Source organism: Amia ocellicauda, chromosome 14, assembly GCF_036373705.1.
Source record: "Amia ocellicauda isolate fAmiCal2 chromosome 14, fAmiCal2.hap1, whole genome shotgun sequence".
Lineage (NCBI taxonomy): Eukaryota > Metazoa > Chordata > Actinopteri > Amiiformes > Amiidae > Amia > Amia ocellicauda.
In genome coordinates this window covers 35,693,774-35,827,055 of record NC_089863.1, presented here as the reverse complement: position 1 = coordinate 35,827,055, position 133,282 = coordinate 35,693,774, and the positions used below count along the sequence as shown (strand labels likewise).

Sequence of the window (133,282 nt, the reverse complement as noted above, 5' to 3'; positions counted from 1 at the left end):
AACAGAATGAGAACATGGATCCATCATGCCTTGTTACCACTGTGCAGGCTGGTGGTGGTGGATGTAATGGTGTGGGGGATGTTTTCTTGGCACACTTTAGGCCCCTTAGTGCCAATTGGGCATCGTTTAAATGCCACGGCCCGTTGTTTCTGACCATGTCCATCCCTTTATGACCACCATGTACCCATCCTCTGATGGCTACTTCCAGCAGGATAATGTACCATGTCACAAAGGTCGAATCATTTCAAATTGGTTTCTTGAACATGACAATGAGTTCACTGTACTAAACTGGCCCCCACAGTCACCAGATCTCAACCCAATAGAGCATCTTTGGGATGTGGTGTGTAGCGTTATGTTGGGTGTATTTGGATAAGAGTATTTGGGCTCTGAGCTGAAGCACGGATCTAAAGAAGACCTCTCCCCCCCAAAGTTATCAGATTTCCTTAGCTCATCAGCTTGGAACTGGTTTGCATCAAAGTGACAGTTTTGGGGAGGATGGCACCGAGAAGAGGCCAAATAGTTTGTTATTCTGCTATGAGATGTCTGGAGAAAGGGGCCTGTGGGTGATAAAAACTCTTTGAAGTGGATGAGAGCCGAAATCCCGACATAGAGCTACGAACCCAGGCCAACCGGCATTTCCAAAAGATGGCATGGATTGACATCAGTCATAAATCCAAAGTCACAAAAGATTAAGTCTGTTTTAGTTACTTGTGATAAATTGTTGATATCCTAAGCGTTGGCATTAGAGTCATTAGGTGATTAATCGAGTACTGTTCTGTTGGGTTGTTACTGAATAGCCAAAACAATGATTACCCAAATGTCCCCATGTGAAGCATTGATTGTTAAGGTACCAGGAACAGAGATTCCTGAATTCCTTGGACGCCTAGGCAGTTTGGACTTTGAAGTAGAGTCGCGTCGAACTCAGTTGGTAAACGACACTACGACGCAACTCGAAAAAGAGTCGATAGAGGTGATGAAAGTTATGGCTAGCTTAGCACTTGCGAGCTCAAGGGTAGTGAACTGGATCATAAGCAAGTTTGAAAAACTGAAAAAGCTAGGAGAAAAGTATGCTAAAGCGAAAGAAGAAAGAGCCAAACGGCATGGAATGGTTTTAGAATTTGAAGGAAAGCTAGATACTTGTGGAAAACAAGTCATTGTGTTGAATGCTGAAAAAGAGGACTTAATTGAACAGAGAGAGCAATTAGGAAATGATTTAAGACAATGTCAAGTTGAATTGGAAACAACTCTGATCCAAGTAAAAGGTCTGCAAAATGACAGATGTAAAGCGGTTGAAAATGAAAGGATAGTTTTGAAGGACCGGGATGTTTTGGAAATGCGTCTTTGCAAAACAGTCAGGGAGAAAGATTTGGGCACTGTAAAAATGGAGATACTCGAAGGCGAGGTCATACATTTAAAAAGGGACAGTGAAGAAATGAGGAGAGTAAATCAGGTGCTTAGGGGAGAACTCAAATCAACTGAAGTTGAAAATGAGCGTCTCAAGCAACAAATAGGGGCCCTGAAAGCTGCCTCTTGGTGGGCTGCAAAGCTGACACCTGACAGCATAAAGGAACAGCCGGAACCGGCCAATGCACGGAGTCGCACACCGTCTCCACATTTAGGCCCCGGGTTGCCTCGTCCTGATCGTACCCCTCCCTGTAGTCTTTCTCCATCCAGGGTAAGAAGCTCGTCGCACAGACGAACTTCCTCTCCCGAGAGTCCAGACCGAAAGGTTAACATGCGCCAGTTGAGAGAACTGGCTAAAGATTGTGAAACCTTTAACCCAGCATACAAGGAAGGAAATGTGGAAGCGTATATTAAGGACATTAAGTATGCTTTGAGTTTCTATCCTGAGGCTACGGAGAAGGAAAAGGTTCTCCTAATCCGCAAAACTACCTCTCGCCAAGTCCATTCTTGGATGGAGAGGCAAGGGTCCATGGTCTGCGATAGGTTTCAACGCTTGTGCAGAGCATTAGTTAGGGACTATTCCAGGTTCATTGATCCAGTGGCAGCAGTGACTGCCGCACACCAGATCAAACAGGGTAAGCATGAGTCCCCCCGTGATTACTATGAAAAGCTTAGGAAAACCTATTTTGCGGGTCAAGATCGACCCGGGGCCGAGGAAGAGGTGAGCTTTAAAGGGTTGTTTGTTGCTAATTTGTTCCCAACGATTAAGGAAATGGTCATATTACATGCAGACGCAACGTATATGAACATAGCTGAAATTCGAAAAAATGGCACAGAAAGCTTGGGAAAGCAAGTACAATAGCACTTCTGATCGTAAAGATTCAAGCACCCAAGTACTGGCAAGGCGCTCTGAGAGCCCTATTTCTCCACTGGAGTTAGAGGGGACAGAGATTCAAAGAAGGAAAGAACCTCCCAAGGATGGAATCCAAGACACCCAGGCTTACAATAAAAAAAAGAAATCTGCTCCTAGCCTAGGTGGGTTAACTCAGTCTCTGAGCAATGTTGCAGTTTCTGAGCTACTGCTACGCTTAGCTCTGCTCCCTTTGCCCCCTCTTCCCAAACTGGAAGTTAGTAGCCAGGGTAAAGGGCCGGACTCGCCACCTAAGGAATGACTAGCTCTGGAACCACCCCCTGTCCCCGCCTCTGTGTTTTTGATTGGATGTGAGGAACAGCAGGGGGGTTTCTCTGACACATCAGCCCACTGGGACCTCCCAGTGGGGGAAGTTGCCTGCAGGCAAGCTGAACCTTTGGTGATGTTACTGGGTGATCTGACACAGAGAGGCAGAGCCAAGCAAGTTTACATAGAAGTGACCATTGAGAATGTGTGGGAGTGAGGAGCCTTGTTGGACACTGGGGCTGAAATTTGTTTAATGTCTGCCACCACAATGGGCAACCTGAAACAAATTATGGAAACCTCAGACCAACGACTGAAAGTGGAAGCTTGTAGTGTGAACATTACAAGTTACACAGAGACTAAGGCACAGCTCACTCAAAAGGCATTGTTAGAGTTCACCTTTGGGAAGATTAAGTTGGTTCATCCAGTTTATATTTCCAAATTTGAAACAGAGAAGTTGATCATTGGTCAGGATCTATTGAACAGGTTGTGGGCTCAAGTTGAATCACCAAAGCCTGTGGAATTGAATGACAGATATGATACAGCCACCAAGGTACAACTTCCCAATGAGACCATTTTTTGTGCATGTCCCTAAAGGGGGCACCGGCTTACCATGTAAGCCAACCATTCGAACCCAGGTCCCTACCAACTATTATAGACATAGTGAAGGTCAGGTGCCTGAATAACACCTGAATTCCCAGTCACCTCCCTCTGTTAATCAACTTCCACCTATTGGTTACCGTCAGTAACCATACTCAATACTGAGTAATACCAATTGTTTTTTTGTTTTAATGTACTTGTGTTATAATATGTAACCTGTATATGTGCTAGTATAGGATTGTCAATTTGATTGGAATACATTCTGCTTAAATAATGAACTATTAGTTTGTTTTCTTTGATTTCTCGGGGTCATGAATGGTGAAGTCCACTGTTGAATTCTGATACATAACTTTGAGATAAATGCTTAACGTCTTATTTTGTCTTGAAGGGGATAACGCCCTAGTCGACCTCAGTCCCATTCAAGAAAGGGGGTATGTAGCGTTATGTTGGGTGTATTTGGATAAGAGTATTTGGGCTCTGAGCTGAAGCACGGATCTAAAGAAGACCTCTCCCCCCCAAAGTTATCAGATTTCCTTAGCTCATCAGCTTGGAACTGGTTTGCATCAAAGTGACAGTTTTGGGGAGGATGGCACCGAGAAGAGTCCAAATAGTTTGTTATTCTGCTATGAGATGTCTGGAGAAAGGGGCCTGTAGGTGATAAAAACTCTTTGAAGTGGATGAGAGCCGAAATCCCGACATAGAGCTACGAACCCAGGCCAACCGGCATTTCCAAAAGATGGCATGGATTGACATCAGTCATAAATCAAGCCCCCCTCCAATAGGACACTGGGGGCTGAAACCGAAATCCAATCTCAAGAACTCAGGAACCAATCACCTATTGATCTGATAGACTATAAAGGACAAACACGGCCTTTCTTTCTCTCTCTCTCTCACCTGAACCAGTAACTCGCTGCCACAGCTCAACCTGTAGCTCTGTTGCCCGAACCGGAACCAGAAACCAACCAAGTCTTTGCCGGCAACAGAAGAGTTAAACTGGGAGAAGGAGATTGAGCCGTACAAAGAATTCTTTTAAAGGACTTTATTAAATAAAGAACTTTACAGACTGCGCTGCCCGCCTGTGCCCACCTGATCAGTGGAGTTTTACAGCTGGACAAATGACTAAGTCGACTGAATACGAAAGTGTCAGTCATTTAAATAGCTATTTGAGTTTTAAGAAACTTGACCCTTGGAACAAACAGGGCCCTGCTTTCCTCAAAGACTTTGTCTTCAAGTAACTACAGTGGAAACCTGCTTACAAAGAAGATTTTGTGCACAACCTTGGAGCCTTCAAACCAGTGGAAAATCTGTTTGGAAACGACTCTACTTTCGCGAAACCCCAACTTCCAGGTGCATCGACTGAGTGGAAGTTCTTGGACAAAGCCGAACCGGACTGCCTTTGTTCCAAACCACACGGACCTCGTGCCGTGTGCTGTTATCTGAGCCCGAAGCCAGAGAGGCCTCTCTGCGACGAAGTTCAGATAAGTTTAACAGTTTGGAGTTCATGATTCATGACATTTGAGAAATCAATTAGAAATGTTAATCTGTGATTCATAACTCTAGAATGTGTAATATCATTTAGTTTTCTTAAATATAAATGTGTGTTGCATTAAACTGTTTTGTTGATAATTTTAGAAATAAAATCTGTCAACGCCGAGAAATATCTTCTCATTCCTGTTTAACTGTTTAGTCTGAAATTGACACAAGTTAATAGACACCAGATTATAGGTGGCCCTGCCTATCCTTAATCATTGAATAATAATCAGTTAAGGGAAATTGTGGTAACAAGTAATGATAGGATCTTTCTCTCCACCTAAACGTTAATGAGACTGATATATATATATATATAACGAGAAGTTACCTGACATAAATACTAACCTGCGTAGTTATTTAATGTCTGACTAATAATACTAACAAGAGACTCACCTTCATCTTACTAACTGGTATTGTAGTCAATGTGTTTATAACCTCTTTTGTTTAACGATTTGTGTTATCATATGCGATCCCATGGTCTTTGATTTGGTCACGGAAGTGATTTGTCTTTGATTTGTTGATATAGAGTTGAATTTTAATTAGTTTTTCCCTTTTGTATAATTAGTGTAGTGCTACATTTAGTCTTTGTTTTGAATAAATTTGACAATTTATATCTTTGGAATTGGTGTCTGTGTCCAATTATTACAGAAATTGAGTTCTACAAGATTCCAGGATTCGTGATAAGGTGATACTATAAATTCACTTCTTTAATTGAAATTTATAAGTGTACCTTACGCTACAGGTGGAACGGGAGCTTCGTGCCCTGGATGTGCATCCCACAAATCTCCATCAACTGCAAGATGCTATCCTATCAATATGGGCCAACATTTCTAAAGAATGCTTTCAGCACCTTGTTGAATCAATGCCACGTAGAATTAAGGCAGTTCTGAAGGCGAAAGGGGGTCAAACACAGTATTAGTATGGTGTTCCTAATAATCCTTTAGGTGAGTGTATATGGAAAAGGAACAATATGTGTACATCTCTGCATATGGTGCCCTAACAGATGTGCAAGTTACATGACAGACAGACACTCACACACACTTTCAAAGACAGACAGACAGACAGACACTCACACACACTTTCACACACTCACTTTCACAGACAGACAGACACAGACACAGACACACTCACTTTCACACAGAGACAGGCACATTTTCACACAGAGACAGACACACAAACACACACAAACAGACACAGACACACATACTTTGACAGACAGACAGACAGACACATGCATATTATGGGTCTTTGTTGGGTAGTGAAATGGGTAGCATCAGTCGCAGTGTGGGTAATGTCAGGGAGCCAATCATAGTCCCCGTTATTTGCATATATTTGCATTCTGGGAAAAGCAACTAAACACGTTTAGTCATGTATTTGTCCATAGTTTACACATGAGATGAACGAGACAGTATGACGTATTGAGCACCTAGGATTCCTCATGTGTATGTGAGGGGCAGAGGAACCGGATCCCAAGTGTGCGTCCCAGGTGCTATAGGTTTCAAAGCATGCAGGGGAATAGGCACCCCACCCTGACACGTATATAAGTTTGGATAGGGAGATATAAATAGCAATGGGGAGACTCTTGTACTTGGTGTGGCTCTATCCATATAGTGGGGCCAGCAGGTGCAGCAATAGAAGCTCAGCCTGGGGAGACTGGATTTAGCATTTCCTCTCCATTTTGATAACTATCCATAATCATTTCTGCAAAATACTTCTATGATACCTATGTATGTTTTTTACTTGTACTATATTATACTATCAAGTATCAGTGTACACATACAATGTGACCTGTTACATTAATACAGAGGCCACGGAAGGCCAGATCACTAATAGCCACTGTCCCCTGATATTACACTTTTTTACAATCACTTTGGCACTCATTTCAGAACCTTGATGTCATTTTTCAAAACTCTAGACACTAAACTCACACCCGATGATCAAAATGCACATTTTTCAAAACTCTAACACTTTTTTACAATTGCTTGGATACAATACACATCAACCTCAGATCATTTGTTCATTGAACTAAAATGACACAACTTAACATCAAAGTATTACCATTTCAAAATGCAATTCACACATTACATCTGAGATCACTGTCTATTCATTTCATTACAAAGATCTAACTATCAATTGATACAGCTGCTCAAAATGATAAGTGACTGTTGCATTACTCTTAATGCATAGTTTTATGGAAACTGACAAACAGTATTCCATGTTTCGATCATGAAAGTTTCAGGATAATGAGATCCATTGACACCAATAACCGAGGAGCATGGTTTCTTAGGGTTACCATAGACTTGACTGTGTCTTCTTGTTTGTGAAGGAACAGGACTGCGTTTTCCTGTCTGGGTTCCCGCAGGCTTAAGTGGGTTTGACCTACTATTAGAAAAAAAAAAAAAAAAGGAGCGCTAATTAATTGTTCAATATCTGATACGCCGGTGATAATATAAAATAACGTGTTTATAGTTTATAGAAGTTTATAGTGTTTATGGTAAATGAAGAAAAGTCATTAAGTTATATACAAGTTCTATAAATGCAAACATTGAAAAGCATGTTTGTTGTTATTCCTATATAGGATTTAGTATTATTTGTGTTTTCTTGTTTTTTGCTATGTTTTCTCCCCTGTCGTTTATTGTTATTTTGCGGGCTTGCACGCCTTGGTTGTTGTGTACAAAACGATACATAGAAAATGGGAAAACGTGTTACTGTGTGGGAACAGCTCTAGTAAGACGGGCGACCCGCCACTTAAAGGTACACATGTAAGGTACATGTATGATAACTATGGAGTGAAGCGGTGCGTTTGACTGGACAATAGGTGACAGAAAATTAAGGTTTCCAGAAGATGGGACTTTTGATTCAGATAGACTTGAGCACCTAAAAACGGTTTTGCAAAATAGGAATACAAAGCATTAAGAAATGAGAAACCAAAGCTAGCTATCTTAAAACATTTGTTAGAGAAAAGAAAGAAAAGACAACAGGCATAATTCAATCTGAATGCCCCGAAGACAAATTAAAAATATATATATATGTTTTTCAGTATAAATGACAGTCCTCAAGATACTGAAGGAAAATTACTAGATAAGTAATAAATAAGGGTAGTTTGAGACACTGCAGGTCAATATAACATGCCAACCAAAACCATGGTATCTGAATTTACTATGGATATAAATTAATATGTGTCTCTTTGTATGTTTGTACGTTTTCAGTTTGCGCAAGGTAAATGTCCATATTTTGACTTTTTCATGTACTGTATAGTCCAGAATATGACTAAGAGAGTCATAAGTCACAAATAGTTACAGAATGATAGCTAAAAAACGCCAGTTAAATATGTTGTAATAACAGACCTACAAGAAAGTCAGCATTTAACTGTACACAGAATGCTATTGCAAACAGAAATAATAATACAAAATTAAGTTATTTAAATAGGTCTTACGAATACAGAAGTTAAAAGTAACATGTTAGAAATGGAATTAGAGCCAAATTTAGAAATAGGAATCCGAGGCAACCACAAACATTCGGTGAAGGTTTCTTACATATTGATAAATAGATAACCAGATACTCCAGGAAATTAACGATGTGCTCATTTGGAAGCTATGAGTTCCACAATGAAGAGTTTTTAAATCCCTAGTAATAGATCCCTAAATACAATGTGTAGGTAAGAAATTAACTATTGATCAGTTCAATCTGGATTCGGGAACAGTTCTTCTGAACCTGTACTGGTGTAGATTGGACTTCAATAGGAGGAAGTGACACAATAAAGACATGAGCCGCGCAGGAGGACAGTCTTAGTGCCCACGCAGGTTCTTAGTTGGGGAAATCATTGACTGGACACATTTTTTGAAAATGTGCTTTCCTGAAGTACCTGGACATCATTATTGAGATCAATGAAAAGGCTTATTTTCCAAAGATTAAATACATTCATTAACTACAATAATGTAGTGAAATGTATATAAATAGTAATAATACAAATCGATCAAATATAACTTGCATTTTCTTGTAAGAAATTAGGAATAGGAGAAAGAACAGCTGTTGGGATGCAGTGCGATGTTATCCAAAATTGAAAGCGGTTGAGAAAGGAGAGTTTGTTCTGTGTGAGACAAATGTACTGCCACGAGAGACTCTGATGGTGATTGACTGGAATATGAGGGAAAATAATGAAGTTACTACAGGTATAACTAAAGGTGTAACATAACTAATTTAATGAAACATAGTCATGGCAAGTTATAAAACTGTTTGGAAATAGTCCTTTCACAAACAGAAATACCCTATCAATTAGGAAGAGGGGGGCAGGGGGCAAGGGCCGTATGTGCTCCTCTGCTCCCCCTGTTCGCCTGAGCAGACAAGCAGCCTGAGATGAGAGAGAGAGAGAGAGAGAGAGAGAGAGAGAGAGAGAGAGAGAGAGAGAGAGAGAGAGAGAGAGAGAGAGAGAGAAGTCAGAGACAAGGCAGAGACTGTAAGTACGTGTAAGGGTTCATAACTTATTACAAACAGAGCAAGAGTGTAATGAATGGTAATTTACACTGCTTGTATTAATAATGATAATAATATTGATGTTGATACAGACGAATACATCACATACTAGATGACAACCGCATAAAACTAATAATAATGAAAATAGGAATAATAGGAGTATGGAAATAATTTCAAATTATGGTTTATTGGTAAAAAATGAATTGAGAAACAAAGATTAATAACTGCCATCATTTACCCAACTACTATTAACTATGGTGTTGAAGGAGCTGCTGTAATAGTTATTGTAATGGTCTCAGGTATTTAAGTTAGATAAAAGGACAAAGATAAGCACATTGTTTTGAAACTTTGACAACTCCACACAAAAAGAGTATCTACACTAGGAAGTAAAGCTGATTCAATAAACACAGGAGATATGATGCTGCTGACGACAGCTGAGTGCTGTACTGAAATAATTTGATAAATGAGATAAATTGGAATCAAGATTATTATTATTTTGAATTGTCCCTTTACTAGAAACCTTATAGATTGTGCGAATGTCAACTAATGTGATAGAGATGCCTTTTATAAGGACGATCTCTGATGTTGTGTGAACCACACATTGTGTCTTCAGACTGATTTATTCCACATGGCAGATATGCATATTATGAATCGTGTCCTGAAGGAACCGATGTCTGACCCATATGGAGAAGATGCTGGTGTTCTTGTTGAGACACAGTAGGCCAAGGGCGCGGCTTTAAAGACTCACAGCAGTTGCCTCACAGCAACTTGAACAGACCAATGCTGAGGTCCACTACGCTGAAGTGATGCTTGACTCAGTGGAGAAATAAGTTAAAATACTATAATTAAAGGTTTTCCAGATTATAGGAATCTACAATATATTGTGAAACTGCTCAGATGACGTCCGCAGTAGCACATATTCTTCTATTGATAGTTTAATTTATAATGTACTATTAGTGGAGATGTCACATTATTCAAATGAATAGAATGACAGCCATGAAGTCAGAATCAGTCCATTGCCCTTCACTTAAGATTTGTACAATGTATAATGTTTATAAATCAAAACGCAACAAATATATGTACAATACAGTTTACAAACTGAATTTGTAAAAAAGAATGTTTTGCTGACTTTTGTATTCTCTTTGAAGCAACAAAATGTATGTGTTATGTATGTCGTAACTAGGGTTTGACTTTTATGACCTGGGGCTGGATGAAATTTAATTTGAGATGCACTGTAAAAGCTCCAGGAAATTGCAACTGGCCACTGCACCTTCCATAAGAGAGCTCAAACATTTGCTAATGCATTGGTTGCCTCACAGGCACTCTTTCCCTGGTTTGCCCATGTGGCGCATGGTGTTGGCCACACGGGCAAAGGGGGGATGTGTGCATCAGTCTTTTAAATTGGTTTGCCCCAGGTTTTATAGTAACAGCTTAGCAATATTGTAGAACTTGCCACATTTGTCAAGCTCATAATCCTGCAATATGCAAATAGATTGTGTTCAAAAGCTTAAATGTTGTGGATATGAATATATACTTGTAATAATATATAGGTGTTCTAAATGGGTTGAAGCCTATCCCGTAGGAAGGCTGAAGTAGTAAAAGTAGCAAAAATACAGTTAAGGGATGTTATATGTAGATTTCGCATTCCAGGGAAATTTCCAGTGATAGGAACACTCACTTCACTGGGACAATAGTGCAGGAACTATGCAAAGCCCTGCGAGGTAAACAACATTTTCACTGCCCCATCAGGCTCAGTCAGCTGGAGCAGTGGAGAAACAAAATGGGATATTAAAGAATAAGCTGTCTAATATATGCAAACAAACAGGACTCAAACGTCCAGATCCCCTTCCTATAGTCCTAATGACAATGAAATCGTCAGCAAATTGAGAAATACAGGTCTTTCTCCGTGTGAGATTATTATGGGATGACTTATGAGACTCTCCATCACTCCTCCATTGTCTGTAAGGGAAATGGACATCCACTTGATGGATGATGCTATGTTGTCTTTTTGTATGGGACTAACACGTGCTTTCGAAGCTGTCCATTCACAGATGAAAGCCGCCCAGACTGAACCATCCCAGCAGGTTTACCACCCCTTCCAGCAAGATGACTGTGTATATCAAAGCACACAAGAGAAAGTCCTCCCAACAGCCCAGGTGGACAGGGCCCTACCAGGTGCTCCTGACCACCCACACAGCTGTGAAGTGCCTAGGAACGACGACATGGATCCACTCCTCACACTGCAAACTTGCCAATCGAGGCGATCAGCACAACCCTGGTGGAGAACAGAGGGATAAAGGAATTGTTCTTCCACATCAGATTTGACATTACTGTATGTATGCAGGCCCTTGTAATTGCTTTTCCAATACTGCCAACTGGTTATTGATGATTGATTTCACATTGTGGTACGAGTATCGAGTGAAATGCGTGCTATCCACCTCAACAACACAGCGATAACATGGAGCCGGCAGGTGATCCAGGTCACAATAGAGGTCAAGCAGTGGGAGGAGGAAGACGTGGTGGTCAAAGGTGTAGCGTAAGGTACACTTATAAAATTCAATTAAAGAAGTGAATTTATAGTATCACCTTATCACGAATCCTGGAATCTTGTAGAACTCATTTTCTGTAATAATTGGATGCAGACACCAATTCCAAAGATATAAATTGTCAAATTTATTCAAAAACAAAGACTAAATGTAGCACTACACTAATTATACAAAAGGGAAAAACTAATTAAAATTCAACTCTAGATCAACAAATCAAAGACAAATCACTTCCGTGACCAAATCAAAGACCATGGGATCGCATATGATAACACACAAATCATTAAACAAAAAAGGTTATAAACACATTGACTACAATACCGGTTAGTAAGACGAAGGTGAGTCTCTCATTAGTATTGTTAGTCAGACATTCAATAACTATGCAGGTTAGTATTTATGTCAGGTAACTTCTCGTTATATATATATCAGTCTCATTAACGTTTAGGTGGAGAGAAAGATCCTATCATTACTTGTTACCACAATTTCCCTTAACTGATTATTATTCAATGATTAAGGATAGGCAGGGCCACCTATAATCTGGTGTCTATTAACTTGTGTCAATTTCAGACTAAACAGTTAAACAGGAATGAGAAGATATTTCTCGGCGTTGACAGATTTTATTTCTAAAATTATCAACAAAACAGTTGAATGCAACACACATTTATATTTAAGAAAACTAAATGATATTACACATTCTAGAGTTATGAATCACAGATTAACATTTCTAATTGATTTCTCAAATGTCATGAATCACAAACTCCAAACTGTTAAACTTATGTGAACTTCGTCGCAGAGAGGCCTCTCTGGCTTCGGGCTCAGATAACAGCACACGGCACGAGGTCCGTGTGGTTTGGAACAAAGGCAGTCCGGTTCGGCTTTGTCCAAGAACTTCCACTCAGTCGATGCACCTGGAAGTTGGGGTTTCGCGAATGTAGAGTCTTTTCCAAACAGATTTTCCACTGGTTTGAAGGCTCCAAGGTTGTGCACAAAATCTTCTTTGTAAGCAGGGTTCCACCGTAGTTACTTGAAGACAAAGTCTTTGAGGAAAGCAGGGCCCTGTTCGTTCCAAGGGTCAAGTTTCTTAAGACTCAAATAGCTATTTAAATGACTTTCGTATTCAGTCGACTTAGTCAATTGTCCAGCTGGATGGCTGGGCACAGGCGGGCAGCGCAGTCTGTAAAGTTCTTTATTTAATAAAGTCCTTTAAAAGAATTCTTCGTACGGCTCAATCTCCTTCTCCCAGTTTATCCCTTCTGTTGCTGGTAAAGACTTAGTTGGTTTCTGGTTCCGGTTCTGGCAACAGAGATACAAGTTGAGCTGTGGCAGCGAGTTACTGGTTTAGGTGAGAGAGAGAGAGAGATGCCGTGCGTTACCCTTTATACGCCTGTCAGATCAATAGGTGATTGGTTCTTTAGTTTGTGAGATTGGATTTCGGCTTCAGCCCCCAGTGTCCTATTGGAGGGGGGCTTGATTTATGACTGATGTCAATCCATGCCATCTTTTGGAAATGCCGGTTGGCACGGGTTCGTAGCTCTGTGTCGGGATTTCGGCTCTCGTCCATTTCAAAGAGTTTTTATTTCCTACAGGCCCCCTTCCCCAGACATCTCACAGCAGGGATTCCAAGCTATTTGGCCCATTCTTGGTGCCATCCTCCCAAGACTGTCACTTTGATGTAAACCAGTTCACATGCTGATGAGTTAAGGAAATCTGATAAATTTGGGGGGGAGAGGTCTTCTTTAGATCAGTGCTTCAGCTCAGAGCTAAAATGCTCTTATCAGAATACACCCAACATAACGCTACACTGGTTAATTCTGTTCTGGGAAAACCACAATCCTGCAGGTTTAATAAGTCTCTCTACACATCAGTCCCTGAGTACCTTCAACCAATGGTCATTTTGACCAATTAAGCCCAAGAATTGAGTCAATTAAGTTGTCATGGACTACCCAGTGAAGACGTGAACTCACGACTAGGTCACACTGTGAGCTCACCAGAGCAGACATTACACTGAGCTCACTGTGAGCTCACTTAGCGCTTTTCCAGCGACATGGTGCCGGTGCTGGAGCCGGAGCTGCTGCTCGGCCTGGGATCCAGCTGATCTTTTTTGAACCGGCCCGCTTTTCCACCGGTTTTGACGTCACTGGATGTGGGCGTTCCCAAGCATGGAGTAGAAGTGAGAAGTGAGAAACACAGCAATAGTAATCAGCACCGAGGCGACTGCGTCTTTAAACCCCATTTAACATCACAATCAAACTCATTCCGCGTCTATGGCAAATCGTAACCCTAATGTTACAAATGTTCCCTAAACACCTATTTTGCAGGATCAATAAAAAATTATTAGGATTTTTTAAACTTTTACTGACACACATAGTTAATAGCAATGTGTTATAACTTTACCGAAAATAATAATCTGTATATCTTTAATTGTTTAGACGTTATTAAGATATAATGCATCTTTCACATAGGGAACATTTGTAACATGTTAGGAAAAACAAACAAATGATTTGAAAATATTCATAATTACAGCATACAATTTGTCAGGCTTCATAACAATGGTATTTATAACATACTCTGTAAAAATCAAGCAAATAGCATTTGTGGTTCACGAGAAAATATATATATATAATCAAAGCTATCAGACTATAGCAGCCGGTGTATGAAGACACATACGATTATACAGCATTATTTGGCAGCTTCGCAAGACCTAATTTGAAACGTTGTTGGTAAGTTAGATAATTAGTGGGGACCCTCTATTTGCAGTTCTTCCCCTCCATAATTGCTAAAATAAAGTTTTACTGACATTTTATTGACCCTACCACTGCATAGGGCACATCTGTAACATGAACGCTACTGAATGGCACATACATTGAAAACTACGGAGAACTGAGACAAATCCACTTTACACTTCATAAATAATCTTAAAACGTTTCCAACCAAGGCAACACCCACTTGAAATACGTTCATTCTCATTTTTGGTAAACAAAAAGAGAGATTGTTACATATGTTCCCTATGATGCATCTACAGAGAGAGAGAGACAGACAGACACTCTCTCTCTCTCTCTCTCTCTCTCTCAGCTGGGAGTGTGTGGGAGGGGTCTGCAGTGAGCGGGAGTGCTGCTGAGAGCTCTGTCCTTTGGCTGCGTTTTTTTGTTGCTTTACTTTTTTCAGTTTGTTTATTTTGTCTTCTGTTTTCAGTGCTTTTCTTATTGTGGGGGAACAGGGGAGGGGAGGGGGGAGTACCGGTAGTTCTTCCCGGGTCGGGGGGTCGGACCCCCTGAATGCGTCTTTTGAAAAACTGACCCGACGCCATGGAGTCAAGATCGCTCCGGTGCAGTTCTGCCCCCTAGAGCAGTGTGTGTTAGCGGTTGGGGAGGTAGCAGGGTGTGAAAATATCAAGTCTGCTGCCATTGTTATCTTCTTAAAAACCACTGATCTGCTCAATCAGCTAGTGGCTAATGGCACAGTGTTAGACGACACTTTCACCCCGGTGTTGCCGCTCGCTGCTCCTGCCCGGAAGGTAACGCTGTCTAACGTCCCTCCGTTCATCCGCACCGGCTCGGGCAGCTGATGTCCGGCATTAAGAGGGTCCCGCTGGGCTGCAAAGCCCCGCAACTGAAACACGTCGTGTCCTTCCGAAGGCAGCTGTATATGATCCTCAATAACATCAATGAGGATCTTAATGTCTCCGAAGTTGGATCTCTCTTGCTGCCACCACCACGAAGATTGCTCTTTAGTAATGTTGGAAAGTCAAAGACAGCAACCGTCAGGGTTCTTGCATATGACGTATTCGTGCTGCACCTCTCTGCAAGGATCCAGGACAGTTTGTCAATGTAAACTCCAGTGCCTGGGAATATTTCCACCTAAAAGACAATGGTAAATAAAAAACAAGTTTATCCCCAAACTATTCTTATATTATGTTAAGTGGAATACATTATCAGTAAGGCTGTGATTATGTTACAGAAATGTGTTATTAAAGACCACAGTATGTCTCAATTCTAAGTTTATTAATTTACAGACATAATAAAGTCAGTGAATCTGTGACACCCATAATTCAATTACATTCTTATTATCAACTTTAACTATGAATATAACTGATAATGTAGCATCATTAGATTGTTTACAACCAATATTTGTTTTCAATATATATATTTTTACCTTGTCTTTGTAATATTGTAGACCAAGAGTGTTATACCTGTTTTGGTGATTCTTTGTCAGATTCAGAACAATTTGCTGTGGGGCTGTCAGAACCACTTGATGGTGACACACTTTTGTCTTCATCGCTGATAAATGTGGCTTTTGTTACAATTTTTTTCAGATTGTCCAAAAGGTCTGGAATCTCTGGAGAAAAAAACCTTAGTATTAAATGATAATCATTTCTAGTAATATATTTAATACAAAGTGAAAACAAAACCATCAATGCCTGCAATTATACTTGAGAGACTTGCTCTATGTTATTGGCAAACTGACCTTTTTGTGGGTCATTAACATTAGCTACGAAAAAAATAAAAGAGATAAAATACAAGAATTACCAGGTCTAATGTAATGCATATAGTCATTAATGTAGGATTATGAAGTTATGTTGAAAAACTTTATTTAATAATCAGTATTATTAAACTATTAGACAGTGCACATTAAGAGTCTGTATTGTGGTTCTAGATTACTTCAGTATGATCAACTATAATACATTACTCTGGAATCTAAATTACTGAAGAATAACATTTATCAAGGTAAGGAATTATTTGCTATAAATAAAAAAACTTACCATCAACCATACGGTTTCGAAGACATTGGTTTTCAATTTTAAGTCTTGTGTTTTCCTTTTCGAGCTGCTTAACGTTTTGCTGTAGCTCAACTTCACTGGACTCTTTAAATGTCTGTAGAATATGACGGGATCTAATTCTTGAAGCTCCATCGGTTTTCTTTCTTATTTTGTGCTGTATTCAGAGAGAAAAAGAGTTTAAAATGAATATATATATATATATATATATATATATATATATATGAAAATGATTTAAAAAACACAATCCTGCAATACATTTATTTAATATTTGCAGTAATTATCTCACCGGTAACTGTGGTTCATCAAGGTCACTATCATCTGAAATTTGAAGTTTTTTGTTTGGTTTAGGTACTGTCTTCATTTTAGGACAGGGCATTTTTGTTAGGTCATTAAGTTTTCTTCTTAGTTCGCCTTCTTTTCCTAAAATAAAAATAAAATAAATAAAACCCTGCATTATGTCCACAGATATTTGGGGATTATTTTTATTTGTCATAAAAATACTGTGCTTTGACCATACAAATTAAGATGAACAGCCAACACTGAATCAAAACTGAAGTTAAATTATATCTGGTTTAATTTATTTTGTGATTTGGGGGATTTTATTGTAAAGCACAACACACAATAAATCGTTCTTACAAATGCCAGTCATGTATGACGAGTTTTTAGTGCCCTCACCACCACCTACCATGTTATAAGAGTATGTTAGAAGTACAACACATTAATAACTTAAACATTCATTTCAAATATACTGTGATTGTATACACTCACCTAAAGGATTATTAGGAACACCATACTAATACTGTGTTTGAGCCCCTTTCGCCTTCAGAACTGCCTTAATTCTACGTGGCATTGATTCAACAAGGTGCTGAAAGCATTCTTTAGAAATGTTGGCCCATATTGATAGGATAGCATCTTGCAGTTGATGGAGATTTGTGGGATGCACATCCAGGGCACGAAGCTCCCGTTCCACCACATCCCAAAGATGCTCTATTGGGTTGAGATCTGGTGACTGTGGGGGCCAGTTTAGTACAGTGAACTCATTGTCATGTTCAAGAAACCAATTTGAAATGATTCGACCTTTGTGACATGGTGCATTATCCTGCTGGAAGTAGCCATCAGAGGATGGGTACATGGTGGTCATAAAGAGATGGACATGGTCAGAAACAATGCTCAGGTAGGCCGTGGCATTTAAACGATGCCCAATTGGCACTAAGGGGCCTAAAGTGTGCCAAGAAAACATCCCCCACACCATTACACCACCACCACCAGCCTGCACAGTGGTAACAAGGCATGATGGATGCATGTTCTCATTCTGTTTACGCCAAATTCTGACTCTACCATCTGAATGTCTCAACAGAAATCGAGACTCATCAGACCAGGCAACATTTTTCCAGTCTTCAACTGTCCAATTTTGGTGAGCTTGTGCAAATTGTAGCCTCTTTTTCCTATTTGTAGTGGAGATGAGTGGTACCCGCTGGGGTCTTCTGCTGTTGTAGCCCATCCGCCTCAAGGTTGTACGTGTTGTGGCTTCACAAATGCTTTGCTGCATTCCTCGGTTGTAACGAGTGGTTATTTCAGTCAAAGTTGCTCTTCTATCAGCTTGAATCAGTCGGCCCATTCTCCTCTGACCTCTAGCATCAACAAGGCATTTTCGCCCACAGGACTGCCGCATACTGGATGTTTTTCCCTTTTCACACCATTCTTTGTAAACCCTAGAAATGGTTGTGCGTGAAAATCCCAGTAACTGAGCAGATTGTGAAATACTCAGACCGGCCCGTCTGGCACCAACAACCATGCCACGCTCAAAATTGCTTAAATCACCTTTCATTCCCATTCAGACATTCAGTTTGGAGTTCAGGAGATTGTCTTGACCAGGACCACACCCCTAAATGCATTGAAGCAACTGCCATGTGATTGGTTGATTAGATAATTGCATTAATGAGAAATTGAACAGGTGTTCCTAATAATCCTTTAGGTGAGTGTATATCAAATAGCATGTAAAGACTTTAATGTTTTTTTTTTTTAAATAAACATTGTTACCAGTCATAATGATCTGCGCTTCATGGACAGGCCATCCACCTTTTGGAGGTTTGTTCGTGTCTCTCCACTCTGCTCTGAAGTTTCGAGTCGTCTCTTCGTCATCATCAGCAATGCTGAATAAATCAAAATTGCGAAAGCAAGCAGTGGGAATCACGCTGTAAGAGTCTTTGTCGACCCCGCTTTCCCACTTCACCAACGCGTGCATCACCGCCATACTACCTTCACCTTCTCGTCCGTTTTTTCTGCGCGTTTTTCCCCCGACAAGTCACGGCACAAAAAACAGTCCCGCTCTGCATTCTGGTACTTGGCGTTCTTAATAACACCAACAGGGTGTAATCGCATAGACCACTCGAGTATAAAGTACTACATATCCCATCTGTTACAGTTTTTTTTCTTCTTCTGAAACTGCAAGCGCACTACATAAAGTTTGGCAAATGAAGAAATTTGGATGATGAGTTTACAATCTTATAAACAGTATTTAAGTAAACCTAGATATGCAATTCCAAAAAGAACAGCATCGAGATGGAGAAACAGGATACAAAAATAATAATACAATGTTTATACTTTTTGTATTTTAATTACAGTATGTAATTATTGCCTTTTGATTTACATTTACAGAAAAAGAACGGCGGCAAACGTGGACTACCCAACAAGAAGCAACAAAGTTACTAAAATATCAGATTCTCAGGTAAGCTTCATGCAGCCATACATGTATAATTATAAAATCAATCCAAAAAATAGACCTTGTTTACCCTACAACTGATTTGAGTGTTAATTCTATTTAAGATATAAAAAAATATTTTGTTTTCTGAACTAATAATCTGTGAACATTCTATTATCTCTATAATTTTAATTAATACATTTATTTTATTATTGGTGGAACATTATATTTTTCAGCTCAGATGATTTCACGTACCATCAATTTTTCTGTTAATAAATGTGCAAAAACAAATCAGATGGATAGGCCCCTACATATGAACATTAAGTTAAAGGCCTAGAGTGAGTGTTCTTCACTTCCAGTCATGGCGGGCCACAATCCAGCTCTTTGTAACTCATCAACAACCAAAGACCTGGGAAAAGGGTTAAATGGCTTCAGTTAAGCCAATTAGGTAATTAAGAGCTCAACTGGAAAAAAAACAGCAGGCATAGGGGTACTTTAGGACCACAGTCACTGATATAACCTACAATGTTGTTGTAATGAAAATCAGCAGACAGTGGGCCTCCTCCAGGACTAAGGTTGAGAAGCACTGGTCTTGAAGACCACAATAACAATCGACCTCAAGGGCTAGGGATATTCGAGGTGATGCTAAACCAGTCCTGAATGTTTAAATATAATGTTATTTTCTTGTAGTGTGCCGTTGCTGTTAATGCAACCAGTTATATTGAGCCATCAAATACAGAAGCTGACGAAAGACATCAACATGTAAATTTAGTTGTAAATTTAAAGTGTGTGTGAAAAGTATTTTGTATATGGAGATTAACCCATAGTTTCACAGATAAATTGTGGACCAGTGATATTCAGGATCTTCAAAACAAGTCCTGAATGCTCAAACTTAACACTTCTTTTTTTAGAGTGTCGTTGCTGTCAATCCAGCCAGTGATGTGGAGCCATCAGATACAGAAGCTGATGAAAAACAACATGTAAATTTCCTAAATTAATATGGTGCATCAAAATACTTATTTAGCACTTTCAACTGTTTCTTTGTGATTCCTAAAATTACTTTACAGGCTGGGGCTGGGGGAAGACACTGCGCCCGCCTGGAGAAGCCTGTACAAGCCCCCCTCAATAAGAGAGCTGGCAATCTGCAGTGGAGGGTGTTACACACCATTATTGCTGTCAATTCTTTTATTACTGTTCTTAACCCTGCTGTGTCCGACGCCTGCCCATTCTGTGCTCAGAGAGAGACCGTGTTTCACTGTTTCAGCACTTGCTCTCGGTTGTCACCCATTTTTAGTCTTTTAACTCGTCTTTTTACTGATCTTAACCTGATTTTTAACACAAAGGTTTTTATTTTAGGGGCGCGATACACCAGAAGGACCAAACATGTGGACCAGCTGGTAAACTTCTTGCTGGGCCAGGCTAAAATGGCCGTCTATAAGACTAGGAAGAACAGAGTGTGTGGGGAGGGCAGTGAGGATGCAGTGAGAGTGTTTGCCATGCTGGTCAAGTGCAGAGTCAGACTAGAGTTTAACTATTACAGGCTGATGAATGATTTGGAGAGTTTTGAACAGGTCTGGTGTATTAATGATGCCCTTTGTGAATTGTATGACGGGGAGTTGGTTTTTATTATGTAATTCATTTATAGGGTTTAGTATTTGATGGTTGTTTTGTTGTGTGTATTGGGTTGCTTTCTTTAAAAGTGTACAGATCAGTGGCGGAGTTAATGCTTGTTGGGGGGAGACAAACAAAGGGGAACACTATTTTTTATTTATTTATTTATTTTCTTTTGTATGAATTATTGCGTGTTGCAAACAGGCAATGAAGTCTGATAAAAGTCAAAAAGTCTCTCTCTCTCTCACACACACACACACAGCCAGCAAGACACACAGAGCCAGCCAGCTCAGCGATGACATCACAAACATCTCTCTCAGGTGACTCCTATGACATCACAGAGCACGTACATTCCGTTGCTTGCCGTCTGTCAACCACTCAGTCACTGCCAGCCAGACTGGCTGGCTGACTGGATGGTGGGGCTGCTTGCTGCTGCTGCGTACCTTAGCAAGCTTATTTGCTTGACCGGCCTTCCTCCTCCGCCCACATGCCCACCTATGTCCGATCTGCTGTTCACCTGGATCACAGCTCCGCCCCAACAAGGCAGAGCCTCCCAAGAATGGTACAAACTCACCCACGATCCCCTCCACGGAAAGCTATAGCAAAAGGCAAAAGCATTATACGTAATGAAGAGGAACCCGAGTCCAAGACGCATCCGACCAGCCATACATATTTGTGTGTATTAAAGATCACATTTTATTACATTTAGATTTTCTGTACTTTATTACATCTTTTTGTGATTTTTAAATGTATTGTTTCTTTTCCTTATATATGTATGTATGTATGTATGTATGTGTGTGTGTGTCTGTGTGAAAGTGTATGTGTTTGTGTGTCTCTGTGTGAAAGTGAGTGTGTGTGTGTCTGTCTCTGTGTTTGTGTGTCTGTCTCTGTGTGAAAGTGAGTGTGTGTGCGTGTGTCTGTCTGTGAAAGTGTGTGTGTGTGTGTGGGTGTGACAGTGTGTATGAGTGTCTGTCTGTCATGTAACTCGCACATCTGTGAGGGCACCATTTTTGCAGAAAGAGATGTACACATTTTGGAGCAACATATGCTGCCATCCAGACATCGTCTTTTCCAGGGACATCCCTGCATTTTTCAGCAGGATAACGCCAAACCACATTCTGCCCAGATTACAAGCGCATGGTTGCGTAGGCAGAGAGTGCGGGTGCTAGCATGGCCTGCCTGCAGTCCTGACCTGTCTCCGAATTGAGAATGTGTGGCGCACTATGAAGTGCAAATTAAGACAACGAAGGCCCTGTGCAGTTGCGCAGCTGAGGAAATGCATAATGGATGAATGGGGGGAAATCCCACTTGCTAAACTTAACCAAGTGGTGTCTTCAGTGCCCAAGTGCTTAATAAGTGTTATTAAAAGAAAAGGTGATGTTACATAGTGGTAAACAGTCGACTGTCCCAACTTTCTTGGTTTCTTTTCACTGCTAATGAGATGCTGTAGAGTGAGTTAGTTATATTGCTTTCAGGAGCTCTAATCGTATTGATGAGTTCATGCAGCATTTGTAATTGAATTTCAAAAAGAAATCCTTGCTGTCTGGCCTGTGTGTATGAGATGTACTCTGTCAATCTTTGGCTAACAACTGAAACATTGGTAGAACAAAAATGGCAACATAAAAAAGAAAAGTACATTTTAAAAGAGCACATTAAATAGGATGAATATACAGTTTTTTACAATCACTTTGTCACTAATTTCAGAACCTTGATGTCATTTTTCAAAACTCTAGACACAAAACTCAAAACGGTCATCACTTGTAACACAGGCTGTCCAATGTTCAAAACATTGCATTGTGCATTCATATCTTTAAAGAAACCTTGCACTTGCAGACTTGTTGGTTCAAATAATTCATTTATCATGAAATACCATAGTAACATTTATTTAGATCACCCACACAGAAGATACCGATAGTTTCACTGTGTAGTTGTTCGTACAATCATTAAATATTGTAGTACAAAATATGTGATACATGTTTCATTATGGTACTACACATAAATACATCACTGTAAAAGGACTAGTAGAGAGAATACTACAGACACAGTGGAATCATTGAACAAAATCTGAAATGTATTGATGCAATACAATCAAATCACACCATAGGTTTCTTTGAAGCCATGCAACAATAATTAGCTACAAAAAAGAACAAAACTACAGTAAAATGTCAACTGCAGTGTTCCTCACCTGGCTTAGTGTAAAACAAAGGATTGATTACTGTACTTCTGAATTTCCATCAGCCCTGTGTTCAGGTTCAGGTTCTCACAACCATTTTTCACAAGAGGCATCTTGAAACTGAACATACCTGAACATACTCAGTCATCAGCTGCTTCACTCTGTCTGCATTTCTTTCAAAAGGCACACTATACTCTGTGCTACACATTGGTATGCAGTATACAGTCATTTGACAATTGAGAGTAGCCTAATGTTTAGTGCATGCTGAAGACTTGCCGCTTCTCAGTACGGAAATTTCTGATGATTGAGGCCACAGTTGATCCTGAGTTGATTCTGAGGTTTGATTGAATCATTGTAGCTGCCTCAGTCATGGTCATGCCATGATTTACAACATGCTCTACAACTATTTCTCGGATTTCACTGGACACTATTTGCTGTTGCTGCCGCTGTCTGGTCCGTGGCCTTGTCCTCTACCACGTTCCCCCAACACCTCTCAAATGAGGCCCATGGCTGCCTCTCTGGTGAGGCCTAAGCCCTCCTCTATGACGAGGCCCACGACCACCTCTCAGAAGGGGTGCATGTCCCCTTCCATTCCTTTGACCACCACGTCTTCCTCCTCCCACTGCTTGACCTCTATTGTGACCTGGATGACTTGCCGGCTCCATGTTATCACTGTGTTGCTGGGGTGGATAGCACTCATTTCACTCGATACTCGTACCACAATGTGAAATCAATCATCAATAACCAGTTGGCAGTATTGGAAAAGCAATTACAAGGGCCTGCATACATACAGTAATGTCAAATCTGATGTGGAAGAACAATCATCTTCAACCAGGTTGGAGCGTTAGTTGCAATGCCTTTAATACACGCAGCGTGGAGAGGAACAGTGACTCAAGTAGATCCCAAAGTCGCTCTGCCTTCATTTTAACAGTCAGAGCTTTTATACACAAAAATCAAAGAGCTGGTTATAATCAGAAAGTCATTACTATGTTATCTTAAAAGTTAGCTAAGCAGAATTTATATCATTATAGGACAGAGTTCATAGATCAACACATGGATTAGGGAGCAGGCACTTCAATCATACTGTTTGACATTGTCTCCAAGATTCTCATCGTAAATAACAAACAGAAATCAAACTACCTTCTGGCCTGACCTTCTAGCTTGACCTTATCTTTCTTAAGTATACAAGAGAGAAAAACAGGTATTAGAGAAAAAAATTCTAACTTTCCTTCCACACTGCAAACATGGTGTGGAAAAGTGCTACATGATGATGAATGATGATGAAATATTACATCCATAGATAATGTAGTCCAACTGGTTCATGCTCCTCGTTTATTGATGTCAATGGATCTCATTATCCTGAAACTTTCATGATCGAAACATGGAATATTGTTTGTCAGTTTCCATAAAATTATGCATTAAGAGTAATGCAACAGTCACTTATCATTTTGAGCAGCTGTATCAATTGATAGTTAGATCTTTGTAATGAAATGAATAGACAGTGATCTCAGATGTAATGTGTGAATTGCATTTTGAAATGGTAATACTTTGATGTTAAGTTGTGTCATTTTAGTTCAATGAACAAATGATCTGAGGTTGATGTGTATTGTATCCAAGCAATTGTAAAAAAGTGTTAGAGTTTTGAAAAATGTGCATTTTGATCATCGGGTGTCTAGAGTTTTGAAAAATGACATCAAGGTTCTGAAATGAGTGCCAAAGTGATTGTAAAAAAGTGTAATATCAGGGGACAGTGGCTATTAGTGATCTGGCCTTCCGTGGCCTCTGTATTAATGTAACAGGTCACATTGTATGTGTACACTGATACTTGATAGTATAATATAGTACAAGTAAAAAACATACATAGGTATCATAGAAGTATTTTGCAGAAATGATTATGGATAGTTATCAAAATGGAGAGGAAATGCTAAATCCAGTCTCCCCAGGCTGAGCTTCTATTGCTGCACCTGCTAAGTGGCTGCTGGCCCCACTATATGGATAGAGCCACACCAAGTACAAGAGTCTCCCCATTGCTATTTATATCTCCCTATCCAGTCTTCTATACGTGTCAGGTATACAAGTGTGTGTGTGTGTGTGTGTGTGTGTCTGTCTGTCTGTCTGTCTGTGAAAGTGTGTGTGTGTGTGTGTGTGTGAAAGTGTGTGTGAGTGTCTGTCTGTCTGTCTGTCATGTAACTTGCACATCTGTGAGGGCACCACTAATGCAGAAAGAGATGTACACATATTGTTTATTTTCCATATATATGTATGTATGTATGTATGCATGTCCAATTGCTTTGACAATACAAATGAATTGAATTGAGAGGGAGAGAGAGAGAGTAAGAGAGAGAGAGAGAGAGACAGACAGACAGACAGACAGAGAGACACACACACACACACACACACACACACACACAGAGAGCCAGCCAGCCAGCTCAGCGATGACATGACGAGCCTCTCTCAGCTTACTGCTATGACATCACAGAGCACGTACATTCCGTTTAACAAATCGTTAAACAAAAAAGGTTATAAACACATTGACTACAATACCGGTTAGTAAGACGAAGGTGAGTCTCTCGTTAGTATTATTAGTCAGACATTAAATAACTACGCAGGTTAGTATTTATGTCAGGTAACTTCTCGTTATATATATATCAGTCTCATTTACGTTTAGGTGCCGAGAAAGATCCTATTTGTTACCACAATTTCCCTTAACTGATTATTATTCAATGATTAAGGATAGGCAGGGCCACCAATAATCTAATGTCTATTAACTTGTGTCAATTTCAGACTAAACAGTTAAACAGGAATGAGAAGATATTTCTCGGCGTTGACAGATTTTATTTCTAAAATTATCAACAAAACAGTTTAATGCAACTCACATTTATATTTAAGAAAACTAAATGATATTACACATTCTAGAGTTATGAATCACAGATTAACATTTCTAATTGATTTCTCAAATGTCATGAATCACAAACTCCAAACTGTTAAACTTATGTGAACTTCGTCGCAGAGAGGCCTCTCTGGCTTCGGGCTCAGATAACAGCACACGGCACGAGGTCCGTGTGGTTTGGAACAAAGGCAGTCCGGTTCGGCTTTGTCCAAGAACTTCCACTCAGTCGATGCACCTGGAAGTTGGGGTTTCGCGAATGTAGAGTCTTTTCCAAACAGATTTTCCATTGGTTTGAAGGCTCCAAGGTTGTGCACAAAATCTTCTTTGTAAGCAGGGTTCCACCGTAGTTACTTGAAGACAAAGTCTTTGAGGAAAGCAGGGCCCTGTTTGTTCCAAGGGTCAAGTTTCTTAAGACTCAAATAGCTATTTAAGTGACTGACACTTTCGTATTCAGTCGACTTAGTCAATTGTCCAGCTGTAAAACTCCACTGATCAGGTGGGTCTGTGAAGTTATTTATTTAATAAAGTCCTTTAAAATAATTCTTCGCTCAATCTCCTTCTCCCAGTTTAACTCTTCTGTTGCCGGCAAAGACTTGGTTGGTTTCTGATTCCGGTTCTGGCAACAGAGCTACAGGTTGAGCTGTGGCAGCGAGTTTCTGGTTCAGGTGAGAGAGAGAGAGAGAGAAAGACTGTCCGCTGTTCCTTATAGTCTGTCAGATCAGTAGGTGATTGGTCCCTGAGTTCTTGAGATTGGATTTCGGTTTCAGCCCCCAGTGTCCTATTGGAGGGAGGCTTTATTTATGACTGATGTCAATCCATGCCATCTTTTGGAAATGCCGGTTGGCCTGGGTTCGTAGCTCTATGTCGGGATTTCGGCTCTCATCCACTTCAAAGAGTTTTTATCACCTACAGGCCCCTTTCTCCAGACATCTCATAGCAGAATTCCAAACTATTTGGCCTCTTCTCGGTGCCATCCTCCCCAAAACTGTCACTTTGATGCAAACCAGTTCCAAGCTGATGAGCTAAGGAAATCTGATAACTTTGGGGGGGGAGAGGTCTTCTTTAGATCAGTGCTTCAGCTCAGAGCCCAAATGCTCTTATCCAAATACACCCAACATAACGCTACATATGTATGTATGTATGTATATATGTGTAGAAGGAAAATTAGAAATTATTTTCTTACACCTGTTTTTCTCTCTTGTATACTTAAGAAAGATACGGTCAAGCTAGAAGGTCAGCCCAGAAGATAGTTTGATTTCTGTTTGTTATTTACGATGAGAACCTTGGAGACATTGTCAAACGGTATGACCTACGTGCCTGTTCCCTAAAACCATGTGTTGACCTATGAACTCTGTTCTATAATGATATATGTTCTGCTTAGTTAGCCTTTAAGATAACATAGTAATGACTTTCTAGCATGTATGGATGTATGTATGTATGTATATATATATATATATATGTATGTATGTATGTCCAATTGCTTTGACAATACAAATGAATTGAATTGAGAGGAAGAGAGAGAGAGAGAGAGAGAGAGAAAGAGAGAGAGAGAGACAGACAGACAGACAGCTCAGCGATGACATCACGAGCCTCTCTCAGCTGACTGTTATGACATCACAGAGCACGTACATTCCGTTGCTTGTCGTCTGTCAACCACTCAGTCACTGCTAGCCAGACTGTCCCTAAGACAAAGTGTACAATACTTCAATTATATCTCCTCCAGACAGATAAAGAGTATTAAGAGCTACGATGAAGTTACCCAGGAGACGTAAAAAGCTTGCATCACCTGGTATTTCCTGGAGGTCACCCATCCAAGTACCAACCAGGCCCTGGCTCGTTTAGTTTCCAAGGTCTGACGAGATCGGGCGCGTTCAGGACGGTGTGGCCGCAAGCCAAGAGGCCTGGCTGCATAATGTCTCTAAAAGGCTGGAGGGTATTGACGGAACTTCCAGCAAAAAAAAAAGAAATAACAAAAATGGAGGGAAAAATTTCAGTGCAGCAAAGGGTGTTGAAAGTAGCCGGGTACGTGTACAATACTTCAATTATATCTCCTCCAGACAGAAAGAGTATTAAGAGCTACGATGAAGTTACACAGGATACGTAAAATGCTTGCATTACATGGTATTTCCAGGAGGTCACCCATCCAAGTACTGATCAGGACCTGCCCCGTTTAGCTTCCGAGACCTGACGAGATCGGGCGCATTCAGGATGGTGTGGCACACAAGCCAAGACGCCTGGCTGCATGATGTCTCTAAAAGGCTGGCGGGTATTGACGGAACATCCAAGAAAAAAAAAAAAAAAAAAAATAGAAAAATGGAGGGAAAAATATCAGTGCAGGAAAGGGTGTTGAATGTAGCCGGGTACGTGTACAATACTTCAATTATATCTCCTCCAGACAGAAAGCGAGTATTAAGAGCTACGATGAAGTTACCCAGGAGACGTAAAAAGCTTGCAGCACCTGGCATTTCCAGGAGGTCACCCAACCAAGTACTGACCAGGCCCTGCCCCGTTTTGCTTCCGAGATATGATGAGATCAGGCGCGTTCAGGACGGTGTGGCCGCAAGCCAAGAGACCTGGCTGCATGATGTCTCTTAAAGGCTGGCAAGTATTGACGGAACTTCCAGCAAAAAAAAAAAAAAAAAAAATAGAAAAAGGGAGGGAAAAATATCAGTGCAGCAAAGGGTGTTGAAAGTAGCCGGGTACATGTACAATTCTTCAATTATATCTCCTCCAGACAGAGAGAGAGTATTAAGAGCTACGATAAAGTTACCCAGGAGACGTAAACGCTTGCAGCACTAAGTATTTCCAGGAGGTCTCACATTCATGTACTAACCAGGTCCTGCCCCGTTTAGCTTCCGAGATCTGACGAGATCGGGCGCGTTCAGTATGGTGTGGCCGCAAGCCGAGATGCCTGGCTGCATGATGTCTCTTAAAGGCTGGCGGGTATTGACGGAACTGCCAGCAAAAAAAAAAAAGAAAAATAGAGGGAAATATACCAGTGCAGCAAAGGGTGTTGAAAGTAGCCGGGTACGTGTACAATTCTTCAATTATATCTCCTGGAGATAGAAAGAGAGTATTAAGAGCTACGATGAAGTTACCCAGGAGACGTAAAAAGCTTGCAGCACCTGGTATTTCCAGGAGGTCACACATCCAAGTACTGACCAGGCCCTGCCCCGTTTAGCTTCCGAAATCTGATATGATCGGGAGCGTTCAGGACGGTGTGACTACAAGCCAAGAGGCCTGGCTGCATGATGTCTCTTAAAGGCTGGCGGATATTGACGGAACTTCCAGCAAAAAAATAAAATAAAAAGAAAAATGGAGGGAAAAATATCAGTGCAGCAAAGGGTGTTGAAAGTAGCCTAGTAAGTGGACAATTCTTCAATTATATCTCCTGGAGACAGAAAGAGAGTATTAAGAGCTACGATGAAGTTACCCAGGAGACGTAAAAGGCTTGCAGCACCTGGTATTTCTAGGAGGTCTCCCATCCATGTACTGACCAGGCCCTGCCCCGTTTAGCTTCCGAGATCTGACGAGATCGGGCGCATTCAGGATGGTGTGGCCGCAAGCCGAGAGGCCTGGCTGCATGATGTCTCTTAAAGGTTGGCGGGTATTGACGGAACTTCCAGCAAAAAAAAAAAAAAAAAAGAAAAATGGATGGAAAAATATCAGTGCAGCAAAGGGTGTTGACAGTAGCTGGGTACGTGTACAATACTTCAATTATATCTCCTCCAGACAGATAGAGAGTATTAAGAGCTACGATAAAGTTACCCAGGAGACGTAAAAGCTTGCAGCACGAGGTATTTCCAGGAGGTCTCACATTCATGTACTGACCAGGTCCTGCCCCGTTTAGCTTGCGAGATCTGACGAGATCGGGCGCGTTCAGGATGGTGTGGCCGCAAGCCGAGATGCCTGGCTGCATGATGTCTCTTAAAGGCTGGCGGGTATTGACGGAACTGCCAGCAAAAAAAAAAAGAAAAATAGAGGGAAATATACCAGTGCAGCAAAGGGTGTTGAAAGTAGCCGGGTACGTGTACAATTCTTCAATTATATCTCCTGGAGACAGAAAGAGAGTATTAAGAGCTACGATGAAGTTACCCAGGAGACGTAAAAAGCTTGCAGCACCTGGTATTTCCAGGAGGTCACACATCCAAGTACTGACCAGGCCCTGCCCCGTTTAGCTTCCGAAATCTGATATGATCGGGCGCGTTCAGGACAGTGTGACTACAAGCCAAGAGGCCTGGCTGCATGATGTCTCTTAAAGGCTGGCGGATATTGACGGAACTTCCAGCAAAAAAATAAAAAAAAAAGAAAAATGGATGGAAAAATATCAGTGCAGGAAAGGCTGTTGAAAGTAGCTGGGTACGTGTACAATTCTTCAATTATATCTCCTCCAGACAGAAAGAGAGAATTAAGAGCTACGATAAAGTTACCCAGGAGACGTAAGAGCTTGCAGCACCAGGTATTTCCAGGAGGTCTCACATTCATGTACTGACCAGGTCCTGCCCCGTTTAGCTTCCAAGATCTGACGAGATCGGGCGAGTTCAGGATGGTGTGGCCGCAAGCCAAGAGGCCTGGCTGCATGATGTCTCTTAAACGCTGGAGGGAATTGATGGAACTTCCAGCAAGAAAAAAAAAAAAAAAAAATAGAAAAATGGAGGGAAAAATATCAGTGCAGCAAAGGGTGTTGAAAGTAACTGGGTACGTGTACAATACTTCAATTATATCTCCTCCAGACAGAAAGAGAGTATTAAGAGCTACGATAAAATTACCCAGGAGACGTAAAAGCTTGCAGCACCAGGTATTTCCAGGAGGTCTCACATTCAAGTACTGACCAGGTCCTGCCCCGTTTAGCTTCTGAGATCTGACGAGATCGGGCGCGTTCAGGACGGTGAGGCCGCAAGCCGCAAGGCCTGGCTGCATGATGTCTCTTAAAGGTTGGCGGGTATTGACGGAACTTCCAGCAAAAAAAAAAAAAAAAAAGAAAAGTGGATTGAAAAATATCAGTGCAGCAAAGGGTGTTGACAGTAGCTGAGTACGTGTACAATACTTCAATTATATCTCCTCCAGACAGAAAGAGAGTATTAAGTGCTACGATGAAGTTACCCAGGAGACGTAAAAAGCTTGCAGCACCTGGTATTTCTAGGAGGTCTCCCATCCAAGTACTGACCAGGCCCTGCCCCATTTAGCTTCCGAAATCTGACGAGATCGGGCGCATTCTGGACGGTGTGGCCACAAGCCGAGAGGCCTGGCTGCATGATATCTCTTAAAGGCTGGCGGGTATTGACGGAACTTCCAGAAAAAATAAAAAAGTAAAAGAAAAATGGAGGGAAAAATATCAGTGCAGCAAAGGGAGTTGAAAGTAGTCGGGTACTTGTACAATTATTCAAATTTATCTCCACCACACAGAAAGAGAGTATTAAGAGCTACGATGAAGTTACCCAAGTGACGTAAAAAGCTTGCAGCACCTGGTATTTCCAGGAGGTCTCCCATCCAAGTACTGACCACACCCTTCCCCGTTTAGCTTCCGAGATCTGACGAGATCGGGCGCGTTCAGGACGGTGTGGCTGCAAGCCAAAAAGCCTGGCTGCATGATGTCTCTTAAAGGCTGGTGGGTATTGACGGAACTTCCAGCAAAGAACAAAAGAAAAAAGAAATATGGAGGGAAAAATATCAGTGCAGCAAAGGGTGTTGAAAGTAGCCGGGTACGTGTACAATACTTCAAATATATCTCCTCCAGACAGAAAGAGAGTACTAAGAGCTACGATGAAGTTACCCAGGAGACGAAAAAGCTTGCAGCACCTGGTATTTCCAGAAGGTCACCCATCCAAGTACTGACCAGGCCCTGCACCGTTTAGCTTCCGAGGTCTGATGAGATCGGGCACGTTCAGAACGGTGTGGCCGCAAGCCAAGAGGCCTGGCTGCATGATGTCTCTTAAAGGCTGGCGGGTATTGACGGAACTTCCAGCCAAAAAAAAAAAAAAAAGAAAAAAGAAAAACGGAGGGAAAAATATCAGTGCAGCAAAGGGTGTTGAAAGTAGCCGGGTACGTGTACAATTCTTCAAATATATCTCCTCCAGACAGAAAGAGAGAATTAAGAGCTACGATGAAGTTACCCAGGAGACGTAAAAAGTTTGCAGCACCTCGTATTTCCAGGAGGTCACCCATCCAAACACTGACCAGGCCCTGCCACGTTTAGCTTCCCAGATCTGACGAGAACGGGCGCGTTCAGGACGGTGTGGCCAGAAGCCAAGATGCCTGGCTGCATGATGTCTCTTAAAGGCTGGCGGGTATTGACGGAACTTCCAGGAAAAAAAAAAAAAAAAAAAAAAAGAAAAACGGAGGGAAAAATATCAGTGCAGCAAAGGGTGTTGAAAGTAGCCGGGTACGTGTACAATACTTCAATTATATCTCCTCCAGACAGATCGAGAGTATAAAGAGCTACGATAAAGTTACCCAGGAGACGTAAAAGCTTGCAGCACTAGGTATTTCCAGGAGGTCTCACAATCAAGTACTGACCAGGTCCTGCCCCGTTTAGCTTCCGAGATCTGACGAGATCGGGCGCGTTCAGGATGGTGTGGCCGCAAGCCGAGATGCCTGGCTGCATGATGTCTATTAATGGTTGGCGGGTATCGACGGAACATCCAGCAAATAAAAAAAAGAGAAATGGTGGTAAAAATATCAGTGCAGCAAAGGGTGTTGAAAGTAGCCAGGTACGTGTACAATACTTCAATTATATATTCTCCAGACAGATAGAGAGTATTAAGAGCTACGATGAAGTTCCCCAGGAGAAGTAAAAAGCTGGCAGCACCTGGTATTTCCAGAAGATCTCCAATCCAAGTACTGACCAGGTCCTGCCCCGTTTAGTTTCCGAGATCTTCCGAGATCGGGCGCGTTCAGGATGGTGTGGCCGCAAGCCAAGAGGCCTGGCTGCATGATGTCTCTTAATGGCTGGCGGGTATTGACGGAACTTCCAGCAAAAAAAAAAAAAAAAAAAAAGAAAAAGAAAAATGGAGGGAAAAATATCAGTGCAGCAAAGGGTGTTGAAAGTAGACGGGTACGTGTACAATAATTCAATTATATCTCCTCCAGACAGATAGAGAGTATAAAGAGCAACGATAAAGTTACCCAGGAGACGTAAAAGCTTGCAGCACTAGGTATTTCCAGGAGGTCTCACAATCAAGTACTGACCAGGTCCTGCCCCATTCAGTTTCCGAGATCTGACGAGATCGGGCGCGTTCAGGATGGTGTGGCCGCAAGCCGAGATGCCTGGCTGCATGATGTCTCTTAAAGGCTGGCGGGTATTGACGGAACTGCCAGCAAAGAAAACAAAGAAAAATAGAGGGAAAAATACCAGTGCAGCAAAGGGTGTTGAAAGTAGCCGGGTACGTGTACAATACTTGAATTATATCTCCTCCAGACAGAAAGAGAGTATTAAGAGCTACGATGAAGTTACTCTGGTGACGTAAAAAGCTTGCAGCACCTGGTATTTCTAGGAGGTCTCCCATCCAAACACTGACCAGGCCCTGCCACGTTTAGCTTCCCAGATCTGACGAGAACGGGCGCGTTCAGGACGGTGTGGCCAGAAGCCAAGATGCCTGGCTGCATGATGTCTATTAATGGTTGGCGGGTATCGACGGAACATCCAGCAAATAAAAAAAAGAGAAATGGTGGTAAAAATATCAGTGCAGCAAAGGGTGTTGAAAGTAGCCAGGTACGTGTACAATACTTCAATTATATATTCTCCAGACAGATAGAGAGTATTAAGAGCTACGATGAAGTTCCCCAGGAGAAGTAAAAAGCTGACAGCACCTGGTATTTCCAGAAGATCTCCAATCCAAGTACTGACCAGGTCCTGCCCCGTTTAGTTTCCGAGATCTTCCGAGATCGGGCGCGTTCAGGATGGTGTGGCCGCAAGCCAAGAGGCCTGGCTGCATGATGTCTCTTAATGGCTGGCGGGTATTGACGGAACTTCCAGCAAAAAAAAATAAAAAAAAAAAAGAAAAAGAAAAATGGAGGGAAAAATATCAGTGCAGCAAAGCGTGTTGAAAGTAGACGGGTACGTGTACAATAATTCAATTATATCTCCTCCAGACAGATAGAGAGTATAAAGAGCAACGATAAAGTTACCCAGGAGACGTAAAAGCTTGCAGCACTAGGTATTTCCAGGAGGTCTCACAATCAAGTACTGACCAGGTCCTGCCCCATTCAGTTTCCGAGATCTGACGAGATCGGGCGCGTTCAGGATGGTGTGGCCGCAAGCCGAGATGCCTGGCTGCATGATGTCTCTTAAAGGCTGGCGGGTACTGACGGAACTGCCAGCAAAGAAAAAAAAGAAAAATAGAGGGAAAAATACCAGTGCAGCAAAGGGTGTTGAAAGTAGCCGGGTACGTGTACAATACTTGAATTATATCTCCTCCAGACAGAAAGAGAGTATTAAGAGCTACGATGAAGTTACTCTGGTGACGTAAAAAGCTTGCAGCACCTGGTATTTCTAGGAGGTCTCCCATCCAAGTACTGACCAGGCCCTGCCCCGTTTAGCTTCCGAGATCTGACGAGATCGGGCGCATTCAGGACGGTGTGGCCACAAGCCGAAAGGCCTGGCTGCATGATGTCTCTTAAAGGTTGGCGGGTATTGACGGAACTTCCAGCAAAAAAAAATAAAAAAAGAAAAAGAAAAAGAAAAATGGAGGGAAAAATATCAGTGCAGCAAAGGGTGTTGAAAGTAGCTGGGTACGTGTACAATACTTCAAATATATCTCCTCCAGATAGATAGAGAGTATAAAGAGCAACGATAAAGTTACCCAGGAGACGTAAAATCTTGCAGCACTAGGTATTTCCAGGAGGTCTCACAATCAAGTACTGACCAGGTCCTGCCCCGTTTAGCTTCCGAGATCTGACGAGATCGGGCGCGTTCAGGATGGTGTGGCCGCAAGCCGAGATGCCTGGCTGCATGATGTCTCTTAAAGAATGGCGGGTATTGACGGAACTGCCAGCAAAAAAAAAAAAGAAAAATAGAGGGAAAAATACCAGTGCAGCAAAGGGTGTTGAAAGTAGCCGGGTACGTGTACAATACTTGAATTATATCTCCTCCAGACAGATAGAGAGTATTAAGAGCTACGATAAAGTTACCCAGGAGACGTAAAAGCTTGCAGCACCAGGTATTTCCAGGAGGTCTCACATTCAAGTACTGACCAGGTCCTGCCCCGTTTAGCTTCCGAGATCTGACGAGATCGGGCGCGTTCAGGATGGTGTGGCCGCAAGCCGAGACGCCTGGCTGCATGATGTCTCTTAAAGGCTGGCGGGTATTGACGGAACTGCCAGCAAAAAAAAAAAGAGAAATGGTGGTAAAAATATCAGTGCAGCAAAGGGTGTTGAAAGTAGCCAGGTACGTGTACAATTCTTCAATTATATCTCCTCCAGACTGAAAGAGAGTATTAAGAGCTACGATGAAGTTACCCAGGAGACGTAAAAAGCTTGCAGCACCTGGTATTTCCAGGAGGACACCCATCCAAGTACTGACCAGGCCTTGCCCCGTTTAGCTTCCAAGATCTGACAAGATCGGGCGCGTTCAGGACGGTGTGGCCGCAAGCCGAGATGTCTGGCTGCATGATGTCTCTTAAAGGCTGGCGGGTATTGACGGAATTTCCAGCAAAAAAAAAAAAAAAAAAAAAAGAAAAATGGAGGGAAAAATATCAGTTCAGGAAAGGGTGTTGAAAGTAGCCGGGAACGTGTACAATACTTCAATTATATCTCTTCCAGACAGATAGAGAATATTAAGAGCTACGATAAAGTTACCCAGGAGACGTAAAAGCTTGCAGCAACAGGTATTTCCAGGAGGTCACCCATCCAAGTACTGACCAGGCCCTGCCCCGTTTAAATTCCAAGATCTGATGAGATCGGGGGCGTTCAGGACGGTGTGGCTGCAAGCCAAGAGGCCTGGCTGCATGATGTCTATTAATGGTTGGCGGGTTTTGACGGAACATCCAGCAAATAAAAAAAAGAGAAATGGTGGTAAAAATATCAGTGCAGCAAAGGGTGTTGAAAGTAGCCGGGTACGTGTACAATACTTCAATTATATATTCTCCAGACAGATAGAGAGTATTAAGAGCTACGATGAAGTTCCCCAGGAGAAGTAAAAAGCTGGCAGCACCTGGTATTTCCAGAAGATCTCCAATCCAAGTACTGACCAGGTCCTGCCCCGTTTAGTTTCCGAGATCTTCCGAGATCGGGCGCGTTCAGGATGGTGTGGCCGCAAGCCAAGAGGCCTGGCTGCATGATGTCTCTTAATGGCTGGCGGGTATTGACGGAACTTCCAGCAAAAAAAAATAAAAAAAGAAAAAGAAAAAGAAAAATGGAGGGAAAAATATCAGTGCAGCAAAGGGTGTTGAAAGTAGACGGGTACGTGTACAATAATTCAATTATATCTCCTCCAGACAGATAGAGAGTATAAAGAGCAACGATAAAGTTACCCAGGAGACGTAAAAGCTTGCAGCACTAGGTATTTCCAGGAGGTCTCACAATCAAGTACTGACCAGGTCCTGCCCCATTCAGTTTCCGAGATCTGACGAGATCGGGCGCGTTCAGGATGGTGTGGCCGCAAGCCGAGATGCCTGGCTGCATGATGTCTCTTAAAGGCTGGCGGGTATTGACGGAACTGCCAGCAAAGAAAAAAAAGAAAAATAGAGGGAAAAATACCAGTGCAGCAAAGGGTGTTGAAAGTAGCCGGGTACGTGTACAATACTTGAATTATATCTCCTCCAGACAGAAAGAGAGTATTAAGAGCTACGATGAAGTTACTCAGGTGACGTAAAAAGCTTGCAGCACCAGGAATTTCTAGGAGGTCTCCCATCCAAGTACTGACCAGGCCCTGCCCCGTTTAAATTCCAAGATCTGATGAGATCGGGGGCGTTCAGGAGGGTGTGGCTGCAAGCCAAGAGGCCTGGCTGCATGATGTCTCTTAATGGTTGGCGGGTTTTGACGGAACATCCAGCAAATAAAAAAAAAAGAGAAATGGTGGTAAAAATATCAGTGCAGCAAAGGGTGTTGAAAGTAGCCAGGTACGTGTACAATTCTTCAATTATATCTCCTCCAGACTGAAAGAGAGTATTAAGAGCTACGATGAAGTTACCCAGGAGACGTAAAAAGCTTGCAGCACCTGGTATTTCCAGGACGACACCCATCCAAGTACTGACCAGGCCTTGCCCCGTTTAGCTTCCAAGATCTGACAAGATCGGGCGTGTTCAGGACGGTGTGGCCGCAAGCCGAGATGTCTGGCTGCATGATGTCTCTTAAAGGCTGGCGGGTATTGACGGAATTTCCAGCAAAAAAAAAAAAAAAAAAAAGAAAAATGGAGGGAAAAATATCAGTTCAGGAAAGGGTGTTGAAAGTAGCCGGGAACGTGTACAATACTTCAATTATATCTCTTCCAGACAGATAGAGAATATTAAGAGCTACGATAAAGTTACCCAGGAGACGTAAAAGCTTGCAGCAACAGGTATTTCCAGGAGGTCACCCATCCAAGTACTGACCAGGCCCTGCCCCGTTTAAATTCCAAGATCTGATGAGATCGGGGGCGTTCAGGACGGTGTGGCTGCAAGCCAAGAGGCCTGGCTGCATGATGTCTATTAATGGTTGGCGGGTTTTGACGGAACATCCAGCAAATAAAAAAAAGAGAAATGGTGGTAAAAATATCAGTGCAGCAAAGGGTGTTGAAAGTAGCCGGGTACGTGTACAATACTTCAATTATATATTCTCCATACAGATAGAGAGTATTAAGAGCTACGATGAAGTTCCCCAGGAGAAGTAAAAAGCTGGCAGCACCTGGTATTTCCAGAAGATCTCCAATCCAAGTACTGACCAGGTCCTGCCCCGTTTAGTTTCCGAGATCTTCCGAGATCGGGCGCGTTCAGGATGGTGTGGCCGCAAGCCAAGAGGCCTGGCTGCATGATGTCTCTTAATGGCTGGCGGGTATTGACGGAACTTCCAGCAAAAAAAAATAAAAAAAGAAAAAGAAAAAGAAAAATGGAGGGAAAAATATCAGTGCAGCAAAGGGTGTTGAAAGTAGACGGGTACGTGTACAATAATTCAATTATATCTCCTCCAGACAGATAGAGAGTATAAAGAGCAACGATAAAGTTACCCAGGAGACGTAAAAGCTTGCAGCACTAGGTATTTCCAGGAGGTCTCACAATCAAGTACTGACCAGGTCCTGCCCCATTCAGTTTCCGAGATCTGACGAGATCGGGCGCGTTCAGGATGGTGTGGCCGCAAGCCGAGATGCCTGGCTGCATGATGTCTCTTAAAGGCTGGCGGGTATTGACGGAACTGCCAGCAAAGAAAAAAAAGAAAAATAGAGGGAAAAATACCAGTGCAGCAAAGGGTGTTGAAAGTAGCCGGGTACGTGTACAATACTTGAATTATATCTCCTCCAGACAGAAAGAGAGTATTAAGAGCTACGATGAAGTTACTCAGGTGACGTAAAAAGCTTGCAGCACCTGGTATTTCTAGGAGGTCTCCCATCCAAGTACTGACCAGGCCCTGCCCCGTTTATCTTCCGAGATCTGACGAGATCGGGCGCATTCAGGACGGTGTGGCCACAAGCCGAAAGGCCTGGCTGCATGATGTCTCTTAAAGGTTGGCGGGTATTGACGGAACTTCCAGCAAAAAAAAATAAAAAAATAAAAAGAAAAAGAAAAATGGAGGGAAAAATATCATTGCAGCAAAAGGTGTTGAAAGTAGCTGGGTACGTGTACAATACTTCAAATATATCTCCTCCAGACAGATAGAGAGTATAAAGAGCAACGATAAAGTTACCCAGGAGACGTAAAATCTTGCAGCACTAGGTATTTCCAGGAGGTCTCACAATCAAGTACTGACCAGGTCCTGCCCCGTTTAGCTTCCGAGATCTGACGAGATCGGGCGCGTTCAGGATGGTGTGGCCGCAAGCCGAGATGCCTGGCTGCATGATGTCTCTTAAAGAATGGCGGGTATTGACGGAACTGCCAGCAAAAAAAAAAAAGAAAAATAGAGGGAAAAATACCAGTGCAGCAAAGGGTGTTGAAAGTAGCCGGGTACGTGTACAATACTTGAATTATATCTCCTCCAGACAGATAGAGAGTATTAAGAGCTACGATAAAGTTACCCAGGAGACGTAAAAGCTTGCAGCACCAGGTATTTCCAGGAGGTCTCACATTCAAGTACTGACCAGGTCCTGCCCCGTTTAGCTTCCGAGATCTGACGAGATCGGGCGCGTTCAGGATGGTGTGGCCGCAAGCCGAGACGCCTGGCTGCATGATGTCTCTTAAAGGCTGGCGGGTATTGACGGAACTGCCAGCAAAAAAAAAAAGAAAAATGGAGGGAAAAATATCAGTGCAGCAAAGGGTGTTGAAAGTAGCCAGGTACGTGTACAATTCTTCAATTATATCTCCTCCAGACTGAAAGAGAGTATTAAGAGCTACGATGAAGTTACCCAGGAGACGTAAAAAGCTTGCATCACCTGGTATTTCTAGGAGGTCTCCCATCCAAATACTGACCAGGCCCTGCCCCGTTTAGCTTCCGAGATCTGACGAGATCGGGCGCGTTTAGGATGGTGTGGCCGCAAGCCGAGATGTCTGGCTGCATGATGTCTCTTAAAGGCTGGCGGGTATTGACGGAATTTCCAGCAAAAAAAAAAAAAAAAAAAGAGAAAAATGGAGGGAAAAATATCAGTGCAGCAAAGGGTGTTGACAGTAGCTGGGTACGTGTACAATTCTTCAATTATATCTCCTCCAGACAGAAAGAGAGAATTAAGAGCTATGATAAAGTTACCCAGGAGACGTAAAAGCTTGCAGCACCAGGTATTTCCAGGAGGTCTCCCATCCAAGTACTGACCAAGTACTGCCCCGTTTAGCTTCCGAGATCTTACGAATTCGGGCGCGTTCAGGACGGTGTGGCCGCAAGCCGAGAGGCCTGGCTGCATGATGTCTCTTAAAGGTTGGCGGGTATTGACGGAACTTCCAGCAAAAAAAAAAAAGAAAAATGGATGGAAAAATATCAGTGCAGCAAAGGGTGTTGACAGTAGCTGGATACGTGTACAATACTTCAATTATATCTCCTCCAGACAGATAGAGAGTATTAAGAGCTACGATAAAGTTACCCAGGAGACGTAAAAGCTAGCAGCACCAGGTATTTCCAGGAGGTCTCACATTCATGTACTGACCAGGTCCTGCCCCGTTTAGCTTCCGAGATCTGACGAGATCGGGCGCGTTCAGGATGGTGTGGCCGCAAGCCAAGATGCCTGGCTGCATGATGTCTCTTAAAGGCTGGCGGGTATTGACGGAACTGCCAGCAAAAAAAAAAAAGAAAAATAGAGGGAAATATACCAGTGCAGCAAAGGGTGTTGAAAGTAGCCGGGTACGTGTACAATTCTTCAATTATATCTCCTGGAGACAGAAAGAGAGTATTAAGAGCTACGATGAAGTTACCCAGGAGACGTAAAAAGCTTGCAGCACCTGGTATTTCTAGGAGGTCTCCCATCCAAGTACTGACCAGGCCCTGCCCCGTTTAAATTCCAAGATCTGATGAGATCGGGGGCGTTCAGGACGGTGTGGCTGCAAGCCAAGAGGCCTGGCTGCATGATGTCTCTTAATGGTTGGCGGGTTTTGACGGAACATCCAGCAAATAAAAAAAAAGAGAAATGGTGGTAAAAATATCAGTGCAGCAAAGGGTGTTGAAAGTAGCCAGGTACGTGTACAATTCTTCAATTATATCTCCTCCAGACTGAAAGAGAGTATTAAGAGCTACGATGAAGTTACCCAGGAGACGTAAAAAGCTTGCAGCACCTGGTATTTCCAGGACGACACCCATCCAAGTACTGACCAGGCCTTGCCCCGTTTAGCTTCCAAGATCTGACAAGATCGGGCGCGTTCAGGACGGTGTGGCCGCAAGCCGAGATGTCTGGCTGCATGATGTCTCTTAAAGGCTGGCGGGTATTGACGGAATTTCCAGCAAAAAAAAAAAAAAAAAAAGAAAAATGGAGGGAAAAATATCAGTTCAGGAAAGGGTGTTGAAAGTAGCCGGGTACGTGTACAATTCTTCAATTATATCTCCTGGAGACAGAAAGAGAGTATTAAGAGCTACGATGAAGTTACCCAGGAGACGTAAAAAGCTTGCAGCACCTGGTATTTCTAGGAGGTCTCCCATCCAAGTACTGACCAGGCCCTGCCCCGTTTAGCTTCCGAGATCTGACGAGATCGGGCGCGTTCAGGATGGTGTGGACGCAAGCCGAGATGTCTGGCTGCATGATGTCTCTTAAAGGTTGGCGGGTATTGACGGAACTTCCAGCAAAAAAAAAAAAAAAAAAAGAAAAATGAATGGAAAAATATCAGTGCAGCAAATGGTGTTGACAGTAGCTGGGTGCGTGTACAATACTTCAATTATATCTCCTCCAGACAGATAGAGAGTATTAAGAGCTACGATAAAGTTACCCAGGAGACGTAAAAGCTTGCAGCACCAGGTATTTCCAGGAGGTATCACATTCATGTACTGACCAGGTCCTGCCCCGTTTAGCTTCCGAGATCTGACGAGATCGGGCGCGTTCAGGATGGTGTGGCCGCAAGCCGAGATGCCTGGCTGCATGATGTCTCTTAAAGGCTGGCGGGTATTGACGGAATTTCCAGCAAAAAAAAAAAAAAAAAAAATAGAAAAATGGAGGGAAAAATATCAGTACAGGAAAGGGTGTTGAAAGTAGCCGGGTACGTGTACAATTCTTCAATTATATCTCCTGGAGACAGAAAGAGAGTATTAAGAGCTACGATGAAGTTACCCAGGAGACGTAAAAAGCTTGCAGCACCTGGTATTTCTAGGAGGTCTCCCATCCAAGTACTGACCAGGCCCTGCCCCGTTTAGTTCCCGAGATCTGACGAGATCGGGCGCGTTCAGGACGGTGTGTCCGCAAGCCGAGAGGCCTGGCTGCATGATGTCTCTTAAAGGCTGGCGGGTATTGATGGAACTTCCAGCAAAAAACAAAAGAAAAAAGAAAAATGGAGGGAAAAATATCAGTGCAGCAAAGCGTGTTGAAGGTAGCCGGGTACGTGTACAATTCTTCAATTATATCTCCTCCAGACAGATAGAGAGTATTATGAGCTACGATAAAGTTACCCAGGAGACGTAAAAGCTTGCAGCACCTTGTATTACCAGGAGGTCTCACATTCAAGTACTGACCAGGTCCTGCCCCGTTTAGCTTCCGAGATCTGACGAGATCGGGCGCGTTCAGGACGGTGTGGCCGCAAGCCGAGATGTCTGGCTGCATGATGTCTCTTAAAGGCTGGCGGGTATTGACGGAACTTCCAGCAAAAAATAAAAAATAAATAAATAGAAAAATGGATGGAAAAATATCAGTGCAGCAAAGGGTGTTGACAGTAGCTGGGTACGTGTACAATACTTCAATTATATCTCCTCCAGACAGAGAGAGAGTATTAAGAGCTACGATGAAGTTACCCAGGAGACGTAAAAAGCTTGCAGCACCTGGTATTTCTAGGAGGTCTCCCATCCAAGTACTGACCAGGCCCTGCCCCGTTTAGCTTCCGAGATCTGACGAGATCGGGCGCATTCAGGACGGTGTGGCCACAAGCCGAAAGGCCTGGCTGCATGATGTCTCTTAAAGGTTGGCGGGTATTGACGGAACTTCCAGCAAAAAAAAAAAGAAAAAAGAAAAATGGAGGGAAAAATATCAGTGTAGCAAAGGGTTTTGAAAGTAGCCGGGTACGTGTACAATTCTTCAATAATATCTCCTACATACTGAAAGAGAGTATTAAGAGCTATGATGAAGTTACCCAGGAGACGTAAAAAGCTTGCAGCACCTGGTATTTCCAGGAGGTCACCCATCCAAGTACTGACCAGGCCCTGCCCCGTTAGCTTCCGAGATCTGATGAGATCGGGCGCGTTCAGGACGGTGTGGCAGCAAGCCAAGCGGCCTGGCTGCATGATGTCTCTTAAAGGCTGGCGGGTATTGACGGAACTTCCAGCAAAAAAAAAAAAAAAAAAAAAATGGAAAATGGAGGGAAAAATATCAGTGCAGCAAAGGCTGTTGAAAGTAGCCGGGTACGTGTACAATTCCTCAATTATAACACCTCCAGACAGATAGAGAGTATTAAGAGCTACGATGAAGTTACCCAGGAGACGTAAAAAGCTTGCAGCACCAGGTATTTCCTGGAGGTCTCCCATCCAAGTACTGATCAGGCCCTGCCCCGTTTAGCTTCCGAGATCTGACGAGATCAGGCGCGTTCAGGACAATGTGGCCACAAGCCAAGAGGCCTGGCTGCATGATGTCTCTTAAAGGCTGGCGGGTATTGACGGAACTTCCAGCAAAAAAAAAAAAAAAAAAAAAAAAAAAAATGGAAAATGGAGGGAAAAATATCAGTGCAGTAATGGGTTTTGAAAGTAGCCGGGTACGTGTACAATTCTTCAATTATATCTCCTCCAGACAGAAAGAGAGTATTAAGAGCTACGATGAAGTTACCCAGGAGACGTAAAAAGCTTGCAGCACCTGGCATTTCCAGGGGGTCACCCATCCAAGTACTGACCAGGCCCTGCCCCGTTTAAATTCCAAGATCTGATGAGATCGGGGGCGTTCAGGACGGTGTGGCTGCAAGCCGAGAGGCCTGGCTGCATGATGTCTCTTAATGGTTGGCGGGTTGTGACGGAACATCCAGCAAATAAAAAAAAAGAGAAATGGTGGTAAAAATATCAGTGCAGCAATGGGTGTTGAAAGTAGCCGGGTACGTGTACAATTCTTCAATTATATCTCCTCCAGACAGAAAGAGACAATTAAGAGCTACGATGAAGTTACCCAGGAGACGTAAAAAGTTTGCAGCACCTCGTATTTCCAGAAGGTCACCCATAAAAGTACTGACCAGGCCCTGCCCCGTTTAAATTCCGAGATCTGACGAGATCGGGCGCGTTCAGGACGGTGTGGCCGCAAGCCAAGAGGCCTGGCTGCATGATGTCTCTTAATGGCTGGCGGGTATTGACAGAACTTCCAGCAAAAAAAAAAAGAAAAATAGAGGGAAATATACCAGTGCAGCAAAGGGTGTTGAAAGTAGCCGAGAACGTGTACAATACTTCAATTATATCTCCTGGAGACAGAAAGAGAGTATTAAGAGCTACGATGAAGTTACCCAGGAGACGTAAAAAGCTTGCAGCACCTGGTATTTCTAGGATGTCTCCCATCCAAGTACTGACCAGGCCCTGCCCCGTTTAGCTTCCGAGATCTGACGAGATCGGGCGCATTCAGGACGGTGTGGCCGCAAGCCGAGAGGCCTGGCTGCATGATGTCTCTTAAAGGTTGGCGGGTATTGACGGAACTTCAAGCAAAAAAAAAAAAAAAAAAGAAAAATGAATGGAAAAATATCAGTGCAGCAAATGGTGTTGACAGTAGCTGGGTGCGTGTACAATACTTCAATTATATCTCCTCCAGACAGATAGAGAGTATTAAGAGCTACGATAAAGTTACCCAGGAGACGTAAAAGCTTGCAGCACCAGGTATTTCCAGGAGGTATCACATTCATGTACTGACCAGGTCCTGCCCCGTTTAGCTTCCGAGATCTGACGAGATCGGGCGCGTTCAGGATGGTGTGGCCGCAAGCCGAGATGCCTGGCTGCATGATGTCTCTTAAAGGCTGGCGGGTATTGACGGAATTTCCAGCAAAAAAAAAAAAAAAAAAAAATAGAAAAATGGAGGGAAAAATATCAGTACAGGAAAGGGTGTTGAAAGTAGCCGGGTACGTGTACAATTCTTCAATTATATCTCCTGGAGACAGAAAGAGAGTATTAAGAGCTACGATGAAGTTACCAAGGAGACGTAAAAAGCTTGCAGCACCTGGTATTTCTAGGAGGTCTCCCATCCAAGTACTGACCAGGCCCTGCCCCGTTTAGTTTCCGAGATCTGACGAGATCGGGCGCATTCAGGACGGTGTGGCCACAAGCCGAAAGGCCTGGCTGCATGATGTCTCTTAAAGGTTGGCGGGTATTGACGGAACTTCCAGCAAAAAAAAAAAAAAAAAAAAAGAAAAATGGAGGGAAAAATATCAGTGCAGCAAAGGCTGTTGAAAGTAGCCGGGTACGTGTACAATTCATCAATTATATCTCCTGGAGACAGAAAGAGAGTATTAAGAGCTACGATGAAGTTACCCAGGAGACGTAAAATGTTTGCAGCACCTCGTATTTCCAGAAGGTAACCCATAAGAGTACTGACCAGGCCCTGCCCCGTTTAAATTCCGAGATCTGACGAGATCGGGCGCGTTCAGGACGGTGTGTCCGCAAGCCGAGAGGCCTGGCTGCATGATGTCTCTTAAAGGCTGGCGGGTATTGATGGAACTTCCAGCAAAAAACAAAAGAAAAAAGAAAAATGGAGGGAAAAATATCAGTGCAGCAAAGCGTGTTGAAGGTAGCCGGGTACGTGTACAATTCTTCAATTATATCTCCTCCAGACAGATAGAGAGTATTAAGAGCTACGATAAAGTTACCCAGGAGACGTAAAAGCTTGCAGCACCAGGTATTACCAGGAGGTCTCACATTCAAGTACTGACCAGGTCCTGCCCCGTTTAGCTTCCGAGATCTGACGAGATCGGGCGCGTTCAGGACGGTGTGGCCGCAAGCCGAGATGTCTGGCTGCATGATGTCTCTTAAAGGCTGGCGGGTATTGACGGAACTTCCAGCAAAAAATAAAAAATAAATAAATAGAAAAATGGAGGGAAAAATATCAGTGCAGGACAGGGTTTTGAAAGTAGCCGGGTACGTGTACAATTCTTCAATTATATATTCTCCAGACAGAAAGAGAGTATTAAGAGCTACGATGAAGTTTCCCAGGAGACGTAAAAAGTTGGCAGCACCTGGTATTTCCAGAAGATCTCCCATCCAAGTACTGACCAGGTCCTGCCCCGTTTAGTTTCCGAGATCTTCCGAGATCGGGCTCGTTCAGGACTGTGTGTCCGCAAGCCGAGAGGCCTGGTTGCATGATGTCTCTTAAAGGCTGGCGGATATTGACGGAACTTCCAGAAAAAATAATAAAGAAAAAGAAAAATGGAGGGAAAAATATCAGTGCAGCAATGGGTGTTGAAAGTAGCCGGGTACGTGTACAATACTTCAATTATATCTCCTCCAGACTGAATGAGAGTATTAAGAGCTACGCTGAAGTTACCCAGGAGATGTAAAAAGCTTGCAGCACCTGGTATTTCCAGGAGGTCACCCATCCAATTACTGACCAGGCCCTGCCCAGTTTTTCTTCCGAGATCTGACGAGATCTTGCGTGTTCAGGACGGTGTGGCCTCAAGCCAAGAGGCCTGGCTGCATGATGTCTCTTAAAGGCTGGCGGGTATCAACGGAACTGCCAGCAAAAAAAAAAAGAGAAATGGAGGGAGAAATACCAGTGCAGCAAAGGGTGTTGAAAGTAGCCGGGTACGTGTACAATTCTTCAATTATATATTCTCCAGACAGAAAGAGAGTATTAAGAGCTACGATGAAGTTTCCCAGGAGACGTAAAAAGTTGGCAGCACCTGGTATTTCCAGAAGATCTCCCATCCAAGTACTGACCAGGTCCTGCCCCGTTTAATTTCCGAGATCTTCCGAGATCGGGTTTGTTCAGGACTGTGTGTCCGCAAGCCGAGAGGCCAGGTTGCATGATGTCTCTTAAAGGCTGGCGGATATTGACGGAACTTCCAGAAAAAATAATAAAGAAAAAGAAAAATGGAGGGAAAAATATCAGTGCAGCAATGGGTGTTGAAAGTAGCCGGGTACGTGTACAATACTTCAATTATATCTCCTCCAGACAGAAAGAGAGTATTAAGAGCTACGATAAACTTACCCAGCAGACGTAAAAAGCTTGCAGCACCTGGTATTTCCAGGAGGTCTCCCATCCAAGTACTGACCAGGCCCTGCCCCACTCAGTTTCCGAGATCTTACGAGATCGGGCGCGTTCAGGACAGTGTGGCCGCAAGCCGAGATGCCTGGCTGCATGATGTCTCTTAAAGGCTGGCGGGTATTGACGGAACTGCCAGCAAAAAAAAAAAGAGAAATGGAGGGAGAAATACCAGTGCAGCAAAGGGTGTTGAAAGTAGCCGGGTACGTGTACAATACTTGAATTATATCTCCTCCAGACAGAAAGAGAGTATTAAGAGCTACGATGAAGTTACCCAGGAGACGTAAAAGCTTGCAGCACCAGGTATTTCCAGGAGGTCTCACATTCAAGTACTGACCAGGTCCTGCCCCGTTTAGCTTCCGAGATCTGACGAGATCGGGCGCGTTCAGGATGGTGTGGCCGCAAGCCGAGACGCCTGGCTGCATGATGTCTCTTAAAGGCTGGCGGGTATTGACGGAACTGCCAGCAAAAAAAAAAAAAAAAAATAGAGGGAAAAATACCAGTGCAGCAAAGGCTGATGAAAGTAGCCGGGTACGTGTACAATTTCTCAATTATAACACCTCCAGACAGATAGAGAGTATTAAGAGCTACGATAAAGTTTCCCAGGAGACGAAAAAGGCTTGCAGCACCAGGTATTTCCTGGAGGTCTCCCATCCAAGTACTGATCAGGCCCTGCCCCGTTTAGCTTCCGAGATCTAACGAGATCAGGCGCGTTCAGGACGGTGTGGCCGCAAGCCGAGAGGCCTGGCTGCATGATGTCTCTTAATGGCTGGCGGGTATTGACGGAACTTCCAGCAAAAAAAAAAAAAAAAAAAAAAGAAAAAGAAAAATGGAGGGAAAAATATCAGTGCAGTAATGGGTTTTGAAAGTAGCCGGGTACGTGTACAATTCTTCAATTATATCTCCTCCAGAGAGAAAGAGAGTATTAAGAGCTACGATGAAGTTACCCAGGAGACGTAAAAAGCTTGCAGCACCTGGTATTTCTAGGAGGTCAGCCATCCAAGTACTGACCAGGCCCTGCCCCGTTTAGCTTCCGAGATATGATGAGATCAGGCGCGTTCAGGACGGTGTGGCCGCAAGCCAAGAGGCCTGGCTGCATGATGTCTCTTAAAGGCTGGCAAGTATTGACGGAACTTCCAGCAAAAAAAAAAAAAAAAGAAAAATGGAGGGAAAAATATCAGTGCAGCAAAGGGTGTTGAAAGTAGCCGGGTACGTGTACAATTCTTCAATTATATCTCCTCCAGACAGAAAGAGAGAATTAAGAGCTACGATAAAGTTACCCAGGAGACGTAAAAGCTTGCAGCACCAGGTATTTCCAGGAGGTCTCCCATCCAAGTACTGACCAGGTCCTGCCCCATTTAGCTTCCGAGATCTTACAAGATCGGGCGCGTTCAGGACGGTGTGGCCGCAAGCCGAGAGGCCTGGCTGCATGATGTCTCTTAAAGGTTGGCGGGTATTGACGGAACTTCCAGCAAAAAAAAAAAAAAAAAAAAAAAAAAGAAAAATGGATGGAAAAATATCAGTGCAGCAAAGGATGTTGACAGTAGCTGGGTACGTGTACAATACTTCAATTATATCTCCTCCAGACAGATAGAGAGTATTAAGAGCTACGATAAAGTTACCCAGGAGACGTAAAAGCTTGCAGCACCAGGTATTTCCAGGAGGTCTCACATTCATGTACTGACCAGGTCCTGCCCCGTTCAGCTTCCGAGATCTGACGAGATCGGGCGCGTTCAGGATGGTGTGGCCGCAAGCCGAAAGGCCTGGCTGCATGATGTCTCTTAAAGGTTGGCGGGTATTGACGGAACTTCCAGCAAAAAAAAAAAAAAAAAAAAATAGAAAAATGGAGGGAAAAATATCAGTGCAGGAAAGGGTGTTGAAAGTAGCCGGGTACGTGTACAATTCTTCAATTATATCTCCTGGAGACAGAAAGAGAGTATTAAGAGCTACGATGAAGTTACCCAGGAGACGTAAAAAGCTTGCAGCACCTGGTATTTCTAGGAGGTCTCCCATCCAAGTACTGACCAGGCCCTGCCCCGTTTAGTTTCCGAGATCTGACGAGATCGGGCGCATTCAGGACGGTGTGGCCACAAGCCGAAAGGCCTGGCTGCATGATGTCTCTTAAAGGTTGGCGGGTATTGACGGAACTTCCAGCAAGAAATAAAAAGAAAAAAAGAAAAAAGAAAAATGGATGGAAAAATATCAGTGCAGCAAAGGGTGTTGACAGTAGCTGGATACGTGTACAATACTTCAATTATATCTCCTCCAGACAGATAGAGACTATAAAGAGTAACGATAAAGTTACCCAGGAGACGTAAAAGGCTTGCAGCACCTGGTATTTCTAGGAGGTCTCCCATCCAAGTACTGACCAGGCCCTGCCCCGTTTAGCTTCCGAGATCTGACGAGATCGGGCGCATTCAGGACGGTGTGGCCGCAAGCCGAGAGGCCTGGCTGCATGATGTCTCTTAAAGGTTGGCGGGTATTGACGGAACTTCCAGCAAAAAAAAAAAAAAAAAAAAATAGAAAAATGGAGGGAAAAATATCAGTGCAGGAAAGGGTGTTGAAAGTAGCCGGGTACGTGTACAATTCTTCAATTATATCTCCTGGAGACAGAAAGAGAGTATTAAGAGCTACGATGAAGTTACCCAGGAGACGTAAAAAGCTTGCAGCACCTGGTATTTCTAGGAGGTCTCCCATCCAAGTACTGACCAGGCCCTGCCCCGTTTAGTTTCCGAGATCTGACGAGATCGGGCGCATTCAGGACGGTGTGGCCACAAGCCGAAAGGCCTGGCTGCATGATGTCTCTTAAAGGTTGGCGGGTATTGACGGAACTTCCAGCAAGAAATAAAAAGAAAAAAAGAAAAAAGAAAAATGGATGGAAAAATATCAGTGCAGCAAAGGGTGTTGACAGTAGCTGGATACGTGTACAATACTTCAATTATATCTCCTCCAGACAGATAGAGACTATAAAGAGCAACGATAAAGTTACCCAGGAGACGTAAAAGGCTTGCAGCACCTGGTATTTCTAGGAGGTCTCCCATCCAAGTACTGACCAGGCCCTGCCCCGTTTAGCTTCCGAGATCTGACGAGATCGGGCGCATTCAGGACGGTGTGGCCGCAAGCCGAGAGGCCTGGCTGCATGATGTCTCTTATAGGTTGGCGGGTATTGACGGAACTTCCAGCAAAAAAAAAAAAAAAAAAGAAAAATAGATGGAAAAATATCAGTGCAGCAAAGGGTGTTGACAGTAGCTGGGTACGTGTACAATACTTCAAATATATCTCCTCCAGACAGATAGAGAGTATTAAGAGCTACGATAAAGTTACCCAGGAGACGTAAAAGCTTGCAGCACCAGGTATTTCCAGGAGGTCTCACATTCATGTACCGACCAGGTCCTGCCCCGTTTAGCTTCCGAGATCTGACGAGATCGGGCTCGTTCAGGATGGTGTGGCCGCAAGCCGAGATGCCTGGCTGCATGATGTCTCTTAAAGGCTGGCGGGTATTGACGGAACTGCCAGCAAAAAAAAAAAGAAAAATAGAGGGAAATATACCAGTGCAGCAAAGGGTGTTGAAAGTAGCCGGGTACGTGTACAATTCTTCAATTATATCTCCTCCAGACAGAAAGAGAGTATTAAGAGCTACGATGAAGTTACCCAGGAGACGTAAAAAGCTTGCAGCACCTGGTATTTCCAGGAGGTCACACATCCAAGTACTGACCAGGCCCTGCCCCGTTTAGCTTCCGAAATCTGATATGATCGGGCGCGTTCAGGACGGTGTGACTACAAGCCAAGAGGCCTGGCTGCATGATGTCTCTTAAAGGCTGGCGGATATTGACGGAACTTCCAGCAAAAGAAAAAAAAAAAAAAGAAAAATGGATGGAAAAATATCAGTGCAGCAAAGGGTGTTGAAAGTAGCCTAGTACGTGTACAATTCTTCAATTATATCTCCTCCAGACAGAAAGAGAGTATTAAGAGCTACGATGAAGTTACCCAGGAGACGTAAAAGGCTTGCAGCACCTGGTATTTCTCGGAGGTCTCCCATCCAAGTACTGACCAGGCCCTGCCCCGTTTAGCTTCCGAGATCTGACGAGATCTGGCGCATTCAGGACGGTGTGGCCGCAAGCCGAGAGGCCTGGCTGCATGATGTCTCTTAAAGGTTGGCGGGTATTGACGGAACTTCCAGCAAAAAAAAAAAAAAAAAAAGAAAAATGGATGGAAAAATATCAGTGCAGCAAAGGGTGTTGACAGTAGCTGGATACGTGTACAATACTTCAATTATATCTCCTCCAGACAGAGAGAGAGTATTAAGAGCTACGATAAAGTTACCCAGGAGACGTAAAAGCTTGCAGCACTAGTTATTTCCAGGAGGTCTCTCATTCATGTACTGACCAGGTCCTGCCCCGTTTAGCTTCCGAGATCTGACGAGATCGGGCGCGTTCAGGATGGTGTGGCCGCAAGCCGAGATGCCTGGCTGCATGATGTCTCTTAAAGGTTGGCGGGTATTGACGGAACTGCCAGCAAATAAAAAAAAGAAAAATAGAGGGAAAAATACCAGTGCAGCAAAGGCTGTTGAATGTAGCCGGGTACGAGTACAATTCCTCAATTATAACACCTCCAGACAGATAGAGAGTATTAAGAGCTACGATGAAGTTACCCAGGAGACGTAAAAAGCTTGCAGCACCAGGTATTTCCTGGAGGTCTCCCATCCAAGTACTGATCAGGCCCTGCCCCGTTTAGCTTCCGAGATCTGACGAGATCAGGCGCGTTCAGGACAATGTGGCCGCAAGCCAAGAGGCCTGGCTGCATGATGTCTCTTAAAGGCTGGCGGGTATTGATGGAACTTCCAGCAAAAAAAAAAAAAAAAAAAAAGAAAAATGGAGGGAAAAATATCAGTGCAGCAAAGGCTGTTGAAAGTAGCCGGGTACGTGTACAATACTTCAATTATATCTCCTCCAGACAGAAAGAGAGTATTAAGAGCTACGATAAACTTACCCAGCAGACGTAAAAAGCTTGCAGCACCTGGTATTTCCAGGAGGTCTCCCATCCAAGTACTGACCAGGCCCTGCCCCGTTTAGCTTCCGAGATCTGACGAGATCGGGCACATTCAGGACGGTGTGGCCACAAGCCAAGATGCCTGGCTGCATGATGTCTCTTAAAGGCTGGCGGGTATCGACGGAACTGCCAGCAAAAAAAAAAAAGAAAAATAGTGGGAAAAATACCAGTGCAGCAAAGGGTGTTGAAAGTAGCCGGGTACGTGTACAATTCTTCAATTATATCTCCTCCAGACAGAAAGAGAGTATTAAGAGCTACGATGAAGTTACCCAGGAGACGTAAAATGCTGGCAGCACCTGGCATTTCCAGGAGGTCACCCATCCAAGTACTGACCAGGCCCTGCCCCGTTTAAATTCCAAGATCTGATGAGATCGGGCGCGTTCAGGATGGTGTGGCCGCAAGCCGAGATGCCTGGCTGCATGATGTCTCTTAAAGGCTGGCGGGTATCGACGGAACTGCCAGCAAAAAAAAAAAAGAAAAATAGAGGGAAAAATACCAGTGAAGCAAAGGGTGTTGAAAGTAGCCGGGTACGTGTACAATTCTTCAATTATATATTCTCCAGACAGAAAGAGAGTATTAAGAGCTACGATGAAGTTACCCAGGAGACGTAAAAAGCTGGCAGCACCTGGTATTTCCAGAAGATCTCCCATCCAAGTACTGACCAGGTCCTGCCCCATTTAGTTTCCGAGATCTTCCGAGATCGGGCGCGTTCAGGACTGTGAGTCCGCAAACTGAGAGGCCTGGTTGCATGATGTCTCTTAAAGGCTGGCGGGTTTTGACGGAACTGCCAGCAAAAAAAAAAAAAGAAAAATAGAGGGAAATATACCAGTGCAGCAAAGGGTGTTGAAAGTAGCCTAGTACGTGTACAATTCTTCAATTATATCTCCTGGAGACAGAAAGAGGGTATTAAGAGCTACGATGAAGTTACCCAGGAGACGTAAAAAGCTTGCAGCACCTGGTATTTCTAGGAGGTCTCCCATCCAAGTACTGACCAGGCCCTGCCCCGTTTAGCTTCCGAGATCTGACGAGATCGGGCGCATTCAGGACGGTGTGGCCACAAGCCGAAAGGCCTGGCTGCATGATGTCTCTTAAAGGTTGGCGGGTATTGACGGAACTTCCAGCAAAAAAAAAAAAAAAAAAGAAAAATGGAGGGAAAAATATCAGTGCAGCAAAGGGTTTTGAAAGTAGCCGGGTACGTGTACAATTCTTCAATAATATCTCCTACAGACTGAAAGAGAGTATTAAGAGCTATGATGAAGTTACCCAGGAGACGTAAAAAGCTTGCAGCACCAGGTATTTCCAGGAGGTTTCCCATCCAAGTACTGACGAGGCCCTGCCCCGTTTAGCTTCCGAGATCTGACGAGATCGGGCGTCTTCAGGACGGTGTGGCCTCAAGCCAAGAGGCCTGGCTGCATGATGTCTCTTAAAGGCTGGAGGGTATTGATGGAACTTCCAGCAAGAAACAAAAGAAAAAAGAAAAATGGAGGGAAAAATATCAGTGCAGCAAAGCGTGTTGAAGGTAGCCGGGTACGTGTACAATTCTTCAATTATATCTCCTGGAGACAAAAAGAGAGTATTAAGAGCTACGATGAAGTTACCCAGGAGACGTAAAAAGCTTGCAGCACCTGGTATTTCTCGGAGGTCTCCCATCCAAGTACTGACCAGGCCCTGCCCCGTTTAGCTTCCGAGATCTGACGAGATCTGGCGCATTCAGGACGGTGTGGCCGCAAGCCGAGAGGCCTGGCTGCATGATGTCTCTTAAAGGTTGGTGGGTATTGACGGAACTTCCAGCAAAAAAAAAAAAAAAAAAAGAAAAATGGATGGAAAAATATCAGTGCAGCAAAGGGTGTTGACAGTAGCCGGGTACGTGTACAATTCCTCAATTATAACACCTCCAGACAGATAGAGAGTATTAAGAGCTACGATGAAGTTACCCTGGAGACGTAAAAAGCTTGCAGCACCAGGTATTTCCTGGAGGTCTCCCATCCAAGTACTGACCAGGTCCTGCCCCGTTTAGCTTCCGAGATCTGACGAGATCAGGCGCGTTCAGGACAATGTGGCCGCAAGCCAAGAGGCCTGGCTCCATGATGTCTCTTAAAGGCTGGCGGGTATTGACGGAACCTCCAGCAAAAAAAAAAAAAAAAAAAAAGAAAAATGGAGGGAAAAATATCAGTGCAGCAAAGGCTGTTGAAAGTAGCCGGGTACGTGTACAATACTTCAATTATATCTCCTCCAGACAGAAAGAGAGTATTAAGAGCTACGATAAACTTACCCAGCAGACGTAAAAAGCTTGCAACACCTGGTATTTCCAGGAGGTCTCCCATCCAAGTACTGACCAGGCCCTGCCCCGTTTAGCTTCCGAGATCTGACGAGATCGGGCACATTCAGGACGGTGTGGCCACAAGCCAAGATGCCTGGCTGCATGATGTCTCTTAAAGGCTGGCAGGTATCGACGGAACTGCCAGCAAAAAAAAAAAAAGAAAAATAGTGGGAAAAATACCAGTGCAGCAAAGGGTGTTGAAAGTAGCCGGGTACGTGTACAATTCTTCAATTATATCTCCTCCAGACAGAAAGAGAGTATTAAGAGCTACGATGAAGTTACCCAGGAGACGTAAAATGCTGGCAGCACCTGGCATTTCCAGGAGGTCACCCATCCAAGTACTGACCAGGCCCTGCCCCGTTTAGCTTCCGAGATTTTCCGAGATCGGGGGCGTTCAGGACGGTGTGGCTGCAAGCCAAGAGGCCTGGCTGCATGATGTCTATTAATGGTTGGCGGGTTTTGACGGAACATCCAGCAAATAAAAAAAAAGAATAATGGATGGAAAAATATCAGTGCAGCAAAGGGTGTTGAAAGTAGCCGGGTACGTGTACAATACTTCAATTATATCTCCTCCAGACAGATAGAGAGTATTAAGAGCTACGATAAAGTTACCCAGGAGACGTAAAAGCTTGCAGCACCAGGTATTTCCAGGAGGTCTCACATTCATGTACTGACCAGGTCCTGCCCCGTTTAGCTTCCGAGATCTGACTAGATCGGGCGCGTTCAGGATGGTGTGGCCGCAAGCCGAGACGCCTGGCTGCATGATGTCTCTTAAAGGCTGGCGGGTATTGACGGAACTGCCAGCAAAAAAAAAAAAGAAAAATAGAGGGAAATATACCAGTGCAGCAAAGGGTGTTGAAAGTAGCCTAGTACGTGTACAATTCTTCAATTATATCTCCTGGAGACAGAAAGAGAGTATTAAGAGCTACGATGAAGTTACCCAGGAGACGTAAAAAGCTTGCAGCACCTGGTATTTCTAGGAGGTCTCCCATCCAAGTACTGACCAGGCCCTGCCCCGTTTAGCTTCCGAGATCTGACGAGATCGGGCGCATTCAGGACGGTGTGGCCACAAGCCGAAAGGCCTGGCTGCATGATGTCTCTTAAAGGTTGGCGGGTATTGACGGAACTTCCAGCAAAAAAAAAAAAAAAAAAGAAAAATGGAGGGAAAAATATCAGTGCAGCAAAGGGTTTTGAAAGTAGCCGGGTACGTGTACAATTCTTCAATAATATCTCCTACAGACTGAAAGAGAGTATTAAGAGCTATGATGAAGTTACCCAGGAGACGTAAAAAGCTTGCAGCACCTGGTATTTCCAGGAGGTCACCCATCCAAGTACTGACCAGGCCCTGCCCCGTTAGCTTCCGAAATCTGATGAGATAGGGCGCGTTCAGGACGGTGAGGCCGCAAGCCAAGAGGCCTGGCTGCATGATGTCTCTTAAAGGCTGGCGGGTATTGACGGAACTTCCAGCAAAAAAAAAAAAAAAAAAAAATGGAAAATGGAGGGAAAAATATTAGTGCAGCAAAGGGTTATGAAAGTAGCCGGGTACGTGTACAATTCTTCAATAATATCTCCTACAGACTGAAAGAGAGTATTAAGAGCTATGATGAAGTTACCCAGGAGACGTAAAAAGCTTGCAGCACCTGGTATTTCCAGGAGGTCACCCATCCAAGTACTGACCAGGCCCTGCCTCGTTAGCTTCCGAGATCTGATGAGATTGGGCGCGTTCAGGACGGTGTGGCCGCAAGCCAAGAGGCCTGGCTGCATGATGTCTCTTAAAGGCTGACGGGTATTGACGGAACTTCCAGCAAAAAAAAAATGGATAAAGAAAAATGGAGGGAAAAATATCAGTGCAGCAATGGGTGTTGAAAGTAGCCGGGTACGTGTACAATACTTCAATTATATCTCCTCCAGACAGAAAGAGAGTATTAAGAGCTACGATGAACTCACCTAAAGGATTATTAGGAACACCATACTAATACTGTGTTTGACCCCCTTTCGCCTTCAGAACTGCTTTAATTCTACGTGGCATTGCTTCAACAAGGTGCTGAAAGCATTCTTTAGAAATGTTGGCCCATATTGATAGGATAGCATCTTGCAGTTGATGGAGATTTGTGGGATGCACATCCAGGGCACGAAGCTCCCGTTCCACCACATCCCAAAGATGCTCTATTGGGTTGAGATCTGGTGACTGTGGGGGCCAGTTTAGTACAGTGAACTCATTGTCATGTTCATGAAACCAATTTGAAATGATTCGACCTTTGTGACATGGTGCATTATCCTGCTGGAAGTAGCCATCAGAGGATGGGTACATGGTGGTCAAAAAGGGATGGACATGGTCAGAAACAATGCTCAGGTAGGCCGTAGCATTTAAACGATGCCCAATTGGTACTAAGGGGCCTAAAGTGTGCCAAGAAGACATCCCCCACACCATTACACCACCACCACCAGCCTGCACAGTGGTAACAAGACATGATGGATCCATGTTCTCATTCTGTTTACGCCAAATTCTGACTCTACCATCTGAATGTCTCACCTCTTTTTCCTATTTGTAGTGGAGATGAGTGGTACCCGGTGGGGTCTTCTGCTGTTGTAGCCCATCCGCCTCAAGGTTGTACGTGTTGTGGCTTCACAAATGCTTTGCTGCATACCTCGTTTGTAACGAGTGGTTATTTCAGTCAAAGTTGCTCTTCTATCAGCTTGAATCAGTCGGCCCATTCTCCTCTGACCTCTAGCATCAACAAGGCATTTTCGCCCACAGGACTGCCGCATACTGGATGTTTTTCCCTTTTCACACCATTCTTTGTAAACCCTAGAAATGGTTGTGCGTGAAAATCCCAGTAACTGAGCAGATTGTGAAATACTCAGACCGGCCCGTCTGGCACCAACAACCATGCCACGCTCAAAATTGCTTAAATCACCTTTCATTCCCATTCAGACATTCAGTTTGGAGTTCAGGAGATTGTCTTGACCAGGACCACACCCCTAAATGCATTGAAGCAACTGCCATGTGATTGGTTGATTAGATAATTGCATTAATGAGAAATTGAACAGGTGTTCCTAATAATCCTTTAGGTGAGTGTATATGTATGTATGTGTATGTATGTCCAATTGCTTTGACAATACAAATGAAATGAATTGAGAGAGAGAGAGAGAGGAATATGAGCTCCTAAAAAACATTTGTTTTTATACATAAGCGGATTTAATTTGTGATTTACAAATGAATATATAGCACTATAAACATACACAGAAGACATGGAATAGAAATTCAGAAGAAAAAGTATTCAAAAAATAATAATTTTAAGAGAAACACAAAAAGAAGAAAGCAGAGAGACAGTTCAGGAAGAAAAGTCAGAAAAGAAAAGCTGAAGACAAGAATTGGAGGTAAGAGACAAATAATTAAACAAAAAAATATGTATTAATAAAATAAATAAGCATTCTCAGTAGTTGACTCAGCCAATGAAAATGCAGAGCTCCGATTTGAATAGAGTGACAGTAGGAGAGAGCCCAACTGCCACTGAGACTGATAGAAATCTATCGAACAGCAGTCTGACTGCAGAGCTGCCTTTTGAAATCCGATACCCTGAAGACATTCGCTCTGCACAGGCTAAGAAGGACTACAAACAAGCTGTGATGAGAGCATCTCCTGAGACCCTCATCCTAGACTACACCGGTAAAGGAGAAAACAGGGTCAAGAACAATCTACTGTTCTACACCGCCTTTCACAAAACCCTGTGCCAGACATACCCCAATAACAACAAGAGGGGCATTAGCAGAGGCAGGCAGATCTCAGTGCTGGTAGAGAAAGACACAGACAGTGTGATGCTCACTTTTAATGTATACCACAACGGGACCATCATGGTGCAGGGCAGCGAGAGCAGCCTGGACCAATTAGCTCTCGGCTTCCACACCTCAAAGCAGCAGACTGAGGTAGAGAAACAAGAGCCAGAGCCGGCCACCCTGCAGTCTGCCCCCAGCCACACGGAGCCAGACAGTGCCCCATCTCCCACAGACTGCCCCCCTGTCTCCCCAAAACTCTCCAGCAACATTAAAACACTAAAGGAATGCCTATCAGTGCTGGAGCTGGAGTTTGCGGAGTTCAGGGAGCAGACCTTGAGCACCCTGGCCCAGACCTCCTTGTGTGATCAGCTCCGGGATGAGATGCACAGACTAAAGATGCAGCACAAGGCTGAGATCCATGAGCTGAGAGCAGCAGTGAGAGACCTGGAGGAGCAGAGCCAAACCCTGAGGACGGAGCTGCGCAGAGCGAGGGAGGAGCTGACCTGGACACCCCAGCACAGCTAGCTGAGGAGCCTGCAGAGCCAGCTGGAGGAGCTAAGAGAGGAGCTACACATCACTGGAGCACAGAGACTGCACTGCACTGACCCCACAACACCTCCAACCCCTGACGCACCCACTGATCCACCCACACTCCCCACCACTCCTGACACACCCACTATCACCAGACCTGCCACTAATACACAACCCCCTGAAACGCCACTCCCCCAAAACACACCCGCTGCCCCCACCACTCCCGACGCAAACCCGGAGTGGCAGGTCAACGCAGAGGTGGTCATTCTGAGCGAATCCAATGGGAAGATCCTGGTTGAGAGGCGCCTCTTCCCTGGGCGAAAAGTGAAAAAGCTTTGGTGCTCCACAGCACAGAGAGCCCTGGAGCTGCTCTCCAAGAGGAGGCTTTGCCAAGTCAAACACATCCTCATCCACACCGGCACTAACGACCTGAGTGCCCGCAGGGGCGATGTGGCCTCAGCCCTGAGACAGGTAGCAACGAAAGCCACAGAGGAATTCCCAACTGCCAAAATTTCCATCTCCACACTGCTGCCCCGCACAGACGTGCCCCTGCACATCATCCAGGCCATCAACGCAGAAGTGTCCCGAAGATGTGCCCTCCTCCCCAACGTCCACCTGGCACACCACTGAGACATCCAGCCACATCACCTGTATGACCACGTCCACCTCAACAAGACGGGTGTGAGGATCATCTCAAAGGTCCTCAAGGACACAACCCTGGGCCGAAACCCCACACACCCCCACCTCGAGACCAGGAGCAAACCCCCCAGCCCCCGGCCACATCCCCAGCCACCGGCTCCACCCCAGCCCCAGCCCCTGAGACCCCGCGGCCCCATTCCCCACCCCCCCATCCCCAGAGGGCCCGTCCAGCACAGCAGAGCGGACAGCCGGGGACCAGCACAGCCACACAGCCACGCAGCAGCGGCTTCCAGAGCCTGGAGGCCCGATGCTGCCCAGCTGGCCCAGATAAGGCAACTCCTCAGTGTCATCTGTTCCACACTGCTGAGTTAACTGAGCCTCAACACACATATATATGGTTGTGGAGATGGAGAGTAAGAAAAAATGTGATTTAATTATTCTGATATTTTGATGCAAAGATAAAATCTTTGAGTGATTATTATGTATATCCATATATAATTATTAATAGTAATATAATATCAGTTGTAGACCACAAATTAAACTTTCTTATGTAGAAGAGACAAGTATAATAAAATATATTAACATGTCCTTTAAAATAAGCAGTTGGAATATGCAGGGTTTACGCTCCTCAACTTTTGGAATGAAGAGCACAGGCCCTGAACTGATCAACACTGTAAATAGTTCAGATGTTTTCATTCTTGTAGAGACTTGGTGCTGTGCAGATATGTCTATACACTGGATGGATACAATGGATACAGGGAGCTGATTGTGCCCTCCTATAAAAAACCCAAAGTCAGGTGTGGCAGGGCCTCGTGGGGGATTATCGTGTGGTACAGGGAGGAGCTCCGAGCAGCCCTATGCCCAGTACAGAGAGGAGACACACACCTGTGGATGAAAATCAGAAAAGACACCCTACAAAATAACACAGATATATACCTATGTGCAATTTATATGCCACCCGCAGACTCCCCCTACTATAATGAGGAAGGCTTTCATGAGCTTCAAAACGAAATCTGCCACTTCCAGACCCTGGGCTCTGTACTGCTGTGTGGCGATCTCAATGCCAGGACTGGCAGAGAGATGGACTACATCAATACAGAGGGGAACACACACCTGTTCGGAGACTCCCCGCTGTGCCACACACACACCTCCACACTGACACAGCCACGACAGCGTGGTAAACAAGAGCAGGAAGCAGGTAGTGCGCCTATGTAAAAGCCTGGGTCTATATATCATCAATGGCAGGACCAGGGGGTACTCTCTGGGGAGATTCACATACTGCTCGGCTCTGGGCAGCAGTGTGGTGGACTACGCCATAACTGACCTGGACCCACAAGCCAACAATGCGTTTATAGTCAGACAACAATCTCCACTATCAGACCACAGCCAAATAACACTTTACCTAAAAAGATCAGCGCAGCCACAAGTCAGAGCCAAACTTCCCACAAAACTGGTCTCCCTGCCACCCAGTTAGAGATGGTCAGAGCCCAGCACAGAGAACTACACAAGAGCCCTGAATAGTGATGAGATTGAAAACATGTTAGACAGATATCAATCCTCACACTATCAAATAAACCAAAACGGAATAAACTCAGCCACCAAAACACTGAATGAAATATTTGAGAGACTGGCTTTAAAATCAAACATTAAAACAATTAAAAACCAAAATATGAAATCGTCTAAAAGAAAAAAAGAACAGTGGTGTGACCAGGAGTGTGAAACTTCTAGGAAACACCTGAGACATCTCTCCAACACTAAACACAGAGAGCCCGACAACCAGGAGGCTCGCCTCAGCTACTGCCAGGCCCTGCGGCACTACAAGCAACTCCTCAGTAAGAAAAAAGACCACTATATGGGCAGAATAAATACCCCAAAAACAAAAAATGAAATACCAATTCAAAATGGAGAAATCTGGAAAACACACTTTGAAAAACTTTACCAAAATGTTGAAAACAATCCAAAGCCAGAACAGGTTAAAATATTAAAAAACCTAAATAAATTGGAAGAAATCATTAAGAATAACCAAAATCCCTTAGATAACCCATTTACAATACAGGAACTAAAACATCAACTCAAAATCCTCAAACCCAGGAAAGCCAGCGGCCCCGACAGCATCAGCCCTGAGATGCTGAAGCACAGCAGCCCGCAGCTGCAGGAGGCTCTGCTCAAACTCTTTAACCTGGTGCTGAGAGCCGGGTGTTTCCCTGAGGTCGGGAATCAAGGATTGATCACCCCGATTTTTAAAAGTGGAGACAAATTAGACCCCAATAACTACTGGGGCAGCTGTGTGAGCAGTAACCTGGGGAAGGTGTTCTGCAGTATCATCAACGCCCAGATACTGGCCTTCCTTACCAAGCACAGTGTCCTGAATAAGAGTCAGATTGGCTTCCTACCAAAACACAGCACAACCGATCATATTTACACTCTACACACCCTCATAAATAAATATACCCAAAACAATAAAGGAAAAATATTTGCCTGTTTTGTAGACTTTAGAAAGGCATTTGACTCAATCTGGCACAAGGGATTATTTTATAAACTTCTACAGAGTGGTGTAGGGGGTAAAGTTTGTTACATATGTTCCCTATGATGCATCTACAGAGAGAGAGAGACAGACAGACACTAACACTCTCTCTCTCTCTCTCTCTCTCTCTCTCTCTCTCTCTCTCTCTCAGCTGGGAGTGTGTGGGAGGGGTCTGCAGTGAGCGGGAGTGCTGCTGAGAGCTCTGTCCTTTGGCTGCGTTTTTTTGTTGCTTTACTTTTTTCAGTTTGTTTATTTTGTCTTCTGTTTTCAGTGCTTTTCTTATTGTGGGGGAACAGGGGAGGGGAGGGGGGAGTACCGGTAGTTCTTCCCGGGTCGGGGGGTCGGACCCCCTGAATGCGTCTTTTGAAAAACTGACCCGACGCCATGGAGTCAAGATCGCTCCGGTGCAGTTCTGCCCCCTAGAGCAGTGTGTGTTAGCGGTTGGGGAGGTAGCAGGGTGTGAAAATATCAAGTCTGCTGCCATTGTTATCTTCTTAAAAACCACTGATCTGCTCAATCAGCTAGTGGCTAATGGCACAGTGTTAGACGACACTTTCACCCCGGTGTTGCCGCTCGCTGCTCCTGCCCGGAAGGTAACGCTGTCTAACGTCCCTCCGTTCATCCGCACCGGCTCGGGCAGCTGATGTCCGGCATTAAGAGGGTCCCGCTGGGCTGCAAAGCCCCGCAACTGAAACACGTCGTGTCCTTCCGAAGGCAGCTGTATATGATCCTCAATAACATCAATGAGGATCTTAATGTCATTTTTAAATTTAAGATCGACAATACCGACTACGTCGTGTTCGCTACTTCGGAGTCCATGAAGTGTTTCAGGTGTGGGAGCGAGGGGCATGTCGTGAGGAACTGTCCCGAGCAGGACAGGGAGCGGGAGGAGGAGCGGGGCGACGCGGGGAGGAATAGAGACACCGGCCCGCAGCCACAGATGCAGCGGGCAGACAGAGATCGAGCCCCGGCGGAGGAGACAGTCGCCGGTCGGACCGATGGTACCACTGATGCCGTGACGGGGGAAGAGCTGCCCGGAGGCGATGACGCACAGCTGGGGGACGGGGTCGAGGCAGCGGGGGATAGTGACGACCGAGACGCCGGGGGGAGATGATGTTGAGGCGGTGCACGGGGCGCTGGTTAGTGACGAGGAACAACCTCAGCAGCCAGCAGACGGGCGGACAGACACACAGGGTGTAGCCGAGGAGGAGGCAGGGCCAGGCTCGGCGGTACAAGCCGAGGCGCCGGGTGGAAAAAACGCACTAAGAAGGTGCTGGGAGGGAGCACGGACGGTGTTGGTAAATAGTGGCAGTAAAAGAAGTGGTGGCACAGTAGTGAAGCTGGGGTAGCGAGCGGCTTGGTGGGGAAAGGTCCGGCTACACGCTGGAGCATCGCGGCTCGGAGTGACAGTGAGGGCGGCTTCACGGATTCCTCTCTCGCCTCCTCGTCCTCGGTGAGTCAGAGCTGCAGTGAAGGATATCAGGAGGTTTTTAGAGAAAACGAAGGGAAAGAGGTCTGTTGTAGTGGAGCAGTTTTTCCCAGATCGTGCACGCCTGCTGGCCTCTATTAAGTTTTTACAGAAACCCTGACCTATCAATTTGTACAACACTCACTGAAAACCATGGTTGGGGTCAATTCCTGTTTTTCAATTCCAATTCCTCCTACAAATCAATTCAAAATTGCAATTACTTTTTGCATTCACAGAATATTCTTTATTGGAATTGAATTGAAAAGGGAATTAAAAATTGAATTGGAATTGACCCCAACCCTGTTGAAAACAAAACAAAAAATACAGATCTGGTTCTTCAAATCTTCACTCTGGTTTCATTCTGTGTCGTAGTTCATTTATCTTGCTGTTAATTGCACCACCAATTACACTCTTTGGGGTACTGGGCAATTTTTTCAAGGTAGCCCCTAAAAAACATGTATCACATAGATTTAATGACTTGCACATAGATATATAAAAATCTTTTAATAAACATACCACATATCTTTGAGAAGGGTTCATTAGTTACATATTGCCACAGTAAATCAACATTTTTGTGTGTGGGTGTATTTAAACGTTTTGGTGTATGCTCTTAAACTTGTCTTACACTAGTTCATAGTAAAATCTGTACTTGGCGAAGCAGCTATGCAAAGGCAGTCTTTTCTCCATTAATACCTTGCTTAAGCATTACATTGATGTGGCACAACTGGACTGAAATGTGAAGTATTTGCTCAAAAGTCAAATTTAAATGAGACATGAACGTTTATATTGTCAAGGATCCCATGGCACTATTCATTATTATTATGTATTAATATGTCTGAAGCATTAATCCAAGGTGATTTACAAGGTGTTGTTGAAAGAGTGACGTGGCTGAATTCTAAGTCAGGCTTCCCTCAATCAGGTCTAACAAATTTGTTATGACTCCACCTTTACTGCTGTGTAGTAATCTGCTGGTACAAAATGGCTGCACCCCAGAGGGTGGTGGGTGAAGTGAGTCTGTAGAGCACTTTGGGATCTTTCCAGCTGCTACATGTAAGGTATTATTATTTATTAATAAATTAACTCTAGTCTCTGAAACTAAAACAAAGGCCAAAGGAACATTTCAAATGCTAACCCTTTGTGTTCTATACAGTTAAAAAGGAGAGTTAGAAATTTTGTACAACAGCATTTACATACCATATATGGCTTCCACCTTTAAGCGATCCAGAGGTGTCTTTTTCTCCGAAGTTGGATCTCTCTTGCTGCCACCACCACGAAGATTGCTCTTTAATAATGTTGGAAAGTCAAAGACAGCAACCGTCAGGGTTCTTGCATATGACGTATTCGTGCTGCACCTCTCTGCAAGGATCCAGGACAGTTTGTCAATGTAAACTCCAGTGCCTGGGAATATTTCCACCTAAAAGACAATGGTAAATAAAAAACAAGTTTATCCCCAAACTATTCTTATATTATGTTAAGTGGAATACATTATCAGTAAGGCTGTGATTTTGTTACAGAAATGTGTTATTAAAGACCACAGTATGTCTCAATTCTAAGTTTATTAATTTACAGACATAATAAAGTCAGTGAATCTGTGACACCCATAATTCAATTACATTCTTATTATCAACTATAACTATGAATATAACTGATAATGTAGCATCATTAGATTGTTTACAACCAATATTTGTTTTCAATATATATATTTTTACCTTGTCTTTGTAATATTGTAGACCAAGAGTGTTATACCTGTTTTGGTGATTCTTTGTCAGATTCAGAACAATTTGCTGTGGGGCTGTCAGAACCACTTGATGGTGACACACTTTTGTCTTCATTGCTGATCAATGTGGCTTTTGTTACAATTTTTTTCAGATTGTCCAAAAGGTCTGGAATCTCTGGAGAAAAAAACCTTAGTATTAAATGATAATCATTTCTAGTAATATATTTAATACAAAGTGAAAACAAAACCATCAATGCCTGCAATTATACTTGAGAGACTTGCTCTATGTTATTGGCAAACTGACCTTTTTGTGGGTCATTAACATTAGCTACGAAAAAAATAAAAGAAATAAAATACAAGAATTACCAGGTCTAATGTAATGCATATAGTCATTAATGTAGGATTATGAAGTTATGTTGAAAACTTTATTTAATAATCAGTATTATTAAACTATTAGACAGTGCACATTAAGAGTCTGTATTGTGGTTCTAGATTACTTCAGTATGATCAACTATAATACATTACTCTGGAATCTAAATTACTGAAGAATAACATTTATCAAGGTAAGGAATTATTTGCTATAAATAAAAAAAACTTACCATCAACCATACGGTTTCGAAGACATTGGTTTTCATTTTTAAGTCTTGTGTTTTCCTTTTCGAGCTGCTTAACGTTTTGCTGTAGCTCAACTTCACTGGACTCTTTAAATGTCTGTAGAATATGACGGGATCTAATTCTTGAAGCTCCATCGGTTTTCTTTCTTATTTTGTGCTGTATTCAGAGAGGAAAAGAGTTTAAAATGAAAATATATATATATATGAATATGATTAAAAAAAAACAATCCTGCAATACATTTATTTAATATTTGCAGTAATTATCTCACCGGTAACTGTGGTTCATCAAGGTCACTATCATCTGAAATTTGAAGTTTTTTGTTTGGTTTAGGTACTCTCTTCATTTTAGGACAGGGCATTTTTGTTAGGTCATTAAGTTTTCTTCTTAGTTCGCCTTCTTTTCCTAAAATAAAAATAAAATAAATAAAACCCTGCATTATGTCCACAGATATTTGGGGATTATATTTATTTGTCATAAAAATACTGTGCTTTGACCATACAAATTAAGATGAACAGCCAACACTGAATCAAAACTGAAGTTAAATTATATCTGGTTTAATTTATTTTGTGATTTGGGGGATTTTATTGTAAAGCACAACACACAATAAATCGTTCTTACAAATGCCAGTCAAGTATGACGAGTTTTAGCGCCCTCACCACCACCTACCATGTTATAAGAGTATGTTAGAAGTACAACACATTAATAACTTAAACATTCATTTCAAATATACTGTGATTGTATATATCAAATAGCATGTAAAGACTTTAATGTTTTTTTTTTAAATAAACATTGTTACCAGTCATAATGATCTGCGATTCATGGACAGGCCATCCACCTTTTGGAGGTTTGTTCGTGTCTCTCCACTCTGCTCTGAAGTTTCGAGTCGTCTCTTCGTCATCATCAGCAATGCTGAATAAATCAAAATTGCGAAAGCAAGCAGTGGGAATCACGCTGTAAGAGTCTTTGTCGACCCCGCTTTCCCACTTCACCAACGCGTGCATCACCGCCATACTACCTTCACCTTCTCGTCCGTTTTTTCTGCGCCTTTTTCCCCCGACAAGTCACGGCACAAAAAACAGTCCCGCTCTGCATTCTGGTACTTGGCGTTCTTAATAACACCAACAGGGTGTAATCGCATAGACCACTCGAGTATAAAGTACTACATATCCCATCAGTTACAGTTTTTTTTCTTCTTCTGAAACTGCAATTTAGCACTTTCAACTGTTTCTTAGTGATTCCTAGAATTACTAACCGGTATTGTAGTCAATGTGTTTATAACCTTTTTTGTTTAACGATTTGTGTGTTATCCTATGGGATCCCATGGTCTTTGATTTGGTCACGGAAGTGATTTGTCTTTGATTTGTTGATCTAGAGTTGAATTTTAATTAGTTTTTCCCTTTTGTATAATTAGTGTAGTGCTACATTTAGTCTTTGTTTTTAAATAAATTTGACAATTTATATCTTTGGAATTGGTGTCTGCGTCCAATTATTACAGAAATTGAGTTCTACAAGACTCCAGGATTCGTGATAAGGTGATACTATGAATTCACTTCTTTAATTGAAATGTATAAGTGTACCTTACGCTACATATATGTATGTATGTATGTATGTATGTCCAATTGCTTTGACAATACAAATGAATTGAATTGAGAGGGAGAGAGAGAGAGAGAGAGAGACAGACAGACAGACTGACAAACAGAAAAACAGACAGACACAGACACACACACACACAGAGCCAGCCAGCCAGCCAGCTCAGCGATGACATCACGAGCCTCTCTCAGCTGACTGCTATGACATCACAGAGCACGTACATTCCGTTGCTTGCCGTCTGTCAACCACTCAGTCACTGCCAGCCAGACTGGCTGGCTGGCTGGATGGGGGGGCTGCTTGCTGCTGCTGCGTACCTTAGCAAGCTTATTTGCTTGACCGGCCTTCCTACTCCTCTGCCCACATGCCCACCTATGCCCGATCTGCTGTTCACCTGGATCACAGCTCCGCCCCAACAAGGCAGAGCCCCCCAAGAATGGTACAAACTCACCCACGATCCCCTCCACGGAAAGCTTTAGCAAAAGGCAAAACCGTTATACGTAATGAAGAGGAACCCGAGTCCAAGACGCATCCGACCAGCCATACATATTTGTGTGTATTAAAGATCACATTTTCTTACATTTAGTTTTTCTGTACTTTATTACATCTTATTGTGATTTATAAAAGTATTGTTTCTATTCCATATGTATGTATGTATGTGTGTGTGTGTGTGTGTGTGTGTGTGTCTGTCTCTGTGTGAAAGTTAGTGTGTGTGTCTGTACGTGTGTGTGCCTGTCTCTGTGTGAAAGTGTGTGTGTGTGTGTGTGTGTGTGTGTGTATATGTCTCTCTGTGAAAGTGTGTGTGTGGGTGTGACAGTGTGTGTGAGTGTCTGTCTGTCTGTCTGTCATGTAACTCGCACATCTGTGAGGGCACCATTTTTGCAGAAGAGATGTACACATTTTGGAGCAACATATGCTGCCATCCAGACATCATCTTTTCCAGTGACGTCCCTGCATTTTCAAACAGATCACTTTTTATTACACTTTGTTTATCTGTACTTTATTACATCTTATTGTGATTTATACTTGTAATGTTTCTTTTCCATATATATGTATGTACAGTGGGGGAAAAAAGTAATTGATCCCCTGCTGATTTTGTACGTTTGCCCACTGACAAAGAAATGATCAGTCTATAATTTTAATGGTAGGTGTATTTTAGCAGTGAGAGACAGAATAACAACAAGAAAATCCAGAAAAATGCATTTCAAAAAAGTTATAAATTGATTTGCATGTTAATGAGGGAAATAAGTATTTGACCCATTTTCAATGCCCTGGCTTAGGGAAGGAGGTTCTCACCCATGATTTGACGGTACATGGCCCCGTCCATCGTCCCTTTGATGCGGTGCAGTTGTCCTGTCCCCTTAGCAGAAAAACAGCCCCAAAGCATAATGTTTCCACCTCCATGTTTGATGGTGGGAATGGTGTTCTTGGGGTCATTCCTCCTCCTCCAAACACGGCGAGTTGAGTTGATGGCAAAGAGCTTGATTTTGGTCTCATCTGAGACCACTTTCACCCAGTTCTCCTCTGAATCATTCAGATGTTCATTGGCAAACTTCAGACGGGTCTGTACATGTGCTTTCTTGAGCAGGGGGACCTTGCGGGCGCTGCAGGATTTCAGTCCTTCACGGCATAGTGTGTTACCAATTGTTTTCTTGGTGACTATGGTCCCAGCTACCTTGAGATCATTAACAAGATCCTCCCATGTAGTTCTGGGCTGATTCCTCACCGTTCTCATGATCATTGAAACTCCACGAGGTGAGATCTTGCATGGAGCCCCAGACTGAGGGAGACTGACAGTTATTTTGTGTTTCTTCCATTTGCGAATAATCGCACCAACTGTTGTCACCTTCTCACCAAGCTGCTTGGTGATGGTCTTGTAGCCCATTCCAGCCTTGTGTAGGTCTACAATCTTGTCCCTGACATCCTTGGACAGCTCTTTGGCCATGGTGGAGAGTTTGGAATCTGATTGATTGATTGCTTCTGTGGACAAGTGTCTTTTATACAGGTAACGAGCTGAGATTAGGAGCACTCCCTTTAAGAGAGTGCTCCTAATCTCAGCTCGTTACCTGTATGAAAGACACCTGGGAGCCAGAAATCTTGCTGATTGATAGGGGATCAAATACTTATTTCCCTCATTAACATGCAAATCAATTTATAACTTTTTTGAAATGCGTTTTTCTGGATTTTCTTGTTGTTATTCTGTCTCTCACTGCTAAAATACACCTACCATTAAAATTATAGACTGATCATTTCTTTGTCAGTGGGCAAACGTACAAAATCAGCAGGGGATCAAATACTTTTTTCCCTCACTGTATGTATGTATGTATGTATGTATGTAAGTGTGTGTGTGTCTGTCTCTGTGTGAAAGTGTGTGTGTGTGTCTGTCTGTGAAAGTGATTGTGTGTGAAAGTGTGTGTGTCTGTCTGTCTGTCTGTGAAAGTGTGTGTGTGTGTGTGTGTGTGTGTGTGTGTGCGTGTGTCTGTCTGTGAAAGTGTGTGTTTGTGTGTGTATGGGTGTGACAGTGTGTATGAGTGTCTGTCATGTAACTCGCACATCTGTGAGGGCACCATTTTTGCAGAAAGAGATGTACACATTTTGGAGCAACATATGCTGCCATCCAGACATCATCTTTTCCAGGGACGTACCTGCATTTTTCAGCAGGATAACGCCAAACCACATTCTGCCCAGATTTCAAGTGCATGGTTGCATAGGCAGAGAGTGCGGGTGCTAGCATGGCCTGCCTGCAGTCCTGACCTGTCTCCGAATTGAGAATGTGTGGCGCACTATGAAGTGCAAATTAAGACAACGAAGGCCCTGTGCAGTTGCGCAGCTGAGGAAATGCATAATGGATGAATGGGGGAAAATCCCGCTTGCTAAACTTAACCAAGTGGTGTCTTCAGTGCCCAAGTGCTTAATAAGTGTTATTAAAAGAAAAGGTGATGTTACATAGTGGTAAACAGTCGACTGTCCCAACTTTCTTGGTTTCTTTTCACTGCTAATGAGATGCTGTAGAGTGAGTTAGTTATATTGCTTTCAGGAGCTCTAATCGTATTGATGAGTTCATGCAGCATTTGTAATTGAATTTCAAAAAGAAATCTTTGCTGTCTGGCCTGTGTGTATGAGATGTACTCTGTCAATCTTTGGCTAACAACTGAAACATTGGTAGAACAGAAATGGCAACATAAAAAAGAAAAGTACATTTTAAAAGAGCACATTAAATAGGATGAATATACAGTTTTTTACAATCACTTTGTCACTAATTTCAGAACCTTGATGTCATTTTTCAAAACTCTAGACACAAAACTCAAAACGGTCATCACTTGTAACACAGGCTGTCCAATGTTCAAAACATTGCATTGTGCATTCATATCTTTAAAGAAACCTAGCACTTGCAGACTTGTTGGTTCAAATAACTCATTTATCATGAAATACCATAGTAACATAGTAACACAGAAGATACCGATAGTTTCACTGTGTAGTTGTTCGTACAATCATTAAATATTGTAGTACAAAATATGTGATACATGTTTCATTATGGTACTACACATAAATACATCACTGTAAAAGGACTAGTAGAGAGAATACTACAGATTTGATTGAATCATTGTAGCTGCCTCAGTCATGGTCATGCCATGATTTACAACATGTTCTACAACTATTTCTCGGATTTCACTGGACACTATTTGCTGTTGCTGCCGCTGTCTGGTCCGTGGCCTTGTCCTCTACCACGTTCCCCCAACACCTCTCAAATGAGGCCCATGGCTGCCTCTCTGGTGAGGCCTAAGCCCTCCTCTATGACGAGGCCCACGACCACCTCTCAGAAGGGGTGCATGTCCCCTTCCATTCCTTTGACCACCACGTCTTCCTCCTCCCACTGCTTGACCTCTATTGTGACCTGGATGACCTGCCGGCTCCATGTTATCACTGTGTTGCTCGGGTGGATAGCACTCATTTCACTCGATACTCGTACCACAATGTGAAATCAATCATCAATAACCAGTTGGCAGTATTGGAAAAGCAATTACAAGGGCCTGCATACATACAGTAATGTCAAATCTGATGTGGAAGAACAATCATCTTCAACCAGGTTGGAGCGTTAGTTGCAATGCCTTTAATACATGCAGCGTGGAGAGGAACAGTGACTCAAGAAGATCCCAAAGTCGCTCTGCCTTCATTTTAACAGTCAGAGCTTTTATACACAAAAATCAAAGAGCTGGTTATAATCAGAAAGTCATTACTATGTTATCTTAAAAGTTAGCTAAGCAGAATTTATATCATTATAGGACAGAGTTCATAGATCAACACATGGATTAGGGAGCAGGCACTTCAATCATACTGTTTGACATTGTCTCCAAGATTCTCATCGTAAATAACAAACAGAAATCAAACTACCTTCTGGCCTGACCTTCTAGCTTGACCTTATCTTTCTTAAGTATACAAGAGAGAAAAACAGGTATTAGAGAAAGAATTTCTAACTTTCCTTCCACACTGAAAACATGGTGTGGAAAAGTGCTACATGATGATGAATGATGATGAAATATTACATCCATAGATAATGTAGTCCAACTGGTTCATGCTCCTCGGTTATTGGTGTCAATGGATCTCATTATCCTGAAACTTTCATGATCGAAACATGGAATACTGTTCGTCAGTTTCCATAAAACTATGAATTAAGAGTAATGCAACAGTCACTTATCATTTTGAGCAGCTGTATCAATTGATAGTTAGATCTTTGTAATGAAATGAATAGACAGTGATCTCAGATGTAATGTGTGAATTGCATTTTGAAATGGTAATACTTTGACGTTAAGTTGTATCATTTTAGTTCAATGAACAAATGATCTGAGGTTGATGTGTATTGTATCCAAGCAATTGAAAAATGTGCATTTTGATCATCGGGTGTGAGTTTAGTGTCTAGAGTTTTGAAAAATGACATCAAGGTTCTGAAATGAGTGCCAAAGTGATTGTAAAAAAGTGTAATATCAGGGGACAGTGGCTATTACTGATCTGGCCTTCCGTGGCCTCTGTATTAATGTAACAGGTCACATTGTATGTGTACACTGATACTTGATAGTATAATATAGTACAAGTAAAAAACATACATAGGTATCATAGAAGTATTTTGCAGAAATGATTAAGGATACTTATCAAAATGGAGAGGAAATGCTAAATCCAGTCTCCCCAGGCTGAGCTTCTATTGCTACACCTGCTAAGTGGCTGCTGGCCCCACTATATGGATAGAGCCACACCAAGTACAAGAGTCTCCCCATTGCTATTTATATCTCCCTATCCAGTCTTCTATACGTGTCAGGTATACAAGTGTGTGTGTGTGTGTGTGTGTGTCTGTCTGTCTGTCTGTCTGTGAAAGTGTGTGTGTGTGTGTGTGTGTGTGTGTGTGAAAGTGTGTGTGAGTGTCTGTCTGTCTGTCTGTCATGTAACTTGCACATCTGTTAGGGCACCATTAATGCAGAGATGTACACATATTGTTTATTTTCCATATATATGTATGTATGTATGTATGCATGTCCAATTGCTTTGACAATACAAATGCACTGAATTGAGACAGAGAGAGAGAGAGAGAGAGAGAGAGAGAGAGGTGCTAAGGCACATTTGTAACATAAATTAGGGAACATTTGAAACATGCTTAGGGAACATTCATAAGAACATAAGAACATAAGAACATAAGAAAGTTTACAAACGAGAGGAGGCCATTCGACCCATCATGCTCGTTTGGTGTCCATTAATATCTAAGTGATCCATGGATCCTATCCAGTCTATTTTTAAATGTTCCCAAACTTTCAGCTTCTACCACTTTCCATCTTGAATGCCTTGAAGCCCAATTTCCATTTGTTGTCCCCTGGTGCGTGTGTCCCTGCTGATCTGGAAAAGCTCCTCTGGTTTGAGGAACCTTTCATGATTTTGAAGACTTGGATCAAGTCCCCACGTAATCTCCTCTGTTCCAGGGTGAAAAGGTTCAGTTCCCTCAGTCTCTCCGAGTAGGACTTTCCCTTCAGACCTGGAATAAGTCTGGTTGCTCTCCTCTGAACTGTCTCTAAAGCAGCAATATCCTTCTTGAAGTGTGGTGCCCAGAACTGTACACAGTATTCCAGATGAGGTCTAGCGCATTGTACAGTCTTAACATTACTTCCCTTGTTTTAAATTCTACACTTTTGACGATATACCCTAGCATTCTGTATGCCTTTTGTATTGCTTCCCCACATTGTTTGGATGGAGAAAGTGAATCCACATAGATTCCTAGGTCTTTCTCATGCATTACTTCATCTAGATCTGTACCTCCCATAGTGTAATTATAGTGGACATTTTTGTTTTACTGCATGTATTACCTTGCACTTGTCCACATTGAATTTCATTTGCCAGGTGTCAGCCCACAACTGAATTTATCTAAGTTCCTCTGAATAGCATGTGCTGCCAAGATTGTATCTGCTAAGCCACCTATTTTAGTATCATCTGCAAATTTGACAAGGTTGCTAAGTATCCCAGAGTCCAGATCATTAATATAGATTAGAAAAAGCAAAGGCCCTAGTACTGATCCCTGTGGAACTCCACTAACAACCTCACTCCAGTTAGAAGTGACTCCTCTAATCTGTTTCCTATACATCAACCAGTTCATAATCCATCTACTTACATTACCCTGAATGCCTACAGCTTCCAATTTGAGGATCAGTCTTTGGTGTGGAACCTTATCAAAAGCTTTTTGGAAATCTAAGTATATCATATCATATGCTTTCACGTGATCTACAGCTGCAGTTGCATGTTCAAAAAAATGTATTAAGTTAGTAAGACATGATCTGCCTCGTCTAAACCCATGTTGACTATCTCCAAGAATATGGTTTTCATTGAGATGCTCCTCTATTTTCTGTCTAATCATTTTTTCCAACATTTTACAGGTGATGCAGGTGAGACTGATTGGTCTGTAATTTCCTGGCTCAGTTTTGTCCCCTTTCTTGTGGATTGGTATGAAATTTGCTGTCTTCCAGTCAGTGGGAACATCCCCTGTTCTAAGTGTCATTTGAAATAATCGAGTTAACGGCCTATACATAATTTCCCTCATTTCTTTAAGTACTGTTGGAAATATCCCATCTGGCCCAGGTGATTTGTTTGATTTTAATTCTGCTAGTCCCTTTAGTACCTCCTCCTCATTTATCCTGATCTCTCTTAGGGTTTGACTGGATTGATTGTCAACCTGTGGCATGTCATCTGTTTTTTCTTTTGTAAAAACCTCTGTGAAATACTCATTTAGAATATTTGCCACATCTTGTTCGTTTTCCAAGATACCTCCATTTTTGCCCTTTATCTGTTTCACCTCCTCCTTAATTGACCGCTTGCTGTTGTAATTTTGAAAAAAGCTCATTGCATTGGTTGTAGCTCCAAGAGCTATGTTTCTTTCTATTTCCCTCTTTGCTTTCCTGATCCCTCTCTTAAGATCTCTTTGCAGCTCAACATATTCTATGTATTTTGTTTCATCACCATCCCTTTTGTATGTGCTATACAACATTTTCTTCCTCTTTATATTTTTTTGCATGCCTCTGGTTTGTATGTATGTATGTATGTATGTATGTATGTGTGGAAGGAAAGTTAGAAATTCTTTTCTCACAACTGTTTTTCTCTCTTGTATACTTAAGAAAGATAAGGTCAAGCTAGAAGGTCAGGAGGCCATAAGGTAGTTTGATTTCTCTTTGTTATTTACAATGAGAACCTTGGAGACAATGTCAAACAGAATGACCTACGTGCCTGTTCCCTAATACCATGTATAGACCTATGAACTCTGTTCGATAATGATATATGTTCTGCTTAGTTAGCCTTTAAGATAACATAGTAATGACTTTCTAGCATGTATGTATGTATGTATATATATATATATATATATATATATATGTATGAATGTATGTATGTCCAATTGCTTTTGACAATACAAATGAATTGAGAGGGAGAGAGAGAGAGAGAGAGACAGACAGACAGACTGACAAACAGAAAAACAGACACACACACAAACACACACACACACACAGCCAGCCAGCCCGCCAGCCAGCCAGCCAGCCAGCCAGCCAGCCAGCTCAGTGATGACATCACGAGCCTCTCTCAGCTGACTGCTATGACATCACAGAGCACGTACATTCCGTTGCTTGCCGTCTGTCAACCACTCAGTCACTGCCAGCCAGACTGGCTGGCTGGCTGGATGTGGGGGCTGCTTGCTGCTGCTGCGTACCTTAGCAAGCTTATTTGCTTGACCGGCCTTCCTACTCCTCTGCCCACATGCCCACCTATGCCTCTACTCCAAGATACTTATACAATAGAAAAACTATGGTAATAATAATATAGCCCAAGACAAAAAATATTAATCTTTCTAGACTGTATTAAAGTTCAGCACTTCGGAAAAATAGAATTATTTTGTATTTCAATAAAACAAAAATTATTACTGGTATCCACACACCCAACCAATGTAAATGTCACGGACGGTGTTAATTAGCTCCTTAATCACCATTACTTATTATATTTATATTTCACTTCACTTTATGCAATATGGCTTGTGTATTTTGTTTGGTTCTATATTGCCATTATTTTGTGTGTTGATTATCTTTCACTTTATTGTTTAATTTGTTATTCACTTAGTATTATTTTGATTGTTTGCACGCGTGCCTTATTATTTGTGTTTCTTTGAGCCAATCACCACCGCACAACTCACCTGGGTCCACCTGCACTCTTCACACGCGTCCCCACTTAATCACCCTGCCCTGGGAGAGGAGAGGATTATCTGCTGTAGTCCACTTTCCAATGTGGGAGGTCTCTGCGGCTCATATCTCATTCAATTATTTATTCATTTATCCTACATCAAGTTTATTTATTTTCCCACGTTTCATTCAATCACCATCAGAAGCTCTCTGTGCTAAAAGTGGCAGCACATTTGTCTCACACACATCAAACTCACCTTTTCCTGCTTCCCAAGCCTTATCAACTTACTCAGACCCTCGTCAACTTACTCAAACCCTCTTCAACTTTGGTTAACATTGCTCTGCATTCTAACAGCTATTCTTTCTCCTATTCTTAATTTCTTACAAGAAATGTATTCAGGTTTTTTTATCAATATGTTTTATTTATATTTATACAGATGTCACTCCATTATTCGTTTATTGAAGTCATATATGTACCTAACAAAATATTAGCCAATAGGCCATTGATCTCAATAATGATTCCCATAATCCTAGGACACCTTCTCTTTTACTCTTCCTTTCCATTCTTACTTTTCTCCTGTAAAGCATTTTATATTACTTGAGCTTACTTATTCTATAGTTGTAATCTTATACTTCTGCGGTATCTTACCCTTTTCCTACATCACTCATCTTAAAACCATGGTCTACTTTGACTTTCATTTCAGGTATTATATGCTAGGCACCAATAACCAAACATTTTCTGAAAGACTGTAACATGTCACCAGACTGTTTACATTCTCCTGCTTTCACAGGCTGTCAGGGCTGCACCAGGCTCTCTTCTAGCCTTTCGTTTCCTTGAATTTGACTTTTGACAGAGCTTGTCCATAACATGATGTTTAACAAACAAATTCTGGTTCTTCTTGTGGAGACACCATGACTATTTATGTATTACTATTATTATCCATCTGTTTATTCAATGTATATTTTGGATTACTTTTCTTATAATAGTCTTTCTTTCTGATTTCTGATGCTTGAGGCACTCTGTATAGAGCCAAAGATCCTCATGAATATGATAAATCTGTTGTTACATTTTTAAATATAATTCTAAAATGATTGCCAAAACATAGACATTTACCTTATATCACCTTCAAACTATACATATTCATAAACACACAAAGCACATACACATTGATATCTAAAGATAATTCAGATATCCGATCTGTGGCATGTTTTATTGACCCTGCAGTGTCTCAAACAGCCCTTATAACTTATTATTTAAGCTTATGATTATTTAGAATAAAATGTCAAATAATCCCACTCGATTATTTCATTATTTCACTATCTCAGTTTTCTTGATCCATTGTGAAAAAGTTCTGTTATTTCCTCCTCATCTGTAGAGGCTACATTAGCCCACTCCCCGGTCTGATATTCTCGTAGTAACTGTATCCAAATGTTGGGCGGACATTTAGCCTTCACGATGATGTGTACATCGTGCGGGTGAAGGAGGTGAATAACCATCTTTTCATCTAGAATATCCCAAAAAGTTGTGTTACCCTGGTTTGGTTTTAATTTTGGGAGGGACACCCATATCATTTCTTTTTCTCCTGGGGAGAAGGGGACATGGGTTTTAGTCGTATAGACTATTGATTGACCTTCCTCTTTACTCTGTCTAGTTTTGACTTGCATGGGTGCAGCTGGGACCGTTTTCAGAGCGGTCAGATCTGGATACAATGTATTATTATAACCAAAATCAGTGATTGATTTATATTCCGGATTATATGGGGGAGGAGCGCTAGCAAAACCTCCTTTTTCATATTCCCATGCTTTGCGATCTAAATCATCCCAATCGGGCATGTCGTCCTAGGAGTGATCTGTGTTCGCGACGCGCTCCTAACATGGCAGCACATCGCGCACCTACACCTTCACCTTTTCTGACCACTTTTCTTGCCCTTCTAATTTGCCTTGTAGTTCTATTAATTCTATCGTATTTTTCACAACTTCTTCTCTCAATTCACATTACTGTTTATGATGATCTTCCATTTCTGTTATTTTCTTTTCTTGATTCTCACCAACCTGACACAATATCACAATTCCTTTCTCTGTCTTATCTGGTTGTTGTTGCTTCCACCAGTCCCGGTGCTCCTTCGGAGACCAGTCTTTCTCCCAACTTCCTTCCAACATTTTCTTCTCTACATTCTGTTTTTTTATTTCTCAAAAAACCAATAATGCTGGTGTCACTCACTGTGACGATTTATCTGAAATATTACATTATTATATATTATATTATGTATATATATTATAATAAAAACAAACACTCCAGTAAGGTACGGACACCCGTACATGACACTGGCTAAGGTAAGGGAACCCATAAACAACCATAAGCACCCCCGGACCTAGGACAGACTGTAACTTGCTAACTTGCTAACTTGCTAACTGTTTTGTTTGCTTCACATCGTTTGCTGCTAGTTGCATGCCAAACGAGTTCGTTCTGTCCAAAATATAAGCTTTTTTCTTCTAATAAATTCAATAAAAATACAGTGCACTAGCAACTATTTCCCTTTCAAAAGTTGTAGTCCCGTTTCAGTTAAAACAAAATGTGTTCTTCAAACAAAGAAAATACTTGTGTTTCTTTTCCCTCTTTACCTGCTCTTATCACAAAGCTTCTCAACACAATCTCAGGTGCAGGTGCACTCTGCGCTATCCTTTGCCCGAGCTTTGTCCAGGAAAACTCACTGTAGCCATCTTAGTTCAACACGGGCTCTCCTTACCTGCGAGTCACACGGGTCCAGTTCACTTTGCAAGTGAACAGTCTCTTCTCAGAAACAATAAGGAAACTTGGAAAGAAACACAATCCCAGGTCGGTGTTAAAAAAAAGTTCTTTGTTTTCATATTAAAAGAAAACATTTGTATTTTCTCTGCACACTTCACAGCTCCAATTAGCACACTCAACTAATCCCTGCCCCCCTCAGAACCGTCACTAAAGAAAGGTACTCACAGTCATTTTAAATATGACATCCTGTAGTGTTTGTTTTCAAAATATGATCTTATTATCACTTGAACCAAATAAATCCTTTGACCCACTAATACCAAATTACAGTTATGGGGGCCACAGATGTGATTTGAAAATACGATCTTCCATGTCTTTCTGTTGTGTTTTGACCTGGGGATCTGTAATTGTCCAAGTGGCTACTGCACATGTACTTATTTAATATTAAATGTGTTATTTAATTAGGCTTGGTTCTGGTGAGCATGTACAAGACGTCAGCTTTTTAAATAACTGTGTGTATTGGATCATACACATTTTAGAAATACTCTCTCAAACTTCCCGCATTGGTACCTCACCAGGGAGGTAGAAAACAGCAATAGCATTGAAAAAGTGTGATTGTAGTTCTGCTCTTCTGCAATATATTTCTACAATATCTTTAACATCTTCTTTAACATTGTTTTAAAGGCTGGGACCAATATGGTGGAATATCTCCAACACACGGACATTGAGAGACTCGACCCCTTTGTGCTGCTGCTCAGAGACCAACTCTCAGTTGTCTCTGAGTAGGCTATGGATCAACTTCCTTTCCTAATATGAAGGAGACCATGGATACAAAACCTATGAGAAACAGGTGATTATTGTTATTCTTCTCATTATAAACTACTTAATACATCTCTCCCATAAAGTACAACAGGATAGTGGTGACGTCATTCAGGATTGGATTGCCATTGGTCAAAAGCCCTCTGAGAGAAATTGTGTGGCGACACTCCACACTCTTAGAAGAAATTGTTCTGCACAGAACCATAAAGGGTTCCTCGAGTAATCGCTCTGGTGGATCCCTTTATGGTTCTATGTAGAACCCCTTCAAAGGGGTTACATGAAGAACCCCCAAACATAGCGTTCTACACAGAACCATTCGTTTTAAAATGTTATATATAGAACCCATTCAAAAGGGGGACACGTGCTATACCTGAATTTGTTTTCCAAATACAATCTTTAAAAAATGTATGAGTTCATATATACAAACACACATACACAACGTAGAAATCGCACTACTAGTGAAGTAACTTCATTTACATTATATGCCACAACTCCTCAATTTGGAACGCAAAAACAAGACATCTGATGTAAAAGTGTAAACTAATTACGAACAGCACTTTTGATTTTTATCTTCAATTCAGGGGCTACTTATTCGAACAGTAAACTGTATTCTCTCTTCAGAGTGACTGGAATGTTTTTGCCTACATTCAACTTAAATATGAAAGTTTCCAAAAACGGCATAGTTTTCTTTAAGGCTATTCAATGCCAAACACAAAATTCTCTCTGCTTTCAGTGCTTGTCCTTCAGCACAATTACACAGGTTCATGATGTTCTCATTTCAATACATTGTTTTCTTATTTAAACTATTTGACTTTGAGCTTACATTGAGAATAAAATCACTTTTGCAAGTAAAACCTGGCCAAGAAAGGAAGCAGCACTACAATAAAACAATACACAGAATACAAAGCAGTTCCTTTAAAAGTTAAAGTGATAAAGAGTGATGTCTGTCAGTAAATTACGTTGAGATACATATTGGTTATTTTGAATTAGGAGTCCAACTTCAATAACTTCTATTAACAAGCCAAAATACAGATCAGAATTACGGGTAATTGAAAATAATATGTAGCGCCTAGGTAAGCTTGGATGTGTTCAGAGAAACACTAAAAACGGACCTTCCTCACACCCGTCTTGTTGAGGTGGACGTGGTCATACAGGTGATGTGGCTGGATGTCTCAGTGGTGTGCCAGGTGGACGTTGGGGAGGAGGGCACATCTTCGGGATACTTCTGCGTTGATGGCCTGGATGATGTGCAGGGGCACGTCTGTGCGGGGCAGCAGTGTGGAGATGGTGATTTTGGCAGTTTGGAATTCCTCTGTGGCTTTCTTTGCCACCTGTCTCAGGGCTGAGGCCACATCGCCCCTGCGGGCACTCAGGTCGTTAGTGCCGGTGTGGATGAGGATGTGTTTGACCTGGCACAGCCTCCTCTTGGAGAGCAGCTCCAGGGCTCTCTGTGCTGTCGGGCACCAAAGCTTTTTCACTTTTCGCCCAGGGAAGAGGCGCCTCTCATCCAGGAACTTCCCATTGGAGTCGCTCAGAATGACCACCTCTGTGTTGACCTGCCACTCCGGGTTTTGCGTCGGGAGTGGTGGGGGCAGCGGGTGTGTTTTAGGGGAGTGGCGTTTCAGGGGTTTGTGTATTAGTGGCAGGTCTGGTGATAGTGGGGGTGTCAGGAGTGGTGGGGAGTGTGGGTGGATCAGTGGGTGCGTCAGTGGGTGCGTCAGGGGTTGTAGGTGTTGTGGGGTCAGTGCAGTGCAGTCTCTGTGCTCCTCTCTTAGCTTCTCCAGCTGGCTCTGCAGGCTCCTCAGCTGGCTGTGCTGGGGTGTCCTGGTCAGCTCCTCCCTCGCTCTGTGCAGCTCCGTCCTCAGGGTTTGGCTCTGCTCCTCCTGGTCTCTCACTGCTGCTCTCAGCTTATGGATCTCAGCCTTGTGGTGCATCTTTAGTCCCTGAACTCCGCAAACTTCAGCTCCAGCACTGATAGGCATTCCTTTAGTGTTTTAATGTTGCTGGAGAGTTTTGGGGAGACAGGGGGGCAGTCTGTGGGAGATGGGGCACTGTCTGGCTCCGTGTGGCTGGGGGCAGACTGCAGGGTGGCAGGCTCTGGCTCGTGTTTCTCTACCTCAGTCTGCTGCTTTGAGGTGTGGAAGCCGAGAGATAATTGGTCCAGGCTGCTCTCGCTGTCCTGCACCATGATGGTCCCGTTGTGGTATACATTAAAAGTGAGCATCACACTGTCTGTGTCTTTCTCTACCAGCACTGAGATCTGCCTGCCTCTGCTAATGCCCCTCTTGTTGTTATTGGGGTATGTCTGGCACAGGGTTTTGTGAAAGGCGGTGGGGTACTGAGTGTAGAACAGTAGATTGTTCTTGACCCTGTTTTCTCCTTTACCGGTGTAGTCTAGGATGAGGGTCTCAGGAGATGCTCTCATCACAGCTTGTTTGTAGTCCTTCTTAGCCTGTGCAGAGCGAATGTCTTCAGGGTATCGGATTTCAAAAGGCAGCTCTGCAGTCAGACTGCTGTTCGATAGATTTCTATCAGTCTCAGTGGCAGTTGGGCTCTCTCCTACTGTCACTCTATTCAAATCGGAGCTCTGCATTTTCATTGGCTGAGTCAACTACTGAGAATGCTTATTTATTTTATTAATACATATTTTTTTGTTTAATTATTTGTCTCTATAGGTGAAAGGTCTTACCTCCAATTCTTGTCTTCAGCTTTTCTTTTCTGACTTTTCTTCCTGAACTGTCTCTCTGCTTTCTTCTTTTTGTGTTTCTCTTAAAATTATTATTTTTTGAATACTTTTTCTTCTGAATTTCTATTCCATGTCTTCTGTGTATGTTTATAGTGCTATATATTCATTTGTAAATGACAAATTAAATCCGCTTATGTATAAAAACAAATGTTTTTTAGGAGCTCATATTCCTCTCTCTCTCTCTCTCTCTCTCTCTCTCTCTTTCTCTCTCTCCCTCTCAATTCAATTCATTTGTATTGTCAAAGCAATTGGACATACATACATACATACATACATACATACATACATACATACATACATACATCTACACGGAAAATAAATAATAGAATTATGAATCACAATAAGATGTAATGAAGTACAGAAAATGAAAATGTAAAAAAATGTGATCTTTAATACATACAAATAAAGAAAATAGGTTTACTATTTCCAGATTCCTTTTTTGAAATACAATGACATGCATAACAAACAAGTATTTACATTATATTTACAGCCGGTGCTCGTGTGTCACTGTGTCCCTCAGGCTGTGGTAGGCGCTGACATATTGGGCAGCCAGGGTGGCTGTGTGTCCCTCCCCCAGGAGGACTGGCGTTTTTCTTTTTTCTCAGTTTTGTCACAGGTTGGGTGGGCATCCATTATGTTGTTACAGAATTTGTCCCTTATTTTGGGCTAAAGCTTTCCGTGGAGGGGAACGTGGATCAGTTTGTACCATTTTTGGGAGAATCTGCCTTGTTGGGGCGGAGCTGTGATCCAGGTGAACAGCAGATCGGGCATAGGTGGGCATGTGGGCAGAGGAGTTGGAAGGCCGGTCAAGCAAATAAGCTTGCTAAGGTACGCAGCAGCAGCAAGCATCCCGCACATCCAGCCAGCCAGCCAGTCTGGCTGGCGGTGACTGAGTGGTTGTCAGACGGCAAGCAACGGAATGTACGTGCTCTGTGATGTCATAGCAGTCAGCTGAGAGAGGCTCGTGATGTCATCGCTGAGCTGGCTGGCTGGCTGGCTCTGTGTGTGTGTGTGTATGTCTGTGTGTGTGTGTGTGTGTCTGTTTGTCTGTTTTTCAGTCTGTCTGTCTCTCTCTCTCTCTCTCTCTCTCTCTCTCTCTCTCTCTCCCTCTCAATTCAATTCATTTGTATTGTCAAAGCAATTGGACATACATACATGCATAAATGCTAGAAAGTCATTACTATGTTATCTTAAAGGCTAACTAAGCTGAACATATATCATTATAGAACAGAGTCCATAGGTCTACACATGGTTTTAGGGAACAGGCACGTAGGTCATACCGTTTGACATTGTTTCCAAGGTTCTCATCGTAAATAACAAACAGAAATCAAACTAGCTTCTGGCCTGACCTTCTAGCTTGACTCTATCTTTCCGCCTTATATACTTGGTGAATAATTGAGGAAGTAGCACCAAGTGACCACATTAGGCTGCCTGAGGGTTTCTGGGGAGTGTAGTTGTCTAGGGTCGGTTTTCTTCCCTAGAGTGCAGACCTTGCAGCAGACCTGGCCTGACATGTCTGCCATGTATGACCCTGCCCCTTGGTTTGTCCCACATCCTCCCCCCCAGCTGCGACCCCATAGGTCGAGCGACAGCCGCAAAAAAGCATGCACCCGGGACAGCCCATCAACATTCCCCATGGCCTTCCCTGGCCTGTGCTGCAGGGTGAAATGAAAATGTTGGAGACTCAAAAACCACCTCATCACACGGGCATTCCTGTCTTTCGAACGATGCATCCAAGTGAGGGGGGCATGGTCAGTGATCAGGGTGAAGTGCCTGCCCAACAAATAGTATCGAAGACTGTCCAAAGCCCACTTCACTGCCAAACATTCTTCTTCAACTACCAAATAATTTATTTCATTGGATTCCAACTTTCTGCTAAGGAACAACACCGGGTGTTCGTGATCACCCATTCTTTGGGACAAAACCACTCCGATCCCCACCTCAGAGGCGTCCGTCTGGACTATAAATTCTTTCTGAAAGTCAGGTACCATTAAAACGGGGTTGCGGCAGAGCGCCTCCTGTAGGCTCCGGAAAGCCCGGTTTGCTGTATCACCCCATCTAACCATATTGGGTTCTGTAGCCTTAGTCATATCAGTCAGAGGGGCCGCTAAGGTAGCATAGTTGGGAATAAACCTCCGGTAATACCCAGTTAACCCTAAAAATGCCCTAACCTGCTTTTTATTGACAGGCCTAGGCCAAGAGTTTATGGCTTCAACCTTGGATATTTGGGGTTTCACCATACCCCTCCCTACTGTATAGCCCAAGTATTTGGCCTCTTCCAACCCCAAATTGCATTTGGTTGGATTAGCCATCAGGCCTGCTGCATGTATTGAATCCAATACCGCTTGGAGCTGAGACAAATGTGATTCCCAATCTGGACTGTGAATGACCACATCATCTAAATATGCTGCCGCATACGTCCTGTGTGGTCTAAGTATGTGGTCCATCAACCTTTGAAAGGTGGCAGGAGCACCATGCAGGCCAAAGGGCATCACTGTGTAGTGAAACAGACCATCTGGGGTTGCAAAGGCTGTTTTTTCTTTGGCACCCGGGGTCAAGGGAATCTGCCAGTAGCCCTTGGCTAAGTCAATAGTTGAAATATAGCGAGCATTCCCAATATTCTCTAACAATTCATCTACTCGGGGCATTGGGTATGCATCAAACTTTGAAATTTCATTAACCTTTCTAAAATCATTACAGAATCTCCAGGAGCCATCAGGTTTGGAAACCATGACTATAGGGCTGGACCACTCACTGTGGGATTCTTCAATAACCCCTGCCTCCAGCATTTCCTTAACCTCATTTCTAATAGTGTTCCTGCGAGCTTCTGGTACCCTGTAAGGCCTCATATTTACCTTCTTTCCTGGGAGAGACACAATGTTGTGAGAGACTAAATGGGTACGCCCCGGTATGCCTGAGAAAACTTCCCTATTACGTATTATCAAGTCGTTCACCTCCTTCAACTGGTCAGGTGACAAGGCAGCTGCAATATTCACCTTCGGTGTCCCTAGTGGCTGAGGGGGGTAAGTCAACATCAACACTTCCCTGTCCTTCCAGGCTTTTATTAAGTTGACATGATATATTTGTTCTGGGGGTCGGCGGCCGGGTTGCTGAACCTTATAGTTCACTTCCCGTATTCGCTCTATAATCTCATAAGGTCCCATCCACGTAGCCAGAAATTTACATTCTACAGTGGGAACCAACACCAACACCCTATCACCAGGCTGGAACACCCTCAGTGTAGCCTGACGATTATAGGCGAATTGTTGGTGTTCCTGTGCCTGCCTTAGGTGCTCTCTCACAATGGGAGTGACTGTGGCTATTCTCTCTTGCATAGCATTGATGTGCTCGACTACACTCCGGAAAGGAGTGGACTCGTGTTCCCACGTTTCACGGGCTATGTCTAATATCCCCCTGGGGTGCCTCCCATATAACAGTTCAAAAGGCGAAAAGCCCAGGGAAGCCTGTGGGACTTCCCTAATGGCAGACATCAAGTAGGGCAGCATGAATTCCCAATTTTTCCCATCCTTATCGATTACCTTTCTTAGCATGGACTTCAGGGTCCTATTAAATCTCTCAACCAACCCATCTGTTTGTGGGTGGTAGACTGATGTTCTCAACTGCTTAACCTGCAACAATTTACACAGATCGGTCATAACCTTAGACATAAAGGGTGTGCCCTGATCTGTTAATATCTCCCTCGGTATCCCCACCCTACTACACATCAACATTAGCTCTTTTGCAATACCTTTTGAAGCCATGGTCCGCAGTGGAATGGCTTCTGGGTACCTGGTGGCATAATCCAAAATAACCAGTATATACTGATGCCCTCTGGCTGATTTCGGGAGAGGTCCCACCACATCCATAGCTATCCTAGCAAAGGGGGTCTCTATGATGGGCAAAGGGACCAGTGGGCTTCTGAAGGCTGGTTTAGGAGCATGTAGTTGACATTCAGGACATGAGCTACAATGTTCTGTCACGTCTGCATGTACGCCTGGCCAGTAAAACCTCCTCAGGAGTCTATCCTTGGTTTTGTCCATCCCCAGATGTCCCCCCAGGATATGCCCATGTGCCAGATTGAGAACTGTTCGTCTGAATGGGGTGGGAACTAGCAATTGCTCCACAATGTCCACCCCTATCTTATTTACACGGTACAATAGGTCATTTTTTACCATAAAATAAGGATAAGCTGTTGGCGGGTCTGCAGTAGTCATAGGGGTCCCATTTACTACCTTCACATTTTCTTTAGCATAGTGTAGAGTGAGATCTCGCACCTGTGCGCTGCCAAAATCAGTGGGGAGTCCCTCTAACACTGACACTTCTACATTGTCAGCTTCAGGGGTCTCTATGAATGGATTCTCACCCACCCTGCTAGTGCTGGGTTCCTCACCCTCCATAGGGTCATCTACGTCACTACATTCCACCCCTATGTTTTCAGTTTAATTTTCCCCAACCAAAACCTTCACTGTCGACTCAACTGGAACCAGGTCTACTTTTAGCTCTAGTTGTGGGATCGAGGCAACTTCTGGCTTACAGTTTTCAGTGTGCATTTCCAATTTACTATGTTTTCTATCTAGTTTTCCAAAATTAGGAAAATATCGTCCCAGTATCACATCATATGGCATGTTGGGTACCACACCGACTTCGTAATCTAGTTTCCCGGCCTCTGTCTGTATGTTTACAAGGGCTGTGGGATAGGGGCGTGTGTCACCATGTGTGCATGTGATACTGAGCTCCTGATGTCTATCCAGCTTGTTGGTCGCTACTAATTTTTCTGTGACCAGTGTAACCATACTGCCAGAGTCGAGTAGAGCAGCCACTTCTTTCTCATCGACTATCACTGTACACATGTGTTTTGGATTAGGTACTCCGCCTATGAAAACATCCGTCCCAACAGGGCAGGCATAAAATACCGGTTTCTCTTTCCCCATATCACACACATTACATTGCATTGGTTCCTCTCTACCTGGGCAGTGGGCCGCAATATGTCCTACTTTGTCACAATTGTAGCAGACAATTGGTTGTGATGGTGACCCCCTATAACCCTTAGTCTCGGCTTTAGGCCCCACCTTTGCCCCCCCCAGTCTTGCTCTTTTCTTCCAATCCAGCGCGTCATGTTTCCCAGAGTACTTTGGAACCATCTTACCCGGTCCGCTGGTTCGTCATGGCCTGGGGAACGAGTTTTTAACCTCCGGTACGTGCTCTGCTGCTCCGGCTGTATAGAACCGCTCTACAATGGCCACCAAGGTGTCAGCGGACAGCACCTCATTCTGGCCAACCCAGCGTCGAACGTCCTTGGGCAAACAGCGTTGGTAGTTGTCAAGGACTATGGCCTCCACCACCTCGGCTGATGAATGGACCTCTGGCTGTAGCCATTTCCTGGCCAGATGGATCAGATCAAACATCTGCGTTCGGATTGGTTGTCCTGGTTGGTAGGCCCACTGCTGAAACCGATGTGCCCTCACTGCGGTGGTCACGCCCAATCGGGTCATTATCTCCGCTTTCAATTTATCATAGTCCTGGGCGTCCTTCAGCTCCAGATCAAAGTACGCTTTCTGTGCATCCCCTGCCAGATAAGGTGCCACAAGCCCTGCCCAGGAATCTTTTGGCCATCCCTCTCTCTGCTGTCCTCTCAAAGGTCATAAGGAAGGCCTCAACATCGTCCTGTTTTGTCATTTTCTGCAGAAAGTGATTGGTGCGGGGAGTGGAATGGGTTGCAGCCCCCTGTGGCCCAATCCTGGTTGCAAGTGCTTCAACACTCTCTTTCAGCTCTTTAGTCACCTTTTCCTGCTCTTCTCTAAACATTTTATTTGTATCATGCTGGACCTGCAGTGCTTCCTGATGCATCCGCATAGCATCCTGGTGAGCCACCTGCTGCACCCTGGTCGCTTCCTGTTGGGCTATTACAGCCTGTAGTTTTTTTTTTTTTGGATAAAAAAATTCACTCAGCCAGTCTGGGTTTCATGAGGTGCTGCCCGCATTCTACACCAAATGTGACAAAACGCCTTGGCTGTACACATGTGCGGGTCTTCTCTGTGATCTTCTTAGGAGTAAAAACCAGTCATGACCCAGGGAGGAGGTTGCAAATACAGGGCTGTGCCTGTATGTTTACTTCAAACAAAACAAATCTGAAAACAAAACCTAACTCACACTGGAGTTGTAACTAATCTTACATAATCATTCTATTTTAAACAAAGTCTGGAATAAATAAGTCTTGGCTTTCTCCTTATGAGCTACCTCTGTTTTCCAGATAACTCACCCTATTGTCTCTCACTTCTCTCTCTCTCAGGCCCGCCTTATATACCTGGTGAATAATTGAGGAAGTAACACCAAGTGACCACATTAGGTGCTAGAATGGCTGCCTGAGGGTTTCTGGGGAGTGTAGTTGCCTAGGGTCGGTATTCTACCCTAGAGTACACACCTTGCAGCAGACCTGGCCTGACATATCTGCCATGTATGACCCTGCCCCTTGGTTTGTCACAATACATACATACATACATATACACGGAAAATAAATAATAGAATTATGAATCACAATAAGATGTAATGAAGTACAGAAAAAGAAAATGTAATAAAATGTGATCTTTAATACATACAAATAAAGAAAATAGGTATACCATTTCCAGATTCCTTTTTTGAAATACAAAGACATGCATTACAAACGAGTATTTACATTATATTTACAGCCGGTGCTCGTGTGTCACTGTGTCCCTCAGGCTGTGGTTGGCGCTGACATATTGGGCAGAATGTGTCCCTTATTTTGGGCTAAAGCTTTCCGTGGAGGGGAACGTGGATCAGTTTGTACCATTTTTGGGAGGATCTGCCTTGTTGGGGCGGAGCTGTGATCCAGGTGAACAGCAGATCGGGCTTAGGTGGGCATTTGGGCATAGGAGTAGGAAGGCCGGTCAGGCAAATTAGCTTGCTAAGATACGCAGCAGCAGCAAGCAGCCCCCCCATCCAGCCAGCCAGCCAGTCTGGCTGGCAGTGACTGAGTGGTTGACAGACGGCAAGCAACGGAATGTACGTGCTCTGTGATGTCATAGCAGTCAGCTGAGAGAGGCTCGTGATGTCATGGCTGAGCTGGCTGGCTGTCTGGCTGGCTGGCTCTGTGTGTGTGTGTGTGCGTGTGTCTGTCTGTCTGTCAATTCATTTCAATTCAATTCAAAGGTGCTTTATTGGCATGATCTATCACAATATTGCCAAAGCAGATACAAATGTTCTATCAATCAAGACAAAACATTGCAATACAAGATTCAGTGGAACAAATATAGTACACATTGAAATAAAATTAAGTAGGATATAAACCATATTTGTTGTTTGTATCAAAATTTGTGTCATGACATCAGAAAAATCACTGTTTTTATTTTGTTTTGCAAATGGAGTGCCACAGGCTGGTGTCTACACACTGTCTCGCAGGCTGTGGCAGGTGGATACATATTGCGCTGCTAAGAAGGCAGTGCGCTCCTCCTCTCCCAGCAGGACGGGGAGTTTGCAGCAATCGGGGATCATGCTGAACTCAGGGATATGCATTTTTAATATTTTAAAGTATGTCTCCCTGATTTTTGTGTATTTAGGGCAGGACAGCAGGAAATGCGCCTGTGTTTCGACCTCCCCTAGGTCACACTGGCTGCACAGCCGCTCTTCTCTGGCAACCCAGAATTTTCTGTAGCGGCCTTTTTCAATGGCGAGGCTGTGGTCACTGAGCCTGTATTTAGTTAGATTTTGTCTCTCTTTTATATTTTGGATTTTTAAGTATTCAGCCAATGTAATGTTTCTATTCAGGGCCCGGTAGCATTCCAATTTGTTTTGTAATTCTAATTCGTGTCTCTAATCTTTTGTGTATTTGCTTTTCAGGTACATGTCAATTTTCCCAATTGTTGTTGTTTTGGTCATTGTGTGTTCGGGCTCTGTGAGCCTCAGAGCCGTGGGGGCGTTTCTGTGTACGTGTAAGATGTTTTTATTAAATTCTAGGTGGAATATTTCCATGGGGCTTTTGTCCCAATTGTTGTTATTGAGGTTCATGAGGGGACCCCACACTTCGCTCCCATATAGCAGGATTGGTTGGATGATGGAGTTTAATATTTTAATCCAAATAGTTATTGGTATTGTTGTTTTCCCAAATTGTGTCTTTATGGCATAAAATGCCCGGCGTGCCTTGTCTTTTAATGCGTTTATAGCCATGCTGAAGCTCCCTGACGCACTGATGGTCAGGCCAAGGTAGTTGTATCTGGTGCAGTGCTCTAATCCAGTGCTGCCCAGAGTGAAGCGGTACCTGTTTCCCTGAGATGGGGCTTTTTTCTGGAAAACCATAACTCTGGTCTTGTCCAGATTGACTGCCAGGGCCCATTTCTGACAGTACTGCTCTAGCAGCGCCAGGTTCTGCTGAAGCCCCTGCTCTGTGGGCGACAGCAGCACCAGGTCGTCTGCGTAGAGCAGGAACTTGATCTCTGTGTCATGGAGAGTTAGGCTGCGGGCGTCAGACTGCTCCAACACTGTGGCCAACTCGATGATGTAGATGTTGAACAGTGTTGGACTCAGACTGCAGCCCTGTCTCACTCCCCGCCCCTGAGTGAAGAACTCTGTTCTTGAGTTGCCAATTTGAACTCCGCATTTGTTTTCAGAATACATTGATTTAATGATGTCATAAACTTTACCCCCTACACCACTCTGTAGAAGTTTATAAAATAATCCCTTGTGCCAGATTGAGTCAAATGCCTTTCTAAAGTCTACAAAACAGGCAAATATTTTTCCTTTATTGTTTTGGGTATATTTATTTATGAGGGTGTGTAGAGTGTAAATATGATCGGTTGTGCTGTGTTTTGGTAGGAAGCCAATCTGACTCTTATTCAGGACACTGTGCTTGGTAAGGAAGGCCAGTATCTGGGCGTTGATGATACTGCAGAACACCTTCCCCAGGTTACTGCTCACACAGCTGCCCCAGTAGTTATTGGGGTCTAATTTGTCTCCACTTTTAAAAATCGGGGTGATCAATCCTTGATTCCCGACCTCAGGGAAACACCCGGCTCTCAGCACCAGGTTAAAGAGTTTGAGCAGAGCCTCCTGCAGCTGCGGGCTGCTGTGCTTCAGCATCTCAGGGCTGATGCTGTCGGGGCCGCTGGCTTTCCTGGGTTTGAGGATTTTGAGTTGATGTTTTAGTTCCTGTATTGTAAATGGGTTATCTAAGGGATTTTGGTTATTCTTAATGATTTCTTCCAATTTATTTAGGTTTTTTAATATTTTAACCTGTTCTGGCTTTGGATTGTTTTCAACATTTTGGTAAAGTTTTTCAAAGTGTGTTTTCCAGATTTCTCCATTTTGAATTGGTATTTCATTTTTTGTTTTTGGGGTATTTATTCTGCCCATATAGTGGTCTTTTTTCTTACTGAGGAGTTGCTTGTAGTGCCGCAGGGCCTGGCAGTAGCTGAGGCGAGCCTCCTGGTTGTCGGGCTCTCTGTGTTTAGTGTTGGAGAGATGTCTCAGGTGTTTCCTAGAAGTTTCACACTCCTGGTCACACCACTGTTCTTTTTTTCTTTTAGACGATTTCATATTTTGGTTTTTAATTGTTTTAATGTTTGATTTTAAAGCCAGTCTCTCAAATATTTCATTCAGTGTTTTGGTGGCTGAGTTTATTCCGTTTTGGTTTATTTGATAGTGTGAGGATTGATATCTGTCTAACATGTTTTCAATCTCATCACTATTCAGGGCTCTTGTGTAGTTCTCTGTGCTGGGCTCTGACCATCTCTAACTGGGTGGCAGGGAGACCAGTTTTGTGGGAAGTTTGGCTCTGACTTGTGGCTGCGCTGATCTTTTTAGGTAAAGTGTTATTTGGCTGTGGTCTGATAGTGGAGATTGTTGTCTGACTATAAACGCATTGTTGGCTTGTGGGTCCAGGTCAGTTATGGCGTAGTCCACCACACTGCTGCCCAGAGCCGAGCAGTATGTGAATCTCCCCAGAGAGTACCCCCTGGTCCTGCCATTGATGATATATAGACCCAGGCTTTTACATAGGCGCACTACCTGCTTCCTGCTCTTGTTTACCACGCTGTCGTGGCTGTGTCAGTGTGGAGGTGTGTGTGTGGCACAGCGGGGAGTCTCCGAACAGGTGTGTGTTCCCCTCTGTATTGATGTAGTCCATCTCTCTGCCAGTCCTGGCATTGAGATCGCCACACAGCAGTACAGAGCCCAGGGTCTGGAAGTGGCAGATTTCGTTTTGAAGCTCATGAAAGCCTTCCTCATTATAGTAGGGGGAGTCTGCGGGTGGCATATAAATTGCACATAGGTATATATCTGTGTTATTTTGTAGGGTGTCTTTTCTGATTTTCATCCACAGGTGTGTGTCTCCTCTCTGTACTGGGCATAGGGCTGCTCGGAGCTCCTCCCTGTACCACACGATAATCCCCCACGAGGCCCTGCCACACCTGACTTTGGGTTTTTTATAGGAGGGCACAATCAGCTCCCTGTATCCATTGTATCCATCCAGTGTATAGACATATCTGCACAGCACCAAGTCTCTACAAGAATGAAAACATCTGAACTATTTACAGTGTTGATCAGTTCAGGGCCTGTGCTCTTCATTCCAAAAGTTGAGGAGCGTAAACCCTGCATATTCCAACTGCTTATTTTAAAGGACATGTTCATATATTTTATTATACTTGTCTCTTCTACATAAGAAAGTTTAATTTGTGGTCTACAACTGATATTATATTACTATTAATAATTATATATGGATATACATAATAATCACACAAAGATTTTATCTTTGCATCAAAATATCAGAATAATTAAATCACATTTTTTCTTACTCTCCATCTCCACAACCATATATATGTGTGTTGAGGCTCAGTTAACTCAGCAGTGTGGTACAGATGAAACTGAGGAGTTGCCTTATCTGGGCCAGCTGGGCAGCATCGGGCCTCCAGGCTCTGGAAGCCGCTGCTGCGTGGCTGTGTGGCTGTGCTGGTCCCCGGCTGTCCGCTCTGCTGTGCTGGACGGGCCCTCTGGGGATGGGGGGGTGGGGAATGGGGCCGCGGGGTCTCAGGGGCTGGGGCTGGGGTGGAGCCGGTGGCTGGGGATGTGGCCGGGGGCTGGGGGGTTTGCTCCTGGTCTCGAGGTGGGGGTGTGTGGGGTTTCGGCCCAGGGTTGTGTCCTTGAGGACCTTTGAGATGATCCTCACACCCGTCTTGTTGAGGTGGACGTGGTCATACAGGTGATGTGGCTGGATGTCTCAGTGGTGTGCCAGGTGGACGTTGGGGAGGAGGGCACATCTTCGGGACACTTCTGCGTTGATGGCCTGGATGATGTGCAGGGGCACGTCTGTGCGGGGCAGCAGTGTGGAGATGGAAATTTTGGCAGTTGGGAATTCCTCTGTGGCTTTCGTTGCTACCTGTCTCAGGGCTGAGGCCACATCGCCCCTGCGGGCACTCAGGTCGTTAGTGCCGGTGTGGATGAGGATGTGTTTGACTTGGCAAAGCCTCCTCTTGGAGAGCAGCTCCAGGGCTCTCTGTGCTGTGGAGCACCAAAGCTTTTTCACTTTTCGCCCAGGGAAGAGGCGCCTCTCAACCAGGATCTTCCCATTGGATTCGCTCAGAATGACCACCTCTGCGTTGACCTGCCACTCCGGGTTTGCGTCGGGAGTGGTGGGGGCAGCGGGTGTGTTTTGGGGGAGTGGCGTTTCAGGGGGTTGTGTATTAGTGGCAGGTCTGGTGATAGTGGGTGTGTCAGGAGTGGTGGGGAGTGTGGGTGGATCAGTGGGTGCGTCAGGGGTTGGAGGTGTTGTGGGGTCAGTGCAGTGCAGTCTCTGTGCTCCAGTGATGTGTAGCTCCTCTCTTAGCTCCTCCAGCTGGCTCTGCAGGCTCCTCAGCTAGCTGTGCTGGGGTGTCCAGGTCAGCTCCTCCCTCGCTCTGCGCAGCTCCGTCCTCAGGGTTTGGCTCTGCTCCTCCAGGTCTCTCACTGCTGCTCTCAGCTCATGGATCTCAGCCTTGTGCTGCATCTTTAGTCTGTGCATCTCATCCCGGAGCTGATCACACAAGGAGGTCTGGGCCAGGGTGCTCAAGGTCTGCTCCCTGAACTCCGCAAACTCCAGCTCCAGCACTGATAGGCATTCCTTTAGTGTTTTAATGTTGCTGGAGAGTTTTGGGGAGACAGGGGGGCAGTCTGTGGGAGATGGGGCACTGTCTGGCTCCGTGTGGCTGGGGGCAGACTGCAGGGTGGCCGGCTCTGGCTCTTGTTTCTCTACCTCAGTCTGCTGCTTTGAGGTGTGGAAGCCGAGAGCTAATTGGTCCAGGCTGCTCTCGCTGCCCTGCACCATGATGGTCCCGTTGTGGTATACATTAAAAGTGAGCATCACACTGTCTGTGTCTTTCTCTACCAGCACTGAGATCTGCCTGCCTCTGCTAATGCCCCTCTTGTTGTTATTGGGGTATGTCTGGCACAGGGTTTTGTGAAAGGCGGTGTAGAACAGTAGATTGTTCTTGACCCTGTTTTCTCCTTTACCGGTGTAGTCTAGGATGAGGGTCTCAGGAGATGCTCTCATCACAGCTTGTTTGTAGTCCTTCTTAGCCTGTGCAGAGCGAATGTCTTCAGGGTATCGGATTTCAAAAGGCAGCTCTGCAGTCAGACTGCTGTTCGATAGATTTCTATCAGTCTCAGTGGCAGTTGGGCTCTCTCCTACTGTCACTCTATTCAAATCGGAGCTCTGCATTTTCATTGGCTGAGTCAACTACTGAGAATGCTTATTTATTTTATTAATACATATTTTTTTGTTTAATTATTTGTCTCTTACCTCCAATTCTTGTCTTCAGCTTTTCTTTTCTGACTTTTCTTCCTGAACTGTCTCTCTGCTTTCTTCTTTTTGTGTTTCTCTTAAAATTATTATTTTTTGAATACTTTTTCTTCTGAATTTCTATTCCATGTCTTCTGTGTATGTTTATAGTGCTATATATTCATTTGTAAATCACAAATTAAATCCGCTTATGTATAAAAACAAATGTTTTTTAGGAGCTCATATTCCTCTCTCTCTCTCTCTCTCTCTCTCAATTCATTTCATTTGTATTGTCAAAGCAATTGGACATACATACACATACATACATATACACTCACCTAAAGGATTATTAGGAACACCTGTTCAATTTCTCATTAATGCAATTATCTAATCAACCAATCACATGGCAGTTGCTTCAATGCATTTAGGGGTGTGGTCCTGGTCAAGACAATCTCCTGAACTCCAAACTGAATGTCTGAATGGGAATGAAAGGTGATTTAAGCAATTTTGAGCGTGGCATGGTTGTTGGTGCCAGACGGGCCGGTCTGAGTATTTCACAATCTGCTCAGTTACTGGGATTTTCACGCACAACCATTTCTAGGGTTTACAAAGAATGGTGTGAAAAGGGAAAAACATCCAGTATGCGGCAGTCCTGTGGGCGAAAATGCCTTGTTGATGCTAGAGGTCAGAGGAGAATGGGCCGACTGATTCAAGCTGATAGAAGAGCAACTTTGACTGAAATAACCACTCGTTACAAACGAGGTATGCAGCAAAGCATTTGTGAAGCCACAACACGTACAACCTTGAGGCGGATGGGCTACAACAGCAGAAGACCCCACCGGGTACCACTCATCTCCACTACAAATAGGAAAAAGAGGTGAGACATTCAGATGGTAGAGTCAGAATTTGGCGTAAACAGAATGAGAACATGGATCCATCATGTCTTGTTACCACTGTGCAGGCTGGTGGTGGAGGTGTAATGGTGTGGGGGATGTCTTCTTGGCACACTTTAGGCCCCTTAGTACCAATTGGGCATCGTTTAAATGCTACGGCCTACCTGAGCATTGTTTCTGACCATGTCCATCCCTTTTTGACCACCATGTACCCATCCTCTGATGGCTACTTCCAGCAGGATAATGCACCATGTCACAAAGGTCGAATCATTTCAAATTGGTTTCATGAACATGACAATGAGTTCACTGTACTAAACTGGCCCCCACAGTCACCAGATCTCAACCCAATAGAGCATCTTTGGGATGTGGTGGAACGGGAGCTTCGTGCCCTGGATGTGCATCCCACAAATCTCCATCAACTGCAAGATGCTATCCTATCAATATGGGCCAACATTTCTAAAGAATGCTTTCAGCACCTTGTTGAAGCAATGCCACGTAGAATTAAAGCAGTTCTGAAGGCGAAAGGGGGTCAAACACAGTATTAGTATGGTGTTCCTAATAATCCTTTAGGTGAGTTCATCGTAGCTCTTAATACTCTCTTTCTGTCTGGAGGAGATATAATTGAAGTATTGTACACGTACCCGGCTACTTTCAACACCCATTGCTGCACTGATATTTTTCCCTCCATTTTTCTTTATCCATTTTTTTTTTTGCTGGAAGTTCCGTCAATACCCGTCAGCCTTTAAGAGACATCATGCAGCCAGGCCTCTTGGCTTGCGGCCACACCGTCCTGAACGCGCCCAATCTCATCAGATCTCGGAAGCTAAACGGGGCAAGGGCTCGTCAGTACTTGGATGGGTGACCTCCTGGAGATATCAGGTGCTGCAAGTTATTTCGTCTCCTGGGTAACTTTATCGTAGCTCTAAATACTCTCTTTCAGTCTGGAGGAGATATTATTGAAGAATTCTCACGTACCCGGCTACTTTCAACACCCTTTGCTGCACTGATATTTTTCCCTCCATTTTTCTTTTTTCTTTTTTATTTTGCTGGAAGTTCCGTCAATACCCTCCAGCCTTTAAGAGACATCATGCAGCCAGGCCTCTTGGCTTGAGGCCACACCGTCCTGAACGCGCCCGATCTCGTCAGATCTCGGAAGCAAAACGGGGCAGGTCCTGGTCAGTACTTGGATGGGTGACCTCCTGGAAATACCAGGTGCTGCTAGCTTTTTTGTCTCCTGGGTAACTTCATCGTAGCTCTTAATACTCTCTTTCTGTCTGGAGGAGATATAATTGAAGTATTGTACACGTACCCGGCTACTTTCAACAGCCTTTGCTGCACTGATATTTTTCCCTCCATTTTCCATTTTTTTTTTTTTTTTTTTGCTGGAAGTATTGTCAATACCCGCCAGCCTTTAAGAGACATCATGCAGCCAGGCCTCTTGGCTTGCGGCCACACCGTCCTGAACGCGCCCGATCTCGTCAGATCTCGGAAGCTAACGAGGCAGGGCCTGGTCAGTACTTGGATGGGAGACCTCCTAGAAATACCAGGTGCTGCAAGCTTTTTACGTCTCCTGGGTAACTTCATCATAGCTCTTAATACTCTCTATCTGTCTGGAGGAGATATAATTGAAGTATTGTACACGTACCCAGCTACTGTCAACATCCTTTGCTGCACTGATATTTTTCCATCCATTTTTCTTTTTTTTTTTTTTTTTTTTTTTTTTTTTTTTGCTGGAAGTTCCGTCAAAACCCGCCAGCCTTTAAGAGACATCATGCAACCAGGCCTCTCAGTTTGCGGACACACAGTCCTGAACGCGCCCGATCTCGGAAGATCTCGGAAACTAAATGGGGCAGGACCTGGTCAGTACTTGGATGGGAGATCTTCTGGAAATACCAGGTGCTGCCAGCTTTTTACGTCTCCTGGGGAACTTCATCGTAGCTCTTAATACTCTCTTTCTGTCTGGAGAATATATAATTGAAGAATTGTACACGTACCCGGCTACTTTCAACACCCTTTGCTGCACTGGTATTTTTCCCTCTATTTTTCTTTTTTTTTTTTTGCTGGCAGTTTCGTCGATACCCGCCAGCCTTTAAGAGACATCATGCAGCCAGGCATCTCGGCTTGCGGCCACACCATCCTGAACGCGCCCGATCTCATCAGATCTCGGAAGCTAAACGGGGCAGGACCTGGTCAGTACTTGATTGTGAGACCTCCTGGAAATACCTAGTGCTGCAAGCTTATACGTCTCCTGGGTAACTTTATCGTAGCTCTTTATACTCTCTATCTGTCTGGAGGAGATATAATTGAAGTATTGTACACGTACCCGGCTACTTTCAACACCCTTTGCTGCACTGATATTTTTACCACCATTTCTCTTTTTTTTTATTTGCTGGATGTTCCGTCAAAACCCGCCAACCATTAATAGACATCATGCAGCCAGGCCTCTTGGCTTGCAGCCACACCGTCCTGAACGCCCCCGATCTCATCAGATCTTGGAATTTAAACGGGGCAGGGCCTGGTCAGTACTTGGATGGGTGACCTCCTGGAAATGCCAGGTGCTGCCAGCATTTTACGTCTCCTGGGTAACTTCATCGTAGCTCTTAATACTCTCTTTCTGTCTGGAGGAGATATAATTGAAGAATTGTACACGTACCCGGCTACTTTCAACACCCTTTGCTGCACTGGTATTTTTCCCACTATTTTTTTTTTTTTTTTTTTGCTGGCAGTTCCGTCGATACCCGCCAGCCTTTAAGAGACATCATGCAGCCAGGCATCTTGGCTTGTGGCCACACCATCCTGAATGCGCCCGATCTCGTCAGATCTCGGAAGCTAAACGGGGCAGGACCTGGTCAGTACATGAATGAGAGACCTCCTGGAAATAACTAGTGCTGCAAGCTTTTACGTCTCCTGGGTAACTTTATCGTAGCTCTTAATACTCTCTCTCTGTCTGGAGGAGATATAATTGAAGTATTGTACACGTATCCAGCTACTGTCAACACCCTTTGCTGCACTGATATTTTTCCATCCATTTTTCTTTTTTTTTTTTTTTTTTTTTTTTTTTTTTGCTGGAAGTTCCGTCAATACTCGCCAACCTTTAAGAGACATCATGCAGCCAGGCCTCTCGGCTTCCGGCCACACCGTCCTGAACGCGCCCGATCTCTTAAGATCTCGGAAGCTAAACGGGGCAGGACCTGGTCAGTACTTGGATGGGAGACCTCCTGGAAATACCTGGTGCTGCAAGCTTTTACGTCTCCTGGGTAACTTTATCGTAGCTCTTAATTCTCTCTTTCTGTCCGGAGGAGATATAATTGAAGAATTGTACACGTACCCGGCTACTTTCAACACCCTTTGCTGCACTGATATTTTTCACTCCATTTTTCTTTTTTTTTTTTTTTTTGCTGGAAATTCCGTCAATACTTGCCAGCCTTTAAGAGACGTCATGCAGCCAGGTCTCTTGGCTTGCGGCCACACCGTCCTGAACGCGCCTGATCTCATCATATCTCGGAAGCTAAACGGGGCAGGGTCTGGTCAGTACTTCGTTGGGTGACCTCCTGGAAATACCAGGTGCTGCAAGCTTTTTACGTCTCCTGGGTAACTTCATCGTAGCTCTTAATACTCTCTTTCAGTCTGGAGGAGATATTATTGAAGAATTGTACACGTACCCGGCTACTTTCAACAGCCTTTGCTGCACTGATATTTTTCCCTCCATTTTTCTTTTTTTTTTTTTTTTTTTTTGCTGGAAGTTCCGTCAATACCCGCCAACCTTTAAGAGACATTATGCAGCCAGGCCTCTCGGCTTGTGGCCACACCGTCCTGAATGCGCCCGATCTCGTAAGATCTCGGAAGCTAAACGGGGCAGGGCCTGGTCAGTACTTGGATGGCTGACCTCCTAGAAATATCAGGTGCTGCAAGCTTTTTACGTCTCCTGGGTAACTTCATCGTAGCTCTTAATACTCTCTTTCTGTCTGCAAGAGATATAATTGAAGAATTGTACACGTACCTGGCTACTTTCAACACCCTTTGCTGCACTGGTATTTCTCCCTCCATTTCTCTTTTTTTTTTTGCTGGATGTTCCGTCAAAACCCGCCAACCATTAAGAGACATCATGCAGCCCGGCCTCTTGGCTTGCAGCCACACCGTCCTGAACGCCCCCGATCTCATCAGATCTTGGAATTTAAACGGGGCAGGGCCTGGTCAGTACTTGGATGGGTGACCTCCTGGAAATGCCAGGTGCTGCAAGCTTTTTACGTCTCCTGGGTAACTTTATCGTAGCTCTTAATACTCTCTATCTGTCTGGAGGAGATATAATTGAAGTATTGTACACGTACCCAGCTACTGTCAACATCCTTTGCTGCACTGATATTTTTCCATCCATTTTTCTTTTTTTTTTTTTTTTTTGCTGGAAGTTCCGTCAATACCCGCCAACCTTTAAGAGACATCATGCAGCCAGGCCTCTCGGCTTCCGGCCACACCGTCCTGAACGCGCCCGATCTCGTCAGATCTCGGAAGCCAAACGGGGCAGGACCTGGTCAGTACTTGGATGGGTTTCCTCCTGGAAATACCTGGTGCTGCAAGCTTTTCACGTCTCCTGGGTAACTTCATCGTAGCTCTTAATACTCTCTTTCTGTCTCCAGGAGATATAATTGAAGAATTGTACACGTACCCGGCTACTTTCAACACCCTGTGCTGCACTGGTATATTTCCCTCTATTTTTCTTTTTTTTTTTTGCTGGCAGTTCCGTCAAAACCCGCCACCCTTTAAGAGACATCATGCAGCCAGGCATCTCGACTTGCGGCCACACCATCCTGAACGCGCCCGATCTCGTCAGATCTCGGAAGTTAAACGGGGCAGGACCTGGTCAGTACATGAATGTGAGACCTCCTGGAAATACCTGGTGCTGCAAGCTTTTACGTCTCCTGGGTAACTTTATCGTAGCTCTTAATACTCTCTATCTGTCTGGAGGAGATATAATTGAAGTATTGTACACGTACCCAGCTACTGTCAACATCCTTTGCTGCACTGATATTTTTCCATCCATTTTTCTTTTTTTTTTTTTTTTTTTTTTTTTTTTTTGCTGGAAGTTCCGTCAATTCCCGCCAACCTTTAAGAGACATCATGCAGCCAGGCCTCTTGGCTTCCGGCCACACTGTCCTGAACGCGACCGATCTCTTAAGATCTCGGAAGCTAAACGGAGCAGGACCTGGTCAGTACTTGGATGGGAGACCTCCTGGAAATACCTGGTGCTGCAAGCTTTTTACGTCTCCTGTGAAACTTCATCGTAGCTCTTAATACTCTCTATCTGTCTGGAGGAGATATAATTGAAGTATTGTACACGTACCCGGCTACTTTCAACACCCTTTGCTGCACTGATATTTTTCCCTCCATTTTCCTTTTATTTTTGTTTTTTTTTTGCTGGAAGTTCCGTCAATACCCGCCAGCCTTTAAGAGACATCATGCAGCCAGGCCTCTTGGCTTGCGGCCACACCGTCCTGAACGCGCCCGATCTCGTCAGATCTCGGAAGGTAAAAAGGGGCAGGGCCTGGTCAGTACTTGGATGGGTGACCTCCTAGAAATATCAGGTGCTGCAAGCTTTTTACGTCTCCTGGGTAACTTCATCGTAGCTCTTAATACTCTCTTTCTGTCTGCAGGAGATATAATTGAAGAATTGTACACGTACCTGGCTACTTTCAACACCCTTTGCTGCACTGGTATTTCTCCCTCCATTTCTCTTTTTTTTTTTGCTGGATGTTCCGTCAAAACCCGCCAACCATTAAGAGACATCATGCAGCCAGGCCTCTCGGCTTCCGGCCACACCGTCCTGAACGCGCCCGATCTCTTAAGATCTCGGAAGCTAAACGGGGCAGGACCTGGTCAGTACTTGGATGGGAGACCTCCTGGAAATACCTGGTGCTGCAAGCTTTTACGTCTCCTGGGTAACTTTATCGTAGCTCTTAATTCTCTCTTTCTGTCCGGAGGAGATATAATTGAAGAATTGTACACGTACCCGGCTACTTTCAACACCCTTTGCTGCACTGATATTTTTCCCTCCATTTTTCTTTTTTTTTTTTTTTTTGCTGGAAATTCCGTCAATACTTGCCAGCCTTTAAGAGACGTCATGCAGCCAGGTCTCTTGGCTTGCGGCCACACCGTCCTGAACGCGCCTGATCTCATCATATCTCGGAAGCTAAACGGGGCAGGGTCTGGTCAGTACTTCGTTGGGTGACCTCCTGGAAATACCAGGTGCTGCAAGCTTTTTACGTCTCCTGGGTAACTTCATCGTAGCTCTTAATACTCTCTTTCAGTCTGGAGGAGATATTATTGAAGAATTGTACACGTACCCGGCTACTTTCAACAGCCTTTGCTGCACTGATATTTTTCCCTCCATTTTTCTTTTTTTTTTTTTTTTTTTTTGCTGGAAGTTCCGTCAATACCCGCCAACCTTTAAGAGACATTATGCAGCCAGGCCTCTCGGCTTGTGGCCACACCGTCCTGAATGCGCCCGATCTCGTAAGATCTCGGAAGCTAAACGGGGCAGGGCCTGGTCAGTACTTGGATGGCTGACCTCCTAGAAATATCAGGTGCTGCAAGCTTTTTACGTCTCCTGGGTAACTTCATCGTAGCTCTTAATACTCTCTATCTGTCTGGAGGTGTTATAATTGAGGAATTGTACACGTACCCGGCTACATTCAACAGCCTTTGCTGCACTGGTATTTTTCCCTCTATTTTTCTTTTATTTATTTGCTGGCAGTTCCGTCAATACCCGCCAGCCTTTAAGAGACATCATGCAGCCAGGCGTCTTGGCTTGCGGCCACACCATCCTGAACGCGCCCGATCTCGTCAGATCTCGGAAGCTAAACGGGGCAGGACCTGGTCAGTACTTGAATGTGAGACCTCCTGGAAATACCTGGTGCTGCAAGCTTTTACGTCTCCTGGGTAACTTTATCGTAGCTCTTAATACTCTCTTTCTGTCTGGAGGAGATATAATTGAAGTATTGTACACGTACCCGGCTACTTTCAACACCCTTTGCTGCACTGGTATTTCTCCCTCCATTTCTCTTTTTTTTTTTTGCTGGCAGTTCCGTCAATACCCGACAGCCTTTAAGAGACATCATGCAGCCAGGATCTCGGCTTGCGGCCACACCATCCTGAACGCGCCCGATTTCGTCAGATCTCGGAAACTGAATGGGGCAGGGCCTGGTCAGTACTTGGATGGGAGACCTCCTGGAAATACCAGGTGCTGCAAGCTTTTTACGTCTGCTGGGTAAGTTTATCGTAGCTCTTAATACTCTCTTTCTGTCTGGAGGAGATATAATTGAAGAGTTGTACACGTACCCGGCTACTTTCAACAGCCTTAGCTGCACTGATATTTTTCCCTCCATTTCTCTTTTTTTTTTTTGCTGGATGTTCCGTCACAACCCGCCAACCATTAAGAGACATCATGCAGCCAGGCCTCTCGGCTTGCAGCCACACCGTCCTGAACGCCCCCGATCTCATCAGATCTTGGAATTTAAACGGGGCAGGGCCTAGTCAGTACTTGGATGGGTGACCTCCTGGAAATGCCAGGTGCTGCAAGCTTTTTACGTCTCCTGGGTAACTTCATCGTAGCTCTTAATACTCTCTTTCTGTCTGGAGGTGTTATAATTGAGGAATTGTACATGTACCCGGCTACTCTCAACAGCCTTTGCTGCACTGGTATTTTTCCCTCTATTTTTCTTTTTTTTTTTGCTGGCAGTTCCGTCAATACCCGCCAGCCTTTAAGAGACATCATGCAGCCAGGCGTCTCGGCTTGCGTCCACACCATCCTGAACGCGACCGATCTCGTCAGATCTCGGAAGCTAAACGGGGCAGGACCTGGTCAGTACTTGAATGTGAGACCTCCTGGAAATACCTGGTGCTGCAAGCTTTTACAACTCCTGGGTAACTTCATCGTAGCTCTTAATACTCTCTATCTGTCTGGAAGAGATATAATTGAAGTATTGTACACGTACCCAGCTACTGTCAACACCCTTTGCTGCACTGATATTTTTCCATCCATTTTTCTTTTTTTTTTTTTTTGCTGGATGTTCCGTCAAAACCCGCCAACCATTAAGAGACATCATGCAGCCAGGCCTCTCGGCTTCCGGCCACACCGTCCTGAACGCGCCCGATCTCTTAAGATCTCGGAAGCTAAACGGGGCAGGACCTGGTCAGTACTTGGATGGGAGACCTCCTGGAAATACCTGGTGCTGCAAGCTTTTACGTCTCCTGGGTAACTTTATCGTAGCTCTTAATTCTCTCTTTCTGTCCGGAGGAGATATAATTGAAGAATTGTACACGTACCCGGCTACTTTCAACACCCTTTGCTGCACTGATATTTTTCCCTCCATTTTTCTTTTTTTTTTTTTTTTTGCTGGAAATTCCGTCAATACTTGCCAGCCTTTAAGAGACGTCATGCAGCCAGGTCTCTTGGCTTGCGGCCACACCGTCCTGAACGCGCCTGATCTCATCATATCTCGGAAGCTAAACGGGGCAGGGTCTGGTCAGTACTTCGTTGGGTGACCTCCTGGAAATACCAGGTGCTGCAAGCTTTTTACGTCTCCTGGGTAACTTCATCGTAGCTCTTAATACTCTCTTTCAGTCTGGAGGAGATATTATTGAAGAATTGTACACGTACCCGGCTACTTTCAACAGCCTTTGCTGCACTGATATTTTTCCCTCCATTTTTCTTTTTTTTTTTTTTTTTTTTTGCTGGAAGTTCCGTCAATACCCGCCAACCTTTAAGAGACATTATGCAGCCAGGCCTCTCGGCTTGTGGCCACACCGTCCTGAATGCGCCCGATCTCATAAGATCTCGGAAGCTAAACGGGGCAGGGCCTGGTCAGTACTTGGATGGCTGACCTCCTAGAAATATCAGGTGCTGCAAGCTTTTTACGTCTCCTGGGTAACTTCATCGTAGCTCTTAATACTCTCTTTCTGTCTGCAAGAGATATAATTGAAGAATTGTACACGTACCTGGCTACTTTCAACACCCTTTGCTGCACTGGTATTTCTCCCTCCATTTCTCTTTTTTTTTTTGCTGGATGTTCCGTCAAAACCCGCCAACCATTAAGAGACATCATGCAGCCCGGCCTCTTGGCTTGCAGCCACACCGTCCTGAACGCCCCCGATCTCATCAGATCTTGGAATTTAAACGGGGCAGGGCCTGGTCAGTACTTGGATGGGTGACCTCCTGGAAATGCCAGGTGCTGCAAGCTTTTTACGTCTCCTGGGTAACTTTATCGTAGCTCTTAATACTCTCTATCTGTCTGGAGGAGATATAATTGAAGTATTGTACACGTACCCAGCTACTGTCAACATCCTTTGCTGCACTGATATTTTTCCATCCATTTTTCTTTTTTTTTTTTTTTGCTGGAAGTTCCGTCAATACCCGCCAACCTTTAAGAGACATCATGCAGCCAGGCCTCTCGGCTTGTGGCCACACCGTCCTGAATGCGCCCGATCTCGTCAGATCTCGGAAGCTAAACGGGGCAGGGCCTGGTCAGTACTTGGATGGGAGACCTCCTAGAAATACCAGGTGCTGCAAGCTTTTTACGTCACCTGGGTAACTTCATCATAGCTCTTAATACTCTCTTTCTGTCTGGAGGAGATATAATTCAAGTATTGTACACGTACCCGGCTACTTTCAACACCCTTTGCTGCACTGGTATTTCTCCCTCCATTTCTCTTTTTTTTTTTTGCTGGCAGTTCCGTCAATACCTGCCAGCCATTAAGAGACATCATGCAGCCAGGATCTCGGCTTGCGGCCACACCATCCTGAACGCGCCCGATCTCGTCAGATCTCGGAAACTGAATGGGGCAGGGCCTGGACAGTACTTGCATGGGAGACCTCCTGGAAATACCAGGTGCTGCAAGCTTTTTACGTCTGCTGGGTAAGTTTATCGTAGCTCTTAATACTCTCTTTCTGTCTGGAGGAGATGTAATTGAAGTATTGTACACATACCCGGTTACTTTCAACACCCATTGCTGCACTGATATTTTTCCCTCCATTTTTCTTTTTCTTTATTATTATTTCTGGAAGTTCCGTCAATATCCGCCAGCCTTTAAGAGACATCATGCAACCAGGCCTCTCGGCTTGCGGACACACAGTCCTGAACGCGCCCGATCTCGGAAGATTTCGGAAACTAAACGGGACAGGACCTGGTCAGTACTTGGATGGGAGATCGTCTGGAAATACCAGGTGCTGCCAGCTTTTTACGTGTCCTGTGGAACTTCATCGTAGCTCTTAATACTCTCTTTCTGTCTCCAGGAGATATAATTGAAGAATTGTACACGTACCCGGCTACTTACAACACCCTTTCCTGCACTGGTATTTTTCCCTTTATTTTTCTTTTTTTTTTTTTGCTGGCAGTTCCGTCAATACCCGCCAGCCTTTAAGAGACATCATGCAGCCAGGCATCTCGGCTTGCGGCCACACCATCCTGAACGTGCCCGATCTCGTCAGATCTCGGAAGCTAAACGGGGCAGGACCTGGTCAGTACTTGATTGTGAGACCTCCTGGAAATACCTAGTGCTGCAAGCTTTTACGTCTCCTGGGTAACTTTATCGTTGCTCTTTATAGTCTCTATCTGTCTGGAGGAGATATAATTGAAGTATTGTACACGTACCCGTCTACTTTCAACACCCTTTGCTGCACTGATATTTTTCCCTCCATTTTTCTTTTTCATTTTATTTTTTTTTTTTTTTTTGCTGGAAGTTCCGTCAATACCCGCCAGCCATTAAGAGACATCATGCAGCCAGGCCTCTTGGCTTGCGAGCACACAGTCCTGAACGCGCCCGATCTCGGAACATCTCGGAAACTAAACGGGGCAGGACCTGGTCAGTACTTGGATGGGAGATCTTCTGGAAATACCAGGTGCTGCCAGCTTTTTACGTCTCCTGGGGAACTTCATCGTAGCTCTTAATACTCTCTTTCTGTCTGGAGAATATATAATTGAAGAATTGTACACGTACCCAGCTACTTTCTACACCCTTTGCTGCACTGGTATTTTTCCCTCTATTTTTCTTTTTTTTTTTTGCTGGCAGTTCCGTCGATACCCGCCAGCCTTTAAGAGACATCATGCAGCCAGGCATCTCGGCTTGCGGCCACACCATCCTGAACGCGCCCGATCTCGTCAGATCTCGGAAACTGAATGGGGCAGGGCCTGGTCAGTACTTGGATGGGAGACCTCCTGGAAATACCAGGTGCTGCAAGCTTTTTACGTCTGCAGGGTAAGTTTATCGTAGCTCTTAATACTCTCTTTCTGTCTGGAGGAGATATAATTGAAGTATTGTACACGTACCCGGCTACTTTCAACACCCATTGCTGCACTGATATTTTTCCCTCCATTTTTCTTTTTCTTTATAAATTTTTCTGGAAGTTCCGTCAATATCCGCCAGCCTTTAAGAGACATCATGCAGCAAGGCCTCTTGGCTTGCGGCCACACCGTCCTGAACGCGCCCGATCTCGTCAGATCTCGGAATTTAAACGGGGCAGGGCCTGGTCAGTACTTTTATGTGTGACCTTCTGGAAATACGAGGTGCTGCAAACTTTTAACGTCTCCTGGGTATCTTCATCGTAGCTCTTAATTCTCTCTTTCTGTCTGGAGGAGATATAATTGAAGAATTGTACACGTACCCGGCTACTTTCAACAGCCTTTGCTGCACTGATATTTTTCCCTCCATTTTTCTTTTTTTTTTTTTTTTTTTGATGGAAGTTCCATCAATACCCGCCAGCCTTTAAGAGACATCATGCAGCCAGGCCTCTTGGCTTGCGGCCACATTGTCCTGAACGCGCCTGATCTCGTCAGATCTCGGAAGCTAAACGGGGCAGGGCCTGATCAGTACTTGGATGGGAGACCTCCAGGAAATACCTGGTGCTGCAAGCTTTTTACGTCTCCTGGGTAACTTCATCGTAGCTCTTAATACTCTCTATCTGTCTGGAGGTGTTATAATTGAGGAATTGTACACGTACCCGGCTACATTCAACAGCCTTTGCTGCACTGGTATTTTTCCCTCTATTTTTCTTTTATTTATTTGCTGGCAGTTCCGTCAATACCCGCCAGCCTTTAAGAGACATCATGCAGCCAGGCGTCTTGGCTTGCGGCCACACCATCCTGAACGCGCCCGATCTCGTCAGATCTCGGAAGCTAAACGGGGCAGGACCTGGTCAGTACTTGAATGTGAGACCTCCTGGAAATACCTGGTGCTGCAAGCTTTTACGTCTCCTGGGTAACTTTATCGTAGCTCTTAATACTCTCTTTCTGTCTGGAGGAGATATAATTGAAGTATTGTACACGTACCCGGCTACTTTCAACACCCTTTGCTGCACTGGTATTTCTCCCTCCATTTCTCTTTTTTTTTTTTGCTGGCAGTTCCGTCAATACCCGACAGCCTTTAAGAGACATCATGCAGCCAGGATCTCGGCTTGCGGCCACACCATCCTGAACGCGCCCGATTTCGTCAGATCTCGGAAACTGAATGGGGCAGGGCCTGGTCAGTACTTGGATGGGAGACCTCCTGGAAATACCAGGTGCTGCAAGCTTTTTACGTCTGCTGGGTAAGTTTATCGTAGCTCTTAATACTCTCTTTCTGTCTGGAGGAGATATAATTGAAGAGTTGTACACGTACCCGGCTACTTTCAACAGCCTTAGCTGCACTGATATTTTTCCCTCCATTTCTCTTTTTTTTTTTTGCTGGATGTTCCGTCACAACCCGCCAACCATTAAGAGACATCATGCAGCCAGGCCTCTCGGCTTGCAGCCACACCGTCCTGAACGCCCCCGATCTCATCAGATCTTGGAATTTAAACGGGGCAGGGCCTGGTCAGTACTTGGATGGGTGACCTCCTGGAAATGCCAGGTGCTGCAAGCTTTTTACGTCTCCTGGGTAACTTCATCGTAGCTCTTAATACTCTCTTTCTGTCTGGAGGTGTTATAATTGAGGAATTGTACATGTACCCGGCTACTCTCAACAGCCTTTGCTGCACTGGTATTTTTCCCTCTATTTTTCTTTTCTTTTTTGCTGGCAGTTCCGTCAATACCCGCCAGCCTTTAAGAGACATCATGCAGCCAGGCGTCTCGGCTTGCGTCCACACCATCCTGAACGCGACCGATCTCGTCAGATCTCGGAAGCTAAACGGGGCAGGACCTGGTCAGTACTTGAATGTGAGACCTCCTGGAAATACCTGGTGCTGCAAGCTTTTACAACTCCTGGGTAACTTCATCGTAGCTCTTAATACTCTCTATCTGTCTGGAAGAGATATAATTGAAGTATTGTACACGTACCCAGCTACTGTCAACACCCTTTGCTGCACTGATATTTTTCCATCCATTTTTCTTTTTTTTTTTTTTTGCTGGAAGTTCCGTCAATACCCGCCAACCTTTAAGAGACATCATGCAGCCAGGCCTCTCGGCTTGTGGCCACACCGTCCTGAATGCGCCCGATCTCGTCAGATCTCGGAAGCTAAACGGGGCAGGGCCTGGTCAGTACTTGGATGGGAGACCTCCTAGAAATACCAGGTGCTGCAAGCTTTTTACGTCACCTGGGTAACTTCATCGTAGCTCTTAATACTCTCTTTCTGTCTGGAGGAGATATAATTCAAGTATTGAACACGTACCCGGCTACTTTCAACACCCTTTGCTGCACTGGTATTTCTCCCTCCATTTCTCTTATTTTTTTTTGCTGGCAGTTCCGTCAATACCCGCCAGCCTTTAAGAGACATCATGCAGCCAGGATCTCGGCTTGCGGCCACACCATCCTGAACGCGCCCGATCTCGTCAGATCTCGGAAACTGAATGGGGCAGGGCCTGGTCAGTACTTGCATGGGAGACCTCCTGGAAATACCAGGTGCTGCAAGCTTTTTACGTCTGCTGGGTAAGTTTATCGTAGCTCTTAATACTCTCTTTCTGTCTGGAGGAGATGTAATTGAAGTATTGTACACATACCCGGTTACTTTCAACACCCATTGCTGCACTGATATTTTTCCCTCCATTTTTCTTTTTCTTTATTATTATTTCTGGAAGTTCCGTCAATATCCGCCAGCCTTTAAGAGACATCATGCAACCAGGCCTCTCGGCTTGCGGACACACAGTCCTGAACGCGCCCGATCTCGGAAGATCTCGGAAACTAAACGGGACAGGACCTGGTCAGTACTTGGATGGGAGATCGTCTGGAAATACCAGGTGCTGCCAGCTTTTTACGTGTCCTGGGGAACTTCATCGTAGCTCTTAATACTCTCTTTCTGTCTCCAGGAGATATAATTGAAGAATTGTACACGTACCCGGCTACTTACAACACCCTTTGCTGCACTGGTATTTTTCCCTTTATTTTTCTTTTTTTTTTTTGCTGGCAGTTCGTCAATACCCGCCAGCCTTTAAGAGACATCATGCAGCCAGGCATCTCGGCTTGCGGCCACACCATCCTGAACGCGCCCGATCTCGTCAGATCTCGGAAGCTAAACGGGGCAGGACCTGGTCAGTACTTGATTGTGAGACCTCCTGGAAATACCTAGTGCTGCAAGCTTTTACGTCTCCTGGGTAACTTTATCGTTGCTCTTTATACTCTCTATCTGTCTGGAGGAGATATAATTGAAGTATTGTACACGTACCCGTCTACTTTCAACACCCTTTGCTGCACTGATATTTTTCCCTCCATTTTTCTTTTTCTTTATTAATTTTTCTGGAAGTTCCGTCAATATCCGCCAGCCTTTAAGAGACATCATGCAGCAAGGCCTCTTGGCTTGCGGCCACACCGTCCTGAACGCGCCCGATCTCGTCAGATCTCGGAATTTAAACGGGGCAGGGCCTGGTCAGTACTTTTATGGGTGACCTTCTGGAAATACGAGGTGCTGCAAACTTTTAACGTCTCCTGGGTATCTTCATCGTAGCTCTTAATTCTCTCTTTCTGTCTGGAGGAGATATAATTGAAGAATTGTACACGTACCCGGCTTCTTTCAACAGCCTTTGCTGCACTGATATTTTTCCCTCCATTTTTCTTTTTTTTTTTTTTTTTTTTTGATGGAAGTTCCATCAATACCCGCCAGCCTTTAAGAGACATCATGCAGCCAGGCCTCTTGGCTTGCGGCCACATTGTCCTGAACGCGCCTGATCTCGTCAGATCTCGGAAGCTAAACGGTGCAGGGCCTGATCAGTACTTGGATGGGAGACCTCCAGGAAATACCTGGTGCTGCAAGCTTTTTACGTCTCCTGGGTAACTTCATCGTAACTCTTAATACTCTCTATCTGTCTGGAGGTGTTATAATTGAGGAATTGTACACGTACCCGGCTACATTCAACAGCCTTTGCTGCACTGGTATTTTTCCCTCTATTTTTCTTTTATTTATTTGCTGGCCGTTCCGTCGATACCCGCCAGCCTTTAAGAGACATCATGCAGCCAGGCATCTCGGCTTGCGGCCACACCATCCTGAACGCGCCCGATCTCGTCAGATCTCGGAAGCTAAACGGGGCAGGACCTGGTCAGTACTTGATTGTGAGACCTCCTGGAAATACCTAGTGCTGCAAGCTTTTACGTCTCCTGGGTAACTTTATCGTAGCTCTTAATACTCTCTTTCTGTCTGGAGGAGATATAATTGAAGAATTGTACACGTACCCGGCTACTTTCAACACCCTTTGCTGCACTGGTATTTTTCCCTCTATTTTTCTTTTTTTTTTTTGCTGGCAGTTCCGTCGATACCCGCCAGCCTTTAAGAGACATCATGCAGCCAGGAATCTTGGCTTGCGGCCACACCATCCTGAACGCGCCCGATCTCGTCAGATCTCGGAAACTGAATGGGGCAGGGCCTGGTCAGTACTTGGATGGGAGACCTCCTGGAAATACGAGGTGCTGCAAACTTTTAACGTCTCCTGGGTATCTTCATCGTAGCTCTTAATACTCTCTTTCTGTCTGGAGGAGATATAATTGAAGAATTGTACACGTACCCGGCTACTTTCAACAGCCTTTGCTGCACTGATATTTTTCCCTCCATTTTTCTTTTTTTTTTTTTTTTTTTTTGATGGAAGTTCCATCAATACCCGCCAGCCTTTAAGAGACATCATGCAGCCAGGCCTCTTGGCTTGCGGCCACATTGTCCTGAACGCGCCTGATCTCGTCAGATCTCGGAAGCTAAACGGGGCAGGACCTGGTCAGTACTTGATTGTGAGACCTCCTGGAAATACCTAGTGCTGCAAGCTTTTACGTCTCCTGGGTAACTTTATCGTTGCTCTTTATACTCTCTATCTGTCTGGAGGAGATATAATTGAAGTATTGTACACGTACCCGTCTACTTTCAACACCCTTTGCTGCACTGATATTTTTCCCTCCATTTTTCTTTTTCATTTTATTTTTTTATTTTTTTTTGCTGGAAGTTCCGTCAATACCCGCCAGCCATTAAGAGACATCATGCAGCCAGGCCTCTTGGCTTGCGAGCACACAGTCCTGAACGCGCCCGATCTCGGAAGATCTCGGAAACTAAACGGGGCAGGACCTGGTCAGTACTTGGATGGGAGATCTTCTGGAAATACCAGGTGCTGCCAGCTTTTTACGTCTCCTGGGGAACTTCATCGTAGCTCTTAATACTCTCTTTCTGTCTGGAGAATTTATAATTGAGGAATTGTACATGTACCCGGCTACTCTCAACAGCCTTTGCTGCACTGGTATTTTTCCCTCTATTTTTCTTTTTTTTTTTGCTGGCAGTTCCGTCAATACCCGCCAGCCTTTAAGAGACATCATGCAGCCAGGCGTCTCGGCTTGCGTCCACACCATCCTGAACGCGACCGATCTCGTCAGATCTCGGAAGCTAAACGGGGCAGGACCTGGTCAGTACTTGAATGTGAGACCTCCTGGAAATACCTGGTGCTGCAAGCTTTTACAACTCCTGGGTAACTTCATCGTAGCTCTTAATACTCTCTATCTGTCTGGAAGAGATATAATTGAAGTATTGTACACGTACCCAGCTACTGTCAACACCCTTTGCTGCACTGATATTTTTCCATCCATTTTTCTTTTTTTTTTTTTTTGCTGGAAGTTCCGCCAATACCCGCCAACCTTTAAGAGACATCATGCAGCCAGGCCTCTCGGCTTGTGGCCACACCATCCTGAATGCGCCCGATCTCGTCAGATCTCGGAAGCTAAACGGGGCAGGGCCTGGTCAGTACTTGGATGGGAGAACTCCTAGAAATACCAGGTGCTGCAAGCTTTTTACGTCACCTGGGTAACTTCATCGTAGCTCTTAATACTCTCTTTCTGTCTGGAGGAGATATAATTCAAGTATTGAACACGTACCCGGCTACTTTCAACACCCTTTGCTGCACTGGTATTTCTCCCTCCATTTCTCTTTTTTTTTTTGCTGGCAGTTCCGTCAATACCCGCCAGCCTTTAAGAGACATCATGCAGCCAGGATCTCGGCTTGCGGCCACACCATCCTGAACGCGCCCGATCTCGTCAGATCTCGGAAACTGAATGGGGCAGGGCCTGGTCAGTACTTGCATGGGAGACCTCCTGGAAATACCAGGTGCTGCAAGCTTTTTACGTCTGCTGGGTAAGTTTATCGTAGCTCTTAATACTCTCTTTCTGTCTGGAGGAGATGTAATTGAAGTATTGTACACATACCCGGTTACTTTCAACACCCATTGCTGCACTGATATTTTTCCCTCCATTTTTCTTTTTCTTTATTATTATTTCTGGAAGTTCCGTCAATATCCGCCAGCCTTTAAGAGACATCATGCAACCAGGCCTCTCGGCTTGCGGACACACAGTCCTGAACGCGCCCGATCTCGGAAGATCTCGGAAACTAAACGGGACAGGACCTGGTCAGTACTTGGATGGGAGATCGTCTGGAAATACCAGGTGCTGCCAGCTTTTTACGTGTCCTGGGGAACTTCATCGTAGCTCTTAATTCTCTCTTTCTGTCTGGAGGAGATATAATTGAAGAATTGTACACGTACCCGGCTACTTTCAACAGCCTTTGCTGCACTGGTATTTTTCCCTCTATTTTTCTTTTATTTATTTGCTGGCCGTTCCGTCGATACCCGCCAGCCTTTAAGAGACATCATGCAGCCAGGCATCTCGGCTTGCGGCCACACCATCCTGAACGCGCCCGATCTCGTCAGATCTCGGAAGCTAAACGGGGCAGGACCTGGTCAGTACTTGATTGTGAGACCTCCTGGAAATACCTAGTGCTGCAAGCTTTTACGTCTCCTGGGTAACTTTATCGTAGATCTTAATACTCTCTTTCTGTCTGGAGGAGATATAATTGAAGAATTGTACACGTACCCGGCTACTTTCAACACCCTTTGCTGCACTGGTATTTTTCCCTCTATTTTTCTTTTTTTTTTTTGCTGGCAGTTCCGTCGATACCCGCCAGCCTTTAAGAGACATCATGCAGCCAGGCATCTCGGCTTGCGGCCACACCATCCTGAACGCGCCCGATCTCGTCAGATCTCGGAAACTGAATGGGGCAGGGCCTGGTCAGTACTTGGATGGGAGACCTCCTGGAAATACCAGGTGCTGCAAGCTTTTTACGTCTGCTGGGTAAGTTTATCGTAGCTCTTAATACTCTCTTTCTGTCTGGAGGAGATATAATTGAAGTATTGTACACGTACCCGGCTACTTTCAACACCCATTGCTGCACTGATATTTTTCCCTCCATTTTTCTTTTTCTTTATTATTTTTTCTGGAAGTTCCGTCAATATCCGCCAGCCTTTAAGAGACATCATGCAGCAAGGCCTCTTGGCTTGCGGCCACACCGTCCTGAACGCGCCCGATCTCGTCAGATCTCGGAATTTAAACGGGGCAGGGCCTGGTCAGTACTTTTATGGGTGACCTTCTGGAAATACGAGGTGCTGCAAACTTTTAACGTCTCCTGGGTATCTTCATCGTAGCTCTTAATTCTCTCTTTCTGTCTGGAGGAGATATAATTGAAGAATTGTACACGTACCCGGCTACTTTCAACAGCCTTTGCTGCACTGATATTTTTCCCTCCATTTTTCTTTTTTTTTTTTTTTTTTTTTGATGGAAGTTCCATCAATACCCGCCAGCCTTTAAGAGACATCATGCAGCCAGGCCTCTTGGCTTGCGGCCACATTGTCCTGAACGCGCCTGATCTCGTCAGATCTCGGAAGCTAAACGGGGCAGGGCCTGATCAGTACTTGGATGGGAGACCTCCAGGAAATACCTGGTGCTGCAAGCTTTTTACGTCTCCTGGGTAACTTCATCGTAGCTCTTAATACTCTCTATCTGTCTGGAGGTGTTATAATTGAGGAATTGTACACGTTCCCGGCTACATTCAACAGCCTTTGCTGCACTGGTATTTTTCCCTCTATTTTTCTTTTATTTATTTGCTGGCAGTTCCGTCAATACCCGCCAGCCTTTAAGAGACATCATGCAGCCAGGCGTCTTGGCTTGCGGCCACACCATCCTGAACGCGCCCGATCTCGTCAGATCTCGGAAGCTAAACGGGGCAGGACCTGGTCAGTACTTGAATGTGAGACCTCCTGGAAATACCTGGTGCTGCAAGCTTTTTACGTCTGCTGGGTAAGTTTATCGTAGCTCTTAATACTCTCTTTCTGTCTGGAGGAGATATAATTGAAGTATTGTACACGTACCCGGCTACTTTCAACACCCATTGCTGCACTGATATTTTTCCCTCCATTTTTCTTTTTCTTTATTATTATTTCTGGAAGTTCCGTCAATATCCGCCAGCCTTTAAGAGACATCATGCAACGAGGCCTCTTGGCTTGCGGACACACAGTCCTGAACGCGCCCGATCTCGGAAGATCTCGGAAACTAAACGGGGCAGGACCTGGTCAGTACTTGGATGGGAGATCTTCTGGAAATACCAGGTGCTGCCAGCTTTTTACGTGTCCTGGGGAACTTCATCGTAGCTCTTAATACTCTCTTTCTGTCTCCAGGAGATATAATTGAAGAATTGTACACGTACCCGGCTACTTACAACACCCTTTGCTGCACTGGTATTTTTCCCTTTATTTTTCTTTTTTTTTTTTGCTGGCAGTTCCGTCAATACCCGCCAGCCTTTAAGAGACATCATGCAGCCAGGCATCTCGGCTTGCGGCCACACCATCCTGAACGCGCCCGATCTCGTCAGATCTCGGAAGCTAAACGGGGCAGGACCTGGTCAGTACTTGATTGTGAGACCTCCTGGAAATACCTAGTGCTGCAAGCTTTTACGTCTCCTGGGTAACTTTATCGTTGCTCTTTATACTCTCTATCTGTCTGGAGGAGATATAATTGAAGTATTGTACACGTACCCGTCTACTTTCAACACCCTTTGCTGCACTGATATTTTTCCCTCCATTTTTCTTTTTCATTTTATTTTTTTATTTTTTTTTGCTGGAAGTTCCGTCAATACCCGCCAGCCTTTAAGAGATATCATGCAGCCAGGCTTTTTGGCTTGCGGCCACACCGTCCTGAACGCGCCCGATCTTGTCAGATCTAGGAAGCAAAACGTGGCAGGACCTGGTCAGTATTTGGATTGGTGACCTCCTGGAAAAACTAGGTACTGCAAGCTTTTTACGTCTCCTGGGTAACTTCATCGTAGCTCTTAATACTCTTACTTAATACCAGCAGCCACTTAGCAGGTGTAGCAATAGAAGCTCAGCCTGGGGAGACTGGATTTAGCATTTCCTCTCCATTTTGATAACTATCCATAATCATTTCTGCAAAATACTTCTATGATACCTATGTATGTTTTTTACTTGTACTATATTATACTATCAAGTATCAGTGTACACATACAATGTGACCTGTTACATTAACACAGAGGCCACGGAAGGCCAGATCACTAATAGCCACTGTCCCCTGATATTACACTTTTTTACAATCACTTTGGCACTCATTTCAGAACCTTGATGTCATTTTTCAAAACTCTAGACACTAAACTCACACCCGATGATCAAAATGCACATTTTTCAAAACTCTAACACTTTTTTACAATTGCTTGGATACAATACACATCAACCTCAGATCATTTGTTCATTGAACTAAAATGACACAACTTAACATCAAAGTATTACCATTTCAAAATGCAATTCACACATTACATCTGAGATCACTGTCTATTCATTTCATTACAAAGATCTAACTATCAATTGATACAGCTGCTCAAAATGATAAGTGACTGTTGCATTACTCTTAATGCATAGTTTTATGGAAACTGACAAACAGTATTCCATGTTTCGATCATGAAAGTTTCAGGATAATGAGATCCATTGACACCAATAACCGAGGAGCATGAACCAGTTGGACTACATTATCTATGGATGTAATATTTCATCATCATTCATCATCATGTAGCACTTTTCCACACCATGTTTTCAGTGTGGAAGGAAAGTTAGAAATTCTTTCTCTAATACCTGTTTTTCTCTCTTGTATACTTAAGAAAGATAAGGTCAAGCTAGAAGGTCAGGCCAGAAGGTAGTTTGATTTCTGTTTGTTATTTACGATGAGAATCTTGGAGACAATGTCAAACAGTATGATTGAAGTGCCTGCTCCCTAATCCATGTGTTGATCTATGAACTCTGTCCTATAATGATATAAATTCTGCTTAGCTAACTTTTAAGATAACATAGTAATGACTTTCTGATTATAACCAGCTCTTTGATTTTTGTGTATAAAAGCTCTGACTGTTAAAATGAAGGCAGAGCGACTTTGGGATCTACTTGAGTCACTGTTCCTCTCCACGGTGCGTGTATTAAAGCCATTGCAACTAACGCTCCAACCTGGTTGAAGATGATTGTTCTTCCACATCAGATTTGACATTACTGTATGTATGCAGGCCCTTGTAATTGCTTTTCCAATACTGCCAACTGGTTATTGATGATTGATTTCACATTGTGGTACGAGTATCGAGTGAAATGAGTGCTATCCACCCCAGCAACACAGTGATAACATGGAGCCGGCAAGTCATCCAGGTCACAATAGAGGTCAAGCAGTGGGAGGAGGAAGACGTGGTGGTCAAAGGAATGGAAGGGGACATGCACCCCTTCTGAGAGGTGGTCGTGGGCCTCGTCATAGAGGAGGGCTTAGGCCTCACCAGAGAGGCAGCCATGGGCCTCATTTGAGAGTTGTTGGGGGAACGTGGTAGAGGACAAGGCCACGGACCAGACAGCGGCAGCAACAGCAAATAGTGTCCAGTGAAATCCGAGAAATAGTTGTAGAGCATGTTGTAAATCATGGCATGACCATGACTGAGGCAGCTACAATGATTCAATCAAACCTCAGAATCAACTCAGGATCAACTGTGGCCTCAATCATCAGAAATTTCCGTACTGAGAAGCGGCAAGTCTTCAGCATGCACTAAACATTAGGCTACTCTCAATTGTCAAATGACTGTATACTGCATACCAATGTGTAGCACAGAGTATAGTGTGCCTTTTGAAAGAAATGCAGACAGAGTGAAGCAGCTGATGACTGAGTATGTTCAGGTATGTTCAGTTTCAAGATGCCTCTTGTGAAAAATGGTTGTGAGAACCTGAACCTGAACACAGGGCTGATGGAAATTCAGAAGTACAGTAATCAATCCTTTGTTTTACACTAAGCCAGGTGAGGAACACTGCAGTTGATATTTTACTGTAGTTTTGTTCTTTTTTGTAGCTAATTATTGTTGCATGGCTTCAAAGAAACCTATGGTGTGATTTGATTGTATTGCATCAATACATTTCAGATTTTGTTCAATGATTCCACTGTGTCTGTAGTATTCTCTCTACTAGTCCTTTTACAGTGATGTATTTATGTGTAGTACCATAATGAAACATGTATCACATATTTTGTACTACAATATTTAATGATTGTACGAACAACTACACAGTGAAACTATCGGTATCTTCTGTGTGGGTGATCTAAATAAATGTTACTATGGTATTTCATGATAAATGAATTATTTGAACCAACAAGTCTGCAAGTGCAAGGTTTCTTTAAAGATATGAATGCACAATGCAATGTTTTGAACATTGGACAGCCTGTGTTACAAGTGATGACCGTTTTGAGTTTTGTGTCTAGAGTTTTGAAAAATGACATCAAGGTTCTGAAATTAGTGACAAAGTGATTGTAAAAAACTGTATATTCATCCTATTTAATGTGCTCTTTTAAAATGTACTTTTCTTTTTTATGTTGCCATTTCTGTTCTACCAATGTTTCAGTTGTTAGCCAAAGATTGACAGAGTACATCTCATACACACAGGCCAGACAGCAAGGATTTCTTTTTGAAATTCAATTACAAATGCTGCATGAACTCATCAATACGATTAGAGCTCCTGAAAGCAATATAACTAACTCACTCTACAGCATCTCATTAGCAGTGAAAAGAAACCAAGAAAGTTGGGACAGTCGACTGTTTACCACTATGTAACATCACCTTTTCTTTTAATAACACTTATTAAGCACTTGGGCACTGAAGACACCACTTGGTTAAGTTTAGCAAGCGGGATTTTCCCCCATTCATCCATTATGCATTTCCTCAGCTGCGCAACTGCACAGGGCCTTCGTTGTCTTAATATGCACTTCATAGTGCGCCACACATTCTCAATTCGGAGACAGGTCAGGACTGCAGGCAGGCCATGCTAGCACCCTGCCTATGCAACCATGCGCTTGAAATCTGGGCAGAATGTGGTTTGGCGTTATCCTGCTGAAAAATGCAGGGATGTCCCTGGAAAAGACGATGTCTGGATGGCAGCATATGTTGCTCCAAAATGTGTACATCTCTTTCTGCAAAAATGGTGCCCTCACAGATGTGCGAGTTACATGACAGACAGACACTCATACACACTGTCACACCCACACAAACACATACACTTTCACACAGACACACACACACATACATACATACATACATACATATATAAGGAAAAGAAACAATACATTTAAAAATCACAAAAAGATGTAATAAAGTACAGAAAATCTAAATGTAATAAAATGTGATCTTTAATACACACAAATATGTATGGCTGGTCGGATGCGTCTTGGACTCGGGTTCCTCTTCATTACGTATAATGCTTTTGCCTTTTGCTATAGCTTTCCGTGGAGGGGATCGTGGGTGAGTTTGTACCATTCTTGGGAGGCTCTGCCTTGTTGGGGCGGAGCTGTGATCCAGGTGAACAGCAGATCGGACATAGGTGGGCATGTGGGCGGAGGAGGAAGGCCGGTCAAGCAAATAAGCTTGCTGAGGTACGCAGCAGCAGCAAGCAGCCCCACCATCCAGTCAGCCAGCCAGTCTGGCTGGCAGTGACTGAGTGGTTGACAGACGGCAAGCAACGGAATGTACGTGCTCTGTGATGTCATAGGAGTCACCTGAGAGAGATGTTTGTGATGTCATCGCTGAGCTGGCTGGCTCTGTGTGTCTTGCTGGCTGTGTGTGTGTGTGTGAGAGAGAGAGAGACTTTTTGACTTTTATCAGACTTCATTGCCTGTTTGCAACACGCAATAATTCATACAAAAGAAAATAAATAAATAAATAAAAAATAGTGTTCCCCTTTGTTTGTCTCCCCCCAACAAGCATTAACTCCGCCACTGATCTGTACACTTTTAAAGAAAGCAACCCAATACACACAACAAAACAACCATCAAATACTAAACCCTATAAATGAATTACATAATAAAAACCAACTCCCCGTCATACAATTCACAAAGGGCATCATTAATACACCAGACCTGTTCAAAACTCTCCAAATCATTCATCAGCCTGTAATAGTTAAACTCTAGTCTGACTCTGCACTTGACCAGCATGGCAAACACTCTCACTGCATCCTCACTGCCCTCCCCACACACTCTGTTCTTCCTAGTCTTATAGACGGCCATTTTAGCCTGGCCCAGCAAGAAGTTTACCAGCTGGTCCACATGTTTGGTCCTTCTGGTGTATCGCGCCCCTAAAATAAAAACCTTTGTGTTAAAAATCAGGTTAAGATCAGTAAAAAGACGAGTTAAAAGACTAAAAATGGGTGACAACCGAGAGCAAGTGCTGAAACAGTGAAACACGGTCTCTCTCTGAGCACAGAATGGGCAGGCGTCGGACACAGCAGGGTTAAGAACAGTAATAAAAGAATTGACAGCAATAATGGTGTGTAACACCCTCCACTGCAGATTGCCAGCTCTCTTATTGAGGGGGGCTTGTACAGGCTTCTCCAGGCGGGCGCAGTGTCTTCCCCCAGCCCCAGCCTGTAAAGTAATTTTAGGAATCACAAAGAAACAGTTGAAAGTGCTAAATAAGTATTTTGATGCACCATATTAATTTAGGAAATTTACATGTTGTTTTTCATCAGCTTCTGTGTCTGATGGCTCCACATCACTGGCTGGATTGACAGCAATGACACTCTAAAAAAAGAAGTGTTAAGTTTGAGCATTCAGGACTTGTTTTGAAGATCCTGAATATCACTGGTCCACAATTTATCTGTGAAACTATGGGTTAATCTCCATATACAAAATACTTTTCACACACACTTTAAATTTACAACTAAATTTACATGTTGATGTCTTTCGTCAGCTTCTGTATTTGATGGCTCAATATAACTGGTTGCATTAACAGCAACGGCACACTACAAGAAAATAACATTATATTTAAACATTCAGGACTGGTTTAGCATCACCTCGAATATCCCTAGCCCTTGAGGTCGATTGTTATTGTGGTCTTCAAGACCAGTGCTTCTCAACCTTAGTCCTGGAGGAGGCCCACTGTCTGCTGATTTTCATTACAACAACATTGTAGGTTATATCAGTGACTGTGGTCCTAAAGTACCCCTATGCCTGCTGTTTTTTTTCCAGTTGAGCTCTTAATTACCTAATTGGCTTAACTGAAGCCATTTAACCCTTTTCCCAGGTCTTTGGTTGTTGATGAGTTACAAAGAGCTGGATTGTGGCCCGCCATGACTGGAAGTGAAGAACACTCACTCTAGGCCTTTAACTTAATGTTCATATGTAGGGGCCTATCCATCTGATTTGTTTTTGCACATTTATTAACAGAAAAATTGATGGTACGTGAAATCATCTGAGCTGAAAAATATAATGTTCCACCAATAATAAAATAAATGTATTAATTAAAATTATAGAGATAATAGAATGTTCACAGATTATTAGTTCAGAAAATAAAATATTTTTTTATATCTTAAATAGAATTAACACTCAAATCAGTTGTAGGGTAAACAAGGTCTATTTTTTGGATTGATTTTATAATTATACATGTATGGCTGCATGAAGCTTACCTGAGAATCTGATATTTTAGTAACTTTGTTGCTTCTTGTTGGGTAGTCCACGTTTGCCGCCGTTCTTTTTCTGTAAATGTAAATCAAAAGGCAATAATTACATACTGTAATTAAAATACAAAAAGTATAAACATTGTATTATTATTTTTGTATCCTGTTTCTCCATCTCGATGCTGTTCTTTTTGGAATTGCATATCTAGGTTTACTTAAATACTGTTTATAAGATTGTAAACTCATCATCCAAATTTCTTCATTTGCCAAACTTTATGTAGTGCGCTTGCAGTTTCAGAAGAAGAAAAAAAACTGTAACAGATGGGATATGTAGTACTTTATACTCGAGTGGTCTATGCGATTACACCCTGTTGGTGTTATTAAGAACGCCAAGTACCAGAATGCAGAGCGGGACTGTTTTTTGTGCCGTGACTTGTCGGGGGAAAAACGCGCAGAAAAAACGGACGAGAAGGTGAAGGTAGTATGGCGGTGATGCACGCGTTGGTGAAGTGGGAAAGCGGGGTCGACAAAGACTCTTACAGCGTGATTCCCACTGCTTGCTTTCGCAATTTTGATTTATTCAGCATTGCTGATGATGACGAAGAGACGACTCGAAACTTCAGAGCAGAGTGGAGAGACACGAACAAACCTCCAAAAGGTGGATGGCCTGTCCATGAAGCGCAGATCATTATGACTGGTAACAATGTTTATTTAAAAAAAAAAAAACATTAAAGTCTTTACATGCTATTTGATATATACAATCACAGTATATTTGAAATGAATGTTTAAGTTATTAATGTGTTGTACGTCTAACATACTCTTATAACATGGTAGGTGGTGGTGAGGGCGCTAAAAACTCGTCATACTTGACTGGCATTTGTAAGAACGATTTATTGTGTGTTGTGCTTTACAATAAAATCCCCCAAATCACAAAATAAATTAAACCAGATATAATTTAACTTCAGTTTTGATTCAGTGTTGGCTGTTCATCTTAATTTGTGTGGTCAAAGCACAGTATTTTTATGACAAATAAATATAATCCCCAAATATCTGTGGACATAATGCAGGGTTTTATTTATTTTATTTTTATTTTAGGAAAAGAAGGCGAACTAAGAAGAAAACTTAATGACCTAACAAAAATGCCCTGTCCTAAAATGAAGAGTACCTAAACCAAACAAAAAACTTCAAATTTCAGATGATAGTGACCTTGATGAACCACAGTTACCGGTGAGATAATTACTGCAAATATTAAATAAATGTATTGCAGGATTGTTTTTTTTTAATCATATTCATATATATATATATTTTCATTTTAAACTCTTTTCCTCTCTGAATACAGCACAAAATAAGAAAGAAAACCGATGGAGCTTCAAGAATTAGATCCCGTCATATTCTACAGACATTTAAAGAGTCCAGTGAAGTTGAGCTACAGCAAAAAGTTAAGCAGCTCGAAAAGGAAAACACAAGACTTAAAAATGAAAACCAATGTCTTCGAAACCGTATGGTTGATGGTAAGTTTTTTTATTTATAGCAAATAATTCCTTACCTTGATAAATGTTATTCTTCAGTAATTTAGATTCCAGAGTAATGTATTATAGTTGATCATACTGAAGTAATCTAGAACCACAATACAGACTCTTAATGTGCACTGTCTAATAGTTTAATAATACTGATTATTAAATAAAGTTTTTCAACATAACTTCATAATCCTACATTAATGACTATATGCATTACATTAGACCTGGAAATTCTTGTATTTTATCTTTTTTATTTTTTTTGTAGCTAATGTTAATGACCCACAAAAAGGTCAGTTTGCCAATAACATAGAGCAAGTCTCTCAAGTATAATTGCAGGCATTGATGGTTTTGTTTTCACTTTGCATTAAATATATTACTAGAAATGATTATCATTTAATACTAAGGTTTTTTTCTCCAGAGATTCCAGACCTTTTGGACAATCTGAAAAAAATTGTAACAAAAGCCACATTGATCAGCAATGAAGACAAAAGTGTGTCACCATCAAGTGGTTCTGACAGCCCCACAGCAAATTGTTCTGAATCTGACAAAGAATCACCAAAACAGGTATAACACTCTTGGTCTACAATATTACAAAGACAAGGTAAAAATATATATATTGAAAACAAATATTGGTTGTAAACAATCTAATGATGCTACATTATCAGTTATATTCATAGTTATAGTTGATAATAAGAATGTAATTGAATTATGGGTGTCACAGATTCACTGACTTTATTATGTCTGTAAATTAATAAACTTAGAATTGAGACATACTGTGGTCTTTAATAACACATTTCTGTAACAAAATCACAGCCTTACTGATAATGTATTCCACTTAACATAATATAAGAATAGTTTGGGGATAAACTTGTTTTTTATTTACCATTGTCTTTTAGGTGGAAAAGTTCCCAGGCACTGGAGTTTACATTGACAAACTGTCCTGGATCCTTGCAGAGAGGTGCAGCACGAATACGTCATATGCAAGAACCCTGACGGTTGCTGTCTTTGACTTTCCAACATTACTAAAGAGCAATCTTCGTGGTGGTGGCAGCAAGAGAGATCCAACTTCGGAGACATTAAGATCCTCATTGATGTTATTGAGGATCATATACAGCTGCCTTCGGAAGGACACGACGTGTTTCAGTTGCGGGGCTTTGCAGCCCAGCGGGACCCTCTTAATGCCGGACATCAGCTGCCCGAGCCGGTGCGGATGAACGGAGGGACGTTAGACAGCGTTACCTTCCGGGCAGGAGCAGCGAGCGGCAACACCGGGGTGAAAGTGTCGTCTAACACTGTGCCATTAGCCACTAGCTGATTGAGCAGATCAGTGGTTTTTAAGAAGATAACAATGGCAGCAGACTTGATATTTTCACACCCTGCTACCTCCCCAACCGCTAACACACACTGCTCTAGGGGGCAGAACTGCACCGGAGCGATCTTGACTCCATGGCGTCGGGTCAGTTTTTCAAAAGACGCATTCAGGGGGTCCGACCCCCCGACCCGGGAAGAACTACCGGTACTCCCCCCTCCCCTCCCCTGTTCCCCCACAATAAGAAAAGCACTGAAAACAGAAGACAAAATAAACAAACTGAAAAAAGTAAAGCAACAAAAAAACGCAGCCAAAGGACAGAGCTCTCAGCAGCACTCCCGCTCACTGCAGACCCCTCCCACACACTCCCAGCTGAGAGAGAGAGAGAGAGAGAGAGAGTTAGTGTCTGTCTGTCTCTCTCTCTCTGTAGATGCATCATAGGGAACATATGTAACAATCTCTCTTTTTGTTTACCAAAAATGAGAATGAACGTATTTCAAGTGGGTGTTGCCTTGGTTGGAAACGTTTTAAGATTATTTATGAAGTGTAAAGTGGATTTGTCTCAGTTCTCCGTAGTTTTCAATGTATGTGCCATTCAGTAGCGTTCATGTTACAGATGTGCCCTATGCAGTGGTAGGGTCAATAAAATGTCAGTAAAACTTTATTTTAGCAATTATGGAGGGGAAGAACTGCAAATAGAGGGTCCCCACTAATTATCTAACTTACCAACAACGTTTCAAATTAGGTCTTGCGAAGCTGCCAAATAATGCTGTATAATCGTATGTGTCTTCATACACCGGCTGCTATAGTCTGATAGCTTTGATTATATATATATATTTTCTCGTGAACCACAAATGCTATTTGCTTGATTTTTACAGAGTATGTTATAAATACCATTGTTATGAAGCCTGACAAATTGTATGCTGTAATTATGAATATTTTCAAATCATTTGTTTGTTTTTCCTAACATGTTACAAATGTTCCCTATGTGAAAGATGCATTATATCTTAATAACGTCTAAACAATTAAAGATATACAGATTATTATTTTCGGTAAAGTTATAACACATTGCTATTAACTATGTGTGTCAGTAAAAGTTTAAAAAATCCTAACAATTTTTTATTGATCCTGCAAAATAAGTGTTTAGGGAACATTTGTAACATAGTTAGGGTTAGCCACTGGGTAAGGGTTACATCTTCAGCAGTAAGTTTATTCATGTTAATTATTCTCATCAATGTTAAAGAACAATAAGTTCTATCATGTGTGTCGATAAAATGCTGATATTCCATAACGTTTGCTTGTGTATTCTGCAAAACACATATTTAGGGAACATTTGTAACATTAGGGTTACGATTTGCCATAGACGCGGAATGAGTTTGATTGTGATGTTAAATGGGGTTTAAAGACGCAGTCGCCTCGGTGCTGATTACTATTGCTGTGTTTCTCCACTTCTACTCCATGCTTGGGAACGCCCACATCCAGTGACGTCAAAACCGGTGGAAAAGCGGGCCGGTTCAAAAAAGATCAGCTGGATCCCAGGCCGAGCAGCAGCTCCGGCTCCAGCACCGGCACCATGTCGCTGGAAAAGCGCTAAGTGAGCTCACAGTGAGCTCAGTGTAATGTCTGCTCTGGTGAGCTCACAGTGTGACCTAGTCGTGAGTTCACGTCTTCACTGGGTAGTCCTTGACAACTTAATTGACTCAATTCTTGGGCTTAATTGGTCAAAATGACCATTGGTTGAAGGGACTGATGTGTAGAGAGACTTATTAAACCTGCAGGATTGTGGTTTTCCCAGAACAGAATTAACCAGTGTAGCGTTATGTTGGGTGTATTCTGATAAGAGCATTTTAGCTCTGAGCTGAAGCACTGATCTAAAGAAGACCTCTCCCCCCCAAATTTATCAGATTTCCTTAACTCATCAGCATGTGAACTGGTTTACATCAAAGTGACAGTCTTGGGAGGATGGCACCGAGAATGGGCCAAATAGCTTGGAATCCCTGCTGTGAGATGTCTGGGGAAGGGGGCCTGTAGGAAATAAAAACTCTTTGAAATGGACGAGAGCCGAAATCCCAACACAGAGCTACGAACCCGTGCCAACCGGCATTTCCAAAAGATGGCATGGATTGACATCAGTCATAAATCAAGCCCCCCTCCAATAGGACACTGGGGGCTGAAGCCGAAATCCAATCTCACAAACTAAAGAACCAATCACCTATTGATCTGACAGGCGTATAAAGGGTAACGCACGGCATCTCTCTCTCTCTCTCACCTAAACCAGTAACTCGCTGCCACAGCTCAACTTGTATCTCTGTTGCCAGAACCGGAACCAGAAACCAACTAAGTCTTTACCAGCAACAGAAGGGTTAAACTGGGAGAAGGAGATTGAGCCGTACGAAGAATTCTTTTAAAGGACTTTATTAAATAAAGAACTTTACAGACTGCGCTGCCCGCCTGTGCCCAGCCATCCAGCTGGACAATTGACTAAGTCGACTGAATACGAAAGTCATTTAAATAGCTATTTGAGTCTTAAGAAACTTGACCCTTGGAACGAACAGGGCCCTGCTTTCCTCAAAGACTTTGTCTTCAAGTAACTACGGTGGAACCCTGCTTACAAAGAAGATTTTGTGCACAACCTTGGAGCCTTCAAACCAGTGGAAAATCTGTTTGGAAAAGACTCTACATTCGCGAAACCCCAACTTCCAGGTGCATCGACTGAGTGGAAGTTCTTGGACAAAGCCGAACCGGACTGCCTTTGTTCCAAACCACACGGACCTCGTGCCATGTGCTGTTATCTGAGCCCGAAGCCAGAGAGGCCTCTCTGCGACGAAGTTCACATAAGTTTAACAGTTTGGAGTTTGTGATTCATGACATTTGAGAAATCAATTAGAAATGTTAATCTGTGATTCATAACTCTAGAATGTGTAATATCATTTAGTTTTCTTAAATATAAATGTGTGTTGCATTCAACTGTTTTGTTGATAATTTTAGAAATAAAATCTGTCAACGTCTGAAATTGACACAAGTTAATAGACACCAGATTATAGGTGGCCCTGCCTATCCTTAATCATTGAATAATAATCAGTTAAGGGAAATTGTGGTAACAAGTAATGATAGGATCTTTCTCTCCACCTAAACGTTAATGAGACTGATATATATATATAACGAGAAGTTACCTGACATAAATACTAACCTGCATAGTTATTGAATGTCTGACTAACAATACTAATGAGAGACTCACCTTCGTCTTACTAACCGGTATTGTAGTCAATGTGTTTATAACCTTTTTTGTTTAATGATTTGTGTGTTATCATATGCGATCCCATGGTCTTTGATTTGGTCACGGAAGTGATTTGTCTTTGATTTGTTGATCTAGAGTTGAATTTTAATTAGTTTTTCCCTTTTGTATAATTAGTGTAGTGCTACATTTAGTCTTTGTTTTTGAATAAATTTGACAATTTATATCTTTGGAATTGGTGTCTGCATCCAATTATTACAGAAAATGAGTTCTACAAGATTCCAGGATTCGTGATAAGGTGATACTATAAATTCACTTCTTTAATTGAATTTTATAAGTGTACCTTACGCTACACCTTTGACCACCACGTCTTCCTCCTCCCACTGCTTGACCTCTATTGTGACCTGGATCACCTGCCGGCTCCATGTTATCGCTGTGTTGTTGAGGTGGATAGCACGCATTTCACTCGATACTCGTACCACAATGTGAAATCAATCATCAATAACCAGTTGGCAGTATTGGAAAAGCAATTACAAGGGCCTGCATACATACAGTAATGTCAAATCTGATGTGGAAGAACAATTCCTTTATCCCTCTGTTCTCCACCAGGGTTGTGCTGATCGCCTCGATTGGCAAGTTTGCAGTGTGAGGAGTGGATCCATGTCGTCGTTCCTAGGCACTTCACAGCTGTGTGGGTGGTCAGGAGCACCTGGTAGGGCCCTGTCCACCTGGGCTGTTGGGAGGACTTTCTCTTGTGTGCTTTGATATACACAGTCATCTTGCTGGAAGGGGTGGTAAACCTGCTGGGATGGTTCAGTCTGGGCGGCTTTCATCTGTGAATGGACAGCTTCGAAAGCACGTGTTAGTCCCATACAAAAAGACAACATAGCATCATCCATCAAGTGGATGTCCATTTCCCTTACAGACAATGGAGGAGTGATGGAGAGTCTCATAAGTCATCCCATAATAATCTCACACGGAGAAAGACCTGTTTTTCTCAATTTGCTGACGATTTCATTGTCATTAGGACTATAGGAAGGGGATCTGGACGTTTGAGTCCTGTTTGTTTGCATATATTAGACAGCTTATTCTTTAATATCCCATTTTGTTTCTCCACTGCTCCAGCTGACTGAGCCTGATGGGGCAGTGAAAATGTTGTTTACCTCGCAGGGCTTTGCATAGTTCCTGCACTATTGTCCCAGTGAAGTGAGTGTTCCTATCACTGGAAATTTCCCTGGAATGCGAAATCTACATATAACATCCCTTAACTGTATTTTTGCTACTTTTACTACTTCAGCCTTCCTACGGGATAGGCTTCAACCCATTTAGAACACCTATATATTATTACAAGTATATATTCATATCCACAACATTTAAGCTTTTGAACACAATCTATTTGCATATTGCAGGATTATGAGCTTGACAAATGTGGCAAGTTCTACAATATTGCTAAGCTGTTACTATAAAACCTGGGGCAAACCAATTTAAAAGACTGATGCACACATCCCCCCTTTGCCCGTGTGGCCAACACCATGCGCCACATGGGCAAACCAGGGAAAGAGTGCCTGTGAGGCAACCAATGCATTAGCAAATGTTTGAGCTCTCTTATGGAAGGTGCAGTGGCCAGTTGCAATTTCCTGGAGCTTTTACAGTGCATCTCAAATTAAATTTCATCCAGCCCCAGGTCATAAAAGTCAAACCCTAGTTACGACATACATAACACATACATTTTGTTGCTTCAAAGAGAATACAAAAGTCAGCAAAACATTCTTTTTTACAAATTCAGTTTGTAAACTGTATTGTACATATATTTGTTGCGTTTTGATTTATAAACATTATACATTGTACAAATCTTAAGTGAAGGGCAATGGACTGATTCTGACTTCATGGCTGTCATTCTATTCATTTGAATAATGTGACATCTCCACTAATAGTACATTATAAATTAAACTATCAATAGAAGAATATGTGCTACTGCGGACGTCATCTGAGCAGTTTCACAATATATTGTAGATTCCTATAATCTGGAAAACCTTTAATTATAGTATTTTAACTTATTTCTCCACTGAGTCAAGCATCACTTCAGCGTAGTGGACCTCAGCATTGGTCTGTTCAAGTTGCTGTGAGGCTGTCTTTAAAGCCGCGCCCTCGGCCTACTGTGTCTCAACAAGAACACCAGCATCTTCTCCATATGGGTCAGACATCGGTTCCTTCAGGACACGATTCATAATATGCATATCTGCCATGTGGAATAAATCAGTCTGAAGACACAATGTGTGGTTCACACAACATCAGAGATCATCCTTATAAAAGGCATCTCTATCACATTAGTTGACATTCGCACAATCTATAAGGTTTCTAGTAAAGGGACAATTCAAAATAATAATAATCTTGATTCCAATTTATCTCATTTATCAAATTATTTCAGTACAGCACTCAGCTGTCGTCAGCAGCATCATATCTCCTGTGTTTATTGAATCAGCTTTACTTCCTAGTGTAGATACTCTTTTTGTGTGGAGTTGTCAAAGTTTCAAAACAATGTGCTTATCTTTGTCCTTTTATCTAACTTAAATACCTGAGAACATTACAATAACTATTACAGCAGCTCCTTCAACACCATAGTTAATAGTAGTTGGGTAAATGATGGCAGTTATTAATCTTTGTTTCTCAATTCATTTTTTACCAATAAACCATAATTTGAAATTATTTCCATACTCCTATTATTCCTATTTTCATTATTATTAGTTTTATGCGGTTGTCATCTAGTATGTGATGTATTCGTCTGTATCAACATCAATATTATTATCATTATTAATACAAGCAGTGTAAATTACCATTCATTACACTCTTGCTCTGTTTGTAATAAGTTATGAACCCTTACACGTACTTACAGTCTCTGCCTTGTCTCTGACTTCTCTCTCTCTCTCTCTCTCTCTCTCTCTCTCTCATCTCAGGCTGCTTGTCTGCTCAGGCGAACAGGGGGAGCAGAGGAGCACATACGGCCCTTGCCCCCTGCCCCCCTCTTCCTAATTGATAGGGTATTTCTGTTTGTGAAAGGACTATTTCCAAACAGTTTTATAACTTGCCATGACTATGTTTCATTAAATTAGTTATGTTACACCTTTAGTTATACCTGTAGTAACTTCATTATTTTCCCTCATATTCCAGTCAATCACCATCAGAGTCTCTCGTGGCAGTACATTTGTCTCACACAGAACAAACTCTCCTTTCTCAACCGCTTTCAATTTTGGATAACATCGCACTGCATCCCAACAGCTGTTCTTTCTCCTATTCCTAATTTCTTACAAGAAAATGCAAGTTATATTTGATCGATTTGTATTATTACTATTTATATACATTTCACTACATTATTGTAGTTAATGAATGTATTTAATCTTTGGAAAATAAGCCTTTTCATTGATCTCAATAATGATGTCCAGGTACTTCAGGAAAGCACATTTTCAAAAAATGTGTCCAGTCAATGATTTCCCCAACTAAGAACCTGCGTGGGCACTAAGACTGTCCTCCTGCGCGGCTCATGTCTTTATTGTGTCACTTCCTCCTATTGAAGTCCAATCTACACCAGTACAGGTTCAGAAGAACTGTTCCCGAATCCAGATTGAACTGATCAATAGTTAATTTCTTACCTACACATTGTATTTAGGGATCTATTTCTAGGGATTTAAAAACTCTTCATTGTGGAACTCATAGCTTCCAAATGAGCACATCGTTAATTTCCTGGAGTATCTGGTTATCTATTTATCAATATGTAAGAAACCTTCACCGAATGTTTGTGGTTGCCTCGGATTCCTATTTCTAAATTTGGCTCTAATTCCATTTCTAACATGTTACTTTTAACTTCTGTATTCGTAAGACCTATTTAAATAACTTAATTTTGTATTATTATTTCTGTTTGCAATAGCATTCTGTGTACAGTTAAATGCTGACTTTCTTGTAGGTCTGTTATTACAACATATTTAACTGGCGTTTTTTAGCTATCATTCTGTAACTATTTGTGACTTATGACTCTCTTAGTCATATTCTGGACTATACAGTACATGAAAAAGTCAAAATATGGACATTTACCTTGCGCAAACTGAAAACGTACAAACATACAAAGAGACACATATTAATTTATATCCATAGTAAATTCAGATACCATGGTTTTGGTTGGCATGTTATATTGACCTGCAGTGTCTCAAACTACCCTTATTTATTACTTATCTAGTAATTTTCCTTCAGTATCTTGAGGACTGTCATTTATACTGAAAAACATATATATATATTTTTAATTTGTCTTCGGGGCATTCAGATTGAATTATGCCTGTTGTCTTTTCTTTCTTTTCTCTAACAAATGTTTTAAGATAGCTAGCTTTGGTTTCTCATTTCTTAATGCTTTGTATTCCTATTTTGCAAAACCGTTTTTAGGTGCTCAAGTCTATCTGAATCAAAAGTCCCATCTTCTGGAAACCTTAATTTTCTGTCACCTATTGTCCAGTCAAACGCACCGCTTCACTCCATAGTTATCATACATGTACCTTACATGTGTACCTTTAAGTGGCGGGTCGCCCGTCTTACTAGAGCTGTTCCCACACAGTAACACGTTTTCCCATTTTCTATGTATCGTTTTGTACACAACAACCAAGGCGTGCAAGCCCGCAAAATAACAATAAACGACAGGGGAGAAAACATAGCAAAAAACAAGAAAACACAAATAATACTAAATCCTATATAGGAATAACAACAAACATGCTTTTCAATGTTTGCATTTATAGAACTTGTATATAACTTAATGACTTTTCTTCATTTACCATAAACACTATAAACTTCTATAAACTATAAACATGTTATTTTATATTATCACCGGCGTATCAGATATTGAACAATTAATTAGCGCTCCTTTTTCTTTTTTTTTCTAATAGTAGGTCAAACCTACGCTGCAGTTTACAAACACACTTAAGCCTGCGGGAACCCAGACAGGAAAACACAGTCCTGTTCCTTCACAAACAAGAAGACACAGTCAAGTCTATGGTAACCCTAAGAAACCATGCTCCTCGGTTATTGGTGTCAATGGATCTCATTATCCTGAAACTTTCATGATCGAAACATGGAATACTGTTTGTCAGTTTCCATAAAACTATGCATTAAGAGTAATGCAACAGTCACTTATCATTTTGAGCAGCTGTATCAATTGATAGTTAGATCTTTGTAATGAAATGAATAGACAGTGATCTCAGATGTAATGTGTGAATTGCATTTTGAAATGGTAATACTTTGATGTTAAGTTGTGTCATTTTAGTTCAATGAACAAATGATCTGAGGTTGATGTGTATTGTATCCAAGCAATTGTAAAAAAGTGTT

At 43.3% G+C, this 133,282-nt stretch overlaps 23 non-coding genes and 117 pseudogenes across 23 annotated transcripts; 57 read left to right on the top strand and 83 right to left on the bottom strand.

Moving 5' to 3' along the window:
- Window positions 1-21,344: 21,344 nt before the first annotated feature.
- LOC136769188 (U5 spliceosomal RNA) lies at window positions 21,345-21,459 on the bottom strand. The gene has a single exon (XR_010822146.1). It is a non-coding gene; the product is annotated as a U5 spliceosomal RNA (small nuclear RNA).
- Window positions 21,460-27,650: 6,191 nt separating this feature from the next.
- LOC136768915 (uncharacterized) lies at window positions 27,651-27,769 on the bottom strand (annotated as a pseudogene).
- A 213-nt stretch (window positions 27,770-27,982) lies between these two features.
- Window positions 27,983-28,102, bottom strand: LOC136768948 (uncharacterized; annotated as a pseudogene).
- A 220-nt stretch (window positions 28,103-28,322) lies between these two features.
- Window positions 28,323-28,441, bottom strand: LOC136769480 (uncharacterized; annotated as a pseudogene).
- Window positions 28,442-28,660: 219 nt separating this feature from the next.
- Window positions 28,661-28,779, bottom strand: LOC136768964 (uncharacterized; annotated as a pseudogene).
- Window positions 28,780-28,989: 210 nt separating this feature from the next.
- Window positions 28,990-29,108, bottom strand: LOC136769557 (uncharacterized; annotated as a pseudogene).
- A 216-nt stretch (window positions 29,109-29,324) lies between these two features.
- LOC136769213 (5S ribosomal RNA) lies at window positions 29,325-29,443 on the bottom strand. The gene has a single exon (XR_010822171.1). It is a non-coding gene; the product is annotated as a 5S ribosomal RNA (ribosomal RNA).
- A 215-nt stretch (window positions 29,444-29,658) lies between these two features.
- Window positions 29,659-29,777, bottom strand: LOC136768956 (uncharacterized; annotated as a pseudogene).
- Window positions 29,778-29,986: 209 nt separating this feature from the next.
- On the bottom strand, window positions 29,987-30,105 carry LOC136769636 (uncharacterized; annotated as a pseudogene).
- Window positions 30,106-30,320: 215 nt separating this feature from the next.
- Window positions 30,321-30,439, bottom strand: LOC136769675 (uncharacterized; annotated as a pseudogene).
- Window positions 30,440-30,659: 220 nt separating this feature from the next.
- LOC136769613 (uncharacterized) lies at window positions 30,660-30,778 on the bottom strand (annotated as a pseudogene).
- Window positions 30,779-30,994: 216 nt separating this feature from the next.
- Window positions 30,995-31,113, bottom strand: LOC136769447 (uncharacterized; annotated as a pseudogene).
- A 216-nt stretch (window positions 31,114-31,329) lies between these two features.
- LOC136769347 (uncharacterized) lies at window positions 31,330-31,448 on the bottom strand (annotated as a pseudogene).
- A 215-nt stretch (window positions 31,449-31,663) lies between these two features.
- LOC136769214 (5S ribosomal RNA) lies at window positions 31,664-31,782 on the bottom strand. The gene has a single exon (XR_010822172.1). It is a non-coding gene; the product is annotated as a 5S ribosomal RNA (ribosomal RNA).
- Window positions 31,783-32,343: 561 nt separating this feature from the next.
- LOC136769572 (uncharacterized) lies at window positions 32,344-32,462 on the bottom strand (annotated as a pseudogene).
- A 210-nt stretch (window positions 32,463-32,672) lies between these two features.
- Window positions 32,673-32,791, bottom strand: LOC136768994 (uncharacterized; annotated as a pseudogene).
- Window positions 32,792-33,015: 224 nt separating this feature from the next.
- On the bottom strand, window positions 33,016-33,134 carry LOC136769018 (uncharacterized; annotated as a pseudogene).
- A 210-nt stretch (window positions 33,135-33,344) lies between these two features.
- LOC136769019 (uncharacterized) lies at window positions 33,345-33,463 on the bottom strand (annotated as a pseudogene).
- Window positions 33,464-33,673: 210 nt separating this feature from the next.
- Window positions 33,674-33,792, bottom strand: LOC136769058 (uncharacterized; annotated as a pseudogene).
- A 225-nt stretch (window positions 33,793-34,017) lies between these two features.
- Window positions 34,018-34,136, bottom strand: LOC136769017 (uncharacterized; annotated as a pseudogene).
- A 210-nt stretch (window positions 34,137-34,346) lies between these two features.
- LOC136768899 (5S ribosomal RNA) lies at window positions 34,347-34,465 on the bottom strand. The gene has a single exon (XR_010822045.1). It is a non-coding gene; the product is annotated as a 5S ribosomal RNA (ribosomal RNA).
- A 226-nt stretch (window positions 34,466-34,691) lies between these two features.
- Window positions 34,692-34,810, bottom strand: LOC136769670 (uncharacterized; annotated as a pseudogene).
- A 209-nt stretch (window positions 34,811-35,019) lies between these two features.
- LOC136769358 (uncharacterized) lies at window positions 35,020-35,138 on the bottom strand (annotated as a pseudogene).
- Window positions 35,139-35,347: 209 nt separating this feature from the next.
- Window positions 35,348-35,466, bottom strand: LOC136769475 (uncharacterized; annotated as a pseudogene).
- Window positions 35,467-35,685: 219 nt separating this feature from the next.
- LOC136769471 (uncharacterized) lies at window positions 35,686-35,804 on the bottom strand (annotated as a pseudogene).
- Window positions 35,805-36,014: 210 nt separating this feature from the next.
- LOC136768993 (uncharacterized) lies at window positions 36,015-36,133 on the bottom strand (annotated as a pseudogene).
- Window positions 36,134-36,359: 226 nt separating this feature from the next.
- On the bottom strand, window positions 36,360-36,478 carry LOC136769016 (uncharacterized; annotated as a pseudogene).
- Window positions 36,479-36,688: 210 nt separating this feature from the next.
- Window positions 36,689-36,807, bottom strand: LOC136769441 (uncharacterized; annotated as a pseudogene).
- Window positions 36,808-37,019: 212 nt separating this feature from the next.
- LOC136769688 (uncharacterized) lies at window positions 37,020-37,138 on the bottom strand (annotated as a pseudogene).
- A 217-nt stretch (window positions 37,139-37,355) lies between these two features.
- LOC136769470 (uncharacterized) lies at window positions 37,356-37,474 on the bottom strand (annotated as a pseudogene).
- Window positions 37,475-37,684: 210 nt separating this feature from the next.
- On the bottom strand, window positions 37,685-37,803 carry LOC136768991 (uncharacterized; annotated as a pseudogene).
- A 226-nt stretch (window positions 37,804-38,029) lies between these two features.
- LOC136769014 (uncharacterized) lies at window positions 38,030-38,148 on the bottom strand (annotated as a pseudogene).
- Window positions 38,149-38,358: 210 nt separating this feature from the next.
- On the bottom strand, window positions 38,359-38,477 carry LOC136769226 (5S ribosomal RNA). Its single transcript, XR_010822184.1, has one exon. It is a non-coding gene; the product is annotated as a 5S ribosomal RNA (ribosomal RNA).
- A 226-nt stretch (window positions 38,478-38,703) lies between these two features.
- On the bottom strand, window positions 38,704-38,822 carry LOC136769669 (uncharacterized; annotated as a pseudogene).
- Window positions 38,823-39,031: 209 nt separating this feature from the next.
- LOC136769356 (uncharacterized) lies at window positions 39,032-39,150 on the bottom strand (annotated as a pseudogene).
- Window positions 39,151-39,359: 209 nt separating this feature from the next.
- LOC136769298 (5S ribosomal RNA) lies at window positions 39,360-39,478 on the bottom strand. The gene has a single exon (XR_010822253.1). It is a non-coding gene; the product is annotated as a 5S ribosomal RNA (ribosomal RNA).
- A 218-nt stretch (window positions 39,479-39,696) lies between these two features.
- LOC136769637 (uncharacterized) lies at window positions 39,697-39,815 on the bottom strand (annotated as a pseudogene).
- A 209-nt stretch (window positions 39,816-40,024) lies between these two features.
- LOC136769598 (uncharacterized) lies at window positions 40,025-40,143 on the bottom strand (annotated as a pseudogene).
- A 210-nt stretch (window positions 40,144-40,353) lies between these two features.
- Window positions 40,354-40,472, bottom strand: LOC136769389 (uncharacterized; annotated as a pseudogene).
- Window positions 40,473-40,683: 211 nt separating this feature from the next.
- Window positions 40,684-40,802, bottom strand: LOC136769662 (uncharacterized; annotated as a pseudogene).
- A 217-nt stretch (window positions 40,803-41,019) lies between these two features.
- On the bottom strand, window positions 41,020-41,138 carry LOC136769240 (5S ribosomal RNA). Its single transcript, XR_010822197.1, has one exon. It is a non-coding gene; the product is annotated as a 5S ribosomal RNA (ribosomal RNA).
- A 216-nt stretch (window positions 41,139-41,354) lies between these two features.
- Window positions 41,355-41,473, bottom strand: LOC136769562 (uncharacterized; annotated as a pseudogene).
- A 220-nt stretch (window positions 41,474-41,693) lies between these two features.
- LOC136769513 (uncharacterized) lies at window positions 41,694-41,812 on the bottom strand (annotated as a pseudogene).
- A 215-nt stretch (window positions 41,813-42,027) lies between these two features.
- LOC136769611 (uncharacterized) lies at window positions 42,028-42,146 on the bottom strand (annotated as a pseudogene).
- A 221-nt stretch (window positions 42,147-42,367) lies between these two features.
- On the bottom strand, window positions 42,368-42,486 carry LOC136768888 (5S ribosomal RNA). The gene has a single exon (XR_010822044.1). It is a non-coding gene; the product is annotated as a 5S ribosomal RNA (ribosomal RNA).
- Window positions 42,487-42,702: 216 nt separating this feature from the next.
- LOC136769276 (5S ribosomal RNA) lies at window positions 42,703-42,820 on the bottom strand. The gene has a single exon (XR_010822232.1). It is a non-coding gene; the product is annotated as a 5S ribosomal RNA (ribosomal RNA).
- Window positions 42,821-43,041: 221 nt separating this feature from the next.
- Window positions 43,042-43,160, bottom strand: LOC136769456 (uncharacterized; annotated as a pseudogene).
- A 228-nt stretch (window positions 43,161-43,388) lies between these two features.
- Window positions 43,389-43,507, bottom strand: LOC136769343 (uncharacterized; annotated as a pseudogene).
- A 211-nt stretch (window positions 43,508-43,718) lies between these two features.
- LOC136769579 (uncharacterized) lies at window positions 43,719-43,837 on the bottom strand (annotated as a pseudogene).
- A 209-nt stretch (window positions 43,838-44,046) lies between these two features.
- Window positions 44,047-44,165, bottom strand: LOC136769310 (uncharacterized; annotated as a pseudogene).
- Window positions 44,166-44,380: 215 nt separating this feature from the next.
- LOC136769561 (uncharacterized) lies at window positions 44,381-44,499 on the bottom strand (annotated as a pseudogene).
- A 221-nt stretch (window positions 44,500-44,720) lies between these two features.
- Window positions 44,721-44,839, bottom strand: LOC136769289 (5S ribosomal RNA). The gene has a single exon (XR_010822244.1). It is a non-coding gene; the product is annotated as a 5S ribosomal RNA (ribosomal RNA).
- A 219-nt stretch (window positions 44,840-45,058) lies between these two features.
- LOC136768957 (uncharacterized) lies at window positions 45,059-45,177 on the bottom strand (annotated as a pseudogene).
- Window positions 45,178-45,392: 215 nt separating this feature from the next.
- Window positions 45,393-45,511, bottom strand: LOC136769423 (uncharacterized; annotated as a pseudogene).
- A 556-nt stretch (window positions 45,512-46,067) lies between these two features.
- LOC136768887 (uncharacterized) lies at window positions 46,068-46,186 on the bottom strand (annotated as a pseudogene).
- Window positions 46,187-46,730: 544 nt separating this feature from the next.
- LOC136769532 (uncharacterized) lies at window positions 46,731-46,849 on the bottom strand (annotated as a pseudogene).
- A 208-nt stretch (window positions 46,850-47,057) lies between these two features.
- On the bottom strand, window positions 47,058-47,176 carry LOC136769355 (uncharacterized; annotated as a pseudogene).
- Window positions 47,177-47,386: 210 nt separating this feature from the next.
- On the bottom strand, window positions 47,387-47,505 carry LOC136769231 (5S ribosomal RNA). The gene has a single exon (XR_010822189.1). It is a non-coding gene; the product is annotated as a 5S ribosomal RNA (ribosomal RNA).
- Window positions 47,506-47,731: 226 nt separating this feature from the next.
- LOC136769507 (uncharacterized) lies at window positions 47,732-47,850 on the bottom strand (annotated as a pseudogene).
- Window positions 47,851-48,063: 213 nt separating this feature from the next.
- Window positions 48,064-48,182, bottom strand: LOC136769408 (uncharacterized; annotated as a pseudogene).
- Window positions 48,183-48,405: 223 nt separating this feature from the next.
- Window positions 48,406-48,524, bottom strand: LOC136769652 (uncharacterized; annotated as a pseudogene).
- A 221-nt stretch (window positions 48,525-48,745) lies between these two features.
- LOC136769288 (5S ribosomal RNA) lies at window positions 48,746-48,864 on the bottom strand. Its single transcript, XR_010822243.1, has one exon. It is a non-coding gene; the product is annotated as a 5S ribosomal RNA (ribosomal RNA).
- A 225-nt stretch (window positions 48,865-49,089) lies between these two features.
- LOC136769246 (5S ribosomal RNA) lies at window positions 49,090-49,208 on the bottom strand. The gene has a single exon (XR_010822203.1). It is a non-coding gene; the product is annotated as a 5S ribosomal RNA (ribosomal RNA).
- A 221-nt stretch (window positions 49,209-49,429) lies between these two features.
- On the bottom strand, window positions 49,430-49,548 carry LOC136769286 (5S ribosomal RNA). Its single transcript, XR_010822241.1, has one exon. It is a non-coding gene; the product is annotated as a 5S ribosomal RNA (ribosomal RNA).
- A 225-nt stretch (window positions 49,549-49,773) lies between these two features.
- LOC136769235 (5S ribosomal RNA) lies at window positions 49,774-49,892 on the bottom strand. The gene has a single exon (XR_010822192.1). It is a non-coding gene; the product is annotated as a 5S ribosomal RNA (ribosomal RNA).
- Window positions 49,893-50,107: 215 nt separating this feature from the next.
- Window positions 50,108-50,226, bottom strand: LOC136768889 (uncharacterized; annotated as a pseudogene).
- A 209-nt stretch (window positions 50,227-50,435) lies between these two features.
- On the bottom strand, window positions 50,436-50,554 carry LOC136769550 (uncharacterized; annotated as a pseudogene).
- A 217-nt stretch (window positions 50,555-50,771) lies between these two features.
- On the bottom strand, window positions 50,772-50,890 carry LOC136769312 (uncharacterized; annotated as a pseudogene).
- A 216-nt stretch (window positions 50,891-51,106) lies between these two features.
- On the bottom strand, window positions 51,107-51,225 carry LOC136769687 (uncharacterized; annotated as a pseudogene).
- Window positions 51,226-51,435: 210 nt separating this feature from the next.
- Window positions 51,436-51,554, bottom strand: LOC136769412 (uncharacterized; annotated as a pseudogene).
- Window positions 51,555-51,773: 219 nt separating this feature from the next.
- Window positions 51,774-51,892, bottom strand: LOC136769478 (5S ribosomal RNA). The gene has a single exon (XR_010822273.1). It is a non-coding gene; the product is annotated as a 5S ribosomal RNA (ribosomal RNA).
- A 210-nt stretch (window positions 51,893-52,102) lies between these two features.
- LOC136769400 (uncharacterized) lies at window positions 52,103-52,221 on the bottom strand (annotated as a pseudogene).
- A 540-nt stretch (window positions 52,222-52,761) lies between these two features.
- LOC136768876 (5S ribosomal RNA) lies at window positions 52,762-52,880 on the bottom strand. The gene has a single exon (XR_010822043.1). It is a non-coding gene; the product is annotated as a 5S ribosomal RNA (ribosomal RNA).
- Window positions 52,881-53,096: 216 nt separating this feature from the next.
- On the bottom strand, window positions 53,097-53,215 carry LOC136769574 (uncharacterized; annotated as a pseudogene).
- Window positions 53,216-53,431: 216 nt separating this feature from the next.
- Window positions 53,432-53,550, bottom strand: LOC136769336 (uncharacterized; annotated as a pseudogene).
- Window positions 53,551-53,767: 217 nt separating this feature from the next.
- On the bottom strand, window positions 53,768-53,886 carry LOC136769452 (uncharacterized; annotated as a pseudogene).
- Window positions 53,887-54,105: 219 nt separating this feature from the next.
- Window positions 54,106-54,224, bottom strand: LOC136769215 (5S ribosomal RNA). Its single transcript, XR_010822173.1, has one exon. It is a non-coding gene; the product is annotated as a 5S ribosomal RNA (ribosomal RNA).
- A 211-nt stretch (window positions 54,225-54,435) lies between these two features.
- On the bottom strand, window positions 54,436-54,554 carry LOC136769635 (uncharacterized; annotated as a pseudogene).
- A 210-nt stretch (window positions 54,555-54,764) lies between these two features.
- On the bottom strand, window positions 54,765-54,883 carry LOC136769647 (uncharacterized; annotated as a pseudogene).
- A 210-nt stretch (window positions 54,884-55,093) lies between these two features.
- On the bottom strand, window positions 55,094-55,212 carry LOC136769686 (5S ribosomal RNA). Its single transcript, XR_010822293.1, has one exon. It is a non-coding gene; the product is annotated as a 5S ribosomal RNA (ribosomal RNA).
- Window positions 55,213-55,428: 216 nt separating this feature from the next.
- On the bottom strand, window positions 55,429-55,546 carry LOC136769614 (uncharacterized; annotated as a pseudogene).
- Window positions 55,547-55,766: 220 nt separating this feature from the next.
- LOC136769467 (uncharacterized) lies at window positions 55,767-55,884 on the bottom strand (annotated as a pseudogene).
- Window positions 55,885-67,404: 11,520 nt separating this feature from the next.
- On the bottom strand, window positions 67,405-67,519 carry LOC136769193 (U5 spliceosomal RNA). Its single transcript, XR_010822151.1, has one exon. It is a non-coding gene; the product is annotated as a U5 spliceosomal RNA (small nuclear RNA).
- A 28,903-nt stretch (window positions 67,520-96,422) lies between these two features.
- LOC136768966 (uncharacterized) lies at window positions 96,423-96,541 on the top strand (annotated as a pseudogene).
- A 214-nt stretch (window positions 96,542-96,755) lies between these two features.
- On the top strand, window positions 96,756-96,874 carry LOC136769502 (uncharacterized; annotated as a pseudogene).
- A 217-nt stretch (window positions 96,875-97,091) lies between these two features.
- Window positions 97,092-97,209, top strand: LOC136769438 (uncharacterized; annotated as a pseudogene).
- A 560-nt stretch (window positions 97,210-97,769) lies between these two features.
- LOC136769515 (uncharacterized) lies at window positions 97,770-97,888 on the top strand (annotated as a pseudogene).
- A 210-nt stretch (window positions 97,889-98,098) lies between these two features.
- Window positions 98,099-98,217, top strand: LOC136769460 (uncharacterized; annotated as a pseudogene).
- A 211-nt stretch (window positions 98,218-98,428) lies between these two features.
- LOC136768909 (uncharacterized) lies at window positions 98,429-98,547 on the top strand (annotated as a pseudogene).
- A 227-nt stretch (window positions 98,548-98,774) lies between these two features.
- LOC136769421 (uncharacterized) lies at window positions 98,775-98,893 on the top strand (annotated as a pseudogene).
- Window positions 98,894-99,107: 214 nt separating this feature from the next.
- LOC136769495 (uncharacterized) lies at window positions 99,108-99,226 on the top strand (annotated as a pseudogene).
- Window positions 99,227-99,445: 219 nt separating this feature from the next.
- Window positions 99,446-99,564, top strand: LOC136769393 (uncharacterized; annotated as a pseudogene).
- A 209-nt stretch (window positions 99,565-99,773) lies between these two features.
- LOC136769321 (uncharacterized) lies at window positions 99,774-99,892 on the top strand (annotated as a pseudogene).
- Window positions 99,893-100,108: 216 nt separating this feature from the next.
- Window positions 100,109-100,227, top strand: LOC136769497 (uncharacterized; annotated as a pseudogene).
- Window positions 100,228-100,437: 210 nt separating this feature from the next.
- Window positions 100,438-100,556, top strand: LOC136769546 (uncharacterized; annotated as a pseudogene).
- A 227-nt stretch (window positions 100,557-100,783) lies between these two features.
- LOC136768920 (uncharacterized) lies at window positions 100,784-100,902 on the top strand (annotated as a pseudogene).
- Window positions 100,903-101,121: 219 nt separating this feature from the next.
- Window positions 101,122-101,241, top strand: LOC136769514 (uncharacterized; annotated as a pseudogene).
- A 209-nt stretch (window positions 101,242-101,450) lies between these two features.
- Window positions 101,451-101,569, top strand: LOC136769419 (uncharacterized; annotated as a pseudogene).
- Window positions 101,570-101,783: 214 nt separating this feature from the next.
- Window positions 101,784-101,902, top strand: LOC136769494 (uncharacterized; annotated as a pseudogene).
- Window positions 101,903-102,121: 219 nt separating this feature from the next.
- Window positions 102,122-102,240, top strand: LOC136769392 (uncharacterized; annotated as a pseudogene).
- Window positions 102,241-102,450: 210 nt separating this feature from the next.
- Window positions 102,451-102,569, top strand: LOC136769354 (uncharacterized; annotated as a pseudogene).
- A 208-nt stretch (window positions 102,570-102,777) lies between these two features.
- On the top strand, window positions 102,778-102,896 carry LOC136769521 (uncharacterized; annotated as a pseudogene).
- A 210-nt stretch (window positions 102,897-103,106) lies between these two features.
- LOC136769454 (uncharacterized) lies at window positions 103,107-103,225 on the top strand (annotated as a pseudogene).
- Window positions 103,226-103,434: 209 nt separating this feature from the next.
- On the top strand, window positions 103,435-103,553 carry LOC136769645 (uncharacterized; annotated as a pseudogene).
- A 212-nt stretch (window positions 103,554-103,765) lies between these two features.
- On the top strand, window positions 103,766-103,884 carry LOC136769418 (uncharacterized; annotated as a pseudogene).
- A 214-nt stretch (window positions 103,885-104,098) lies between these two features.
- LOC136769493 (uncharacterized) lies at window positions 104,099-104,217 on the top strand (annotated as a pseudogene).
- Window positions 104,218-104,436: 219 nt separating this feature from the next.
- Window positions 104,437-104,555, top strand: LOC136769334 (uncharacterized; annotated as a pseudogene).
- A 209-nt stretch (window positions 104,556-104,764) lies between these two features.
- On the top strand, window positions 104,765-104,883 carry LOC136769320 (uncharacterized; annotated as a pseudogene).
- Window positions 104,884-105,096: 213 nt separating this feature from the next.
- LOC136769674 (5S ribosomal RNA) lies at window positions 105,097-105,215 on the top strand. The gene has a single exon (XR_010822292.1). It is a non-coding gene; the product is annotated as a 5S ribosomal RNA (ribosomal RNA).
- A 209-nt stretch (window positions 105,216-105,424) lies between these two features.
- On the top strand, window positions 105,425-105,543 carry LOC136769529 (uncharacterized; annotated as a pseudogene).
- A 546-nt stretch (window positions 105,544-106,089) lies between these two features.
- On the top strand, window positions 106,090-106,208 carry LOC136769620 (uncharacterized; annotated as a pseudogene).
- A 555-nt stretch (window positions 106,209-106,763) lies between these two features.
- Window positions 106,764-106,882, top strand: LOC136769430 (uncharacterized; annotated as a pseudogene).
- Window positions 106,883-107,098: 216 nt separating this feature from the next.
- Window positions 107,099-107,217, top strand: LOC136768919 (uncharacterized; annotated as a pseudogene).
- A 217-nt stretch (window positions 107,218-107,434) lies between these two features.
- Window positions 107,435-107,553, top strand: LOC136769411 (uncharacterized; annotated as a pseudogene).
- A 210-nt stretch (window positions 107,554-107,763) lies between these two features.
- Window positions 107,764-107,882, top strand: LOC136769353 (uncharacterized; annotated as a pseudogene).
- A 208-nt stretch (window positions 107,883-108,090) lies between these two features.
- On the top strand, window positions 108,091-108,209 carry LOC136769520 (uncharacterized; annotated as a pseudogene).
- A 210-nt stretch (window positions 108,210-108,419) lies between these two features.
- LOC136769319 (uncharacterized) lies at window positions 108,420-108,538 on the top strand (annotated as a pseudogene).
- A 209-nt stretch (window positions 108,539-108,747) lies between these two features.
- LOC136769644 (uncharacterized) lies at window positions 108,748-108,866 on the top strand (annotated as a pseudogene).
- Window positions 108,867-109,078: 212 nt separating this feature from the next.
- Window positions 109,079-109,197, top strand: LOC136769663 (5S ribosomal RNA). The gene has a single exon (XR_010822291.1). It is a non-coding gene; the product is annotated as a 5S ribosomal RNA (ribosomal RNA).
- Window positions 109,198-109,406: 209 nt separating this feature from the next.
- Window positions 109,407-109,525, top strand: LOC136769517 (uncharacterized; annotated as a pseudogene).
- Window positions 109,526-109,741: 216 nt separating this feature from the next.
- On the top strand, window positions 109,742-109,860 carry LOC136769060 (uncharacterized; annotated as a pseudogene).
- A 209-nt stretch (window positions 109,861-110,069) lies between these two features.
- On the top strand, window positions 110,070-110,188 carry LOC136769570 (uncharacterized; annotated as a pseudogene).
- Window positions 110,189-110,403: 215 nt separating this feature from the next.
- LOC136769578 (uncharacterized) lies at window positions 110,404-110,522 on the top strand (annotated as a pseudogene).
- Window positions 110,523-110,741: 219 nt separating this feature from the next.
- LOC136769553 (uncharacterized) lies at window positions 110,742-110,860 on the top strand (annotated as a pseudogene).
- Window positions 110,861-111,070: 210 nt separating this feature from the next.
- On the top strand, window positions 111,071-111,189 carry LOC136769569 (uncharacterized; annotated as a pseudogene).
- A 209-nt stretch (window positions 111,190-111,398) lies between these two features.
- LOC136769678 (uncharacterized) lies at window positions 111,399-111,517 on the top strand (annotated as a pseudogene).
- A 219-nt stretch (window positions 111,518-111,736) lies between these two features.
- LOC136768953 (uncharacterized) lies at window positions 111,737-111,855 on the top strand (annotated as a pseudogene).
- Window positions 111,856-112,409: 554 nt separating this feature from the next.
- LOC136769643 (uncharacterized) lies at window positions 112,410-112,528 on the top strand (annotated as a pseudogene).
- Window positions 112,529-112,740: 212 nt separating this feature from the next.
- LOC136769338 (uncharacterized) lies at window positions 112,741-112,859 on the top strand (annotated as a pseudogene).
- Window positions 112,860-113,067: 208 nt separating this feature from the next.
- On the top strand, window positions 113,068-113,186 carry LOC136769516 (uncharacterized; annotated as a pseudogene).
- Window positions 113,187-113,402: 216 nt separating this feature from the next.
- On the top strand, window positions 113,403-113,521 carry LOC136769059 (uncharacterized; annotated as a pseudogene).
- A 210-nt stretch (window positions 113,522-113,731) lies between these two features.
- LOC136769568 (uncharacterized) lies at window positions 113,732-113,850 on the top strand (annotated as a pseudogene).
- Window positions 113,851-114,059: 209 nt separating this feature from the next.
- LOC136769429 (uncharacterized) lies at window positions 114,060-114,178 on the top strand (annotated as a pseudogene).
- A 216-nt stretch (window positions 114,179-114,394) lies between these two features.
- On the top strand, window positions 114,395-114,513 carry LOC136769577 (uncharacterized; annotated as a pseudogene).
- A 219-nt stretch (window positions 114,514-114,732) lies between these two features.
- On the top strand, window positions 114,733-114,851 carry LOC136769410 (uncharacterized; annotated as a pseudogene).
- Window positions 114,852-115,061: 210 nt separating this feature from the next.
- Window positions 115,062-115,180, top strand: LOC136769352 (uncharacterized; annotated as a pseudogene).
- A 216-nt stretch (window positions 115,181-115,396) lies between these two features.
- On the top strand, window positions 115,397-115,515 carry LOC136769069 (uncharacterized; annotated as a pseudogene).
- Window positions 115,516-115,725: 210 nt separating this feature from the next.
- LOC136769567 (uncharacterized) lies at window positions 115,726-115,844 on the top strand (annotated as a pseudogene).
- Window positions 115,845-116,070: 226 nt separating this feature from the next.
- Window positions 116,071-116,189, top strand: LOC136769029 (uncharacterized; annotated as a pseudogene).
- Window positions 116,190-119,639: 3,450 nt separating this feature from the next.
- LOC136769187 (U5 spliceosomal RNA) lies at window positions 119,640-119,754 on the top strand. The gene has a single exon (XR_010822145.1). It is a non-coding gene; the product is annotated as a U5 spliceosomal RNA (small nuclear RNA).
- Window positions 119,755-133,282: the final 13,528 nt, after the last annotated feature.